At 39.0% G+C, this 126,711-nt stretch overlaps 3 protein-coding genes, 1 long non-coding RNA gene and 1 pseudogene across 4 annotated transcripts; 4 read left to right on the top strand and 1 right to left on the bottom strand.

Annotated features, from left to right (window-relative positions):
- Window positions 1-1,317: 1,317 nt before the first annotated feature.
- Window positions 1,318-2,146, bottom strand: LOC132047403 (uncharacterized). The gene is made up of 4 exons (XM_059438452.1): window positions 1,996-2,146; window positions 1,866-1,933; window positions 1,613-1,720; window positions 1,318-1,374 (listed from the first exon to the last, which is right to left on the bottom strand). Exons 1-4 carry the CDS (start codon window positions 2,144-2,146, stop codon window positions 1,318-1,320), a joined length of 384 nt encoding a protein of 127 aa, XP_059294435.1.
- Window positions 2,147-37,679: 35,533 nt separating this feature from the next.
- LOC132033490 (large ribosomal RNA subunit accumulation protein YCED homolog 1, chloroplastic) lies at window positions 37,680-43,603 on the top strand. The gene is made up of 2 exons (XM_059423474.1): window positions 37,680-38,519; window positions 43,108-43,603. Exons 1-2 carry the CDS (start codon window positions 38,008-38,010, stop codon window positions 43,517-43,519), a joined length of 924 nt encoding a protein of 307 aa, XP_059279457.1. The 5' UTR covers window positions 37,680-38,007; the 3' UTR covers window positions 43,520-43,603.
- A 4,071-nt stretch (window positions 43,604-47,674) lies between these two features.
- LOC132033473 (pentatricopeptide repeat-containing protein At2g17140) lies at window positions 47,675-51,737 on the top strand. Its single transcript, XM_059423457.1, has 2 exons — window positions 47,675-50,205; window positions 51,411-51,737. Exons 1-2 carry the CDS (start codon window positions 47,729-47,731, stop codon window positions 51,520-51,522), a joined length of 2,589 nt encoding a protein of 862 aa, XP_059279440.1. The 5' UTR covers window positions 47,675-47,728; the 3' UTR covers window positions 51,523-51,737.
- A 220-nt stretch (window positions 51,738-51,957) lies between these two features.
- LOC132033484 (uncharacterized) lies at window positions 51,958-53,427 on the top strand. The gene is made up of 2 exons (XR_009408744.1): window positions 51,958-52,559; window positions 53,074-53,427. It is a non-coding gene; the product is annotated as an uncharacterized LOC132033484 (long non-coding RNA).
- Window positions 53,428-60,591: 7,164 nt separating this feature from the next.
- On the top strand, window positions 60,592-78,960 carry LOC132047402 (uncharacterized; annotated as a pseudogene).
- Window positions 78,961-126,711: the final 47,751 nt, after the last annotated feature.

Here is a 126,711-nt window from a genome sequence, read left to right as displayed (position 1 = left end):
TTTTTGGGAGTCGGGGCCCGGGGTTTTGATTCTTATCCTTTTTTTTAAAAGATATATTAACATATTACATTTCCGCCTTACATGCTCCTGCATATTCGTACCGACGTCCTTCTCGTGACGCCGCATTCATGCCTCAGTGTAGACATACGGGATGAGGATCTTCCGCAAGAGAGGCTACTTTCATGTACTAGTTTTGATTAGTGGGCTCCACTTTTTCCTAGAGCATTGACGAGTCTGGGTTTTATATGTATTTTATGTTAAGGGTATGTCGGAGGCCCTGTCCTGACTTATGTACTTCAGTCATGTTCATAAAGGCTTTGCGAATGCATTCCCGTGTACGTAAATTTCGCTTATGTTTTGTTAGTGGATATGTTGACATCACGGGCCCATTGCATATGTATACATGCATATATATATATATATATATATATATATATATATATATATGTATATATATATATATATATATATATATATATATATATATATATATATATATATATATATATATATATATATATATATATATATATATGTATATGTATGTATGTATGTATGTATATGTGTATGTATACGTATGCATGATATTATATTCATAGTTGGCCTTAACGCCTTATTTTGCCGTTTGAGACATAGAGGATGAAAGTTATCAGCTGGTTCGCTCGGTTTCCGTAAGATGCCGGGTACCAATCACGCCTCACTAAGGTTGGGGTGTGACAAAGTGGTTGGGGTGTGACATTAACACTGCCAGGGTCTTCACATTGCGACCCCTGGCTAGCAAATGCGAGCCTCACAATAGCAATGCCTAGCTCGCAAATGCGACCACTGCATCTGTGGACCCGCCTCGCAAATGCGGACATCCCTGGCCCTTCCCCGACATTGCAAATGTGACCAGAACATCGTAAATGCGAAACCCGCAATTGCGACCACACCAGAAGACAGCTGAACCAGACAATCTAGTTTGTCCCAAACTCCGATCCAACACTCAAAACTCATTCGGAATCCCACGAACATAAACCAAATATGCAACTTAAGTATAAACAACGCTACCAACTTGCTCAAACACTCAAAACACAGATCCGACAACATTAAGGTACGCTTTTCGACAAAAATACTCTAACTTTCTCATAAACCAAAACTTAGCAAACAAACACTCAAAACCTTCCCAACCCTTCGAAACACGTATCAACCACCTAACTAAGTCAGAAATCAGATTCCAGACCTAATGGGACTATCAGAATTCAATTTCAGACACGTTTACCCACAAGTTAACTATTGGTCAAAGTTTCCCAAAACCCAAACTTGGGAGACTCGAAATCAGGATTTTCTTCCCCAATACTTACCCAGTTGCCTTGATAACTGTGCCACCCATCCCTGCAAGTCAAATACGCCAAAATAAAATTAAAGGAATGGTCGTTTCACAAAAAGAAATAAAATCATCAAAACGAGCTAACGGGTCGTTATGTCATCCACCACTTAAACACATGTTCTTCCTCGGACATAAAGAAAAAGGAAGTACCTAAATCGATGAAAAGCTGGGGATATCTACTTCCGTATGCACCGACACGGTCTCCCAAGTAGCCTACTCAACTAGACGATGCTTTCATTGCACCTTCACTGAAGCTCTCTCTTTGTATCTCAACTTCAGAATCTGCCTATCTAGAATAGCAACAGGCTCTTCATCAAAACTCAAATTCTGATCAAGCAACACATAATCCCACTGAATCACATAAGAACCATCCGAATGATACTTCTTGAGCATCAAAATATGAAATACGGGTTGAACACCCTATACACCAGGTGTCAAAGCCAACTTATAGGCTACCTCACCAATATGCTGAACAATCTCAAAAGGATCAATATACCTCGGGCTCAACTTTCTCTTCTTCCCGAACCTTATCACACCCTTCATGGGTGAAACCTTCAACAAGACCTGCTCACCAATCATGAACTCCAAATCACGAACCTTTCAATCCGCATAACTCATCTTCCTACCCTCGGCCATGAAGAGTCTCTCCTGAATCAACTTGTCCTTGTCCAAAGAATCCCCCAGAAAGTTTGTACCCCAAGCCCTAACCTCAAATATATCGAGCCAACCAACTGGAGAAAGACACCTCCTACCATACAATGCCTTAATCGGGGCCATCTCAATGCTCGAGTGATAACTATTTTTGTAAGCAAACTCCGCCAACGGTAAGAACTGATCCCAATGGTCACCAAAATCAATCACACAAGCCCGTAACATATCCTCAAGAACCTAAAAAATCCACTCAGACTGACCATCCATCTGAGGGTGAAATTGTTATTTTTCACAACAAAATAAATATCTATCCGATATTATGCCTGATTTTCGCCAATGGGATAGACCAAGTTACTCTACCTGTTCCAAGCTAGCATTTGCGGAATAATAAAGAACAAAAAAGTAAGAACACAATATTTTTACGTGGAAATCACCCGGCTCACAAAGGTAAAAAAAAAAAACATGATCTACACCTTTGCTGGATTTTTCCCAAACTCCACTACAACCATGAGCCTTTGCAAATTCAAGTTACAAACTCTGTAACCTTGGAACTAAACTCTAATTCCTATCTCAACAATTTTCCTAGATTATTGAGCCCACTCGAAGTTATCCCAACTTGAAGTTGAATTTGACTAACGATTATATACCTATTAGATTTGCTTCTAAGAAAGATGATAAAGGTACAACTCGAAAAACAATCCTAGTACACTATTCTACACTCAAGAACTGTAACACATAAACTCTATGAAACAAATTCTTCAATCTTCTTCATTGTAACAGACTAGGCAACACTTCAAAGGGCCAATTAGAAATTTCTTAGATATACTCTTACTTATTTTCATGATTTCTGATTTTCTCTCTTTGTAAGTGCGCAAACCTCTTCAAGAGAAGACTTATATATACAGCCTTTGGTGCGCAGTTGTAATGACCTGTTAGGTCGTTTTGGCTATTTTGACTATTTACCCCTGTTGAACCTTTTCCAAGCTTCAGTAGAGTATATTTGACTTGTGGGGATGGGTACGCGATTTCTGAGGTAGTCAGATGTGATTTGAGTGAAAAAATAGAATTTTTGGAAATTCACAAGTGTTTGGTTGACCAAAGTCAACATCGGGGGTAAGTGGGTCTTTTTGGGAATTTTGTCAGTTCCATTAGGTCCAGAATATCGAGTATGACTTGGTTGAGTAGTTGATTCGGTTCCTGAGGGAGTCAAGGGTATTTTGGTCATTTGGTTGGAAATCTAGCTTTAAGGTGTTTGGTGTTAACGGGGTCAAGATGACCTCTTTTGGAAATTACGAGTGTGCGACTGAGTTATAGTTGAGATACATATTTGGTTTGTATCCGGGAGGTTCCAGATGAGTCTCGAGTTTTTGGAGTGAAACGGTGAAAAAACAGATTTTATAGTTTTAGTGTTTTTCGATTTCCTTCTACGCGTTCGGGTTGTAGAGTCGGCCAGAAGGATCGTGTTCACAAAGAGAAGAAGAGGTTTAGGCAGGGTTGGCCGGACATATCGAGAACGGGCCGAGTCTGCTCCGCATTCGCGAAGGGTAAATTGTACATGGACAAATTTAAACCCTATTGTTTTGACTCATATTCACATATTTTGAGCTCTAGACCTGGGGTTAAGGGGATTTTTTAAGAGATTTTCTAGAATCATCAAGTGGGTAAGTTTCTAACCTCCTTTTTACCTTTATATGATTAATTAGTCGGGATTTCAATGTTAGAAATCATGAATTAAGGAGGGAATTTGAGAGAATATGAACCCTAATTTAGAAATTGGGGATTCTTTATTTAAGCATGAAATTGATGGTGGATTTTGTTCATTTTTGGGTAAAATAATTTTGGGTTGAATTTTCTATTTTACCCTTCGGGGATCGGAATCCTATTTTGGGTGACTTTTTGGGTTCGGATTTGAAGTATGACTTTATGGGTATCATTGGATTCGTATGACTTCATGGAATAATAATTTGACCTTGTTGAACCCGATATTTTCAATGAAATTTTTGTTTTGCCTTCAGGGTTTAGAACGGGGTTTTGGGTTGACTTTCTAGACCTGAATCTTTTATAGGGCAATATGTGTATCGATTGACTCGTATTCTTTCGTATAATCTATGTTTGAACAGATTGGGATCATTTGGAGGCTCTACGAAAGGGCAAGGCATCGTTGTGATTATCAGACTCCTATTCCAAGCATGTTGAGAGTATGAACCTCAACTTAAGCGTCATGGTTGGTTAAAATTGGACTAATAAGAGGGGATAATGGGGTAAGAAAAGAAGGTTCCAATACTTGTGACATGACGAGCACTTGTATTGGATACCGGTGACATGATAAGGGTATTTACGTAATTTCCATTATATAGCCCTGTCTGAATATCATGCTTTAGGCAGTAACTGATAGCATAGATTGATTCCTATATGTGATTGGGATATGAGGTCCCTTATATACTGCTTGTATGCTTATTACGTGTCTCATTATGAATATGTGTCCTCATTACTCCCAAACACTCATTTAAAAAGGGGAAAAGAGCTAAAGATTGAGTCTATATTACTTAGGTTGATTGCTTATTGTGTTTCATGTCGTATTCATGCTTATTATTGTATCTTATTTGCATTTCAGGATACTTGTGAAATGTCCGATGGGAAATGATTCTAGACAGAGTGATAATCGTATTGTACTCCTGATTGGCTATATGACAGGTAATGTGGGCCTAAGGGCCAAGTATTGTGATTGAAAGCCTAAAATAGCTGAGACCCGATGTCATCTGGGAGATCTAAGAATGTCGGATTGGTATATGGACCTTATGAGTCCCCCATGGGTCATGATTCATTAATGTTCGAACGTGTGTGTACCAGGTGATGGAAAGGCCTTGCATCGCATAACATTTTCTTATCATTTCGTATTATCAGTTTCCTTGTGTGTATGCCTTATTTGATTTGTGGATTGGGTTGTTTTGAATGCCTTTTGATACTTAACAAAGTTGAGTATTTGAAGCTTCACTTAGGCTTATAACCTAATATAGTTGTGGTTTATTATTACTGTTGACTAATAGCTGTTAAGTGTAGAAGTAGTAATCTTGGGCCAACCCTAGTCTCCGTTTTCGTTAGGTCGGTCGATGATGTTGTTGAGTACGCGTTATTCTTTGTACTTACACTACACTTGCTGCACTCTTTTTGGTGTGCAGATTATTTTCCTAGTACCAGCAGTCCAAGAGACTACTCGGCTGTTAATTAATGAGGCTGTTCCGGAAAGTTCAGGGTAAGATACATGCCGATCCGTAACACCAACTTTTCTCCATCTATCTTTATTTCATGTCCTTTCATTTCAGACAATATTGAGTACTATTTCTGACTTGTATTCGTATTTTAGCAGTTCTTGTACTGGTGACATCAGATTCGGGGATGGTTGTACTTTTGTTTTTTCGCATTTGAGTTATTGAGGATATTTAAGACTTGAAATTGTCTTGTATGTTTATTTCCGCTATATTCTTTTTTCTTGTACTTTAATTTGGGTTGTGGAATGGTCATTGACTCAGGGGAGTTATCGCCTTCACGGCTCGGCAATTTGAGTCGTGACAAATTGGTATCAGAGCTTTAGGTTAATCGATCTGACGAGTACAAGAATAATATCTAGTAGAGTCTCGAGGATGGATATAATGAGCTCTGTATGTAACTTTGAGAAGCTATAAGATATCTAGGCAAACTCTAATCTGTCATTCCCTATCGTGTGTACTTGATTCTTATGGGTTCTAAGAGTTTCTTTGTTTCACTCTCTCACAGATTTTCAAGAGAGAGGCGTGGCCGGCACCTAGTGCCACACTCGGCCTGAGCAAACCACTTTGAATCTGTAACTCTTGAGGGTTATTAAGAGAGATAACCCTAAGGTTAAGTTTATCAAGATCGAGTATGTCAGTTGGGAATACGTAGTACTCTACTCATGAAAGTAATTCAGTTGTCCCTAATAGGAAAGGATTATACTAAAGCGAGTTATGGATTATCAGAATTATAACAAATTACGAAATGACGTTAAGGCAACAGTTTGACTCTATGGAGTGAAACCCTTGAATGTAAGGTGAGGGCCATTCTCCCATAAGGGAAACAACACGATAAAATATCAGTGCAGAACGACATGCTTTGTTTAGTGACAGAGTGGTAAGGAGGAGTACGATGGAGAGATTTATGACAAATAAGGTTTAATTTATCCAGACTCTACAAATATGTTACGACTTTAGATTTTTGTGCAAGCACAAATACTAAAAGGGAAATGGTAGTAACTCCTGACTAGAAATGCAAATTATCGGTAAGGGTAACTGAACATTCAAGACTCAGAAGACTGGTATGAGGTATAAAGGAAGATAGGAGGAAAAAGGCCCAAAGTGGAGTTACTCGAAGCTAAGATATGAAAGAGGGATCGATTTTTAGTTGCTGTAACTTCCTGGGCTGTTATGAGGTCGTTTTAATGTTGTGTTGTTACTGAAAATCAGAAAGAGTAATTAAATACATTGTGGTTAATGTTGTTAACAAGTTTCGGAAGGAAAAGGTTTTTAAAACCATAGTTTGTTTCATCATAAATCAAGCTTCGGGTGCTGGCCACGCCTCTTTAGATTGCGTGACACAGATGCTGAGGACACGATCAGCCGCAGTCAGAGACCAGGAGCCCATTCCCGCACCCGTACAAGTGTCTTCGGTTGCTCGTGGGAGAGGCAGGGGACTTGGTAGAGGACGAGGCAGGGCTAGAGTCCATATTGCTACACTAGCCAGAGGTTGAGCACCAGCTGCTGCTCGGGACCATGTTAGGGATGTGACTCCGGACCTAGAGGAAATCCTAGAAGAGGAGCATGTTTAGGCGAATGAGGTTGGACCCACCCAGGCACCAGCTATATTCATTGCTACTAGTGTCCTTCAGGAAACTTTGGTGCGTATCTTGAGCTTCTTTGAGGGTATGTTCCAAGCAAGCATACTACCAGCTACTCCAGAGGGTGCTCAGACTAGAATTGGAGCTTAGACTCCCGATCCGATGGTTGCTGCAGGGTATGGGACCTAAGGGCACAACGAGCTGCTATTGTGGCTCTTCAGTTTCAGTGTTTGCCAGTTCTGGGTGTTTCTATTGGCCCAGTTTCCCAACCTACTATGACCGTTGAAGTACAGAAGAGGTGGGACAAGTTTGAGAAGATGAAGCCACCACAGTATGATGGGCGTCCTAATGATGACGCGTATGCATTTGTGGTTAATTTTCATGAACGTTTGCATAATTTGGGGTTAGTTGAGTCCAACAGAGTTGATTTAGTAGTATTTTAGATGGTTGGCCCTGCCAAGCAGTGGTGGAGGGTTTTTATTGAGACTTGACCAGCTGAGTCACCTCTACTTACTTGGGCCGAGTTTTCTCGCGTGTTTCTGGAGAAGTGGGTTCCCCGTAGCTTAAGGGATGAGAGGCGTGAGCAGTTTGATAGGTTGAAGCAGTGTGGAATGCCTGAGATCAAGTACGAGATGATGTTTCACTCCTTGTCTCGCCATTCTTTGATTGTTTTACTTGATAAGGTCGATAGTATCAGGAAGTTCATTAGGGGGCTATTGTATTACCTTCGAGCTGCAGCGACGCACGTGACAGCTTCAGGAGGTACTTTCAGGCAGTAGAGGATGCCGGTAGGAGCGTTGTGTCTATCAGGCATGATGTGTTTAGAGGTAAATTGGGTAAGAAGCCCCGCGGCTTTGGCAGTTTTGGAGGCACCTCATCTGGAGGTAGGGTTCATCATGGTAGAGGTTATTGTCCTCAGTACAATAGAATAGTTCAGGCAGCAATGCAGACTTCGACAGTTAATTCTTAGGGTTGTGGTCCTTATGGTTCGGGGAACGGTTCTTAAGGTTCGTATTCTCGATCTAGGGGTCGAGGTAGTCATTCAGGCTATTCTGGCTCGTCTCAGTAGCCCATGACTTGTCGAGTGTGGTGACTTATGGCATTTCACAAGGGAGTGCCCTATACTTAGACAGGGTGGCCCACACTGAGGTTCTCAGATTGTTACACCTAGGTCAGTGGCACAGCTAACTAGAAGTGGTGCACAGACTGGCAGATATGGTACCCAAATATGTCGTGGTGGTGGTCGAGGAGGTTCTCATGCCGAGGGTGGTCGTGCTTAGTGCTATGTATTCTCGGGTAGACCAGAGGAAGAGGCTTTTGATACAGTCATTACAGGTACTATTTTGGTTTATCGCTGTACAACTACGACATTATTTGATCCAGGCTCTACATACTCTTATGTGTCTACTTATTTTGCCTCGAGTTTGGATATGCTATGTGAGTCGCTTGATTTCCCTGTTAGTGTTTCTACTCCTGTTGGGGATTCCGTAGTGGTGGATCGAGTGTATTGATCCTGTGTTGTGACCTTGATGGAGTATGACACTTGGGCTAATTTGATGATTCTATACATGGTAGATTTTGGCATTATTCTTGGTATGAGTTAGTTGTCCCCTTATCATGCAATCTTGGACTGTCATGCTAAGACGGTTACCTTAGCTATGCCAGGAGTCCCTAGGTTAAAGTGTCATGCACCGAGGAAAGTGATATCGTTCCTTAAGGCTTGTCCGATGGTTTAGAAGGGGTGCTTAGCGTATTTGGCCTATGTTCGGGATACTAGTGCCGAAACTCCTCCACTTCAGTCGGTACCTATAGCGAAAGAGTTTCCCAAGATATTTTCAACAGATTTACTGGATGTTCCATTAGATTGTGAGATTGACTTTTATATTGAATTGGAACCGGGCACCAAGCTCATTTCTATTTTGCCATATTAGATGGCACCAGCGGAGTTGAAAGAACAGTTGCAAAACATATTGAATAAGGGGTTCATTGGACCTAGTGTTTCCCCTTGGGGTGCTCCGGTGTAGTTTGTGAAGAAGAAGGATGGGACTATGCATATGTGTATCGATTATCTACAGTTTAACAAGGTTACCATCAAGAATAAGTATCCGATTCCTCGGATTTATGATTTGTTTGATCAGCTTTAGGGTGCATCAGTCTTCTCCAAGATCGATTTGAGGTCCGGTTATCACCAGTTGAAGATTAGGGCGGAGGATATCCCTAAGATAGCTTTCAGGACCTGTTATGGTCATTATGAGTTTCTAGTGATGTCTTTTGGGATGACCAATGCCCCAGCAGCCTTTATGAATTTGATGAATGGTGTTTTTATCGATGATATATTGATATTCTCTCACAGTGGAGCGGAGCACGAGTAGGATTTGAGGATCGTGCTTGGAATTTGGAAGGAGAAGTAATTATATGCTAAGTTCTCGAAGTGCGAGTTTTGGCTCGATTCTCTAGCATTTCTGGGTCATGTGGTGACTAAGGATGGGATTATAGTGGATCCCAAGAATATCAAGGCAGTCCATAATTGGGTCAAACCGACTTCAGTTATCGAGATTAGGAGTTTAGTTGGCCTTGCTAGTTACTATTGAAGTTTTGTAGAGGGATTTTCATCTATTGCATCTCCCTTGACTAGATTGACTCAGTAGAATGTACCCTTTTAGTGGTCAGATGAGTGCGAGGAGAGCTTTCAAAAGTTCAAGACTTTGTTGACTACAAGTCTGATTTTTTTTTTCCCGTGGAGGGAGAGGGCTTTACTGTGTACTGTGATGCTTCACATATTGGACTTGGTTGTATTTTGATGCAGAAAGGGAAAGTACTAGCTTATTCTTCAAGGCAGTTGAAGGTGCATGAGAAGAACGACCCCATTCATGATTTGGAGTTGGCGGCGGTAATATTTGTGTTGAAGATTTGGAGGCACTACTTGTATGGTGTGCATATGAGGTGTTTACTTATCATAAGAGTCTTCAACATATTTTCAATCAGAGGGATCTTAATTTGAGGCAGCGAAGGTGGCTAAAGATGCTCACGGACTATTATATATCAATTCTTTATCATCCTGGCAAGGCCTAGGCGGATGCCTTGAGTCGCAAGGCGGTGAGTATGGGTAGCCTAACATGTATGGATGTTCAAGCTTTGGCTAATAGCATAGTTAGACTTGATATTTCAGAACCTGGAAAGGTTCTGGCTTGTGTGGAGGCACAGTATTCCTTATTGGAGCAGATTAGAGCCCAACAGTTTGATGATACCAAGTTGTGCAAAATTCGAGATAAGGTGTTGCAAGGAAAGGTAAGAGATATGAGGGGGTTTTGAGGATCAAGGGTTGCATATGTGTTCCCCAGGTGGGTGATTTGACCAGATTGATCATGAAAGAGGCTCACAGTTCTTAGGTATTCTATTCATCCGAGGGCTACAAAGATGTATCGGGACTTGAAGCAACATTATTAGTGGTGCAGTATGAAAAAGGATATCGTAGGATTTGTGGATAGGTGTTTGAATGGTCAACTAGTGAAGTGTGAGCACCAAAAAGCCAGATGGAATTACTCAGAGGATGCCTATACCTGAGTGGAAATGGGAGAGGATTGCTATGAACTTTGTGGTAGGATTGCCACGGACTTTGTGGTAGGATTGCCACGGACTTTGGGGAAATTTGAAGCTATTCGGGTCATTGTGGACTGTTTGACGAAGTTGGCTCATTTTGTACCAGTTTAGACTACCTTCAATTCAGAGAAGTTGGCCAGGATCTACATCTGAGAGAGAGTTTATTTGAATGATGTGCCCATTTCTATCATTTTGAATAGAGGCACTCAGTTTACATCGCATTTCTGTCAATCCATGCAGAAAGAGTTGGGTACTCAAGCGGAGCTTAGTACAACATTTCACCCTCAGACTGACGGTCAGCCCGAGTGTACTCTAAAGGTCCTTGAGGATATGTTGCGGGTCTGTGTGATTGATTTTGGTGGTCATTGGGACCAGTTCTTGCCTTTGGCTAAGTTTGATTACAACAACAGTTACCATTCGAGCATTGAAATGGCTCTCCGTCAAGTATTGTATGGCAGGAGGTTTCAATATCCAATTAGTTGGTTTGATGTATTTGAGGTAAGGCTTTAAGGTACAGACTTGTTGAGGGATTCATTGGACAAGGTCAAGTTGATGCAGGAGAGAGTTCTCGCAACTCAGAGTAGATAGAAAAGTTATGCTGATCGGAAGTTTCATGACTTAGATGTTATGGTTGGTGAGCGGGTGTTGCTGAAGGTTTCACCCATGAAGGGTGTGATAAGGTTTGGGAAGAAGGGCAAGTTGAGCCGTAGGTATATTGGTCTGTTTGAGATTGTTCAGTGCATTAGTGAGGTAGCCTATGAGTTGGCTTTGCCTCTGCGGGGTGTTAGGTGTTCACCCTGTGTTTTATATTGCTTCGCTTAAGAAGTACCATTCGGACGGTTCTCATGTGATTTAGTGGGACTCGGTGTTGCTTGATCAAAATTTGACTTTTGAGGAGGAGCCAGTTGTTATTTTGGACTATCCAAAAACTGAGATCCAAAGAGATTGCTTCATATGATTCCCGGTGGGAGCAAGATCATGTCAGGTTGAGGAGGCTACGTAGGAGACCGAGTCCTATATGCGGATTAGATATTCCCAACTTTTCAGCTATTCAAGTATTTCTATTTTCTTCCATGTTCGAGTACTAACATGTGTTTAAGTGACGGATGATGTAACGACCCGTTAGGTCATTTTGGCTATTTTGGCTATTTTTCCCTGTTGACCTTTTTCCTAGCTTCATTATTGTATATTTGACTTGTGAGGATGGGTGGCATGATTCTTGAGGCATTCAGATGTGATTTGTGCGAGAAAATGGAATTTTTGAAATTCACAAGTGTTTGGTTGACCAAAGTCAACATCAGGAGTAAATGGGTCTTTTGGGGAATTTTGTCGATGCCATTAGGTCCGGAATATCGATTATGACTTAGTTGAGTAGTTGGTTCGGTTGTCGAGGGACTCTGGGTATTTTGGTCATTTTGTTGGAAATCTAGTTTTAAAGCGTTTGGTGTTGACCGGGTCAAGATGACCTTTTTTGGAAATTTCGAGTGCGCGAGTGAGTTCATAGTGTGTTTTATAGTTGAGATGCATATTTGGTTTGTATCCGGGAGGTTCCGGATGAGTCTCGGGTTTTTAGAGTGAAATGGTGAAAAATTAGATTTTTTGGTTTCCTTCTACGCAAGTTCGCGATGTAGAGTGGGCCAGGAGTGCCGCGTTAGCGAGAAGGAGCTCGCGTTCGTGAAAAGAAGAGGATGTTTGGGCCGCGTTGGGATGACACATTGCGTTCGCGATGAGTGGGCCGGTTTTGCTCTCGCATTCGCGAGATTTGGTCGCGTTTGCGAAGGGTAAATCGTACCTGGACAGATTTAAAATTCCATTTCGCGTTTTGAAAGCATATTCACATATTTTGAGCTCTAGACCTCGACTTAAGGGGATTTTTAAAGGGATTTGCTGGAATCATCAAGAGGGTAAGTTTCTAACCTCCTTTTTACCTTTATATCATTAATTAGTAGCGATTTCCATGTTAGAAATCATAAATTAAGGAGGGGATTTGGAAGAATATGAACCCTAAGTTAGAAATTGGGGATTCTTGATTTAAGTATGAAATTGATGGTGGATTTGGTTCATTTTTGGGAGATATACTCTGTCACACCCCTACCGGGAGGCGTGACAGGGCACCCGACCCCTTTGCCGGAATGCCGGCTGAGCTAACCTGAACTAGATAACATAATCATAATGGACTTGGAATAACTTAGCATAAAGCCTTAGCGGCACCTGCATTCAGCAAAACCCAAACCGAACAGTAGACAACATCACCTACATATACACATAATCACAGTACGCGTGCCGACGAGACCGCCACCAAATAATATCATGAGTCAGTAGGGCCATTTAACTGAACAGAATTCTCACGACCAACACTAACACACTACACAGGGTCTACGAGCCTCTAAGAGTAGGAAACATCATCCTCATAAAAGGTCGGGACTACACGTCTACCGACGTATCCAAAACATATACAGTAACGATGCAGTTATAATCACATACCAAAACAGGTAAGTCCGGATGAATGGCACTTGTTGACCCGCTGACGATGCTCCTATCACAGCGCGCCTTCAGTAAACCTATCTTGACCTGGAGCATGAGATGCAGGTTCCAACATGGAATAGTCAGTACGGAAAATATGTACTGAGAATGTAAGGCAGGATGAAATACGGTAATGAAACAAGACATAACCATAAGATAAGAAAAACGAAGGACATAATCTGAAAGCAGTTAATATGCAATGCATGATAAGACCATTTTTCATATGTAATATAGTGTGTGTATGTATCTATATATATATATAACGTACCCGGTCCTAGTGGGACTCGGTGAGATATCGTACCCGGCCCTTCGGGACTCGGTAAATAAGCATCATCATCATCATATCCTCCCGCGTCTGGGGAAACTTCATATCATCATCATCATCATCATAACGTACCTGGCCCTTTTCGGGACTCGGTACCCAACTGATCAGTAGTTGCACATCTACGTGCCGCACCCGGCCGACTATAGCGCGGCTCGGTAAGTAAAATAGTGCAAATAGAGTATATATATAAATGCATGCAGAGTTCAAGAAATAGACATGGGCCTTTCAGAGTGACGTAAGGTCGTGACCTCCGAATTAGTTATGGAATGTATATCGAGGGCAAAAAACAATCAATAATAGTTATGATATCAATAAACAAGCACTAGGATTATACGTGACATTTTGTGGAATTTAACAGGGGTCAAGGAATGCGCACTAACGGACTTTTAGTCATAATCAATAAGCTCTTTTAGAGAAAATCGTATAAAATATACCTTTCCATAAAATCAGTAAATCTCGTAAAACATGGATTTTTCTCCAAATCCAGCTTTCTTATAAAAACGTATCCTTTCTTTGTAAAACTTCGAACGGTTCGAATGGAGGAGCATGCACGCTAAATAGCTCTAAGACTCGTGCCAAGGAAATGAGGACAACTAAACCTTACATACCTGTCTCTGCTGCCTTGCTAATCCCGACTTGCTCCCTTATTCCACCGCTCGTCCCTTCGTCCCAAAACCTATATTGACAAATACTTCATTTAGTCAATTTCGTAGATTCAACTTATCCAAATCCTATAGTCTTGGAGAGTTCGATTTACGGAAAATTCGGCAAAGACTTTCTCTATTTTTGTTATATCTCGGCATGTGTCAGATAGCCGTAATATCAATAACAACAACAACCATCATCAACAACAACAACAATAACAATACTCAAGAATCAACATCCACAACCTCCATTCAAACCAACATTCATATCAATCCACCTGTAACACCCACAACGAGGATAATCTCACTTTTCTGATCAATTTAACTTAATATGCGATAATCTAGTGAGTATTACTATGGATTAACTCAATTACCAAAGAAGGAGCGGGATTTACCTTAATTTGTCTCGGAAACTTCAAGGACCAGATTGCATGGAGGGGTTCCATCTCTTCCTATGATGCCACGATGGAAAAGCCAAGGTCTATGAAGCGTTACACACCTCCCGAGCCTTAATCTCCACTAGATCTTACCAAAATTTGTGCCAAAATACCCTTAATCTCTCTAAGGTTTGCTTATGGATATAAATCTGATGTTTTAGGGGTGAAATGCGTGAAATGGTGAGTTAGTGGGGTATTTATATGTGTGTGTAACGGGTTTGGCTTAATGGGCCGAAATTAGTGGGCTTTTAAGTGGTTTCTAGAATTTCCGCGTAGGTTCGCGGGCTTCTGGAAGTTCGTTTTAAAATGCTCATAACTCCCTACTCCGATGTCGTATTGACGAACGGTTTATTGCGTTGGAAACTAGACTCGACGAAATTTATTTTACGCTCTTGAATAACCTCAAAACTCCTTGTCTGCTAAAAGTTACACTCCCATCTATTTGGACCAAAATTTTGTTCCGAAATTTCACCAACTTCTTCCAAAGTCCCATTAACTTTCTTTTCTTCAATCCGCTTGATCCCGGAACCCTCCAAAACTTTCCATATATGATATTTATCATTAATTATACTTGATAAGGGTCATTTCTCCTGGTTCCAAGGTTGTCCTTCCCGGTTACGACTTACGAGATCATAATTCACCCTTTACTTTATTGTTACGTACTTCCCATGGCTTGTACCTTTCAAGACGTCACGGGACGTATCCGATATTCCATTAATATGGTAAAATATGTGGCGTGCTTATGCTCCGAGAGGGAGGGGTGTAACGTACTCCCTAGATATTGGTAAACTAATTTTGGGTTAAATTTCATATTTTACCCTTCGGGGCTCGGAATCCGATTTTGGATGACTTTTTGGGTTCAGATTTAAATTATGGCTTTATGGGTATCATTGGATTCATATGACTTTATATAATAATAGTTTGACCTTATTGAACCTGATTTTGCAATGGCATTTTGGTTTTGACCTTCAGGGTTTATAACGCGGTTTTGGGTTGATTTTCTAGACCTGAATCTTTTATATGGTGAGGGGTAAATTGTACTAATTCAAAAACACTCTCTAGACTAACCCTAGCCGACTCTAAACCTAGCAAAGACTATTCTTGTTGTTGGCCACCATGGCCAATCCGACCGGTGGACAGTCTCCACCGATGGCTGTTCCACCTGATAGTCAATACTCACAATAATTTCCCAACCTTATAAACCCTTTAACCATAATAGAACCTAAATCTTTGCCTACAGATAATGCTAATTGTGAAACAAACCATGAGAACTCTAAGACACTAACACTTGAGATTCCTGCTGATTTGCCTAATAGGATGAAATATGTCAACCTTTTTAAACCAATAGTTCAAACAAATATATCACCATTGCCGCTTAAACCGGTGGATTATAGAAAGAGAACCACATGTGACCTGGAAATCGCCTGAGGTCAAGCAGATGATACTACAAGAAAACCTTCAATATGTTGTTTTGGGGAAATTTTTGTATGATATAATTGACATTAAAGAATTGAGTAATGTTATCCCTGAACAGTGTGGTATTAAAGGTATAGCTACGCTTGGCTTGATTAAGGGTAGACATATATTGATTAGACTATCACTATTAGAAAATTATGTGAGACTATTATCTACTTCGGCTTATTACATAAAGGTACACTCAAGATATTGTCAAATGAGACCATTAATAAGGACTCCATTGTTTAAAGCAAATGAGGAAACTTCTGTAGCCTTTTGGCCTGGATTATCTTTCCTGAATTTCCTCCCAACTTCTTTGTTAATGAAGCAGTCTTCTCAATGGCATCTACTGTGGGGAAACCACTGACTGTTGATAGGGCCACTGCAAACAAAACTAGACATAGTTGTGCAAAAATAAAGGTGGAAATTGACTTTTTATGTTACACCCCGTATCTTCGAAGAAGCACTTATCAAATTTGAAGCATAAGTACGTTGAATTACGGTTAGGTAAAACCACTTTGAAACATAAGCAAGCATTATCAAGTACATTTAATGAGTGAAGGGTGTATACAACGTATACTGGAAGGTTTTATAAGGAAATGAGTGGAAGAAATGGAGTAGTACGACTTTGGAGAAAGGATGGGTAAAGTTTCGTGTGAAAATTTTGGTCCAACTTGAGGGACAAATATCTCTTAGCATATTAAGTGTTTTGAAGTGAAACAAAAGCCTAAAATGAAGTTCGTCGACTCTAGTTTCCAACGCAAAAAACTGCTCATCGATAGGACATCAGAATAGAGAATTATGGACGTTACAATTTTAACAAACTGCTACAGTAACAGACCTGCTACAGTACTACTACAGTGAACCCGACCCGAATTTGACCCTATATAAAGGGTAATAACCCCCCTTTTTTCATCAGATTTTGCTAGAAATTTCCAGAAATTGAAGAGAGAGAGAGAGAGAGGGAATCACAAAGTAAGCAATTTTCAAGTGACGGAATATTAATCGAAGCTCGGATAAACGCATGGATGTGATTCTAGTATGGTTTTGCGGTGGATTCAAGGTGGATATTGAAGATATCGCTGTTTTAACAAAAATAAGGTATAAATCTCTCCTTATTAATATTACTTTTGGTTAGTTACGAAGATAGAGTGATGAAATGGCTGTATAATAAAGTTGTTGGTTGAGAAATTGGACAAACATTGCGTGGGGTGTTTTACGGAATATTTTGGTATTGATGATGATGTTGTTGATGTTGGTGCTGTTGTAGTTATTGTTTTGTTGGTATTGTGATTTCGGGCTAGGCATATAAACGGGGAGGTGCGCCGAATTTCGGCATTATAAATGGATTTATTTGAAGGACTAAGACAAGCGTATAACGATGAGTCTAACGATTGTGTGAATCCTCTTAAATGTAGACTTGCGAGCTCGGACGAATAAGAGTAGATAATTGGAGGTGAAGGTATGTTAAGGCTTTCCCTTTCTTTCATTTTGGCATGATCCTATGATACGAGCGAACAACGAGTAATCGGGTCTCCATATTACTCTACTCTTAGAAGTATTAGGAGCATCTCGGTTATTGATGATCACGTACCCTCTATTATGATTATTCCTTCGTTCACGGGTCCCATATATTGTATCATGATAAGGTTAGTTTATGTTTATGCATTACATTCGTTTGCATACATGCGTATTGACCGTGACCGCGTGCATTATATATACGCGTATATTATGTATATTATATATATATGTATGCGGTATGGGAAAAGGGCGAGGCGCTATAGACGCATTACCACCTGATCAGCTGGTGCACAATGATGATGATTATGATGCCCAAAGGGGCCTATATGATGATTATGATGCCCGACGGGGCCTATATGGGATAAGGATCGAGCCGAACGTTCCTCGGCACTATGACCTATGCATTGCATATCATACGCCCTCGAGGCATTTTTAGTAGCGAGAGATATACAAATATGTTCGGATAGTAAGACATCCGGATGCATTCATACGTACATGTTCGGATAGTCGGACATACGGATGCATTCGTCGATCAGTTTAGTTTATGATTCTCGGATTTTCTTCATAACTCCTATGTGTATGTTACTCTTACATTACATACTCGGTACATTTTACGTAACGACCCCCCTCCCTTTTTTTCGGGGGTCGCGTTTCATGCCGCGGTACGACACTCGGTTTGGTGATCCTCCTGGTCTAGGACTTACTGCTTTCACCGCTTGGAGAGCTCTATTAATCTTGGGAGCTTGAGTCATTTTGGTATAGGTCCTTTGACATAGGCTTTGTTATACTCTTAGAGGTCTGTAGACATATGTGGGTTGTGTATATACGGTTTGGTCAGCCATATCGATGTAGTTCGTCTTGGATGTCCCCGTGTATAGTGGCAGCTTTGTCGATTTGCATATTTGTTATGTTTTGGTTAGCTGTGGCACCTCAGGAGACAGGTTCATTCTGATATAAGGCATTATGATTCTACAGCATACTTTTATAGATTTCCACATTGTCCTTAGCATCAGTCTGATTACATCTAACAGGTTCGTATACGAGTGTCCAACTCGGGCACTAGTCATGGCCCACCGATTTGGGTCGTGACATTTTAGCAGAACACCCAAAAAGAATTCACATATCTGAACTGAATGAGGAAACTAGAAAAGTTCATTCTAAGTGGATTCAAATCAAGTATGATTACCTTCCTAAGTATTGTAATCATTGTAAGCTTCAGAGGCATGATGAGAAGGAATACAGGGCACTACATCCTAAAAAGCGGAAAGACAATATAGAGAAGAGATAGGTAATGCAGTTACACAAAGGAAAGTGCTGGGAAGTGGCAAGGTGGTAGGAAACATACAGGCCAAGCAAGAATGGATGCAAAGAAGTAAGAATAAATACATAAGGGACTCAAGTGCAATAATAATTGGAGAAGTAGGGGAAATTGCAGGCAAAAAGAAGGGGAGAAGGTAGAAACACACAATACCTTTGACATCTTGGGAGATGCTGAAAAAGATGATGTAGAAGAGACAATAGAGGTCCTTGATCCTACAGACTAGCCAAATAATGAAGAGTTAGAAGAGGATAACAAAGAGAAGAGTGTACATAGTGATGTAGCAAAATCTCAGAGATCAAGTAACAAGGTTCACACTGGAGATTCACAGTAGAGTCAAGGAAACAGTCCAACAAGGAAAATTGTTCACACAGAGAAAGTCCAATCAAATATGATGATGCAGAGGTAATAAACAGTCTTAACAAAACAACAACACCAAAAAGCACATCAAAATGCACAAGCAGGTCCATACATACAAAGGAAAACAATCCATGCAAGTATAATAAAGAGATGGTGGATGTTGTAGTTCATACAAAGGAAATCAGTCCATGCAAGTATAGGGAAGGGATAGTAGATGCTACAAGTGATAACAAGGACAAGTTGATGGAATGTGATGAACAATTAATTGAAGACAAAAGCTTTGCTGCAAATGAAGGATCACCATTGATATAAAGATCAAGAGATACAAGAAGGGGAGATACAGAAAGAAGATGAAGAAGGGAACATGATACTAATGTACAAGCAGATATTATGGGGGATCCACCTGATGAACAGAATCAAGATAGTAATCATGGAGGGCAAGCAGATCAGTCAGGGGGAAAAAGCAAAGGGAATGATAATGCAATTATGGAGATCAACATGAATAAAGAAGCAGACAAAATAGTCTTGGCTACAAATAGAAGCACAGAAAAGAAGATGGAGACAACAGGGGCAAAAGATCTTGATGTTCACTCAATTGCACATAACATGAAGGCTGTAGCTAGAGCAGGGGATTTATCACCTAAGCAATTGGAAAAAGGAATTGGAAGGGGAAAGAAGAAGCAAACAATAATATCCCATTCACAGTGGGGTTCAAACAAGAAGAACTATTAATAAATCTAATAACCCATGATGAATGCTATTATATGGAATATTAGATCTGTTGATACAATGGAAGCTTTTCCAAGACTTATTAAGATGTCACGACCCAAATCACTAGTCGCGCGGGCACCACCCACACACTCCTCCTGGTAGGTGAACTCTTCCCTTCCCAACATACAATCTATCAATGCAGAAGAATAATATAAGTGCTACTAAGTTTCAAATATCATATAAAAGTAATAAGTGTGGAAATACATAAACTACCAAAGGCATTCGGTCTGTATCAGTACAAGAGCTACTACTCACTACATAAGTCCAAACCAATAAGTACAAATATCTGAATATTGCCATACAAGGCTTATAACAAGGTGAGGAATACTGTCCGAAAAATAAAAGATAGATATAATAAGGAATGGAAACTCGGGCTGCAGATCTGGCAGTGGCTCACCCTAAGTCTCCAAAGGAACTGTCTCGGGGCTCGCTCACGAGGACCTGGCGTAGATCCTATCTCAGACTCTACACCCTGAAAAGGAGTGTAGCAAAGTAGCATTAGTACAAACAACTCGTACTGAGTTGGTATCATAGGCCGACAACCGTTAGTTCACATATACAAAAGAAAGAGATCAACAAATGGGCAAGTAAACAATCAAATATGATTACTAAGCAAATACAAGTCAAATCACGGTAATAAGAACCACAATAGATCTCCATAACATCAAGTCATCATCTAGGAGGAAGTCTCTAATCCTCCAGTCCATCAATCCCCAGGTATGTTTAAATTAGTCACACGACAACTTAAGTATAGAGACAACACAGGGAATCAATACGGAAACGCACCATGCAATACAATAAATACAACACAGTCCAAGAATTGCCTCACAAGTACAGAAAGAACAACAACCAAATCATAGCCTATGGTAAAGCACCAAAACACAAGTCTACCAAGTCTCCCACAATTCCTCGGAATAATCACAAACACAAGTATAACCCACGAATCCGATTAATAGATGTCAAAAGAGATGATAATGACCAATGCATATGCAATGCAATGATACACAGATGCTCCGAGTGGAATACCTTCACGCCTCGATAGTCATGACCCATGAGGGACCCACAAAGTCCATGTACCTGCTACGGCGTATATCTCGATCCAATATATATATATATATATGCGCTCCTCCAGTTGTAGCTCACATGATTAGTGGGCAGTGGAGGAGACAAATATTTACTACGGGGGTTCAAAATATAAAAAAACTAGATACACGAAGAAGTCAAGGAGTTTCAACATTTAATATATATATATATATATATATATATATATATATATATATATATATATATATATATATGAATGCATGAATGATATCAATGCCAACAAGAGTATATCAATGAAAACCGTGCCACACATGGACACATATCCCAATATCAAGATCAATATCAATTCCTTCCTCTACACAAGTCAATAACCAATAGCTGAGAGATTACGGGTTCACAACCATGTATAAGTCACTAAGTACTCATATTAGAGCATCATGAAAGATGAGATTGAGTACACTGCATAATATCAATGAATGATGACAACATATCAAATCAGACATGTCTCGATATCAATAACTAGTCAAGTTCTTTCCTCTGTTCAAGATAATATCAACAAGTTAGGGATAGCCATATCTCAATCATGATAAGACGACTAAACATCTAATATGATACCACACACGTGGCAACAAGCCAATAAATCACAATAAGGCAACACATCAAAATCAAACAACAGTACTAATCAAGGAATCCATCCCAACTTCATACCCGAAGGCGTACATGATTTCTCCAACAATCACTAACTCTACATATGATGCGCTAACCGAAGTCTAACCAAAAAGTAAGCTGTAACCTACTTGGAATGCCGAACAAGAGCCATGAACCATCAATCCTTAGCTTTGCCCTTTCTTTACACCTTCAAATACTCAAAGTCTAATCATATTCAAGTTCTACATTAGAAATCAAGAAGAACAATACCCATATTGCTGTACTTCTAATTTAGGTCCAATTCTAAATATGAAAAATGGGGAAACAGACCCACAAGGGTAAAATGGCCAATTCGAAGGCGGAATAGGCGATTCATGCTATAGATAATCAAAACCCACTAATCAATTGCTAGATTAACTCAACATTAAGCCAAATTCGGAATTAAAGCGAGACCCCCAATTTTGGTATGAACTCTAACTTTTCAATCCTCAAATTAATCACTAATAATGGAAGGTTTAAGCTTTTCAACAATGAATTCATCAAGTTCTATGGTTACACTAGTCAATTTCATCATCAATTTCCATTTAGGAAGTCTAGAACTCATTTCAAGAAATTATCATAAGAACCCATCTTCTCCCTTTATTTCTAAAGATTTCTAGCATGGATTGAGGATTAAGGAAGGTAATAATGGAGTCTAATGTTAAGGATCTTACCACAATGAAGATTCAGTTCCCAAGATATCCAAATCGCCCAAAGTATGCTTAGAGAGTGATGAGAGAAGTGATCGGGTTTAAGGGTTTTTAACTCAGCAATAAATAGGAATTTTGTCCTGCCATCCGCTGCAGCGGCTAGCCGTGCACTACAGCAGGCCCGCTATGGCGGCTTACCCTCACTATCGCGAGTTCGCCACAGTGGACTTCCATCCGCAGTGGCTATTCCCCACAAAATCCTCAAACTTGCTACAGCGGCCGGTCCCTCACTATGGCGGGACCGCTACTGCGGACACCAGACACTTGAAACTTTCTGGTTTTCCACAAGTTTCAACCCCAAATTCAATAATCACCCGAGGCCCCACAGATACAAAACAAACATGCATACACACATAAAACGAACTCACCCATGGCCTCGAAATTTGAAAAACAGGTCAAATTGACCAAGTCAACCCCCAATGGCCTAAGACCAACTTTCCAACCAATAGCCTAAAACGCTCCCAAATGCCTTGAGAATCGAACCAAATATCCCACCAAGTCACAAACGACCATCCTCACCTCTCGAAATTGATGAAATTTCGAAAAAGATCCGTTTACCTAAAAGTCAAATTTGGGTCAAACATTTTTAACTTAAAGGCTCAAATTCTCAAAAGCCTCACTAAAACTTAGCCAATGACCTTGGGAACCGTGCCACCTATCCATGCCATCAAAATCGTACTAGTAGGACTCAGGGAAGGGTCAATGGGGGAAAAAGGGTCAAAAGCACTGTCATGATCAAACGAGTCATTACGTCAGATACCAATTAAACAATAGTTCATCCTCGAACAAAGAAAGAGAGTATGAAAGCTGACGGTAATCAAGGAATCATTATTATAACAACACGGAAGCCTCCACGGTACGAGTACGCCACAATCACTGCCCTTCCACCTTATCAGTCAAACTTCCTCTAACTTCGCTAAAAGACCCAATTTTCATATTACCACACATGAAATGCTCTCACAACTGATCCCCGAATAAAAGAGTTGCTCTTGTCGGAATTCTCTGATTCAATATAACCATACCTTTGAAAGCGATCAGTAGGTCTCACAAACATTCCTCAAACAGCACAAACCTTTAGACCTAGATACGATCAAAGCCCACTCTGAACCGGTAAAATACTCTGATCCCGCTAACTTGTCTTTCACCCCTCTAAAGTCGTTTTTCTCACCACAATTTCTTCAAAACACATAAACACAAGGCCGAAACCATGACTTACTCTCGCCAGAAAAGAATTCTTGCTTTATCCGAGAACTATACGCAATTCCATCAAAATTGATCTTACTCATAGCCGACTTCACTAGTTTCGAGTCTTTTTATACCTTCAAATCACAATACAGGAAGCATAACACTGAATACCTTGCCGAGCCAAGTCCGTAGGAAACCATCTGATCACTCTAAAGACCTCTCGCAATCATAGTACCTCCTCTAATCATTACCAAGTATTGGTGAAACCATTATATCTATCCGAATAGCTGTTCCCGGTAAAATACCATCAAGTCCACTCGCAAACCCTGGTAAAGCTCGGTAGACCTGTCATATCTCAAATTTGAACTGAAACTCATTGAATCCATGAAGGTGATTTACTGGGAACCCCTAAGTCCCTCTGGGAATATAACTATAGTCCATCAAACTCTAACCAAACTATCCTAACAAGGAGTGAATGCACAACCCCTGAATACCACCAATAGCCACTCAAACTGACTCCAACTTTCTGAAAACAATCACAGTCCTAACACACATCTGTGGCGGCCAATTCTAATCTATTCCTCAGGCATAATCAGTCATGTTTTTCACTCTTGACTCCAAAAGCTGAATCATATCCAAGCTGTCAATAATCATATCCAAGCTGTCAACTGAATACTGCAGAACTATACCTTATGATTGCAACCTTCACGTTCCTCAACCTTTACCTGATATGAAAATCTGATACGACCCGAAAATTTTTGGCGCGAAACCTGTAGCCTCAATAATAACCCTTTAACCATCGAACCTCTCATTGTAACACCTCGATATGCCCATAACAATTCTGAAAGTATCAAATCTCGCAATTTCTTGTGCCAATCTAGCCCAACTATTTTCGAGTCCTTAATATCCAAAAGTACTTACCCAAGATATCCAGTCAATATTACTTGCAGCATAACACACTACATACGGTCTCATCTCGAAAATATAACTCCGGCCTTCCCATAAATAGGACCTTCACAATTCCTGTCTCTTAAAACCACACTAACTCATCCACTGTAGTGTGTTACGAAACTATCCAACTATGTACCACATAAGCCACTTCCTTAAGCCTTATTATATTAGTTACCTGAAATTTGCTTCTCAGTAGTCGCCGATCACGAAACCTCATGGAACTTCGTCATATAACTTAGTCCATTTCTGTAGACTTCCTTCTTCAAGCTTACTCAACAATCATACCTCATCTGATAACAACACCAGAATCTATATAGACCCAAGTAATCCCGAAAATGTACCTTATTCTTACCGATTCTCAATCAACTATACCTTTTCTTGACTTTTCAATTGCTCAATTTCTATCAGTTCACCCTTACCGCCACCGTCTGACTATTACTCGAACCCACTCATTGGTATACGGCATAATCATAAGTCTTACAAACTAGCCGAGTCAATACTGGAAATAGTAGTAGGCCACACACTCTACACACTAGAGTTCCCTTACCACACGCAACTCTAAAATTGAATACTCTCTAAATCCGGCTTATCACATACTCAGTCCTACTAATGTCCCCGTGTACCTCCACCAAAGTGCCTTTGCTTACATTCCCTTAACTTACTGAAATGTCCTCTATAACTCGAAATAATTTAAACCTCATCATTGATTTACCACTTCGAATGTCCCAATTGTCAAACCAAAACACCTCTAACTATTCGCGCGATTATCCCCTTCATTCGATCAACTCAACCAAGTAGCAACACCAGTAATAACAGGAATTGGCCGAAACTAACATAACAGGTACAAGCTCTCAGCGCTAATGCAACGCCCGATAACTCCTTGAGTACTAGAACTTCGCACTTGTCCAACACTAGAGTCATTCTTATTAATCAACAATCGGCTCCCATTGGCCCACGATGTAACCAAACTTACCATCTCAACACTGACCTTTATGTATATTTTACCATGCATGACCGTAACGTAACCCTCAAATCAACTAGCTCTTGATCCCACAATCTACTTATCATTCCTTTAATACAACGAACTGGCGAACATACCCCTTACTTAAAGATCAGGACTACCGCTACCCGATATCTTAAGTCTCCACTCCCCACTAGTAACCTTACTTTCCGATCTAGAACCAATACCCACTTCCCTAAAAGAACCCACAAACCACTGTCATATAACCGCGTCGAAGTCCAACCCAACTTCTCACGACCGAATATGAAATCCACTCTCGTACCATTTGTAACTTTATCCTGACAAACACGTCAGATACCAAATTTTCCCTTTCTAATAGCGAAGATTAATCTATCCAAATCCTCTTCCTCATGCATTCGCCCCATTAACATGAAAATTACTCATACCATAAATACCCTAAGAAATCTTTACTCACACCATAAATACCCTAAAAAATCTTACTTCGTTACACGTTTTCCACAAAAGTTGTCCTTTGTGTCCTTATTCTCAACTTCTCTTCTTTCTTACATACGGTCATTATACTTTTGCCAAATCCGATGATCCTTACCGAACTTATATTCTTCCCCGCATATCGACATCTAATACCATACCACTAATGAATCGTTGATTTGTTATTGGTACACCTGTGTCACGCAAACCATCATAATACCTTGACGATGTTGAAACTTTTACCAAAACCTATTATATAATCGAGCAAATCACCCTTGTTAAGCCATAAATGCACTTTTGCCACTCCGAGTAACCCAACGTTGAAAACATGGAGATCATTTAACTCTTCGTGCCATCCTTCCCATTTCTCAAGAAACCTCCACAATAAACGAGTCTTAACCACGATCCCACAGAACTGAAACCTTAAGGTATAGCTAGAAACTGAACTTGGTCACGCGTTTGAATCAGGATGACACATCTCGTACCATATCAAGCCACGTCATAACAAAATTGCTTGCATAAGAATTTAAGCACGAGTTTCCACCTTCCATGGGTGATTAAGATAAATACATTCATATACCAATTGGAATCGACTAAATACCAATTCGAATGAAGTAGCACGAAGAAAAGAAAGAATTGAAAGTTTCCTAAATGTCTCATAGAATTGAAAGTTTCCTAAATGTCTCATAGCCTCTCGAAGATAAGTACGGAGCTCATTGTACCGATCCGCAAGACTCTACTAGACATGGTCTTGTACTTATAGACCGGGTAACCTAGGGCTCTGATACCAACTTGTCACGACCCAATTTCATTAAGTCGTGTGGGCACCTATAATTTCCCACCTCGGTAGGCGAACCCTTTTCCAAATCATCAATTCTAAACACAATAAAGTAAATAGATCAGAATAAGTAGAAGCCTGAATCATAAATAATCATAAGTGCAAAATATAAATACAATCCCCAAGGAACTGTTCTGACTCGTAAAAGAGCAACTAAGTAATGTCTAGAAAATACAAGTCTCGAAATGCTAAACACGTACGTACGAATGGAAGAAAATAAATACAAGGATAGAGGAGTCTCCGGGCAGCGACTAGTCAGATGCTCACCTTAGATACTCACAAGCCAGGCCTCGAAAATCAGTCTCAGGAACTGGAAATGGTCCTTGTCTCAAACTATGCACCTCGAAAAAGAGTGTAGCAAAGTAGCATCAGTACAAACAACATGTACTGAGTATGCATCATAGGCCGACAACAGTTAGTTAACATATATAAAGAAAGAGACTGAAGAATAGACATGCTCATAATCAGGTATACACACCACACAGTCGAAGAATAACAACTCAAGTACATAAGGATCAATAATGGAATCGTAGCCTATGGTGAAGCACCTAAACTCAAGTCTTGCCAAGTTTCTTACGATTCCTCAGAATAACCATAAACACTAGTACAACTAAGAATGTTACTCCGTAACCTCAAGTCTCAACCTAGGAGAAAGTCTCTAATCCTCGAATCCATCAATTCCTAAATATATATTAATCAGGCACACAGGGATCTCAAATCAGTTACCAACCAGGAAGTTAATGTTCACGAGCACCGTACAATACGATAAATAACCACTACCAGAAATAAGATGTATGAGTGAATGAAATATGAATGGAATGCAATGATACACATACGCTTTGGACGGATGATATCTACGCCTTGACAGTCATGACCCATGGGGGACCCGCGATGTCTATGTACCCGCTGTGGCGCACAGCTCGATTCAATATATAGTCAGTGTTGTAGTACGTGCAACCCGATCCAAATGCAGTGTTGCGGTAGGTGCAACCCGATCCAAGTAAGTGTTGTATGTATGAATGCATGAATGATATCAATGCCAACAAGAGTATATCAATTACAACCGTGCCACACATGGACACATATCCCAATATCAAGATCAATGTCAATTCCTTCCTCTACACAAATCAATAACCAATAGCTGAGAGATTACGGGTTCACAACCATGAATAAGTCACTAAGTATTCATATTAGAGTATCATGAAAGATGATATTGAGTACACTGCATAATATCAATAAATGATGACAACATATCAAATCAATCGTACCACACATGGACACATATCTCGATATCAATAACTAGTCAAGTTCTTTCCTTTGTTCAAGATAATATCAACAAGTTAGGGATAGCCATATCTCAATCATGATAAGACGACTAAATATCTAATCTGATACCACACACGTGGCAACAAGCCAATAAATCACAACAAGGCAACACACTAAAATCAAACAACAGTACCAACCTAGAAATCCATCCCAACTTCATACCCGAAGGCGTACATGATTTCTCCAACAATCACTAACTCTACATATAATGCGCTAACCGAAGTCTAACCAAAAGGTAAGCCGTAACCTACTTGGAATGCCGAACAAGAGCCACGAACCGTCAATCCTTAGTTTTGCCCTTTCTTTACGCCTTCAAATACTCAAAGTATAATCATATTCAAGTTCTACATTAGAAATCAAGAAGAACAATACCCATATTGCTATACTTCTAATTTAGGTCCAATTCTAAATATGAAAAATGGGGAAACGGACCCACAAGGGTAAAATGTGCAATTCGAAGGAGGAATAGGTGATTCATGCTCTAGATAATCAAAACCCACTAATCAATTGCTAGACTAACTCAACATTAAGCCAAATTCGGAATTAAAGTGAGACCCCTAATTTTGGTATGAACCCTAACTTTTCAATCCTCAAGTTAATCACTAATAATGGAAGGTTTTAGCTTTTCAACAATGAATTCATCAACTTGTATGGTTACACTTGTCACGACCCAGCTAGAGGGCTATGACGGGTACCCGGAGCTAACCTACTGAGCACCACTCATCATCATATTCAACTTGGTTCAACACAAATCTCAAGCAAAGCTTACTATGAAACGATCTTCAATTACTCCTCAAAATACACATATATGTACAATCCCACGAGGCTACGAAATTATATACAAGATATACACTAAGAAGATCATGAGACATCTACTACCCACACATATGTACCTACGAGCCTCTAACTGAAGTACTAAAATCATAAGTACGGGACAGAACCCCGCCATGCCCCAATATATACACAAAAGAATATACCAATAAGCTGTACCTCCGGAGTAGTGGAGTGCCCCTGTAAGTCTGCTGAATAGGCTCCTAGGAATCTGGGCCATCTCCCTGTCTGCCTGCGGGCATGAATGCAACGTCCACAAAAGAAAGGACGTCAGTACGAACAATGTACTGAGTATGTAAAGCATGAACAATAACATGATAAAGAACAAAGAAACAAAAGATGAAGAGATAACCTATATATCAAATTGCCTCTTAAGGCGAGAACCATGCATGCTAACATTTACTTATAAAACATCGTAAACATATAAACATAATCATCATTAGCCCGCGTCCGGGGTAATCATCACATGCTGCCCACTAGTGGTGTCATGCCCGGTCAAATAGGCATGGTGTTATCATTATCCATAAGCCGCCTACCGAAGTGGTGTCATGCCCGGCCAACTAGGCGCGGTGTAATCATACATATACATATAGCATGCATGAGAGCCCAATCCAAGCTACAACTCTATCAGAGTGACATAAGGTCGGTGACCTCCGATTTATATTATGGAGTAATCATCATTGCTACATCTCACCCGGAAGGAACAGTTCATAAGGTGAGATCAACAACAATAACAAAATCAAGAAAATCATGAAATAGCTCAATGACCTTATACTGGCATCACAATCATAAGCTTTGGAATTTCTAGCATTAGAATCATCATCATCATGTTCATCATATAAAACATCTCGTCTTGGTATCGTACGAAGCTTTTAAGAGTCATGAACTTCTAACTTTTGGGGCATATGGAAGTTATGGAAAGTATGGATAGAATCATAACATAGGAATCATGCCTGGAAAGAAAGGGACTAGCCTTAAGTTCAATTTAGAGCAACTAAAAGTTAACGGAAGTTGAGCAGCATTTCCCCTATTTCACTAGGTTTCACCATATCATAAAACAACCCCCACATCACACTATCAACATCCATAATATCATATTCAAGTAATTATATTCAATTTAACCTTAATTCCAACCAAAATCCCCTTTTCAAGTTTACACCATAGTCATTTTCCTCACTATAACATCCCTGGCTTCTCCACTTTAATTCTTTTCCTTTCTAAGGGATCACTAAACCTTTACATCCATCCAACCATATAAATAAGATGAAAAACATACCTTATGTTCAAGGAACCTCGCCTAGCTCAACTCCCTTCAAGATCAAGTTCATTCCAACTTTGAAAGGAATCAAGAACAATCACTTTTCTTGGATTACCTTGGGGTGTAAATGATGATTCTTTCTTTAGATGGTTATGAAAAGGTGTGGGGTGGTATGGAACCTTCAAGAACTCCTTGAAAGTGTCTAGAGAGGTGGAGAAATAAGTGGGAGAAGTTAGAAATGAACTTAGGGTCGTTTGGGATTTAAAAAGATGGCATTTTCGCCCCCCGACCAAGTTGGCGGAGAGTATGCGACCTTGCACACTGAGTGTGCGGTCACACACTCTCCCCACCACTTAGGTGAGGTGCTGGGAAGTGAGATCTCCTAATTTAGAGAGTTGGCGCACAGTGTGCGGCTCAGCACACTCAGTATGCCATTTTGCCCGATTTCGGGTAATCGTGCTCTCTTTGATTCGTTTGACCTCCAATCCATATGAAACCTTCTTGGCACTTATATAACACTTTATTAACCATCCAAGGGGCTCTATATCTCTCCCTCAAAGTGATGTTAACCAAAGTTTAACTCAAATGATGTGAAATTCTCCCAAACAAGACTATACCTTAACTTTCTCCGACGAGTTTTCTTCTTTTGCCTCAAATGTCTTTGGAATCTTAATTAGGATTATTATCCTTTCTTAATTGTAGGGACTTTATGACCACTCTAGACTTACGTTAGTCTTCTCATCATGCGAATAACATGAATCTCCCCCAAGGTGTAACAACACTAGTCAATTTCATTATCAATTTCCATTTAGGAAGTCTAGAACACATTTCAAGAAAATTATCAAAAGAACACATCTTCCCCTTTTGTTTCTAAAGATGTCCATCATGGATTAAGGATTAAGGAAGGTAAATAATGAAGTCTAAGGTTAAGGTTCTGTTACACCTTTCGTTTTCGTCGCGAGAAGGTCCTTAGCTTATGGGTGGTCTATACCCATAGTATGTAGATCCGTACCCGAGTTTTTGGGAGATTAAGTGCTTTTCCTCGCGAGTGCCCAAGTATGAGTATACGTTCTTTGTAATATGATAGGATTAGAAGCTAAACGAATAGAATCGTCGCAAGTAAAATTGTCATGACCCAACCAGTGGGCCATGACGGGTACTCGGAGGGCGACTACCGAGCACCATTCATCATGCTAACCATCATATCCAACCTGTACACACGTAATCACCAAAACAATACATATATATATATATATATATATATATATATATACATACATACATACATATATATATACACATAAGCCCTCACGGCTGTAAAATGATATATAACAATATACACTAGGGTGGTCATAAGACATACACACTACCCATATATATATATATATCTACGAGCCTCTAACTGGAGTACAAAACATAAGGACGGGACAGGGCCCCGTCGTGTCCGACTATATACACAAAAGAATATATCAAAAACTGCACCTCCGGAGTATGGAAGTGCTCCTATGCAAGCGATACGCTCCCCAAGGATACGGACGGTCCCTGTCTGCAGGGCATGACCACAACGTCCAAAAAGAAAAAGACGTCAATACGAACAATGTACTGAGTATGTAAGGCATACATGGTAACATAATAAGGAAATATAGAATGCATGAGGAGAAGAGATAACTGTAACTGCCTGCCTCTTGAGGCGGAATCATGCATGCTTACTTTTTACCTTTATAACATATTACACACACATACATAAGCTGTCTGAATCAATAACATCATTAGCCCGCATCCGGGTCTCCTGCGTCCGGGGTAATCATGTCACGCCGCCCATTAGTGGTGTCATGTCCGGCCAAATAGGCATGGTGTTATCATAAGCCGCCCGCTTTAGTGGTTTCATGCCCGGCCATCTAGGTATGGTGTAATCATAAGCCGCCCGCCTTAGCGGTGTCATGACCGACCATCTAGGCGCGGTGTAATCATACATATATACTTATTATGAAGCATGCATAAGAGCTCAAGTAAACATTATAACTCTATCGGAGTGACGTAAGGTTGGTAATCTTCGATTACATTATGGAACATCATGATCGTCATGTCTTACCTTGAAGGAACTAGCACTATAAGGTGAGGCTATCAACAATGAATAGCATCAAGGAGTCATGTAAAGATCATTAACATCATAATAGCACTGTGTCATTATCATGGAACATAGCTCATCTCTACCTTGTAGGAAATTTTTAATACTCTTCAGCTTTTATCTTTTGGGAATGTAAGAAGGTCATGGGCATTACCGAAAAGAAACCACAATGTATATAAGAATCATGCCTTTGAAGGAAGGGCTAGCCTTACATACCTTTATATCTTTTTAACTCTATTGCCTACTTGCTTGCCTTTCGAGCTCGCGATTCTACCTTCAAGGGAATTTGTACTAAGATTAGACAACTGGGAACATACTCGCAATATTTCCTTTATTTCGATAACTTCTTCTATAAATATAAGACAACCCTCAAACACCAATAAGAACACCCATATTCATTCTTATATAATACTCCTTTAACATCATTTGTATTATTCAACACAAGATTGTACTCATAACATGTCAAGAACTATTATTCAAGTTAAGTCATTATTCAAGAATATCACTGTTTCCATATTTGTACCCCCTATTCTCCTCCCTTCCATAATCCAAGTCTTTTAACCTCTCAATATAACCTCTCAATATCCTTAATAACATGAATTGAACATAAAACTTACCTTTGATGATGTAGGAATGGACTCTGGATGTAAATATTTCACTTGGAGAAAATCCCACTTCAACACCAAAGAGGTTTTTGGTTTCCACAAACCCTAGAGGGTATCCTTGCACTTGATTCTACTAATTCTTGGTGTTTACTCCTTGATTTCCCTTGGATATATGATGATATGATGAGAGAATTTTTCTAGAACCTTCAAGACTTAGAGAGAGATTGAAATCTGAAAATTTGGAGCTCAACTCATCTATTTATAGCTGAAACTGGAAAGTTCCAGAGAAGCGTTCGACGACCCATCGATGTGTCGACGGTCCGTCGACTTACACCTGAGAATCTCTGATTGCAGAAACATGTTGACAGTTAGGTCGACGATCCCGTCAACGTATCGACGGTCCGTCGACTTGTGCCTGCAAGTCTCAGTCTGCAGAAACATATTGACGGTGCACAGTGACGGTCCGTCGACCCATCGACACTGACTAGTGTCTGCAGAGTTTCCTGAATCCATTCAGATTGTGTCAATTCGATTTGTTCAACTTCTAACCCCATAAATCACCAGGAATACCCGCTGGTATGTTTGTATTCGGGGTAAGATATTCTCTACCTTAATTACCTACCACGAGCTTTCTTCTCTTGCCTCAAATGTCCTTGGAATCTTAATTAGAATCATCAAGTATCCCTTCTTACTAGTAGGGACATCATATACACCTTAACTTACGTTGGCCTATTCACCGCACAACGACATGAAATTTTTTCGAAGTGTAACAAAAATGGACTTAGGGAACTGGCAGAGCACCAGTCCCCTTTGACGGACTGTCGACACGTCGACAGTGGCGTCAACCCAAGCCGTCGACACGCCGCTCTCTCTGATTCTCAGGTGGCTGCATTGACGGTGCAAGTCGACGGCCGTCGACATGTTGACGGGCTGTTGACGTGTCGACGGGCTGTCGACCTGCTTGTCCAACCGCACCCCTGGAAGTTTCTTGAACCATCTATATATGTCTAGCCCATGACTTTATTTCTTATTTTTTCAATTCCAAACTAGAGAAAGCCCTAATATATTTGCTCTCAACATTTCCCATCAAATTGGAGGAGTTTTAGTAAGATCCGAACCCGTAAACCCGAGCTAGTGAAGAAGAAGGTTGTTCCTAGGGTTTTATTGAAGTTGAAGTTTGATTCTTGGAATCCTAGACCTCTCAAGGTATGTACATGGTTTTTACCTTTATGTTTGAGTTAATTACCAAGAGTTTTAGTGGTTTGAGTAAAGAAAATATAGTTATGAAAGTTGTAAATTGAATAAGGGTAAAGTTGGACTTGAGGGCTATTTTGAGGGATGATTGGAAGTAGAATTGATTATATTGTGATATGTAGGAAGTGATATTGTCATGAATGGTGTTGTTATTGATACTTGAGTTGAATTGGAAGTTAAGGGATTATTGAGTTATGAAGGGGATGTTGCCCGAGATTTGTTAAGTTCCTTTTTCACTTAAATTGGATAGCAAGTGATGATAATAGTCTAATTGTGGTCATGTTATCTTGATTGTAGACTTACGAGTCCGAGAAGTAGAAGTTGGACAATTAGATACGCTTCAAGGTATGTTAAGGCTATCCTTTCTTTCATTTTTGGCATGATCGTATGATATGAGCGAATAAACGTCTAAACCAGCTTCCATATTACTCTACTCTTAGAAGCACTGGGAGTACCTTAGTCTTTGATGATCCCATGCTCCTTGTTATGATTGTTCCTTCTGTTCTTGGGTCATGAGATTTCATATATTGACGATGTTAGCCCAAAAAATGTTTATCGGAGGTAGTACGACCTTATATCACTCCGAGAGCTCTAGTTACTCATTATGTTTATGCATTGCATTCATTATACACATGCATATTGACTCTTGACCAGAAGACATTATATACGCGTATATTATATGTATATGGGGTATGGGGAAAGGGATAGGTGTTATATACGCATTACCACCTGATCAGCTGGTACACAAAGATGATGATGGTGATATATGGATTGGGCCGTACGTTCCTCGGCACTATTATATGATATATGGATCGGGTCGTATGTTCCTCGACACTATTATATGATATATGGATCGGGCTGTACGTTCCTCGGCACTATTATATATTATGACCTATGCATATCATGCGCCCTCAGAGGCATTATCCTATTATACAGATGTTCCCAGATGTTTATCTACAGATGCTCCCAGATGTTTATCTACAGATGCATTCAGATATCGAGATTTGCTTTCATGATGCTTATGTATTTATATTCCTATGCCTTACATACTCAGTACACTTTCCGTACTGACTCCCCTATTGCTCGGGAGGGGGGGGGGGGGGCGGGGCGTTCATGCCGCGAGTTCAAGTAGACAGAGAGACGATCAAGCTCAGTAGGATTTCCCCTCAGATGTATTCGGTGCGCTCCACTCGATCTGGAGCTACGGTCTATTTTGGTATGCTATTTTGAGATGTACATGTATATATGGGTATGGTGAGGCCCTGTCCCATCCTTTCTACAGTTTTCTATCCCATTAGAGGTCTGTAGACGGTTGTATGTAATTGGTACGTGATGTTGCCTTGTCGGCTCCCATTCCTTTGTGTACAGCACATGTCGCAGCCTGGTCGGCTTGCATTGTTCTTTTTGGTATATATATACGTACGCAGTTGGTTGATAGTTCTTGATGCATATCTCTTGATGATGTTGTGGTATAAGTTATTATAGTTCAGATGGAGATATTTATGGGCCTTTCTTACTCAGTGTTACCCAGGTACAAGTATAGGGGTGTTTAGTCACTAGAGATCAGGCACTCGTCACGACTCATCGGTTTGGGTCGTGACAGGTTCTTACCACAATGAAGATTCAGTTCCCAAGCTATCCAAATCGCCCAAGTATGCTTAGAAAGTGATGAAAGAAGTGATAGGGTTTAAGGGTTTTTAACTCAGCAATAAATAGGAATTCTGTCAGGCCATTCGCTGCAGCGGCTAGCCGTCCGCTACAGCGGGCCCGCTATGGCGGCTTACCCTCGCTATCGCGAGTCTACCACAAAATCCTCAAACCCGCCACAGCGGCCGGTCCCTCGCTATGGCGGGACTACTACTGGGAGTCTAGTGCCACTACAGTGGACACCAGACACCAGAAACTTTCTGGTTTTCCACAAGTTTCAACTCGAAATCCGATAATCACCCGAGGCCCCACATATACAAAACAAACATCCATACACACATAAAAATGCGCTACGAACTCACCCGTGGCCTCGGAATTTCGAACGGAGGTCACATTGACCAAGTCAACCCCCAATGGCCTAAGATCAACTTTCCAACCAATAGCCTAAAACGCTCCCAAGTGCCTTGGGAACCGAACCGAACATCCCACCAAGTCATAAACGACCATCCGGACCTCTTGAAATCGACGAAATTTCGAAAAAGGTCCGTTTACCTAAAAGTCAAATTTGGGTCAAACATTTTTAACTTAAAGGCTCAAATTCTCAAAAGTCTCACCAAAACTCACCTGATGACCTCGGGAACCGTGCCACTTGTCCCCGCGATCAAAATCGTACTAGTAGGGCTGGGGGAAGGGCCAACGGGGGCAAAAGGGTCAAAAGCACTATAACGACATATTAAAGAATGATATGATAATTACATATTGATCTTTTTATATTATTTTCTTACTTTATAATATGTAATCATCAATCTTTATTATCTGGTGGAGGAAGAAACTTTTCAAAATAATCATTGTTAATTTCTCAAAATTTGGTCTTAGATATTTCTTTTTTTTTTTTTTCTCTTCAAAAAAACACCTAGGAATAGCATTGTATGTGTGAACTTCTATCATTAAATTAAGGCCAAACGCATCGATAGACACACACGTGGTCATCCGGTTCTTTCACTTGAACACCTCAACTAAACCTTATTTCATTTAGACACCTGAAGTAGGGCCCGACTGTTTCATTAAGACACTTTTCGCTGATTTGGCAACTTGCGTGATTTCCACACCAAACTGCCACGTGAGGAGCCTCGAAAACAGTTTATTTTATTTTATTTTTATTTTTTATAATTATTTTTATTTCCTTCTTCTCCATTTAACAAACCTTCCACCATTAACAAACCTTCCACCATTGTTATCTTGTTCACCGGAAAAAAATCAAGACCGCTACCACCCTCTCTCTCCCTAAGCATTTACGGGACAAGAAAAATGATTTTTCTTTGGATAAATCTATTTAATAAACAAAAGAAAAATAAAATTCCCAAAAAGAATTAAAAAAAAATCATCATTAATGGAGTCTTTAGAAAGCTTGAAGGTTTAAAATGGTCTAATTGATTTGATGAAAATTTTGAGAAACTAATGTTGGATTGTCTTTAGGTCTTCGTGGGGAATCTTTAGCTGAAGTTATAATAAATTTGGAGGAGTTTCTCTTGAAAATTTGGATTAAAATTGTGATTGTAACAAGAATAACACGAAAATGGTGAAGTACCCAAGATCGACTATTCATTCCAGAATTTTCAATGTGTCCTTTCTTTCTTTTTCTTTTTATTAATAATGTGTCCTTTTCTGATTGGGTGTAAATTAAGTTTTTTTTTAGAGTATTATTTTTAATTTTTTATTAAATATTTTAAAATAGTGTTTTTTTAATTTAAAAAGACACATGTCCTCATTTTATGCGTCATTTGCCACATCAGCAGTGAGTGTATTGCACACACTTTATAAATTTAGTTGATTTAGTAAAAAATACCAAAATGATACAGTTAAACTCTACCTCAAATGTTTAAATGAAATAAGATTTAATTGAGATGTTCAAATGAAATAATCGGACGACCAAATATGCGATGAGTTTGGCCTTAAATTAAACTCTAGTATCATTTAATCCCGTCTGTCAAACTCAAAAATTCACTTGGATACGGAGATGACATAACAACAGCAGCTCTATTCCCTCCGCCCACAAACGAACCCCAATTGCTATTTCCGAATTTTTTGTGTATTTGCTTTTCAAATTTCTTATCTTTATCGCAACTGGGTTTTAGGGGTTTTATTTCCAATTCCGTTTCTCAGCTAAATAACAAGGTAGTTAATTGTTCATGTAATTGAACTAGAGTCTGTTTATATTGCAGATACTTTTGCCTGGTTACTTGTGTCAGTCTCTATTGTACTTGTTGGAAATGCCTCTTGGTCTTGTATTCTCATCAGTTTCCCCTTTCTATGGTAACCTACACAATGTGAACCACATAACTAAACCCCATTTGAACCCTTATGTGAATGTTCACGGCAAAATCTCTAATTCTGTTAAGAACCCCTCAAAGTTTGTAGTCAGAAACCAGAAAAGTAATAATAATCTTGTAGTGGAAAGCGGATATCCTGATTTTGATTGGGAACAAGAAGAAGATGATGATGATGATGAGGGGTCGCCGTGGGAAGGCGCAGTTGTGTACAAAAGAAATTCTTCGGTTACACATTTGGAGTATTGCACCACCTTGGAAAGGCTGGGATTGGGCAAGCTCTCCACTAAGGTTTCAAGGTCTCGGGCTTCGGTAATGGGACTGAGGGTAACTAAAGATGTCAAAGATTATCCTGATGGAACTCCTGTATTGATTTCCCTTGATGTCACGAGGAAGAAGTACAAGTTGAGGCTTGACGGAATCATCAGGACAGTCATCGCACTTGCTTGCAACAGGTATGTATCACATTTCTGTAGGTTTATAGCCAGTTGCATATTAACAGTCTCAAATTACTTCAGATATTTGTCACGATTAATACAAATAGATGCCCGAAGTTCGATGTGTTTGATGTAATTTTTGAGTTTATCCTCTATCTAACAGGGGCATACCTAGGTTCCGGCAAGGGGGTTCAATTGAATTTCCTATGCTGGTAAATTATACAGTGCAAATTGGGTAAAAACGAACTTTTTTTGTTATATATAAACTATTGAATCCCCTTGACATAAACAAAGATTCTAGTGCAGTAGCAAAAAGGGGGTTCAAAAATTGTTTTAGGTCGTAGGTCCAAATCCTAGGTGTCACATTCTAGTATTTTCTTTAACCCCCTTATATGAAATCCTAGTTCCGCCACTGAAATCTGATGCCCCGATTTGTGTCTTAACGTTTATCTGTCTAATCAATCCACATTAAAAGGTATTCATTCAGTTTGTAAGTTTATGGTTTTAGGATTTTAAACACTTCACAGGTATAGTTATTCTTTTTATGTCACTAGCAGTGTTACCAAAAGTTCGTCTGCTTTACTTGCTGTGTCTATGAGATATTTACTAATTTAAGTGTGTTTTTGCTATGACTTGTTTCAACTTATCAATTTGTTGCTCTACATACATTCATATGAATTGAGCATGTTCACTGCTCCTTTAGACCCACCTTTGCGAAATTCGAGTGTGCTATATAACTAATGTTTTTCATACGTCCTGCATTCCTGCTTTTTGTTCACTGATCTTGAATAGCCAATTTGGCCTTTGTTCTAAACTAAAACGCATTACCTTTTTATAATGATAAGAAATTTGTAGAGAAGATGTCGCAAAGCCAACAGCGACGTTATTGTATAGTCAGTTAGCTCTACGAAGCAAGATCGGTTATACACAGCTGTAAAAGCTATTGCTAATATGGAGGGATACCTTGATTAGAGCAGCATAATTTGTATTGACACTCTAGACTCGGTCTTTGAGGAGAATTACACGATGATTGAGGTTGAAACACATGAAATTAAATAGGATCATTGAAAAGGAGAAATGCTATGTTATAGTAAGATATGCTACAAAGCGAAAGGTATAAAACAATTATGAGGCCAATAATCTTATATGAGAGTAAAATATTGGACTTCTAAGATCCAAAATATGAATGTTCACTAGGTGCAAATGTTGAGATAGATGTATGGTCATGTCCCCAGGGAGATAGCTGAGTGGTTGAGGCTTAGGAATAATCAAGGCAGGCTTATCCAACATGACCAACACCTACATTTATTTATTGTAACAAGTTACCCGTCGATTAGTCGAGGGGTGCGCAAATTAGTTTAGACACCACCGGCATAAAACAACAATGGATGTGCTATCATACAATAATGATTCATATGATCAATGTCACATTTGACAAAGGGTGCAAGTAGCAATCATAAAGGATACATTTTTTTGACGATTTATTGGAGAAGAAAAGCGCCATTCTACATGTATACAAAAAGTAGGGAATCTACCAGAAAAACATAATTCTCTATATAGAGTATCTAATCATCACTAGTGATTGAAAAAAAGAGTAGAGAATCTACCAGAAAAACAGTGTAGAGTATCTAATCATCACTATTGATTGAAAGATCATAAAGTATATGAAAAATAGAATAGTTCGATGAATATTTACAGAAGTTCCATACATAGAGGATAAAAGTAGATGCTTTGACCACCATGTTCTGCGCGGACCTCCATATGCACTAGTTCGTGGATGCGATATTTTGATGATTGAGATGTAGGAAAGATATGAACCTAAACTCAATACTTCCTTCGTCCCCTTTTTTGTGATGCAGCTTGATTGGGTACGGAGTTTAAGAAAGAAAGAAGCACTTTTAAAACTTGTGGTCTAAACAAGCCATCAATATTTGTGTGGCTATAAATCATCTCATTAAGGATAAATTGGAAGTTTAAAGTTAAATTGTTTCTAAATATAGGAAGGTATCATTCTTTTGGGATAGACTAAAAAGGAAAGTGCATCACATAAATTGGGGCACAAGGAGTATGAAATGAGTTGTCTCAAAAATCTACAATTTCTTAGAATCGTTACTTAGATCATAATAGAACACCACCGCAACAAAGTTACCAGTTTCAAAAAAAAATAAAAAAATAGAACACTACCGAAACAAGAATCTATATAGGCGATACCAACTAGTTAAGATGTGGCTCAGTTGTTATTACTTTATATAACGTCAAATGTTTTCGAGACTATATGAGACTGATATGTCAGCGTAAATGAGATTAAAAAACCTCTAATTCAATCAGGCGGACCCAGTTGTATTGCTTCGTGTTCATTTGAACCTAGTATTTTCGACGCGAAAGATAATTTATGTATAAGAATTCATTAAAATTGCAAAAAATAGTAGGTCTGAACCCATAATTTGAAAAATATAATGGGTTTAATGCTAAACAATTTAAAGGTTGAACCCATAAAACTTAAATTTTGAATTCGTCGCTGAGTTCAAGGTACCTAAATTTGTCTTAAAAGACACATATTATTTAGTAGTGGAATCACATGGGGCCAAATAGAATGGAATAAATACATAGCATAGATGATTCATATAACTAGTAAATTTGGTTGGGGCACATATTGATTGATCGCTCGAGAGCAACGCAATTGTTCTTCGGTTTCAAAATTCATGTTCATGCTAAGAGAATGAATTGCAGTAAATATTACTAGTATATTACCAGTTCCAAAAAAAAAAACAGAGAGAGAGAGAGAGAGACAATGAATTGAAGTTTATTTTTATATTCCTCTTTCAAAGTTTCCTAAAATTGTTGTAGATACGATGATTTAGAAAATCCAAAGGAGGTAATGATATATCTCCGGTCTGCTTCCTCTTTGATGGTTGTGCTGAAATCTCCGAGGTTGCAAGAATAAACTTCTCCTCAGTTTGATCACAGTATTTTAGTAGTATCCAAGCTTCCTCCTAGGACTCCATGATTCAGGCAATAATTTGCAGTCATGAGGAGAAGGGGAAGGGGCTTTCTGCGTGTGGGGTGGGGTGGGGTGGGGTTGCAGATACTCCTTTCTGCTATCTAAAAATTCCTCATGAGAAGATTATCTCTTCCTTGTACCTCTGAACTGTCAATCCTTCACTGTCATTTGTTAAAACCTACATTGATCCATTCACTATTTCCGCGTCCATTCGTTTTGGTAATTGATAAGATTTTCTTCGACATGATTATCACAAAAAGTAAAAAAGTGAGTTCTGCAACTTTAGTAGTTTTTTTTTTTTTTTTTTTTTTTTTTTTTTTTTTTTTTTTAGATGAGGTATTAGCTCTGATGACCTGCTTCGGATTTGTTTCCTTCTGTTAAGTTCCTTGTGGTTCTTGAGTTAAAGTGACTGCCTGGAAATCAACATATAGTCCTGCTAATTGATTCCTTCTTCCTAAGTTCATATAAAACTTCTTCTGCCAATAGACAAGGACACATGAATGGTTTGATCTTTGATGAATGACTTTCCAAAGTATATGGTTTCTAATAATACTGGCCAAGCCAAAAAGTTTCGAAGTACGTCAAATTGGAAGAAATGCCGCATGAGAGTCTTTGATAATGACCAGCCTTGAAGCCCCCATGGCTTTGGTTTGTGGTAAGAGTCAGTGTGTAATGTGTGGGTTAAGGCGCACGTCACGGGTTCGAACCGATGGAAGACATGCCTGGTCTTTAAGTGGAGAAGAGTAGAAGGGCTAGCCCTCGGGAATTTCTTAGTCATCCAAAAAAAATAAGAGATTCTCATGATGACTAGCCTTGAAAGTATACAATTTGTGTTACCTAGAGATTGTAAAAGAAGTTAGTACCTAGTTTTACATCTGAGTAAGGTGGTCAAGTGGTGACTACTGACTAGAATGGAGAAACAGACCCATTTAATGCAAAACTAATAGATGAAATCCTGAACAAGCCCCCATTTCCCCAAATTCTTACAATGACTCAAGAGGGGACAATAAAGGATAAGATTTTCTTCACATGACATTTATTTGTCATGTAGTTCAGCTGAATGTACACCTTGTTCAAGACATAGTTAAGTAAATAAAAGTGTGTTCTCTCTAACCTCTTAAGCTTTTAGATGAGATGGTCTCACACTTCAACATAGGATCAAAGTAGGCAAAGGTCTTGGGTACAAGTCTCACCACCACCTATTATCAAAAAGAATTTCCATGTGCTTGGTTCATTTAAAAAAAGAAAATAGCCCGCACGTGAAGGGGCATGTTTCAGACATAATTAAGTAAATAAAAGCGTGACTCTCTTTAACAGCTTAAGCTTTTATTTTTAAACGGGATGGTCACACACTTCAACACACCTTAAAAGAGGTCTTCCCTTATTATCGCTGAAAGTGATTGGTTATTGTTTAGATTATCTTCGTGCCTTAAAAAATGGTTGAGAAACTAAGAAAATTCTTATTTTGCATGTATACATAACCTGAAAACTCGACCTTCTAATTCTAATGCTCAGTATTTGTTTGTTGTCAAATTCCATTTTCCTTTCACTTCAAAGCAGAAATATTGGTCTTTTTTCTCATGGTGAATATTTGTATTTGGGAAGGTGCGGCGAACCAGCTGCAGAGAGTATCTTTTCAAACTTTTCATTCCTGTTGAGTGAAGAACCTATTAAGGAACCAGAGACCCTGGACATGGGCGTAATGTTTGGAGAGGACAAATTCAAAAGTTTTGGCAACATCGAAGAGGAAATGGATGACGATGATGCTTGGATCGATTTAGAAGACCAGCTGTATTTTCCCCCTGAAGAAAAAGTCATCGACATTTCAAAACAAATTAGAGATCTGGTGCACATTGAAATCACCATTAATGCTGTGTGTGATCCCAAGTGCAAAGGTTTGTGCCTAAAATGTGGTGCTAATCTTAACGTCAATAGCTGTAGTTGTCATATGCAAAATGTAGAGGAGAAAGGTTATGGTCCTCTTGGAGGTCTGAAGAAGCAAATGCAACAAACATGATCTTTAGTCATTCCGACTTTTTGTGTGCAATATAGTGGTTTTTTTAGTAGTTTATAAGCTAAAATGCAAGGCCTTTCATTTTTACTTGTGCTTGATGCATTTTTTGCCAACAAAATTCATCATTCACATTACTTCTGGAAGAGTTAAAAGAACCAGAATACGAAAAGATTAAAAACGTGTGGAGGTTGAATGTATGTTGTACTTCTCCGCAGTTTTCTATACTGGTTCTCATGTGATCTTGTTCACCATTACTGTCATGACACTCATTTGCTCTCTGTGAGGATAAGATGATATTGTCGAGTTGATGTCAGTGAAATGATAATTGAGGTGTTTTAGGTTAGGTGAATGGCTGAAGGTCCTGTGATTAATATACAAGGACTTCTTCAAGCAGAGTTGCATGTGTTTCTTGAGTTAATTCTTTTGATCTGTCAGCTATACCTCGAGATGCAATCTCCTGGTTTGATAATTTTTCTTGTAGTCTCGACTTAGATAAAGTGACTTCCTATAAAAGGTCCATCCGAAAAGGTAAATATATAATTGAGATGTCATCTAAATGTATGATTTTTTTGGGTCAAAAATGGAAAAATTTATTCAACCAAATGCTGTCTATGCACGTGGACTCTAGAACTAGACCCCAAAAATTAAAAAGCACTTCCAGTCTAAGAAATGAAAGACAACGCAATCAAGGAGTCTGAGCTATCTCGCTAGACTCCTTGGAATCGCCTGGTATTTCTTTCAATCCAGACATGATAACTGTTGCATTAAGCAAGAACCTCAGAATCTCAGCTATAGATCTAGTACTCTTCACTCTTTGGACTAGCCAGTTTGACTTTAGTTTCCCAGCAATTAGACTGTCTTGTTACACCTATCCAATTCAGTAGAGAGTTCCAACTAAGACTGAAGTATCTGCAAGCAAAGATGAGATGAGCCAATGACTCCTTTGCCCCAGAATCACTCAGAATCACACAAGTACATAGTCCTACGAAACCTTTATGCCCCCTCTGGCTAATCGATCAACTGTAACTAGCATTTGCTGTATGGTCAGCCAGGTTATAAACTGTTGTCTTTGAATAATGCTCCCATAGTGATGCTCTTCCAATGCACCTTTGAACAATGTATGGGTTTTTAAGTTCCAATAGGGGGTAATATAAAGGAGTTCTAATAGGGCGTGACTGTCAACTAGACTAATTGAAAATCCCAAAATATTTGGTTTGGATTGGTTCGGTACTGAGCAAGGAAAAACCGAGCTAAATCGACAAAATAAATATATTTATATACGTTTAAAATTTTCTTTAAAAAAAGGTATCTAGAAATATGTTTGATCCACTCATAAGATCTAATATTTAATAGAAGGGAAAAGTATTCAAAATACACTCAAACTATGGCCAAAGTTAACATAACACACCTAAACTTTGGGGGGGGGGGGGGTGTCCTATGACCCCTCGGACTTATTTTTTGTGTATTTTGTACGCTTTTATATGGTGACCTGTACAAGCGATTGAACCTACTCTCGTTGAGCGCGTAAGATTCCATATAAAAGCGTAAATAATACACAAAAAATAAGTCCAGGGGGGTCATAGGACCCCCACAAAGTTTAGGTGTGTTATGGGCGGGATGGCTTCCTAATTTTTAGTAAATAGGTCAAGTAATGGTATTTTGCACTGTTTTGTGAATCTTTTATATTCTTCCAAACTAAACACTTTAAAACACATTCTCTGAGATTTGTCTCCTAATCAAGCTCATAAAATCTACACTAAAATCATACCATCCTGCTGTCAACATCCATTTGATATTTTAAATAGAACAGACCTTGTTTTACTTTCTAAAACATGGACCTTACGAGCCTGTTTGGATTAGCTCATTATAAATAACGGATACTATTCTGTCCCAATTTATATGACACTTTTCTTTTTAGGCAATTAAAAAAAAAAAAAAAGACATCTTTTATTATAGCAACAATTGAATTCTAAAAAAAAAATGCTCATTTTATCCTTAGTGAAATGATTTCTAGCCACCAAAATTGCTTTGGCTTGTTTTTTAACACAAGATTCAACAGTCTTTTTTTTTCTTCTTAAATTTCATGCCTAGTCAAATACTTTCATATGAATTGGGTTTAAGGGAGTACATTATAAGTGATGAAAAGCATTGTGAAGTATTGAAATTGATTTTTTAAATAAGCGTGTTTGGATAGAAGCGCTGAAACTGCTAATAAAAAGTTGATGTGTTTGGTAGGCAAAAAGGATTGATAAGTTGTTCTTTTGTTAGAACGACTAAAATATCTTTCAATTTTTTGAATTTTTTTTAAAAATTTAAAAGTATTCTTGTAAAAGAAAAGAGAGAAATGACGGAAGTGGAGTAAAGAGGAAGTTAAAAAATTTTGAGAATTAGAAAAACCATTAAGAATAAGATAGTAAAATACTTGATCAAATCAAAATTGCTTGTAAGTTGAAAAGCCATAAATTGGCAGCTCATGACTTTTGTTATTTAAGCACTTTGATCTTTTTTTACAAAAAAAATAAACTAAAACGTGCATGGAATGGAATATAGATATGCTATATTAAAGTGAGAAAGTGAAATGTGTTTGAGAGAAGGAAGGAATGGAATAGAGATATGCTATATTATCACGAGCACTTTGATCTTTTTATAAAAAAAAACATATTGTTGGAAGATTCTGGAGTTTACGGGCTGTATTTCAAAATACGGTCCGTATTTAACAATATAAAATTCCACAAGCCAAATTCCAGAATGCACAGTGATTTTGGGTGTCACTTTACGACTTGAAATATGAGCCGTATACTGAAATACGGTCCGTATTCTGGGGCGTAAATTCCCATCTGACAGCTGAAGAGAAATTTACAATTCCCACATTCTTTATTTGGTTTTCTAAGTCTGGAATCATGGTCAAAGCTTAAGTTAAAGGTCTGACGTGTTACAATAATAACTCGAACCTATGATGTTCTTACAAAGAAAGTACTAATCTATCATCGGGCCCCGGGTGAACATTCGGATCCATGAAAGTGTCGTGTCTGTAGAAACTAAATTGTTCATTATTATTGAAATTAAAGTGAAGTTATATTAATTAATTAATCATTTATAGGGAATATGTAAATTATGATGATTATGTTGCATTATATTTTGTAAATAATTATATCTAATTATAATTATTCTCCTAACTACAATTAAAGAAATAACGAACTAATTTATTTAATGATTGACATGGGATAAACAAATAATTAACATGGGATAAACAATTTCACAAACAAATAAATTAACAATGTCGTAATTAACAAATAATAGGAGATTACTATATTTTCTCTAATTAAAAAATTAATAAAGAATTAACAAATTAATAATTCATAAACAATTAACAAAATAACAATTCATAATCAACAATTACAACTAACAAATTAACAATGACATAATTCACAAATAATAGTAGATTACTATATTTTTTCTAATTATACATTCATAAACAATTAACAAATTAAAAATTCATAAATAATTAACAAATTAGAAATTCATAATCAATTAACAAATCAACAATTCATAATCAATTAACAAATAATAAATTTAAAAAAATTAAAACAGTAGCAAAACGGCTACAACCCAACAGCCAAAAAAAATATGTTTTTTCGAAATTCACGACTATGAAACTTTAAACATGCTTAGGATTATAATGTATTTAACAAAATAATAATAAAAAGTTCATAGTAGAATACTTTGATCGAAGCTTCTTGTAGGATTGTTTTAATAGAATTGTGCGTTGCTTTTTTTTAAAATTCGACCATGGAACCCGATGGTTTTATGTCGGGGTCCTATAGGGCAGTATTAAAGGAGAGAAGGGATATCCTTTATCTCCATAAAATACTGCGCTAAAGTATTCTTGTAAAAGGAAAAGAGAAATGACGAAAGTGGAGTGAAGAGGAAGTTAGAAAATTTTGAGAATTAGAAAAACTGTTAAGAATAAAATAGTAAAAGACTTGATCAAATCAAAATTGCTTGTAAGTTGAAAAGCCAAAAATTAAAAGCTCACGACTTTTGACTTATTTGAGCTTACGAGCACTTTGATCTTTTTATAAAAAAAACATATTGTAAAAAACATAAACTAAAACGTGCATGGAATGGAATGGGATAGAGATACTATATATTAAAGTGAGAAAGTGAAATGTGTTTGAGAGAAGGCGAGAGAGGAATAAGAAGGAAGAAGGAATGGAGCAGCAAAGCAAAACGCTAACAAAAGCATTAATCAAGAACAGTAACAACCCGAAGCTGGCATGGCAACTCTTCACACGAACTCTCTCTTCTCCAAATCCAAATCTCCATTCAATCCCTGCCCTTACACGCATCCTCATCCGTTCCAAAATGCTTCCCGAAATCCACACACTTCACTCTTTCCTCCTTCCTCATATCAATTCCCTTCCTACTCAATACACTCTCATCAAACTCCTTGCTACCTCTGGTTACATTCAACACTCCTTTTCTCTCTTCCGTTCTACTCGCTCTCTTCACCCACCACCCCAACTCTCACTCTACAATTTCCTTCTTCAACAATCTTTCAAATTTGATTCCCCCAACTTCATGTCTTGGTTGTATAAAGACATGATTTCTGCTTGTGTTGCCCCTGTTACCTATACCTTCAATCTTCTCATTCATGGGTTGTGTTGTTCCGATCGTTTACGAGATGCCCGCCAACTGTTTGATGTTATGCCTGACAAAGGGTGTCACCCCAATGAGTTCACTTTCGGGATTTTGATTCGCGGGTATTGCAAATTTGGGCTTCCTTTTGAAGGTTTGAAGATTCTGGATAAGATGAAGCTGATGGGTGTTTGTCCTAATGTGGTAATATACAATACTTTGATTGCTAGTTTTTGCAAGAAAGGTGATGTTGATGTGGCTGAGAGGTTGGTCGAGAGGATGAGGGAAGACGGGCTTGTTCCTGACGTTGTTACGTTCAATTCTAGGATTTCAGGTCTTTGCAACTCAGGGAAGATTCTTGAAGCTTCGAGAATTTTCAGAGATATGCAAATAGATGAGGTGTTCGGCTTGCCAAGGCCTAATGTTGTAACTTTCAATTTGATGTTGCAGGGGTTTTGTGAGAAAGGGATGTTGGAAGAAGCGAGGACGCTGACTGAATCTATGAAGAAAGATGATATTTTCTTCAACGCGCAGAGCTATAATATCTGGTTATGTGGACTGCTTAGGAATGGAAAGCTGTTGGAGGCTCAAACAGTTCTGAAAGAGATGTCGGAAAATAGAGTAGATCCCACGATATATTCATATAACATTGTGATTGATGGACTCTGCAAGAATGGGATGTTTGGTGATGCGAAAACGTTGATGGGCTTAATGATAAATGATGGTATACTTCCAGATACAGTTACTTATAGCACTCTACTCCATGGCTACTGCACAAAAGGTAAAGTGACTGAGGCAAAGAATATTCTGCATGAGATGATGAAGAGAGCCTGCGCTCCGAATAAATACACCTGTAATACTCTACTTCATAGCATGTGGAAAGAAGGGAAAATATCAGAGGCACAGCAATTACTGCAGAAGATGAATGAGAGAGGTTATGGCCTGGATACTGTGAGCTGCAACGTTGTGATTCATGGTCTTTGCCGAACTGGTGAGGTGGACAAAGCTGTTGAGATTGTGAGTGAAATGTGGAGTCATGGAAGTGCTGCCCTTGGTGATCTTGGAAATTCGTTTATGAGCTTGGTGAATGAAGACGATCATGGGAGGAAATGCCTGCCCGACTTGATCACCTATTCAACCATTATTAACAGTTTATTCAGAGAAGGTAAGCTTGACGAAGCTAAGAAGAAGTTTGTTGAGATGATGGGAAAGAAGTTTTACCCTGATTCAATTATTTATAATACTATTTTACATCATTTGTGTAAACGAGGAAAGGTATCATCTGCATTTCAAGTTCTAAAGGACATGGAGAAGAAAGGTTGTAAAAAGAGCTTACGAACTTATAATTCTTTGATACTCGGATTGGGGAATAAAAATCAAATGTTTGAAATGTGTGGCCTGATGGATGAAATGAGAGAAAATGGGATTTCTCCAAATGCTTACACATACAATATCATGATTAGCTGTTTATGCAAATCCGGGAGAACTGAAGAAGCGATTTCTCTTTTGAATGAAATGTTACAGAAAGGAATAATTCCCAATATGCATACCTTTGAGTTGCTTATTAAATCATATTGCAGGACTGGTGAGTTCAGACCAGCTCAAGAGGTATTTGATATAGCCTCGAGTATATGTGGTCACAACAAAGCGCTCTACGCACTGATGTTCAATGAATTTCTTGCTGGAGGTGAAATCTTGGAAGCTAAGCAATTTCTGGAAACTGCCATAGATAAACACTTTGATCTAGGAAGCTTCCTTTACAAAGATCTTATAGACAAGCTGTGTATGGTGGAGAATTTAGAAGGTGCTCATGATATTCTCACCAAGATGATGCACATAGGATATGGGTTTGATCCTGCATCCTTCATGCCAGTTATTGATGGTTTACATAAATTGGGACATAAGCACGAGGCAGATGAACTAGCGGAGAGGATGCTAGAGATGGTTTCAGAAGGTAGGGTGGGTAACAAAGCTTACCAAAACTATAGAGAGTTAAATCATACGAAGCGAAGTAAATATGGCGGAGATGGTTGGCAGGCAATTGTTCACAGGTGCTTATGTTCATCTTCTTTATCTTATTTTTCCATATGTTCTGGTGGTCCTCTATTATTTGAGAAACTTAATTGTTTCTACCTCAAAAAGTGAATACATTGAGTTTACTAGGTTGCTGCTTTTACCTGGGAATCTCAGAGTAGTGAAAAGCGAAGAGCGCAGAAAACACCAAAGTTTGTTGGAGCTTTAAGCGCAAAGAGGAAGTAAAGCGGGCCTTAATGAAGAGAACCGCTAATGGAAAAAGATTAAAAAAGAATTTTTTTTTATGTAATGCAACAAAAAATACCTAAAAGACAAACAGTAACCATTTGGATTAAAGAATTGGAATAACTATAATTAAGTAGAATATATGAAGTAAAAATCATATCAATCAAGTTTAGAAACAATCTAAATTTTTTTGTTTAGATGAAATGATGTAGTTTTATGTTTTTTTCAAGCTAGTTTTCTTATGCTAAAATTTTAATTTCTTATTTATAATCACTAAAATACATTTGTAACTCTCTTTAACAATTAATTTAGCAATTACCAACTAGAGATATTGTCTACTATTGCCCTCCTAAAGATAGAGCCAACAGAACCAACGCGAGATGAGACGCATGCCTTAGCACCTTAGTACCTACGGTAAAACACTACTTATGCAACACTAATTTCCGAACCTGGCTCTAACTGGATTTCGGAGCTTAAGCACGCTTCAAATGAGCCTTTAACAATATTGTTTGAAGTGATTAGGTTGTAGAACTTCTGGATCGAGGGTAAATTATGTCATACCTCAATTTATTTAAAGGAAAAAAGAGGAGTCATGGGGAAGAAGAATATTAAAGGGAAAAAGTGCCGAAGTTCTGGTTAATAGGATCGTGAGTATGAGTCATCCCTACCTGCTTAGTCTAAACTTGGTAAGATCAAGCCAACATAATTTGGACTCTCTCATTCTCATGGTTCCTTTTTTTCCCCCCTTCTATCTTTTGTTCTTTTCCATTACTTTTCCGAAGTGAAGATACTGATTATGGAGAAGCCCGGGTATACAAAAGTTGGAGAACATACAAAGAGATATGGTTCTCTAAGAATCTTATCTTTTCCATTATTGCGTGATACCTTGACTAAACTGCCTGTTGATATATTATTTTTTTATATTTATGTTTGTTTCATGAAATCCCCTTCATAGTGTTTCATCAAATCTCCTTAACAGTCTATCCTGTTTTGACAGAGATGACGGGAGTGCAGCAGCCTTGAGAAATTTGAAGCGGGTGCAGAAAGGGTGGGGTCAAGGAAATGTATCCAGTATTCGGACTCCGAAAAATGACATTCTGGATGACTAAGAAGCTAGTAATTGAATGTTCTTTCTTCATGATCGTGGACTGCGAGTTCAGGGGAATTGTATCAAAGCATGCTCCCCTTAAAAACTTAACGTATACGGCTAGTTAAAGGAAGCACATCTAGTTTTGAAGTCATAAATGATTATTGGGGCTGACATGGATGCAAGCAAATGGAGCTCTGTGCCAATACAGGACAATGAATCACTGATTCAAGTTTCTGGGCTCGTTTGGTTGGGAAACAACTTATCCCGGGATAACTAATCCCGGGATAAGTTATCCCGGGATTAGTTATTCCACCCTCAAGGTGGGATAAAATAAGGCTATAATCCCGGGATTAGTTATCCCGGATTTTTATTCCAACCAAACATGGGATAAGGAGGCACTAAAATTTTATCCCGGGATTGTTTTTGCTTATCCTTCACACCAAACGACTCCTAAAGGTTGTCATTGTCACTTTTTTCCACTGCTCCATTCTCTGATTTGGCCTTAATATAATATTTTGGACCTATTTTAGTTTCATTCTTCTTTTTTATTTTTTCCTTTTTCCTTTTTCAACTAAAGAACCAGAGATTGGTTTGATAAAAATTTTAATATTTGACTTTTTCACCAGCTAGCTAATTATTTTAGCTACTTGGTGAAAGACCTCAAATATTAGCCCTTCACCGGGTAGCTAATTTTAATGTGTGTGCTCTTCAATTTTGACTGGCCAATTTATTTTGAGAAGCACTAAAAACATCTCTCCAATTAACTTCTTACACAGATATTTTCTCCTGTACATATTTCATTTTTTCACTGTTCTATTCGATCCCTTTGTCCTACACAGCACCATCAACATATCCCCTCCCTGCGCCCCGGCCCCCACCACCACCCACACATACACCTCTCACTGTGCTACTTCATTCACATGATCCTTTTTTTAAAACAGCTGAAGGAACTGCAGTAGCTGAAACCCCCAAATCAGGTCTATAAGGCTGAGCTCACATAGATTATGGAATATTGCTCTCTTGATGCCTGGGTCATCGTGCTTGCGCTAGTCCATTGTAAGTTTTATCTTACTGCCTCCATTATTACGAATATGAAACAAGTATTGTCAATTTTCACTGTTTGAAGAAAAAAGAATGATCAGATGGTGGTTTAATGTCTCGATTGTCTCATCTATGTTTCCTTTCCCCCTTGTCCTGATAAGAGGCCACCTAACACTGTCAACAAATTAAGTGCACATGGTTTTCAAAATTTAGATGAAGATTGATTATATGGTTTTCAAAAATTAGATTTCTAAATTTTGAAAACCATATGATCTTCATCAACATTTAGACTTCGACTAGCTATGGAAAAGCTGAATTATTATATATATTCAAGGAAGTGTAAATACTTAACAATTCCTGGAAGGTTTTACTTTTATTTAGATTTGTGCTGAACTATGAACTGTTGTCCAGTAGTTGAGTGAATCACTGACTCTCAAAAGGAATTTGAACATAGACATTGGAAAAGTATCTTCTCTGTATCTTTTTTACTCTCAAACTTGAACAGGATAATTGATCTTCGTTCTTACAGAAACTGTTTGCTTATGGTGCAATGTTGGAAACATATGTAACCATCTGCAAAGAGTGAATTTAAGAACTTCTCATGTCTACCTTTGGAGAACCGATGGAAGAACCAGAGAAACCAGACACTCTTTGGGAGGAAAAGCAGCTGTATTGGAGATAGCTTATTTAACATCACCTCATTGGGTGCACTGTTACATTTTATGTACCATTATAAACTATCTTACCGTGCACTTTTGTGCAGCGACAGAGGCAAGATCTCTATTGTTGTATTTCCTGCCCTAGTGTTGTATCCAGTCAATACTTTCTCTTCGAGTTTTATCATATGTTTGATTTTGTTTGGCTAGTGATGGCTTTGGGAGTATTGACCAATTTATTCATATCATCATTAACTGAAAATAAATTTGCAAAAAGAATTGCTTGCATCCCTTTGCTTTTCAAGCATCACAATGAACTCCAATCTTCCTACTGTTTTTGGTCCAGAATACTATGGTTGAAGCACCCTTTCCACAAAATACGCTCGAGGGTGACAATCCACGTCTCTTTTGTAAATCATACAGGAAGAAAGATTATATAATGGCTAGAATCTTCCTGAAGTTGAATCTTTAGGTTGCAATAATTATTTTTATTTGAGAAATATAGTTCTTCGTTTAATTATGTTTGATCCGTCTATATGTGGTTAGTACAAGTCGTAATGAAACAATGAGATAATCACTTACATGTTGGGTGAGGCCTGGGGACCTATCAAATATATGAGAAGCTGTTTAGTTTGGTTCGTGGTAAGTAAGCCTAAAATAATGAGGCTAGCTATATATATTGATGATCATGTAATTTCATGTGTTTTTTTTTGGTTCTAAAAATATATTATATTATAACAAAATATTACAGGGAGGATTATATGGTACAGTGGCATAGTCTGCAGAAGTCGAGAGTGAAGGGGGAAGACTGTCTATGGGGTTCAGTAGTGCACTATTGCTATGAACTACTCGTTGAAGATGTCTCCCTGATTGCTCTTCCCGAAGAACGTCAGTGGCGAAACCCGGTAGGTCATCAAAAATAGCTATAGTTAACAGTCAATGCTTGTTAGCTACCTAATTCTGTTCCCTGTAAATATGCTCCAGTATCGGATTATCCAGCATTCTGAGGAATTATCTGCAGTCAAGAAGCAATGATTTGTAGGTATAATTAATGGGCAATGGCATGCAGCATAGATGATTTCAGGGGCATCAAGGTTGATGTGTAAGTATAATTAATGGCATGCATCAAAGTGATGATTTCAGAGGGATAAAGGTTGATGTGTAGTGATATAAAGCGTCTTTGATGCGCCAATTGTAGAGCATGAGATAGTGCTAACAATTCAATGTGAGTGCTGGAAACTGAGGCTAGATTTCCAGAGAAACCGAGGATCCAATTGCCAACCAAGTCTGCAGAATACTCTGCCAATGCTGCTAGCGCCATTTGTCGAAGACCACGCTCTGTCAACGTTCAGCTTTGATTCCAGGCAGTGGGGGCTGCCATTTGTTTGAGATACATGGATACTTTAGTGATTGTTGTGGGCTTTGGATTAGCAAGATAGTGATATTTGAGTGCTTTAGAGATGACGACGTTTGCGTCAACCATATTGTGGGATTGGTTAAAAAAGTTATGGTTCTGGGTTAGCCATATGTTACATGAAGCGAAAGCAGTGAGAGATCTGTTGAAAGGAGCCCACTGAAGGATTTCCAAGTCTGAAGTAAAGCCAATAGAAAGGTTTGTAGGGTAGGCAGTGGCCTGGAGGAGTAGAGTTTCTCCGCCTAGGTGTGTCTGTCTCAGGTTGTTGTTGGCAGAAAAAGCAAGTATTGTCAGAGGTAACACCTATTCTGTGGAGATGAAGTTGTGGGTAGCTTGTTATGGCAGCAGAGCCAAATAAAGGATTCAAATGTTGGCGGGAGGCGTAGCTTCCATATCCAGGTGAACTGTGGTAAGTTAGTAGATAGAATAATATACTGAAAATTATTCTCAAACAGAACACTCGAACTCAAGAATACTTCTTCAACTGTACTTTGCAAGCTAGTATTTTCAATATTCACATCTAAGACTTTCTCAAACGTCTGATCTTCATTTATAGCTGAGTTGTCAATAAGTCGCCGGACATCAGTATAACCCGCTCGAACTGATCATTAGCCGGTGATGCAAGTTCACAGTTAACTCGATTCGAGTATTCAAATTCCCAATACAATTGTTATGGCTAAGCTGTGAGCTGTCGCTCAATAATATCCTATGTTGAAAAGGTATCTACTGAAACTGCACCACCTCTCCAGTACTGTATCCGTGCAATTACGATGTCGCATAAGTAATTTGATCTGGTATGTAGTGAACGAATTCAATGAGCCAGTGATGCAAACTGCTCCAAGGCACTTGGTAATCATACCGTAAAATAAAAGACTACTGAAGATCTATAGAGCTTGAGCAAGAATAAATCATTCCACTGACGTGCTTAAACACCGCCAAGTGAAAGAACCCAAGTTGCATCACATGAAAGTAACCTGAGAGAAATTCTTTTTAGGGGCTATTTCACGCCATAGGTCCTATTCCTTTTTTTCTTCTTGATGCTTTTCATAGCCAGTTTTGTGGATTGACCTATGACATTAGTTGACTTAAACGAGTTGGGGAGCGAAGCAACTTCCAGTAGCTATCGAGTGTACCACTAGGCACTTAGAATATTAGGTCTAATTCCCTGATTAGTCATGATCCGTACATTCCCGAGCCACTAATCTCTATCACCTATGACACAAGACAAGTCATCATGTATTGTCCACTCAAGGCACTTGCCTCGCCGTTTCTAACCATTTCACGTTGCTAGCAAAACTCTGCTATTGCTGGAAGCTGCTTTATTGAAGCTGGCACTGCCAATAATAAAACGGTCACTAAAACTGATTCTGCTGTCACCGATCATAAGCTGCTTACGCGATATGCGATATCTGATCCAAATGTCTTACTCCATCTTTGATGCATTAACCACCTGTCTGGCCCGCCTCGCGCGGTGCATCGGTCACATGTCTTACCCGGTCTTTAGTGCATTAACCACCTGTTTGACCTACCTTGCGCGGTGCATCAGTTACATATCTTATCCGAATAGCAAAAATGATGCCAACGCGCGTAATAAGTCATCGGCTACTCAACATATATCTCATATATCGCACTTATGATGAAAATTGCATAAGAACAGCGTAAACACACTGCGTATCAACTCGAATCTTGGTTGTTATTTATGCGATAGTCCCTTCTCTTAAAGACATACTGTAAACTCTGGAGATCAATGCAAAGCTTGCATGACTTTGTAGTATAAATAGGTTTGCCATGCCTCTAAATACCAACTCGTACAATGTTCTATTTTATTCATAATTTTTAAAGATGAGAAATAATTTAATATAATTAATGAAATTTTTGCCTAATCTAAAAAGTGAATCATTTCACAAATAAATAAAAAATGGGAAAAGATCACCCATACCCAATGGAAACAAAATATTTACGCGCCTCTACCCCATTGTTTTTTGTGCCCCCTAAAATATTTACCCACTATACCTCTATTTCCCATTCTCCTTTGTGCGCTGATATCACCGTGATGTCAGCGCTGCTGTAGTATCCTTTGAGGTGCAATAGGTACAGTGCTTTGTTTTATTGTTTTTTGTCCTTTTTTTTTTTTTTTTAATGTTTTTAGTTTCTTTGTACCTTTTTTTGGTACTTTACCATTTTGTTAATTTTGTCTTTTCATTTTCATCTTTTTGTTTTAATTTTTAAAAATAAAAATAAAAGATACAAATAAATATACTAACTAACTATTTTTAGATTGATAAAAATATAAATAATTAGATTACAAGAAGAAGTAATTAAGAAAAATACTAAAATTACTAGCTTATTTATTAAAACCTAAACTAATGGAAAAAATATTTTTTATAAATCAATTTTCAATTTTTTCTTTATTTTCTATTTATTATAATCTTATTCTACACACCTTTTGGCTCTTTTTTTTTTTTTTTTCCATACAAATAAAAAAGATAACTAATATAACACTCAGCCCTCTGTGCTACCCAAATGGTATATCATATACTGACTGAGTGTAAATATACTGTGTGGTGGTATCATAGGAAACATATTTTAGCATATAATATATCAAATCAGTAACAGTTGAAGTATACTATTGCAGTACACTATGATACCCACATGGTATATATCATATACTGATAGGGTATCATAGAAGATTCAATCATTTTTTTCAAAAAATACTACTCAACCCTCTATGATAGCCAAATGGTATATCATGTACTAACAGGGTATCAATATACCGTGTGGATATCATAGGGGACTGTTATTCCTTCAAGAAAAACACTCGATCCTCTATGATACCCACATGGTATATATTATTGTCACGACCCAACCCCGTAGGCTGTGACTAGTGCCCGAGCTGGGCACTCGTACACACCCATTAACCATAATCGACATACTACTAACTTATACATATGCAGAGGTAAGACGTCGTCTCCATAATCAGTCCACAACAAGCATAACATGAACTCAGGTATACAGAAAAGTAAAACGTCGCCCCCAAAACTGTCACATATACATATGTACATATCGGGCATAAGCCGGTAAGGCTGTCATAATATAGGGGGACGCGCAGAACACAAATCCCACAGACGCAACTGTACAATAATTGCCCACAACCCACGCATATATGTCTACAGACCTCTAAGAGTCATAACAGAATCATATGACGGGACAGGGCCCCGCCGTACCCCTGAATATACATATAAATACACAACAAAAGTGTCTGTACCACAAATATAGTCTCGAAAACAAGGAGCGCTCCAAAATAGCGAGATAGATATCTGGGCCGACGGATCACGAACGGGCGTACGTGCCCCGGGCATGAAACGCGGCCCCGAAGAAAGGGGTCGGTACGGAATATGTGCGAGTACGTAAAGCACGGGATACGAAGAAACGATTATAACCGGACTGGAATTACAGAAACGGGTATAATAACCAGAAAATCAACAGACTTGCCTCTGAAACACATATCATGCATGTCAATATCATGTCATCATATCATCGTATCATATATATATATATATATATATATATATATATATACCGTACCCGGCCCTCTAGTGAGGGACTCGGTGAATGAGATCATGTCTCCATCATGTACATCATACTCGGCCCATCTTGTGGGCTGGCGCCATCATCATATCATCATATACATACCGTACCCGGCCCTCTAGTGAGGGACTCGGTGAACAATGCAGTGGAGTTGCACGAATGCATGTCCTGGCCCGGGACTCAGTGAAGGAAGTAATAACAGCTAGCACGAGCAGAGTAGTGAGAAACCACATGCACATAAATCATCTTTAAGACTCGATAGATAAGTAGACAAATCAACGCTCGAGTATCAAACGATAGTCATGAGAAATCAATGCTCAAGTGTCAACGATAGTCATGATAAATCCGTTCTAAATACCATTAGGACTGGATTAAAAGAAATTTGAGGGATCGTAGACATGTACCAACCCAATCCGAGCCCGCCCCGGAAAGTTACGGACATTATTCACTTTAGGACTTTCTACGAACATATCGAAGCGATCCGAGCCCTTCTATGAAAGTTAGAGACGATATTCATCATAAAACCCTTTAGAAACAAAACTTTTTATGCAACCTTTGAAATCCAAACATACAAAAGACATAAAGACCATAGCTCGACTATATTAAGAATGCGAAAGTCAAGAAGTGAATAAGAATCGTAGACATGCTCGGATCGTAAGAATAGAGTTACCCCGAGGCTCGTATCATAGCTTACTTACAACTAAGACATGCCAAAAGAAAGAAAGGGTAAGCTTTACATACCTCGTCCGCTTCCTAAGCTAATCCGAATTTAAGTCTCGGCTTCTCAAGATCTACAACAACATCATTTGCTACCAAACATTAGCTATAGATACTTAGGAATTCAATCCCAACCTATCACTTTATTTACAGAAATTTGGGCAGCATTTCCCCTATAAATTCAACATCCCCGAGAATTCAACTCGGCCAAATCATCAACAACAATACCAACAATCATACTAGCAACATCAAAAATCAATTCAAAACGCATTCTAACGTTAATAACTCTTTCTACATAATTCGACAACATTCCATTTACATTCAAATCGACCACTTACAATCAAGCCAACGCCAATGCTCACACATTCAAGTACTAATCCGAAACCATTCAAACAAGATTCAAGAACACTTCAAACAATCCGCACAATATCCCAACAACCCAACCACAATGCTACTCCACCCGAAACCTCCCAACTTCAAGAGAAACAACAACAACACATTTCTTTCTTCCAAATTCATGAACTATACCAACAATCCACACGTTAACAACATTATCCTCATAAATACAAGAAACTATATTAAGATCACATTGGCTTCTAAAACAGCCCACAACAATTACCACTTCAACTTGAATCATTAAACTTTCATTATCATCATAGAATCCACAACAAACAACAACCAAAATACTACATAAAATTAGTTCATTCCTTCTACACCAAAACAACCCATATTCGGCCACAACATCAACACCATAATTTCATGAATTTCATTCATTTCCACATACTACAACATGCACAAATCATCCATAACACATGTAAAAGAAGATTGAACCTTACCTTTTCCACTTAGTTCTTCACTCGGCTAGGATTGAGTCTTGCAAGAATAGATGCTTTGCTTGCTCCAACAACTACTCCACGTTAATTACGACCTTCCAATTGGTTGAAAACCTAGAAGAAAATATTTTTTTTTTGGTCAAGATTTTTGGACCTCAATTTTAGCTTGCCATGGCCGAATGGTCTTCATCTTTTTTTTCTCCAAGTTTCTCCAATGTTCTAAGGGGTGAAAGATGAATAATATGATCACTTGGTCATCTTTTATCTACATATAGTATTAATCCATGTGGGCCATGCCCCATACACATCACACGGCCACATTGGCCTTTTGTTTCATGAATTGTCAACTTTTCATAATTCACTTTTAACCCCAAACTTTTCTTAATATTCCATGCCAATAAAATCATAAGCAACTTATGCCTTAAAACAAAATCGAAGGTCAAAAGTCTCAACCTCGTATCCCGGAATAGTCTTGTCCTTAACTTATCACAACTAGCTCGGAACATCCCAATGTACAAAATGCGGGATATAACAATTATATACTGACAAGGTATCATGAAGGATTAGATCATTCCTTCAAAATATACTACTACATGGTGCCATCGCAGTATATTTGTAATGCTTATGGTATCAAAATAAAATGCTTACGATATTGAAATAAAAAGCTCATTTACATGTTATTAGTACAAATTCTTTGTTTTGCCAAATGCAGCAAAAAGGAAGGGAAGTTCTCAGTCCTCTATGCTACCAATATGGTATGTCTTTTATATCATTGTGGTATCACATAGGACTGCTGAAGTAATTGAATGAAACACTCCTAGGTCCTCCATGATACCATCATGGTATATGCCATATACTGCGATGGTATCATGAGTCCTTCAACGAGATGCTCTTCAACAGTCCTACGTGATACCATCATGGTACATACCATATACTCAGATAGTATCGTGAAGGATCGCTGAAGTCCTTGAATGAATCAATCCACAATCCTCCGTGATACCATCATGGTAAAAAAAATAGACTGAGATGGTATTATGGAGAACTTCTTGAGTCCTTCACCTATGTCAGCAATCTTAGATGATACCATTATGGTATATACCATATACTGAGATGGTATCATGAAGGATTGCTGAAATCCTGAGATGGTATTATAGAGAATTTCTTGAGTCTTTCACCTGTGTCAGCAGTCTTGCATGATACCATCATGGTATACCATATACTGAGATAATATCATGAAGGACTGCATATACCATGATAGTATCATGAATGACTGATCCGCATGATGTATCATATACTGGTTAGATATCATAGAAAGCGGATTCATTCCTTAAAAAGAGAAAAGAGTTTAGTCATCTAATACTTACATGGTATATATCATATACTGATAGGGTATCATATAGACTACTTCATTCCTGAAAAAAATAATAATCAATTATCGATCCTCTATGATACCCACATGGTATACATTGTATACTGAGAGGGTATCATAAAGACTACTTCATTCCTGAAAAAAAAAAATTAAACGAAAATACAACTAATTGACTTTAAGCTTATTTTGGCATTTTAATTTCTAAGTCATTTTATCAAGTTAAATTTTATTAAAAAAAAATTGAGTCATATGTTTTATATAAGTTTAGTTTTCATTTCCAAATGAGATAAAAAATTGAAAAATATATTTTATATTAATTTAAATTTTAAAAATAGGCTAGTAATTTTATTAATTTTTATTTATTTATGGTGTACTCTATTTATTTAATTTTCCTATATTTTAATTAGTCTAAAATAGTTATTTAATATTTTTATTTAAAAAAAAAGGAGAAAAGACAAAGATGGAGAACAAAAAAAATAACGGAAAGAGAGAAGATAAACAAAAAAGGGAAAAGGAAATGAAAGAAGAAAAGACAAAACTATTAAAGAAAACAAAATGAAGGACAGGCAGCTGATGCCAACTATGGCACATGCGTACGTCGGGTAATTTTTTTTTGGCTGAGGGGTACTGTCGAAATTAGTTTGTGAAGGGGAAGTTCTGTATAAATAATTTATCTAAAGCGGGCATTTTGTGTGGTTTTCCCAAAACAGATTGTGACCCTTTCAATTCGAAGATTTAAATGGGACTTTTACATGCTCAATGAGTACTGGGCTTATTTGCTCGAGGTACGATAGTAGGTTTTTATACCTGATTCAAAACTCACTTTAGATGCTGCCAAGAAGATCATCAAATCCCAAAACATAATACCCACCATCACCAAAGTCATCAAGCTTTCCAAGCTCAAGACAAACTACAAACCCTTTGAAGGAAAAAGAAAGCTTTGTGATTCATATGATCTTTTCTTGGCTGACAGAAGGATTGTTCATTTGTGTCCTAAGCTTCTTGGTAACCAGTTTTTCAAGAAAAAGAAGCCGTCTTTGCCATTGGACTTGACACACAAGAATTGGAAGGGGCAAGTTGAGAGAACTTGTGGGTCTGGGTTGACGCAATAATAGAAATGAGAAGAAAAGAAAATAACAAGGATATAAAAGGGATAGATAGAATGACACAATGGAAGACACAATTTGGCAGCCAAAGCTCTAGATTAGCTAAAACCTCCAAATTACATACAACCAAGCACCTATTCTCTTAGGATGACCTCAAGGAAATCTAAGTTCCGAAGCAACCAATCCCCTCAACAAGGTTCTCAATCAAATGCTTACACAAGCTCTCAACACTCAAAGTGTATAATATCATCAATATTCATATAACTCTAAGTAGGGAAATGTTTAAGTCTACTACTTATACTAGGGAAATAAGGAAGACAAGCTAGCTATTACAATTATACCCTTAATAAAGTAAAGGCCTTGTTTGGTTGGTCTTCCTTGGAAATGAGACTTGAAAAGGCTTGCATTTAAGTATTAGCCTCTTTGCATGCATAGCCCTCTTCGCCACTCTTCTCCATTCCATCATCCCATGTAATCATCAACACTTGGAATCCCGAAACAGCTCTAAAGTGTACTCAAGTACGTCCCTCTTCATGAACAACCATTGCAATTCTTGAAGCTCACGAGCTTGGCTCCTTGTAAAAGGTCTTGATGCAACTTGGGTTGTATCATTCTCCCTATCTTGAAAAGAATTTGTCCTCAAATTTAAGGGGTCACCATCATCCACTCCATAGGTGAGAGATCACACATTAAAGGTGTTATGAACTTGATATTTCGGAGGAAGGTCAACCCTGTATCCATTGTCATTGAGTCGCTCAAGCACCTCAAATGGACCATCTCCTCTAGGCATCAACTTGGTCTTCCTTTTGTTAGGAAACCTTTTCTTGCGAAAATGTACCCAAACCCAATCGCCCGGTTCAAGTACAACTCGCTTATGACCTTCATTTGCTCTTATGGTCATCTATTGATTCTTTTTCTTCTTAAGGTGAAGCCTCACCTTCTTATGCAACTTCTTCATGGCCTCGACCCTTTTGTTTCCATCTAAACTCAAAACAACATCTTGAGACAAAGGGGTGAGATCTAGAGGGGTTAGTGGGTTAAACCCATGAACAACCTCAAATGGAGACATGCCAATAGTACTATGAATGACTCTATTATATGTAAATTCAACTAAATGCAATTGATCTTTCCAAGATGCTAGTTTTCTCTTAACCATGTCCCTAAGCATAAAACCTAAAGACCTATTCACAACCTCGGTTTGGCCATCGGTTTGTGGGTGACAAGACGTAAAAAACAACAATCTAGCCCCAAGTCGTCCCCACAATTCCTTCCAAAAGTGGCTAACGAACTTAGAGTCTCGATCACTCACTATGGTTTTGGGAATACCATGCAATTTGACCACGTTCTCAATAAACAACGATGTAACATGAGACGCTTCATCAATCTTATGACATGCAATAAAGTGAGCCATCTTTGAAAAGTGGTCAACTACAACAGAAATGCTATCTTTGCCCTTTTTAGTCGTTGCAAGCCCAACACAAAATCCATAGAAATGTCAAGCCAGGGTCTTTGAGGGGTGAGGCGAGGGGTACACAAACCATAGGGAAAGAGCCTAGACTTAGCACCACGACACTCAATTCATTAACCACAAATTTTAGCAACATCCTGACACATATTAGGCTAATAAAATTGCTTTTAAAGAATTCCCAAAGTTTTATCAATTCCAACATGTCTCATCAATCCCCTATCATGTGCCTCCCTTACAAATAGTTCCCTCCAAGAGCTCATGAGCACACATAGTTGCTTGTTCTTGAACAAGAAACCATCAAATTTTGAATAGGGAGTAGAAGTCCTATCACTAATCCATCTTTCCCTTTCCCATTCTTCGTAATCTTGAAAGATTTTTGCAAAGACGGGGACCTTGGGGTACAATGTCTTCAAGATTTCAAAACCCATTAATTTGAAAGACAAAATTAATTATCAAAACATGTTTTCTAGACAAGGGATCGCCACTACATTATCCTTCCCCTTTTTGTATTGGATTACATAAGGAAAAGTTTCAAGAAATTCAACCCATTTGGCATGCTGTTTGTTCAACCTACCTTGGGCCTTAAGATGTTTCAAGGACTCATGGTCGGTCCTAATAACAAACTCTAGTGTTGTCAATTTCCCAAAACTCTAATCAAAGCATACAATTCAAGATCATAGGTGGAGTAATTAAACGTCGCACCCTTAAGCTTTTCACTAAAATAGACAATGGGCTTTTGATCTTGCATGAAAACGACACCGATACCTACTTTACTAGCATCACATTCAATTTTAAAGATTTTGTCAAAATCGGGTAATTGCAACAACGGTGTGGAGCTAAGCATTTGTTTCAAGGTCTCAAAAGCCCTTGCTTGCTCCTCACCCCACGAAAAGGGCTTATCCTTCCGGATTACCTCGGTCTAGGGGGCAGCTATGGTACTAAACCGTTTAACAAACTGCCTATAGAAACTAGCCAATCTATGAAAACTTCTCACATCACCAATGGATTTAAGAGTTGGCCAATTCTTAATAGCGTCTAATTTGGATTCATCAACCTCAACGTCCCTTGAACTTACACAAACCCCAAGAAAACAACTTCATCAACACAAAAAGAGCATCTAGCTAGATTAGCATAAAGTTGTTCTTGTCTAAACACTTCAAACACCCATTTCAAATGATCAACATGCTCATCCATGATTTTACTATACACCAAGATATCATCAAAGCAAACAACTACAAATTTGCCAATAAAAGATTTTACTATACACCGGGCTTGCCTAGTGCGGTTACCTCTCCTGTGTGGTTTGCGAGCTATTGCACAGGAGTTGGGTTTACCCTGTGTGCACCCGAAGGGTAGGGGTTGCGAGTTCCCATGTCATTAAAAAAAAAGGTTTCATCTCATGATCCATTAAATGCATGGAAGTCCTAGGAGCATTAGTGAGACCAAAAGGCATCACCAACCATTCATATAGACCAAGCTTGGTCTTAAATGCCGTTTTCCACTCATCTCTGGGTTTCATCCAAATTTGATGGTGTCCGCTCCTAAGATCTATCTTAGAGAATATGCATGAACCATTCAATACATCAAGCATGTCATCAAGACGAGGGATGGGGTGGAGATACTTTACCGTTATCTTGTTGATGGCTCGACAATCAAAACACATGCGCCATATTCCATCTTTCTTTGGCACTAAGACCACGGGCACGACACCATGCCTAAAATCCCGAGAGGCGTGGACGGCACCCGATGCCACACTTGGCCCGAGAACTATTCTGAACCTGTAACTATGGAGGGATAACCTTCAACTTATGCCGACCGGGCCTACCTGTAAACAAACAATACAACAAGCCGACAAGGCCACTCTCTAAATATGTATAGAGATTGACTATCTAATCTAAATAGGGCACACACACCCAAGACATATATCAAGGTAGACATATACAAGGCCAGTAAGACTACCATACAGGACTCGTCTACAAGCCTCTAAGGAAAGCATAACTATATCATGGTCGGGACAGGGCCCCGACCTACCCACCATATCTATAATAAAAGAGACTACAAAACTAGACCTGACAACTCCGGATAAGTGGAGCTCACCAATCAGCTGATGTCTGGTCCCGTATCTGTCTGTCTATCTGTACTTGCAGGCATGAATGCAGCTCCCCGGCAAAAGGGATGTCAGTACGAAACAATGTACTGAGTATGTAAGGTAACAGAATAATTAAAACCGAAACTGAACTAAAACAATATAATTTGGAGGCCAAGGAATACCCTGAAATGTCTCACCTGATCTATCTCATGTGAAATGCAATATAGTAATAATGTATATCTCACTGACCAAGTGGCCAGGCAACTGAAAAATCTCACTGACCAAGTGACCAGGCAATCTGTCTCATTGACCCGTCGGCCAGGCAATCTGTCTCATTGACCCGTCGGCCAGACAATCTGTCTCACTGACCCATACGCCAGGCATGCAGTATATTATGCATATGCTGAAATATATTGACACTGTAACATGTCTCTTTTGTCTTTCTATAAACTTATGGACATAGGGAGGGGATATGAGCCCTCACAAAGAATAACATAACACTCGGAAGCTATGCAACAATAGAACGAGCTCTACTTTGATAAATCTCTAGTCATAAGGTTCGTTACGCTCTTACTATATCTGGAATCATGCCAAGAAAAGGAGCTGCCTTAATATACCTCATGTCGCCAATACGATCCAACAACGAACTCGCCGTAACTAGTACGTCAACCTATAACAAAGGGATACATTTATGACCTTAGACGACACTAGTATATCAAATGATAATTCGGTTCTAAAAATAAATGGACAGCATCTCCCGTAGTCTTTAACCATCACAACACAACCAACAATCCCACAATAAAAACTTAACCTTCTTAAAGTCCTTTTTTTGGACTCAAATCATCAAAACAATCCGATATACCCTAGTATACGATACCTTTTACGCCTCTTTCTTTCAAATTCAAGAACAATAACAAAACAAAATTAGTAGTTCAACTACATCAACTTAATCTTCAATTTACTAACTCGTAATAACCAAGTGCTTCTAAAACATCAACTAGCTCATATAGAACACTCTTATATTTCCAGCACCTAAATCATTATAAGAGCAGCCTCACAACACCATATGACACCCAACAAAACTATAACAACTCCCAACTATTAATCTCAACATGTAAACACCAACCTATGCTTTCATAGAAACTTAAACATGTCTGGAACTCAAATCAATCTATAAACATGATAGAGAAGATGGTTCATACCTTCGCTTCTCTTTATTTCACCATGGAGAAACCTTTGGTTTACTATTATCCAGAGAGATTCAACACTAGAATCACCAAATCAATGGAAGAATCATCATGATTGAACTTGGGTTGATCTTAAATGTAATAATGTTGCTGCAATATTTGGAAGGTACGTTACTACTATATTTGGAAAGTACGTTGCTGCTCTACATTTAGATGTTGCTGCATATATTGAATAAAATGTTGATTCACTTCGTTAGTGAACAAAGAAGGAAAAGAAAAGGACGAATCGCCATAACTTCTTGTTGCATTTCACCTGAACGTAAATGTGTATTTATGGATAGTTTATCCCAAAATTAAGAACATGTATAAATATTTTGTCTCTCCCCAGCCAGCTCCATTGGCGGTGGAGCATATGAGTATATACATATTATTTTAAAAAAAAAACAATCCCTTCCAAATTAAGAACCGAAAATGGATTTTAAAATATTAAAAGATGGTAATTGCCACCTTTTAACAACTACAAATGGGTATCACAAAATATTGCCACATGTCTTAGTGATGGTGGAGGGATAATATTTTGACACATACAACTTGCTACAGCACATCCCATAATTTGTACTTATCACTAAAATAGACTGCTTTGATTTTATAAATATAATATTTCCTTAAATAACCAATTTCTGAAATTTCAGTTATGTTATAAATAAAATCATAAGTATATAAAATTAGGACATATGCTAATATTTCATAAAAACTAAGTTATTGATAAAAATTACATCTTATCAAATTCTAATTTTTCCAATCTAATATAAGGAGTACAAATTTTGTACCATTAGCTCTCAAAACGGAAAAAGATAACTTTACTTTGGAAATATAATTTCTATCATTTTAATAAATAAAATCTCTTTATAATCTTCCTCATGTCATATATATATATATATATATATATATATATATATATATATATATATATATATATATATATATATAATTTAATGCATATCCCAAAAAGTAGTAATAATAATAACTAGCTAAAATAATATTTATCAAATTTTTCTAAAAGGTTTCATTTATAGGAGAAAATATATATACCGTATCAAAATAACATCTAACGGTATCAAGGTTGTCATAAAACCTCTATAAACTCATGAATGATCTTAATCCTTTCTCGCTCATATAGATTTACTATGACACATCCTAACGCCAAGGTACGAGGTGTTGCATCCTTCCCCCATTAGGAACATTCATCCTCGAATGTTGGATCACAGCTCGGGGTTCTAACACATTCCCAGCATATCTAGGGCGTACCTGATCTGATAGGGACTTTTTATGACCCAGCTCTGCAGCACGATCTGGAATAAGAAAGAAGGGTAACCAATCCTAACAATGCCTCGTAGCTTCCTGTTTATATGATGTGGTGCACAACACATTTATAAACAAGACTCTGCTAGACACGGCTTGCAGCTATACTCCCTAGGACAAAACTGCTCTGATACCAAGTTTGTCATGCTACAAATTTGGAGAGGCGTGGCCGGCACCCGGTGCTACACTCGGCCCGAGCGAACCACTCTGAACCTGTAACTCTAGAGGGATAACCCTCAACTTAGGCCGACAGGGACTACCTGTAAACAAACAACACCAACAAACCGATAAGGCCACACTTTAAATATGTATAAAGACTGGCTATCTCATCTGAATGAGGCGCACACACCCAAACATATATATACTGAGCGAGCCGACGAGGTCGCTATAAACGTACACAACCAACGGCATCAAGGTAGACATATACAAGGTCAGTAAGGCTACCATACAGGACTCGTCTACAAGCCTCTAAGGAAAGCGCAACTATATCATGATCAGGACAGGGCCCCAGCCTACCTATCATATCTATAACACAAAGAGACTACAAAACTAGACCTGGAAACTCCAGATAGGTAGAGCTCACCAATCAGCTGATGTCTGGTCCCACCTATTGGAAAAGTCTATCTGTCTGTCTATCTGTACCTGCAGGCATAAATGCAGCTCTCGCGGCAAAAAAGACATCAGTACGAAATAATGTACTGAGTATGTAAGGCAACAGAATAACTGAACTAAAACAATATAATCTGGAGGCAAAGGAATATCCTGAAATGTCTCACCTGATTTGTCTCATGTGAAATGCAATGTAGTAATAATGTATATCCCACTGACCAAGTCGCTAGGAAATCTCTCTCACTGACTCGTCCGCCAAGCAATCTGTCTCATTGACCCTTCGGCCAGGAAAACTCTCTCACTAACCCGTAGGCCAGGCATATCTATTTCACTGACCAAGTGACTAGGCTAAATAAAATGTCTCACTGACCAAGTGGCCAGGCTAAAGAAAATATATGTATATCATGCATATGCTAAAAACTATTGATATTGTAACACATCTCTTCTGTCTCTATATAAACTCAAGGATATAGAGAGGGGATATGAGCCCTCAGAAAGAATAACATAACACTAAGAAGTTATGTAACAATAGAACGAGCTTTACTTTGACAGATCTCTAGTCATAAGGTTTATTACGCCCTTATTATATATGGAATCATACCAAGAAAAGAAGGAGCAGCCTTAACATACCTCGTGTCGCCAATACGATCCAACAACAACTCATCGTAACTAGTACACCAACCCTATAACAAAGGGATACATATATGATCTTAGACGATACTAGTATATTATGTATATCAAATGATAATTCAGTTATAAAAATAAATGGACATCATCTCCTCTAGTCTTTAACCAACACAACACAACCAACAATCCCACAATAACAACTTAACCTTCTTAAATTCCTTTTTTTTGGATTCAAATCATCAATACATAAGAATATACATCAAAACAGTCCAATATACGCTCATACACGATACCTTTTACACTTCTTTCTTCCAAATTCAAGAACAATATCACAACAAAATTAGCAGTTCAACTACATCAACTCAATCTTCAATTTACTAACTAGTAATAACCAAGTGCTTCTAAAACATCAGCTAGCTCATATAGAACACTCTTATATTTCCAAAGACCTAAATCATTATAAGAGCAGCCTCACAACACCATATAGCACCCAACAAAACTATAATAACTCCCAACTATCAATCTCAACATGTAAACACCAACCTATACTTTCATAGCAACTAAAACACATTCGGAACTCAAATCAATCTATAAACGTGAAGGAGAAGATGGTTCATACCTTAGCTTCACTTTATTTCACTATGGAGAAACCTTTGGTTTACTATTATCCAGAGAGATTCAATGCTAGAATCAACAAATCAACTGAAGAATCGTCATGATTGAAATTGGGTTGATCTTAAATGGAATAACATTGCTAATATATTTGGAAGGTACGTTACTACTATATTTGGAAAGTACGTTGCCGCTCTATATTTAGATGTTGCTGCATTACTACTATATATAGGGTACTTAGTTACATTGTAACTATTTGATTGGCCCAACCAAAATGGTTTGCTCTTTCAAATTGCCTTTATATTTGCTATTTATTACTTCATGTAGCAAAGTATGTTTCCAATAAATCAAGATGCTTTCAAATCCTTTTTGATAGCATATCTTTTTTGTATGTCTTATTTTTGCCCCTATTTTATTTCATGTTTGCTTAGGTTGACACATTTAATTTGGTAAATATAATCAATTTTGAGTATTCTAAAAATGCTTAAAAAGTTGTGAATGGTGATGATGATGTCATCTAATAGAAATGGCTATGCACAAAGATAATTTAAAATGGTGATGAAGAAAACTTTGAAGAACTCATTTGGTACTGGAAGAGTAGTCCGTCGATCAAATTTTCTTTAATAATTCTAAAATTACCATTAAATTTCTCTAGATCTTATTTTTAGTTAAAAAAAAATGAAAATATAAAATTAGATTTAATGATTTAAAACAATTATACCATAAAAAAAATTCCAAAACTTTTAAAGAATTAATAGATTAAAATCTTGAAAAATAATAAATAAAAAAACCTTTAAATTTTATTCAATTTGCTTAATTAATTGGGATAGTAAAGAGGAAAAGATTCTTACCAAGTGATCACCTCCTCAATCCCATAATTATTAAATATTGATGATCGCATCCTTCTTTCATGCAAACAATTTTATTTGTCAGAAATCATATAATTCTTAATTGGTTGAGTATGAAAGTTTTCTTTTAAGAGTCAAGCATCAATGAGTCAATGACAAACTAAATTAATTCTTAAACTCTGTTTCTATGATTTTTTTTTAATTTCATCTAAAACTAAACTTTAATCACCATATTTGTTTTAGCATAAATCATTGTCACATGAGATTATGAGTAGTTAATCAATAAATACCAAAACAATCTATTCCTACCTCTAACTAGAAATTATATGCTCACAAATTTATAAAATATTAAAATGTTCTTTTCAATTTATGATTATAGACAGCTTGAAATCATTTTTGCATACTTTAAATTAAGTTATTAAACCTCAAGTTATCTCTGTCTCTTTTTTATATCTATTTATTCCCTAGCAAACCTACTTTCTTATAACAAGTCTATAGTAAATTATTTAATTATGTGATCACAAACTTAAATAATGAATAATACATGATTAAGAAGCGATTATCTTAGAAGAGCTGAGCCTAAGAAACGTACATAAATTATTGTTTTTCAATTAAAATCATTATGAAATGCATCATTACCTTGACTTTGGGCCCGGGCTCAGCACAGATACCACTGGAATAGTATATTGAATAAAATGTTGATGCACTTCGTTAGTGAACAAAGAAGGAAAAGAAAAGGACGAATTGCACCAATTTCTTGTTGCTTTTCACTGAACGTAAATGTTTATATATGTACTAGCAACCAAAGCTCGTGCTATGCACGGGCCCAAAACTGTCATTGATTGAATTATGGTAATGTATACAAATTAAAGGTGTTTTATCTAAAGCTTGCTCTAGTAATAATTACAAACTTGAGATTGTGGAAACCAAAAAAATCTTCCAAAGTTGATGCAAGCTCGTTTTTATAGTCTCTGTGGAAACTCCCATCCGTATGATGGACACCTTTTAATTTGAGGCTGAAACAATTGAAATATGGACACCTTTTAATTTGCGGATGAAACAATTGAACTTTTATCGTGTGACGAAGAAACCTGTATGGTGTCAAAGCAAGCTTTAAATACCAAATGAGAAGCATAACAAAGAGTATCACTTACAGTTTGCATTAAACAAACTACTTCTTAAATTCTTCCTATTGGCACAGACTCTTTCCAAACTCTTTTCCAGTTCTTCTGGCGTATATTTCCACTATTATTTGCATCTATCATTTGAACACTTCCTTTAGTCCTTCAATTTTCTCTCCAAACAGATTGTTTCATAGCTAAAGAATAATGTCCAGGAGAAATCTATCCCAATTTCAGGATCAAAAGCAATCTAATTTAATAATCGAGCTTTGAAAAATGTTTGGTCCAATGAACTTAAAATCTTTCCCAGAATGGATATAAGTTCACTTTGTATACTCCTATATCTTATCTTTTCTTTTTATTATGTTTATGATAAATTTATTTGTGTAAGATAAGTCTTGTGGAAGCCTCCAACTCCTATAAATAGGAGGCTATGTAATAGTTAGAAGGCATCAAACAATCTCCCTGTAAATTTTCCGATATCAATAAAATATTTGCTTTGGAATTTTTGGGGCATGGCTTGCACCGTCTTTTTCAAAAGGTTGTTGCAAAGGAAATTCAGGGGTGTGACTGGAGCTTGAGGGGTTCATCATGAGTATTTCTGGCTTTGGGTTTGAAGATTTGTGATATGAATTTTGGTTAGGGAGTGGTGGCCAGTTTTGAGGTTTGTAAAACAGTACAACTTTACAAAGTTCCACCAACATATTTAACATACCTGATACCATAATTAATACTCCCATCCAGTATGCACAAATTGACCCCATATGGTTGAGACAAAAATTGTTGGTATCATAATTAACATACTTAACACGACAAGTGAGATTCACATCAAATATGCCTGAATATGTCCTATATGATTAAGGCAAAATTATTGGAACTTAAACAACTTAAAGAAGATAACACATTGATTTACCTATAAACCCAAATTATTGGAGCAATCAAAAACTTTTCAAATCAGCACAATCAACCATTTTACTCTTTAATGGTTGATCACAACCGCTATAACATGCCTCTGTACCTCCATCAAGTCATTCTTAAGAATAAAACATGTGCCGCAACAAATAGAGACATTTTAGGCTGCTTCTACCAAATTATCCTCAAGCTTGTAATTCAAGCTGCAAAATTTATTAGACTTACTTTTAAACATAGTTGTTGAGGCTGATATGATGGGCACTCAATAGTAGATCTCTAACCTTTCCACCTAATATATTAATCATCTAAACTCATTCAGTAACCTCTACACTCTTATAACCAATTATTTTTCCTAATAATTTAGCCTTTCTAAAAACATAAAGCAACTCACTCCAGTCATTAAGTACAACTATGCATTTTTTTTAAAAATCTTTCTATGACCTTTTACTTGTATAGAAAGTTGGTTGAACAAAAAATTATCGTCACATTATTAGTTGGACATTTAAAATAATATTGCCTTTAAAAGAAGCTGGTCAATCATTTTTTAAAGAATGTCATTGAACTTGGAGATGCAACTGCTAAAACACTGTAGGAGAAATCTGGCCAAGCAAGCTCTTTTTCTAGTCTTAAGAGGGAACAAGTGAACAATAAACGGAATGTACCTGTGGATTAGGATAGAGGTTCATCGAAACATGTATTGCTTCTTTCTTTATGCTGCAAATGGCAGCGAAGGAAGTGAAATAATATGTTAAATAAAAAAAAAAAAAAACTAAAGCAACATTGCAAAATGTAGGGAATAGAAAGCTCTGCAGAAAATCACTGGCATGTATACTACCTGTTAACCATGGAAGAAAGTCCACTCCTTCCTCTTTATTAGTTTGTAACTATGCCAATTCAGATTTCATAATGACAAATGAAGTTCTCCAGAATTAGCCTGCAACCAACATCTCAATACAGAAAACCCATAAAAATTTAAGGAGAAAAATAAATTAAAGTACCTACCTAACACACAGACAAATGAAAGCAGGCTTACCGAGAAACACTGGAGAACAACCAATTTTGAAAAAAGGGAGTGCATCAATTTTGCAGGTAGAATTAGCAGCAGAGCAGATATTATAAGACACAAGTTAGAGAGAGATAGAGAAGTAGAACGAATATAAGTCAAAAGTGAGAGGGAAATCTAAGTGAGAATGGAAGAGGAAATCAGTTGTTTCTCCACATAGACAAAAAAGTAAACACGTATTCCCATAAAAGTAAAATAGAAGGTTAATATTGAGCTACAATATATGTGTTTGCATTAGTAGAACAACGAAATTCAGTCACCCAATAAAATATGTCCAAGTTGACAGTACAATTTATGTTGCTTTTCGTACAAATATGTGCAGCAGGGTTCGTCCTCCCTTCCCATTTATAAATAATAGAAAAGTTTAACCCAAAACTAAGAACATGTAATAAATATTTTGTCTCCCCCCAGCCAGCTCCATCGGCGGTGGAGCATATGAGTATATACATCTATTTTAAAAAAACAATCCCTTCCAAATTAAGAAACAAAAATGGGTTTTAAAATATTAAAAAATGGTAATTACCATCTTTTAACAACTACAAATGGGTATAACAAAATATTGCCACATGTCTTAGTGATGGTGCATGGATAATATTTTGCCACATACAACTTGCTACAACACCTCCCATAATTTGTGCTTATCACCAAAATATACTACTTTGATATTATAATCATAATATTTCCTTAAATAACCAATTTCTGAAATTTCAGTTATGTTATAAATAAAATCATAAGTATATAAAATTAGGACATATACTAATATTTCATAAAAATTAAGATATTGATAAAAATTACATCTTATCAAATTCTAATTTTTCCAACCTTATATAAACAGTACAAATTTGTTCCATTAGCTCTCAAAACGGAAAAAGATAACTTTACTTTGGAAATATAATTTCTATCATTATAATAAATAAAATCTCATTATAAAGTTCATATATATAATTTAAATCATATCCCAAAAAGTAGTAATAATAATAACTAGCTAAAATCATATATATCAAATCTTTCTAAAAGGTTTCATTTATAAGAGAAAATATATATACCGTACCAAAATAACATCTAACGGTATCAAGGTTGTCATAAAACCTCTATAAACTCATGAATGATCTTAATCCTTTCATGCACATCTGGATTTACTACGACGCGTCCTAACCCCAAGGTATCAGAATCATACTTTCTCGCACTACTCCCTTTTCAAAGAGTTCATTCACTTGCCTTTGAAGTTCTTTGGCATCATCCGGGTTGGCTCTATAAGCCGGTTTGTTTGACAATTGGGACCCCGGGATAAATTCGATTTGGGGCTCAATTCCCTTTAAGGGTGGCAATCCCTTTGGGAGTTCCATTGGGAACACATCATCATAGTCCTGCAAAAGTGAAGAAATAGAACTAGGCAAAGAATAAGTTAGTGCATTAGTGTGCAAAGCATAGTCCCTATGTGTGAGGAGGATCACTGGTTGTCACTCCTCCAACTCCTCCCTAATCTTCCCTACTCCAACTCCTCCCTAATCTTCCCTAGATTTTCCAAGAGACCACCTTAGCCTTTCACTTCGATTTTTTTTTCTCACTCCCCTCTTGTGGACTACTTCCCTTACTATTTCCTTGTACGCCCTTGCCCTTCTCCTTCAACTCCCTCATTTTGTGATAGACTTCCCCAGCTTGCAAAGGTGACATAGGACATGACATATGTTTGAGCCCATTGTGTACAAGTGTGTACCGATTTGTTCTCCATCATGCTTGGTCGACCTGTCATATTGCCAAGGTCTTCCAAGTAAAAGGTTACAAGCTTGCATAGGAACAACATCATAAATAATCTTATCTTGGTAACCTCCTCGCCTACCCATTTGAGGGATAGGGCCGATCTTTCTACCTCTACCTCATTGCGGGCCTTGTACTTGTCCTCATTGCCCCTAAGCTTGATTAGAATATCTATCACACACCTCCTCTTCTACCTCATCTTAGTAGTCATCATCCAAGGGTTGTACATTCTGAATTGGTTGACGGTTCGGACGGTTTTGGGGTATTATAGGATCATTTGGTGGTGTTTCATGTTGAATTTGGTCTTGTGGTGCTGTGTCACATTGGGGTATTGCAATGTTGGGTGGTGGTGTGGTGTTTTGAGGAGTGGGGTTGTATAATTAATGGATGGTTCCAGGGGACAAGGTAGGTGAAGTGTCTTAGAGCAAGATACTTGTGTTTCCTTGATAGCGACTAGCGTTGAGAAAGATACCTCCCTAGTACCTCCTTCAATTGCTCCTATCCAGCTATCCATACTTTCCATCCGACTATTCATGTACGTCAACATCCTTATCACATCAAGAAGTTTTGGTTCCCTGGTGGGAACTTGTGATTCTTCTCCCGTTGTCATGGTACATATTAAAGACACTCAACAAAACAAGCAAACATATAAGTTAGTGAAATGCAACTCACAAAACTCTCAAGTATGCGCACCTTTGATTTGCCTCACAAATTGTTTCAGTCAATTATTGTGTTCTTGTTATGCTGATTAGTCACAAGGGATTTAAGTTCTACTCTTGGCCGGAACAGATTCTTGTTTGACTTGGAAGAACTGACGACTCAATTAAACTAACGACTTGAATCAAGAAGTGTTACCGAAGTTAAAACAAAGAAAAGCACGAAAAGACTTAGCACAAAAGAAATTACGGACTCAAGAACTAACTTTAAGTACGATTACTCATTGTTAATGAGTTTAGAGAATCAAAGAAGTGAAAGAAATTGAGCTAGAATTGAATTATGATTACCTTAAATTATATGGATCGTATCAAGTTATACGGTTTGATCTTGTATGCTATGGTCCGTATTTATTTTGTACGCTCAATGTACGGTCTCTCTTCAACTTGTACGGTAGGAACACTTGAGAACAATACGGTTTGTACAAATTATATGGCTTAATGTATGGTTGACCCTTCACTCTATACAGTTGGAACACTTGGAATTGTATGGCGAATTCAAATTGTACGGTGCGTACCTTCATGACCGGATCTCACTTGTTAAAAAACAAAATGCTCGATTTCCGTGGCACTTGATACGGTTGGGATTATATCGGCCGTACAAATATGTACGGTCCGTATCTTTGTGGGCGTACAACTCTTCAGTGGTTTCGTTCTGTATGTGTTCTCCTCAAAGTTTGGGCCGAATTTATTGGATGCACTGACTTTCCTTGACCCACACGAGCTAGTAGTTACTCCTTTTGACCCAACAAACAGCTTTCACTTGTACTTGGAAAAAATATTTGGATCAAACCCTCTTTTTTGGTCTTCTTCTTCAATATGAATCTATGAAGGTACTTATGAACATCAAGAACACCCAAATGCAATCTAGGGCCAAATCAATTTATTTGTCTCCTAAATTTTGGCTCTAAGCTTCCCTTGGTTAGGATAACAAAGCCCAATACAACCCAACCTCAATTAAGATCACAATCACCAAAACCCATTTGTGTTCTTCAAAGCTTGAAGCTCCCATTAATGGTGGATGATTCAAATATGACTCAAATGATCTAAAACTTAAGACATAGACTCTACTAACACTAGGGAACAAGATTTTAGTGTCAAATCAATAAAAAAAAAAGCACAATTTTTTTGGGGTTTTTTGAATTTTTTTGAATTTTCTCTGTTTTTTTCTTCTTCTTTTGACAAAACCCAAGACTAGATTTAACGGAACAAACCTAAACTAAGCTCTAATACCAATTGATGCAATAATGGAAATGAAAAGAAAATAATAAGGAAATAAAAGGGATAGATAGAATGACACAATTTGGCAACCAAAGCTCTAGATTAGTCAAGACCTCCAGATTACACACAACCAAGCACCTATTCTCTTAGGATGACTAAGTAGGCAAATGTTTAAGTCTACTACTTACTAGGGAAATTAGGAAGACTACCTAGCTATTACAATTATATCCTTAATCAAGTAAAGGCCTAATTTGGTTCGTCTTTCTTGGAAATGAAACTTGAAAAGCCTTGCATTTAAGTATTAGCCTCTTTGCATGCATAACTCTCTTCGCCACTCTTCTCCATTCTGTCCTCCTATGCAATCATCGACACTTGGAATTCTCGGGATGGCTCTAGAGTGTACTCAAGTACGTCCCTCTTCATAAGCAACTCTTGCAATGCTTGAAGCTCACGAGCTTGGATCCTTATAAAAGGCCTTGATGCAACTTGGGTCGTATCATGGGTTGTTTTACTTGAGGACCGAAACTTGTTGTGTGATGAGGGTTGGAAATGATTCAATGGAGGATCGACAGATTGTTGACAATGTGGTGGAAGCAATAAAGGGTGTTGCTCAGGCGGTTCCCAAGAAATGGGGTAGTGTGAGAAGCTTACACTTGAGACTTTCTGATTCATTGGCGTTGCCTTTGTATCAATCGTTGCTTGATATCAGGCTCAAGATTAACGAGTTTAAGGAGAAAGAAGCTGAGGAGAAAGGTAAGGATAGTGGCGGGTTGGTTGAGGTTAAGTAGGAGGGTTCAAGGAGGAAGGAAGAAGGGGAAGAATAAAGGGAGAATTCATGAAGTTAGGTATATGGACTTTGACACTGCTATAGATAAATTGGGGATTGATAATGATGTTGGTAACAGTGCAGGAAATAATGCAAATGAGGAAAGCCGCGATGAAGATATCGAGGTAAAGGAGGATGATGGAGTTGAGGAACTAAAGAAGAGGAAAACTGAGAAGAAGGACAAAAAATTGAAAAATGAGGAGAGAAGTTAATTGTCTTTGAAAGATGGAAAAAGGAATAAGACTGGTGAGGTTGGGGAGAAACTGAAACATGGGTCATTAAAGGTAGAAAGTAAAAGAAGCAAGATAAGAGCATAAATTTAATGTTATTAGGAGCTTTTCTGGTGCCACACTCCTGCTATCCGAAAATATTCGACAAGCATCACCGAAAACTGTGTTGGACTGTGTTGAACATAAATCAAAGTTGGTTTCAGCAGGCATTACTCTGTCTTGAAGCAGATATTGGGTTTGCTATGTTACTTTGGTATTTATTGTTTTTTTTTCTTTTCATCTTCTCAATTTTGATTTTGAAGGGATTCATAGTTCAAATTTTGATGTGCTGTAAGCAGCTGGCCTTCTATGTTAATCAAAGATGAGCTATAATCCTTTTCGCTTCTATTCTTTTGTGATATTTGAAGATTCTAGACATGCTTTCTTACATTCTAATGTCTTTGTTTGTGTGAGTATTATGTCATTATTGAATCTTGATCCTTGTAATGACTTTCAACACATCATATTCAAGGATGGATAGGTCCCATGAGAGCTGTAATCCATTATGACTGTATAGTGCAACCAGTTTGTTAGTTGCTTTACAACCTTTAGTGGTTGAGGCCGCATGCACGCCAATATTTGAATCTTGATATTGATAATAACTTTCAACTTCATATTCGAGGATGAATAGGTACCAAACAGAGCTATAATCTGTCGTGACTGTTGTTTGCAACTAGTTTGTTAGTAGCTCTACCACCTTTAGTAATGTTTTACAAAGGCAAGCCGACTATAGGCCGCCGTGGCGATTGGACATAATACCGCCCAAATTATATAACACACACACATAGACTATAGGATTCCTAGTACGTATATAATGCATACCCACGTACATGTCCACATAACCTCTAAACAAATGCTTAAGTAACAAAATCATATGACGGGACAGGCCCCGTCGTACCCCCGAATAAATATATATATATAATCATATGCATCGAAAAGTATATATATACCAAAATATAGGCTCCGACGAAGGAGCACTAAAACACACACACATAGTATAAGCCTTACCTGTATAGGTGTCCTAAATATATACAGGCGGGTATATATATCACCAAGCCGAGCGTCCGTACCTAGCGGGCATGAAACGCATGAAACGCCCCCGAAGAAAGGGGGGGTCGTACGAATATGTACCGAGTATGTAAAGCAAGGAATATAGTAACCATAATGACAAAGTACAGAAAATAGATATGATATGCAAAATGTCAAAATATTTAGTTAAAATATAAATCATGCATAGGCTCTTAGAACGATGGTCGCCCGCCTGTCAATGGCGCCATACCACAGCATCACACCGGAAAGTTTCATATCTCCGTAACCCGACATATCCCCGTAACACATCATAGCCAACCATAACACCATACACAAGATAACACCAAATATAAACGGAACCCGGCCCTCTCGAGGAGGAGCTCGGCGAACCGTAACACGCATCACACCGAATATACCATAATGCGCACGAAATATAACCGGCCCGGGATCCGGTGAACGAGGTAATAACCATAAGCACGAGCGGAGTCGTGAGTAACCATATGCATAAAATCATAATCATAACTCATTAAGTAAGTAAGAAATCCATATGCGGAAGTCAAAGTGAAAATAGTATTAAATTTTTCCGAAGGTCATTAAGGATAAGCATAGAAAAGCCGCGGGCCCCACGGACGGGTGCCGACCCCATCCGAGCCCGACTACGAGAGTTAGGGGAATGTTATGTCTTATGAAGTTACCTATTATGTTTCGGGGCGATCCGAGCTCATCGGCAAAAGTTACGAGCGTTTGAAGTTCGGAACCTTTTTGTAGCAAAATTCTTTATAAGACTTTTGAAATTCAATCTTTTGAAAACATAAGAACCTTAGTTTGGTTACATTAAAGAGTAAGTCTTTAAGAATGAATAAGGCACATATCTAAGCTCGGATCCTAAGAGCGGAATTACCCCGAGGCTCGGGTCATAGCCTAGTAGCACTAAGACATGCCAAAGAAGAGAAAGTGACGCCTTACATACCTCGTCCGCTCGCAAGCTAAGTCAAGCCTCAACTCTCGGATGCTCCAAGATCTACATAACGCCAATATACCAAACATTAGCCATAAGCCTTTAGGCATTCAATTCCAAACGAACATTAAATTCTACGAAATTTCGGCATTTCCCCTATAAATACACCAACCCCGAGATTTCAACTCGGCTAATTTCAACAACAACCAAACCAACAACCAAACTACAATATCAATAATCAATTCACAATGCATTCCAACATTAATAGTTCTTTCTACATGACTTCAACAACATTCATAATATTCCAACAACATTCAACAACACTCATAATATAGTCACTTCAACTACTTACGTTCAATCTAATATCCGCGTTTATACATTCGATTACTAATCCAAAACCATTCAAACAATATTCAAGAACGTTTTAAACAATTCATACAATTTTCCAACCAACCCAAATAAGGCTCCAACTCACCCGAATTTGTCTCCAAACCCGAAAACAACATGATCTACATTCTTTCCTTCCAAATTCATGAATTACACTAATAATCCACACATTAACAATGCAATCCTCATAAATACAAAAATCACATAAAATTCGCATAAACTTCCAAATCATCCCACAACTAACATAACATTATTTTGAGTCATTAAACTTGCATTTTTCCTCATAAAATCCATAACGACGATAACGATAATACTAACGACGATTTGTTCATTCACAACTACACCAAAGGGGACCATACGGCCAACACCATACCCACACACAAAGATGATTTTCATTCTTTTCTTCACACTACAACAATCAAAACATGCTAACTAGAATTAATTCATGACTTTTAACACAACATACACACACACGGCCAAACACCATATATACGGCCCAACTTCAACTTGGTTCTATCATGAATTTCTTTCATTTTAGCATACTACAACACATATAGACCATTCATAACACATAAAACAAGATTAGAACTCACCTTTCTTCTCTAACTTCTCAACTTGCCTAAAGTGGCGGATAGAGAAAACGAGCAATCTAACGCTTGAAATAACAACTCCACATTACTAAGCACCCTTGAATTAGTAAGTTTGCTTGAAGAATTTATTTTTTTGATGGCTTAAAAATTGTCTTGAATTTCTAGGGTATGGCCGAATAGGCCTCTTGTTTTTCTCTCCAAGTTTTTCTTGATTTTTCTAGAATTCTAAGTGTGGAATGAGGAAGATGACTAAGTCATCTTTTAAATATACCACAATTCACCATCCATGTGGCCATGGCCCACCCAAGGTGGCCGGCCACATGGTGCTTTTATTTCTTTTCTTTTTTTGAATTTTCAAACTTTCCAAAAATAACACACTTACTAAAAATGGAATATGACTCCAATGTTTCCTTAACATTTCCATACCAATAAAATCATACACAACTTAAGCCTTTAAAACAAACAAAAGTCTCTACTTCATATCTCGGGATAGTCTTGTCCCTAACTTATCGTAATTCACTCATGTTGTCCCGTTGTTCAAAATACGGGATATAACATCCTCCCCCCCTTTAGAACATTCGTCCTCGAATGTTAAACTAACCTTACGGGCCTTATAAATAGTTCGGGGGAGTGCTTCTATAAATATCACACACAATTCATTCATTGCTCAACATAATTAAGTTAAGAATTTAAATTACCTGTGGGCACCGGAAATAAGTGGGGATACTTCTTCTGCATCTGCTCCTCGCCTTCCCGGTCATTTCCTCCCGATTATTATTCCGCCACAAAGCACCTTAACAGAGGCCACATCCTTGTTCCGCAACCTTCTTATCTGCCGATCCAATATAGCTATAGGCTGCTCTTCGTAGGACAGCTCCTCCGTGACCTGGACATCATCTACAGGAAATATTCTGGAAGGGTCACCAATACATTTACGAAGCATAGAAACATGAAATACCGGATGCACTGCGCCCAAATCAGCTGGTAGATCCAATTCGTAGGCAACTTTGCCTATTCTCCGAATAACCTGATAAGGCCCAATATATCTTGGACTGAGCTTCCCTTTCTTGCCGAATCTCATAACACCTTTCATAGGTGATACCTTCAGGAATACCCAATCACCAACCTGAAATTCCAAGTGCCGACGTCGATTATCTGCATACGATTTCTATCGACTCTGGGCCGCTAATAATCTCTCCCGGATAAGCTTCACTTTGTCTACCGCTTGCTGGATCATATCTGGGCCAATTAATTTAGTTTCTCCAACATCGAACCAGCCAATTGGTGACCTGCATTTTCTGCCGTACAAAGCCTCGTACGGTGCCATCTGAATACTGGAATGGTAGCTATTATTATAAGCAAATTCAATCAATGGCAGATGATCATCCCAGCTACCTCTGAAATCAATAACACAGGCCCGTAACATATCTTCTAGCGTCCGGATAGTACGCTCGGCCCGTCCATCGACCGAGGATGAAATGCGTACTAAGACTCACCCGGGTCCCCAATCCTTCCTGAAATGATCTCCAGAAATTAGCTGTAAACTGGGCACCTCTGTCGGAGATAATAGATATGGGAACTCCGTGAAGTCTTACTATCTCCTTAATATATAATCTGGCATAATCCTCAGCCGAATAAGTAGTCCTAACCGGAAGAAAATGGGCTGATTTTGTCAGCCTATCAACGATAACCCAGATGGAATCATACCTCCGTGGAGTGCGGGGCAAACCTGTAATGAAATCCATATTAATTATTTCCCACTTCCACGTCGGAATCTCCATTTCCTGCAATAAGCCACCGGGTTTCTGGTGCTCAATCTTGACCTGCTGGCAATTTGGGCACTGAGCCACGAATTCTGCGATATCCTTTTTCATACCGTCCCACCAGTACAGACACCTGAGATCGTGATACATTTTTGTAGCTCCTGGATGAACAGAATAACGGGCGTAATGTGCCTCGCCCATAACCTGTCGCCGTAGCTCAGCAACCTCCGGTACACACAATCTGCCCCTGTGTAATAATACCCCATCTGGTGTAATCTCGAACGGCGTCTTCTCCTTTTCACGGGCTGTGTCTCTGTACTGCACCAGAACAGGATCTTCATATTGACGGCGCTTTATTTCTTCCAGAATAGAAGATTCAGCAACTTCACGAACAGAAATCCCAGCATCCCCAGATTCGGCCAAACGGACTCCAAGACTTGCCAACTGTTGAATTTCACGAACCATTTCTTTCTTTTCTGATGGCACGTCCGCTAGGCTGCCCATAGATTTACGGCTGAGGGCATCTGCTACCACATTGGCTTTCCCAGGATGGTATAGAATATCAACATCATAATCTTTCAGCAACTCTAACCATCTCCTCTGTCGCAAATTCAGCTCCTTCTGTTTAAAGATATATTGGAGGCTTTTATGATCTGTGTAGATATCAACATGAACCCCATATAAATAATGTCTCCATATCTTCAGAGCATGAATTACCGCTGCGAGCTCCAGATCATGAGTGGGATAATTCTTTTCATGTTTTCTGAGCTGTCGGGAAGCATATGCTATGACTCGGCCGTGCTGCATTAATACACAACCCAGTCCAACACCTAAAGCATCACAATAAATAACATACCCTTCTGGTCCTTCAGAAAGTGTCAGAACTGGGGCTGTAGTCAATTTTTCCTTCAGCAACTGGAAGCTTCGTTCACAGGCATCTGTCCACTGGAATTTGGCTCCCTTCTGAGTTAGCCTTGTTAAGGGCGCTGATATTGAAGCAAATTTCTCCACAAATCTTCTCGTAATAACCACCAATCCCCGAAGCTACGTACCTCGCAGTCGGCGTTGTAGGCGGGGCCAATTCTTCACGGCTTCGATCTTCTCGGGTATCCACCCGATGCCGTCAGCTCCAATAATATGTCCCAAGAATGCCACTGATGTCAGCCAGAATTCACATTTAGAAAATTTTGCATATAATTTCTGATGCCGAAGTACCCCAAGTACCGTCCTCAGATGATCCGCGTGCTCTTCTTCTGACCGAGAATAAACCAGAATATCATCAATAAATACGATCACGAACATATCCAAGAACGGTCTGAATACCCGATTCATAAGATCCATGAATACCGCCGGAGCATTCGTCAGCCCAAAAGACATAACTCTGAATTCATAATGCCCATACCGGGTCCTGAATGCTGTCTTGGGAATATCTGCCTCCCGTACTCGCACCTGGTGGTAACCCGACCGCAGGTCTATCTTTGAGAAACATTTAGCTCCCTGTAACTGATCAAACAAATCGTCAATCCTGGGGAGGGGGTATTTATTCTTTATAGTTACCTTATTCAGCTGCCGATAATCAATACACATCCGCAGCGACCCGTCTTTCTTTCTCACAAATAATACCGGTGCTCCCCAGGGTGACGTGCTGGGTCGGATAAAGCCCTTCTCTAGTAAATCTCTCAGCTGCTCTTTTAATTCTTTTAATTCTGCCGGTGCCATTCTGTACGGAGGAATAGATATAGGCTGAGTGTCTGGCAGCACATCTATCGTGAATTCTATCTCCCGTTCAGGAGGAAGACCTGGAAGCTCGTCTGGGAATACATCTGGGAATTCATTAACCACTGGAACTGACTGAATAGTCGGTGCTTCAGCTTTTAGATCATGTACGCGAACCAGATGATAAATATAGCCTTTTCTGATCATTTTTCTTGCCTTGAGGTATGAAATAAACTTACCCCTCGGCGTTGCTGTATTACCTGCCCATTCTATAACCGGTTCACCTGGAAATTGGAAGCGGACTACTTTCTTTTGACAATCAACATTAGCATAACAAGAAGCCAGCCAGTCCATTCCCATAATAACATCAAATTCGATCATATCTAGCTCTATCAAATCTGCCTTAGTGCAACGGTCACAGATAATTATCGAACAATCTTTATATACCTGTCTGGCTATAATAGAATCCCCTACCGGAGTGGCTACCTCAAATGGTTCTATTGGTTCAGATTCTATCCCAATTTTATTAGCAACAAGAGGGGAAATATATGATAAAGTAGAACCAGGATCTATCAGTGCATATACAGTTCGAGAGAAAACCAATAATGTACCTGTAACCACGTTAGGCGACGCCTCCTGGTCCTGACGGCTGGCCAAAGCATATATGCGGTTCGAAGGACCGCTAGAACTGGCTGCTCCGCCACGGCCTCTACCGCGGCCTGCCGGTGCCGGCATACCTCGCCCCGCAGGGCGCATGGCTACTGATGATGAAGATGAACCAAAGACCTGAACCTGTAGGCTGCGCCGCACCACCTGCACTACCCCCACGCGGGCAATCTCTCATAAGGTGGCCCTGACGGCCACAAATAAAGCAAGCACCTGTAGCCCGATAGCACTCTCCAGGGTGGTGTCTCCCACAGTGGGAACACGGAGGTCTAGGTGGCCTCAACTGACCGGTACCTCTGCCCGTCTGTGAGCCTGAAGCCCTGGAGCTCTGACCCGCTCCTGAATATCCAGCACTGTCGGGTCTCCCTGCCCGTAACCTGTGGGGGCGTACTCCGGGCTGGCTGGGAGGAATATCTGCTGTGCTGCTGCTGAGGCTGTCTGCCTCGAGAATCTCCAGAATACCCGGCTGACCTAGCCCTCTTGGGCCGGCTCCTGTCATAACTCCTGTCGGGCTGGCGCCCCCTGTGTCGCTCCTCCATGCCCTGGGCGTACGCCTGTACTCGTGCAATGTCCATGCCAGGCTGAGAAGCCATCGCCATACAGCTGTCAATCAAATAATCATCCAACCCAATCACAAACTGGTGTACTCTATCAGCCATGTCTCGCTACAATATGAGGAGCGTATCCGGCCAAAGAATCAAACTCCGACCGTACTCCCGACACTCCCCGCCGCCCTGCCTCAAATGTAAAAATCTGTGAACCCTGGCTCGTCTAGTCTCTGGGGGTAGAAAATGGCCAAGAAAGGCCTCCACGAACTCGTCCCATACAGCTGGCGGAGCATCCTCACCTCTGGACAGCTCCCATGACTCATACCAATTGGCTGCTATGTCGTGCAGCCGATAAGACGCCAACTCTACCGACTCGGTCTCGGAAGCCCTGACAAGCCGCAGCGTACGCCGCATCTGTCTGATAAACTCCTGAGGGTCCTCCTCGGGCTTTGACCCGAAAAACTCTGGCGGATTACAGGTCAAGAAATAGCGAGCCCTCTGACTGTCACGTCCGCCCGCATGATCATCCTCTCGATCCCCGTGCCTCGGACCTCGCCCCCGCTACCGCCGGTCAATAGCCGAACAGCGTCCCTCATAGCCCCGTCCTCCGCCCCCGGCTGAGGAGCTGGAGGCTCGGCGCTCGAACCTCAGGGGCGGGCGGTGGAGCCGCCTCCTGTCCTGCACGCCGGGCTGCTCTGTGCCCCTCTGATGGTGATGGGATGGCATAACTGGCCGACCGGGGCACAACCTCCGGCTCGAGCTGAGCACGGGCCCTAGTAACTCTCGGGGCCCGACTGGTCTCTCCCCGCAGCGGAGACTTGCCCTCCTTCGGGCCGTCGCCTTTCTCGGAGGCATCGCTCGAAAACATAACGATTCGTTAGAAAGAAGTCATCCTAATAATACCGCTCTATCGCACGATCTAAGATCGAAAGAAAGACAACATCCTAAATGTCCGTAGCCTCCTCGTTTATAGATGTGGTGCACAACACACCGATAAACAGGACTCTACTAGACACGGTCTGTAGACATTCCGAGGACGAACCGCTCTGATACCACTTTTGTCACGACCCAACCCCGTAGGCCGTGACTAGTGTCCGAATTGGACACTCGTACGCACTTGACACTCAGAATTAGCATACTACCTCGCACAATCATACATAATCGCATATAGCCTCAGATTATCACAAAATAGTCAACATATGTCAGAAAAGCCGGCTAGGCTGTCATAATGTACAGAATCTCGAAATATGCACAAAGGCAAGCCGACTAGGCTGCCGTGGCGGGTGGACCGCCCAAAGCATATAACACACACACATAGCTGTGCAGATATAGCCATACCCACAGACATGTCCACAAACCTCTAAACAGAGTGACAAAATCATATGACGGGACAGGGCCCCGTCGTACCCCTGAATAAATATATACATATGCATCAGAAAAGTATATATATACCAAAATATAGCTCCGAACGAAGGAGCACTCCCGTAAAAAGCGAGAATAGGTGTCCTAGGCGGGTGGATCACCAAGCCGAGCGTCCGTACCGCGGCATGAAACGCACCCCCGAAGAAAGGGGGTCGCACGGAATATGTACCGAGTATGTAAAGCAAGGAATATAGTAACGTAACCATAATAACAAAAATACGTAAAATAGATATGATATGCAAAATGTCAAAATATTTAGTTAAAATATAAATCATGCATAGGCTCTTAGAACGATGGTCGCCCGCCCGTCAATGGCGCCATACCACAAAGATCACACCGTAAAAGTTTCATATCTCCGTAACCCGACATATCCCCGTAACACATCATAGCCAACCATAACACCATACACAAGATAACACCAAATATAAACGGAACCCGGCCCTCTAGGAGGAGCTCGGCGAACCGTAACACAAAGATCACACCGAATATATCATAATGCGCACGAAATATAACCGGCCCGAGATCCGGTGAACGAGGTAATAACCATAAGCACGAGCGGAGTCGTGAGTAACCATATGCATAAAATCATAATCATAACTCATTAAGTAAGTAAGAAATCCATATGCGGAAGTCAAAGTGAAAATAGTATTAAATTTTTCCGAAGGTCATTAAGGATAAGCATAGAAAAGCCGCGGGCCCCACGGACGGGTGCCGACCCCATCCGAGCCCGACTACGAGAGTTAGGGGAATGTTATGTCTTATGAAGTTACCTATTATGTTTCGGGGCGATCCGAGCTCATCGGCAAAAGTTACGAGCGTTTGAAGTTCGGAACCTTTTTGTAGCAAAATTCTTTATAAGACTTTTGAAATTCAATCTTTTGAAAACATAAGAACCTTAGTTTGGTTACATTAAAGAGTAAGTCTTTAAGAATGAATAAGGTACATATCTAAGCTCGGATCCTAAGAGCGGAATTACCCCGAGGCTCGGGTCATAGCCTAGTAGCACTAAGACATGCCAAAGAAGAGAAAGTGACGCCTTACATACCTCGTCCGCTCGCAAGCTAAGTCAAGCCTCAACTCTCGGATGCTCCAAGATCTACATAACGCCAATATACCAAACATTAGCCATAAGCCTTTAGGCATTCAATTCCAAACGAACATTAAATTCTACAGAAATTTCGGCAGCATTTCCCCTATAAATACACCAACCCCGAGATTTCAACTCGGCTAATTTCAACAACAACCAAACCAACAACCAAACTACAATATCAATAATCAATTCACAATGCATTCCAACATTAATAGTTCTTTCTACATGACTTCAACAACATTCATAATATTCCAACAACATTCAACAACACTCATAATATAGTCACTTCAACTACTTACGTTCAATCTAATATCCGCGTTTATACATTCGATTACTAATCCAAAACCATTCAAACAATATTCAAGAACGTTTTAAACAATTCATACAATTTTCCAACCAACCCAAATAAGGCTCCAACTCACCCGAATTTGTCTCCAAACCCGAAAACAACATGATCTACATTCTTTCCTTCCAAATTCATGAATTACACTAATAATCCACACATTAACAATGCAATCCTCATAAATACAAAAATCACATAAAATTCGCATAAATTTCCAAATCATCCCATAACTAACATAACATTATTTTGAGTCATTAAACTTGCATTTTTCCTCATAAAATCCATAACGACGATAACGAAATACTAACGACGATTTGTTCATTCACAACTACACAAAGGGGACCATACGGCCAACACCCCTACACACACACAAGATGATTTTCATTCTTCTCTTCACACTACAACAATCAAAACATGCTAACTAATATTAATTCATTGACTTTTAACACACACACACACACACACGGCCAACATCATATATACGGCCCAACTTCAACTTGGTTTCTATCATGAATTTCTTCCTTTTTAGCATACTACAACACATATAAACCATTCATAACACATAAAACAAGATTAGAACTCACCTTTCTTCTTCAACTTCTCAACTTGCCTAAAGTGGCCAAGATGAAAAACGAGCAATCTATCGCTTGAAACAACACTTCCACGTTAAAAAGCACCCTTGAATTAGCAAGTTTGCTTGAAGAAACTTTTTTTTTGATGGCTTAAAAATTGTCTTGAATTTCAAGCTATGGCCGAACCCTCTTGTTTTTCTCCTCTCCAAGTTTTCTTGATTTTTCTAGAATTTTTCTAAGTGTTGAAATGGCAAGATGACTAAGTCATCTTTTAAATTATATATTCACCATCCATGTGGCCATGGCCCACCCAAGGTGGCCGGCCACATGGTGAATTTTTTTTTTTTTTTTTTGAATTTTCAAACTTTCCACAAAATAGCACACTTACTAAAAATGGAATATGACTCCAATGTTTCCTTAACACTTCCATGACATTAAATTCATACACAACTCAAGCCTTTAAAACAACAAAAGTCTCTACTTCATCTCGATAGTCTTGTCCCTAACTTATCGTAATTCACTCATGGGTGGGCTATGGAGTATTGACAAGATTAGAGCCGATAAGATAAGAGATAAATTGATGAATGCTACAACAAAGTATCTTGTTTCTCACTTTGCAGTTGACAATAAAATAATTCGGACAGCTGAAACTTGAAACAACTAATGATCTAATCCATTTAGTAGTTGTTCCTAAATCATCAAAAGTTAGAATGTCTGGGAAACCTCAAAATAGAAACATCATTTTAGTTTTTGAATTTCTTTCTCCTTATGGTTGCTTTGGTGTTTCATTGACCCTTTTCCTCCGCTTCAGGACCAAAAGTTTTTCAAAAGCCTAGCTAGAGCTAGGGATTTGGCCTTTGGAAAAAAAAAGTCATCTCTTAATTTGTGGTCATGATTTATGGGTATCATGCTTCTCTTAGTGATTGAAACATCTCCCTATACATAATTTCGATAAGGAAAATATTTCATTGGTGTAGACGGGTAGAATCGCTTATACAAAAGCAGTACACAAAAAGTCTACAATCTCGTGTCTATACATGAAAGAACCTATGAGTTTACAACCTGAGGGTTCACCAAACCAGTCTAAGGGAACTAGTCCCTGAACTGTTTTCACGGATAATGACAGAAAGTAAATAAGACAAGATATTTACGTGTAAAACTCCTTACTCAAGGGATTAAAAATCACGACCTACCACAGTAGGATTTCCAACTTCACTAAACTGAGAAATGTTCAGATTACAACCTATTGCAACCTAGGAATTATACTCTTAATCCCTCACGCTTATAATAACTCTATTGTAAGCAACTCTTGACTACCTCTAGCCTAGCCTAATACACCTTACCTACCTTTAGACAAGTGTACCACTCAAAGCTTAAGTAGGTAAATAACCTATAAACAACTTCTGAGAATTTAAACTAATACACCTAGACTAACTTTAACTTAATGTACCACTCAAAAGCTTGTGAAGATAAACTTCTTACAAGCAGCCCTTGAGAATTCAAGCACCTACAAACAACTTCTTAAAAGAGAAGAGTAGGTTTACAATTTATAGAACAAAGGAACAAGAACTCAACAACCTAAGGACTTGAAGCATCTTCAGTTCAGGGATCTGGTCCTTTGGCTTGTTGAGGCTTTGTTCTTGAGAGCACCTTGAGAGGGGTGGCGGCTGCACTTGAGAGAAATATAATTTTCAGATTTGCAAGTGTTGGTCTTTAACCTAGCAACATGTTGTATATATATTAGGGAGCATGTGAGAATCATGTGACCATGGATAGGGACCTTTCATCTTTTCATATTGTCTTTTAGCTACAGGTTGGACCTCCAGCATACTGCACCTGTGCTACTGCTGTTCTGCCAGTCAAAATAGTGCACACAACTTTCTAGCTGTCATATTTCGTACAGTGCCTAGGGAACCTGATCAAGGACCTGGTCCTTGGCGTGTTTGTCAAATCATCAAAACTACAACATGTCATAACTCATCAATTTCCATCTTTTTGATGATGACAAATTTGTAATTGATGTTTCCCTGAGAACCAGGTTCCTCTTAATAGAAAACGCCAGCAGGATGAATGTTACACCTCGAGAAATTTTTCGTTGATGCGCAACGAATAGACTAACGAAGTATGCTGTCACGACCCAACCCCGTAGGCCGTGACTTGTGTCCGAATTGGGCACTCATACGTACCTGACACTCAGAATTAGCATACTAACTCGCATAATTATACATAATCACATATAGCCTCAGATTATCACAAAATAGTCAACATATGTAGCATAAGCCAGGGTCATAATGTTCATAATGTACAGAATCTCGAAATATGCACAAAGGCAAGCCGACTAGGCTGCCGTGGCGGGGGAACCGCCCAATACATAAAACACACACACATAGCTGTACAGATATAGCCTTACCCGACATGTCCACAGACCTCTAAACAGAGTAACAAAATCATATGACGGGACAGGGCCCCGTCGTACCCCTGAATAAATAGATACATATGCATCGAAAAAGTATATATACCAAAATATCGGCTCCGAACGAAGACGAGCACTCCCGATGAAAGCGGAATAGGTGTCCTAGGCGGTGGGTCACCAAGCTGAACGTCTGTACCTGCGGGCATGAAACGCAGCCCCCGAAGGAAGGGGGTCAGTACGGAATATGTACTGAGTATGTAAAGCAGAAATACAGAACCACAATAACAAAATACAGAAAATAGATATGATATGCAAAATGTCAAAATATTTAGTTAAAATATAAATCATGCATAGGCTCTTAGAACGATGGTCGCCCGCCTGTCGATGGCGCCATACCACAGTATCACACCAGAAAGTTTCATAGCTCCGTAACCCGACATATCCCCGTAACACATCATAGCCAACCATGACACCATACACAGCATAACACCAAATATAAACGGAACTCGGCCCTCTGAGGAGGAGCTCGGCGAACCGTAACACAGCATCACACCGGAATATACCATAATGCGCACGAAATATAACCGGCCCGGGATCCGGTAAACGAGGTATTAACCATAAGCACGAGCGGAGTCGTGAGTAACCATATGCATCAAATCATACTCATAACTCGTTAAGTAAGTAAGAAATCCATATGCGGAAGTCAAAGTGAAATTAGTATTAAATTTTTTTCCGGAGGTCATTAAGGATAAGCGTAGAAAAGCCGCGGGCCCCACGGACGGGTGCCGACCCCATCCGAGCCCGGCTACGAGAGTTAGGGGAATGTTATGTTCTATGAAATTACCTATTATGTTTCGGGGCGATCCGAGCTCATCGGCAAAAGTTACGAGCGTTTGAAGTTCGGAACCTCTTTGGTAGCAAAATTCTTTATAAGCCTTTTGAAATTCAATCATTTGAAAACATAAGAACCTTAGGTTGGTTACATTAAAGAGTAAGTCTTTAGGAACGAATAAAGTACGTATCTAAGCTCGGATTCTAAGAGTGGAATTACCCCGAGGCTCGAGGCATAGCCTAGTTAGCACTAAGACATGCCAAAGAAAAGAAAGTGACGCCTTACATACCTCGTCCGCTCGCAAGCTAAGTCAAGCCTCAACTCTCGGATGCTCCAAGATCTACATAACGCCAACATACCAAACGTTAGCCATAAGCCCTTAGGCATTCAATTTCAAACGAACATTAAATTCTACAGAAATTTCGGCAGCATTTCCCCTGTAAATACACCAACCCCGAGATTTCAACTCGGCTAATTTCAACAACAACCAAACCACAACCAAACTACAACATCAATAATCAATTCACAATGCATTCCAACATTACTAGTTCTTTCTACACGACTTTAACAACATACATAATATTCCAATAACATTCAACAACATTCAAAATATACTCATTTCAACTACTTACGCTCAATCTTATATCCGCGGTTATACATTCGATTACTAATCCAAAACCTTCCACACAATATTCAAGAACGTCTTAAACAATTCGCACAATTTTTCAAACAATCCAAACATTGTTCCAATTCGCCCGAAATTGCCCCCAAACCCGAGAGCAACACCATTCGCATTCCTTTCTTCCAATTTCATGAATTACACCAACAATCCATGCATTAACAATGTCATTCTCTTAAGTACAAAATTTTACATTAAACGTACAATGACTTCCAAAACAGTCCGCAACCACCACAACATTAACTTAGATCATCCAAAAGCTCATTATCGATATAGAATTCACAACGACGACAACTAAGGCATTAAGTAACATTCACTCATCCTTGTCACAAGCATGGCCTATATTCGGCCATCTTCATACACACACATATATATGATTCCCATTCATTCAACACACTACAACAACAAGGAAACATGCTACATATAATTCAATCTATCAATCCAACAATACATTGCACACACACGGCCACAAGCCATGCATGCTCCATGTTCACGGCTTGGTTCCAATACATAGATTTTCATGAATTTCATTCATATTTACATACTACGACATGCCCACACCATTCACAACACATAAAAGAGAATTAATTCTTACCTTTTCTTCTTCACTTCACACGTTAGCTAAGGTGGTGGATGAGAGGAACAGATGGTTTATTGATCCAAACAACGCTCCTACGTTAACGAGAACCCTTCAATTAGTTGTTTTGCTAGAAGAAACCAATTTTTCTATGGCTAATTCTTGGACTTGTTTTCTCTTGGTCTTGGCCGAAAGCTTTGCCCTTGTTTTCTTCAAGTTTTTTCTTGATTTTTCTAGAGGAATGAAGAGCAAGATGACTTAGTCATCTTTTAAGTTGCCAAATAAAAAAAAATTCATGTGGCCATGGCCCACAAACTAAGATGGCCGGCCACTTTGGCCCTAAATTTCCATAATTTACAAGTTTTTCTTAATCCATTTTGACCCCAAGTATTTCCTTAATACTTTCATACCAATAAAGTCATACACCACTTATATTTTAAAACAAAATCGTGATTAAAAATCCCGACTTCATGTCCCGGAATTGTCTTGTTCCTAACTTGTCATAATTCACTCATATTGTCCCGTTGCTCAAAATACGGGATATAACATATGCGATGTTTCGATAAGTGAGAAATGGCATTTGATGGCCCTAATTAAGATTTCAAAGACATTCGAGGTAAGAGAAGAAAATTCGCCAAGAAAAGGCAAGGTATACGTTATGTATCGGAAAGGATTTACGAGTACCAAGTTAATGATGACTTAACAATATTTTGGAGAAGATTTATAACGTCCCTTAGATTGTTAGAGGTGCTAAACAAGTGTTAAGAAGGTTCCATAAGGATTGGAGATCGAACGAAACGACGGAATCCATTTCAGAGAAGTGGAGTTATACGACCACTTATACGGTCCGTATAACTTTATACGGTCCGTATAAGGGGTCCGTATAACTCCCAGCAGGGAGATGATTTTCTGGTTGGTGAACCACGGCCACTTATACGGACCGTACAATACTATACGGACCGTATAAGTGTCCGTATAGTACCCGACGGGCTGATTTTTAGTTTTTATATAAATAGATGCCTTGGGTTCTTTTACTTCGTTTTTCATCTTCTACAAGTATTGAGAGCACAAAACCCTTCTCTAAGCACATTCCACTTAAGTCCAAGAGAACACAAAGATCAAAGACTAGAATCAAGTGTTTACGTGTTAGAAAGCTTCCAAGGGTTAGAGGACTACAAAAGATTCCATTGGAGGTGAACTAGGGTTTTGGTTCAAGTGAAGTATTTCCACTCAAGGTTAATTCCTACACCATATAAGGTAATTTTTATGATATTTCCATATTGTTTAAGGTATTGAGACATTGAAACACTTGGATTGTAGAAGAATATAAAAAATGGGTCTTGAATGTGAGAATAGTGATATTTGTGAGTAGTAGCTTGGGTTGAGTAATGATTCTTGATATGTTATGATTATAATCATGTTATAAATGATATTGAGAACATGGGATAAACATTGTATATGAGCGAATGTAATAGTGTGCTATGACCATGGATATGGATTATTGGAAGTGAATTGAGAAGTAAGGATAATGTAGGTGAATAAAAACCATTGTTATGATGTTGTGAATGTTATTATTGATGTTTGGGAGTTGATATATGATATGGACGAAGTCGTATAAATATAGGAGATGCTATCCAATTTTATCTAGCATTAGTCATGTATGCTAAGCTATCGATTTTCTAATGTTAGTATAACTCTAATGAAGGTAGAAACGTGAGCATTGAAGGAGAACGTGCAAGTGATAGAATAATTGAATGGAAAGGTATGTAAGGCTAACCCTTCTTTCATAAGTCATGGTTCCTTGGACAAATATCTATTCTTCTATGAGCCTATGATGTCCTCCAAATGATTTTATCTTTAAAAGCTACTAAGCTCATGATTCTCGATATGTTACGATTGTACTAAATTCCTTATATGGTGAGAAATCCTCTAAGGATGGATGTGATGAACGACGATAGTAATGATGCTAAAGATGCTTATGAGCTCTTATATATATATATGTTTATGTATGACTATTATGTAACCCCGAGCTTATAAGGCCGGGTATGATATGTATTGCGCGCGCACCACTGCAGTTGGGTACGGATAACCCTGAGCCTTGGTAGGGCCAGGTATGTATAATCACCGAGCTTGCCATGGCCGGGTATGTAAAACACCGAACCTTCACGGTCGGATATGCTATGTATATAATATGAATATGAATACGAAATATGCTATGTATACGAAAATGGATACGGAATGTAAATGAGTACGGATTTGAATACGGATACGGATATGGATGTATGTACACAATCACACATTAGAAATGGGAAGTCCCTATGAAAAGCAAGTAAGTGTTTATGACGATGGTTCTACTACCTCCCATCTTATGTATTTCTTATGTTGCTTATTATGCTTCTATAATGATATTGATCATGCTTTACATACTCAGTACATTCTCCGTACTGACGTCCTTTTATTTGTGGACGCTGCGTCATGCCCGCAGGTGGCTAGGGAGACAGGCTTGATCCATAGCTTTATTACTCAGGGACTATATAGCGGAGCTCCATTTCATTCGGAGTTACAGCTTTTGGTATTTATTCTTTTATGTACATATTTATGGACATAGCGGGGTCCTGTCCCGTCTATATGATATGACATACTCTCCTTAGAGGCTTGTAGACATGTGTATATGGTTAGATGTATTTGGCCTTGTCGGCTAGTCTTGTGTATATCATTTTGTTAGCCTCGTCGGCTTATGTACATTGATATGGGCATTGTTATTAATGGTGATATACATACATATATATATATATATATATATATGTATCGTTGGCCAATGGGATTAGTATGAATAATGGATGGAAAGTATGAATTAGCTATGTGGCTCACCTAGATGTAAATGTAAATGTATGATAAGAGGTGCCTGGGTGGGTTAGCACCGGGTGCCCGTTGCGGTCCTCCGGTTGGGTCGTGACAAAAGTGATATCAGAGCAGTTCTGTCCTAGGGTGTGTCTACGAGCCGTGTCCAGTAGAGTCTTGGTTATGGGTGTGTTGCGCACCACACTTATAAACAAGAGGCTGCGGGCATTTTAGGAATGAATGACCTTCTTTCTTTATAATATCGTGCGATAGAGCTATGACATAAGAACTTCTTTTTCCTTAACTGTGTGTTATGTATTGCAGAGATGCCTGTAAAGAGAAAGGCTACGGCAGCCCAAAAGGGCAAGACAGTGGCAGAAAAGCGGGCTGAAAGAGCACCGCCAACAGTTGTAGAGGAAAGTGAGTCCTAGAATGCGGCTCAATCTCAGTCCTCCCATTCAGTGCCTATGTCTGAGGAGCGTGAGGGAGCCTCAGCCCTAGCTCCAGCACCTCCAGTTCCTCCACCGGATGCTTCAGGCCAAGATGTAAAAGAGGCCATTCAATTGCTTACTCAATTGGTTGCCGCCCAGACTCAGCGGCAAAGTACAGGGCAAGGTGATAGGGCTGTTAGTGCAAAGGCCATGATTTTATTAGCTTGAACCCTCCGAAATTCTTTGGATCAAAGCCGGATGAGGACCCTCAGAATTTTATCGATGGAATGTTGAGGACACTTCGGTTAATACATGCTTCGGACACCGAATCGGTGGAGTTAGCATCCTATAGGTTGAGGGATATTGCGGTTCATTGGTACACGGTTTGGATGGCTTCACGCGGAGCCAATGCGCCTTCCCCGGTATGGCAAGAATTTTTAGATGCTTTCCTCCGACATTACCTGCCTCCAGAAGTTCGGCGAGCTAGAGCCGATAAGTTCTTAAATTTGAGGCAAGGAAGCATGAGTGCTTTAGAGTATAGTCTCCGCTTCAATTCTTTGGCTAGGTATGCTTCGGCCATGGTAGCGGATATGGGTGACCGAGTGTACCGATTTGTGAAAGGCCTAGGGCCACATCTGATGGATAGGTGCTTGATTGCATCCCTTTAGGACAATATGGATATTTCCCGCATTCAGGCCCATGCTCAGAATTTAGAAGAATGCCAACAACAACAAAGAAGTGAGCGCGAGCATGATAGAGGGTATAAGGGCCAGATCTTTGGGTCCGATGAGTGAGTTCAGAGGCGGGCACCGACAACAGTTTTCTAGGCATTCAGGTCATTCTATGACTAGTGCACCTCCACAGTTTTCAGGCCAGAGATTTGATAGGTCTACTCATTCCGGGCCGAGTCAGAGTTTTTCCGGTTCGCAGTTCAGAGGTGATTCGGGTCAGGCGAGGCCACCCGTGCCACGATGTTCCCAGTGTGGGAAGTTACATTGGGGCCAGTGCCGATTGGGTTCAGAGGTTTGCTATTCATGTGGTCGGCCAGACCATATTATGCGTGATTGCCCCTCAGTTGGTGGCAGAGGTAGGACCCAGCCTTCAGGGTCGGTAGCCGGATCTTCATCATCTATACGCCCTATGGGGCCAGGTTCACATGCGCCAGTCGGCCATGGTAGAGGCAGAGGGAGAGTCCCCAGTTCTAGCGGTCCTCAGCACCGTATTTATGCTTTGGCTGGACGCCGAGATCTTGAGTCTTCTCCTGATATGGTCATAGGTATATTATCGGTATTTTCTCATGATGTATATGCTTTGATAGATCCAGGCTCCACATTTTTATATGTTACTCTGTATATTGCGGGTCGGTTTAGAGTCGAACCGGATTCGATCAAACCTTTTGAGGTGTCTACACCCGTTGGTGAATCGGTAATAGCTAGTTAAGTATATAGAAACTGCATAGTTGTGATTTGCGACCGTCGTACTATGATTGACTTGCATGAGTTAAAAATGGTGGATTTTGATGTTATTATGGGCATGGATTGGTTGGCTTCTTGCTATGCCAATGTTGATTGTAGAATGAAAACGGTTCGTTTCCAATTTCCGGGAGAACCAATTTTAGAATGGAAAGGGAATACTGCGTCACCAAAAGGTAGGTTTATTTCCTATCTTAAAGCAAGGAAAATGATCACAAAAGGTTGCATTTATCACCTAGTTCGGGTTCAAGATGTAGAAGCTGAACCGCCAACTCTTCAGTCAGTTCCCGTGGTGAATGAATTTCTGGATGTGTTCCCGGAAGAGCTTCCAGGCCTCTCTCCCGAGTGGGAGATTGATTTTGCTATTGACGTGTTTCCAGACACCAAGCCTATATCTATTCCACCTTATAGAATGGCTCCCGCAGAGTTGAGAGAGTTGAAGGAGCAATTGAAGGACTTGCTTGAAAAAGGCTTTATTAGGCCTAGTTCATCCCCGTGGAGAGCACCCGTATTGTTTGTCCGAAAGAAAGATGGCTCCTTACGAATGTGCATTGACTATCGGCAATTGAATAAGGTGAAAATTAAGAATAAATATCCTCTTCCAAGGATTGATGAATTATTTGATCAATTACAAGGTGCCAAATGGTTTTCAAAGATAGATTTGAGGTCCGGGTATCATCAGGTGAGAGTTAGGGAGAAAGATATCCTTAAGACAGCCTTCAGAACATGATATGGCCATTTTGAGTTCCGGGTAATGTCATTTGGGCTAACTAATGCACCGGAAGTATTTATGGATTTGATGAACAATGTGTTCAGGCCCTTCCTAGATCTATTTGTGATTGTATTCATCGACGACAGCTTGGTGTATTCTAGATCCGAGGCAGAACACGCGGATCATTTGCGTACTATCCTTAGAGTGCTTCAAACTTGAGAGTTATTCGCCAAATTTTCTAAGTGTGAGTTCTGGTTGGACTCAGTGACATTCTTGGGGCACATTATTTTAGCCGATGGTATTCGAGTAGATAGCCAAAAGATTGAGGGCGTGAAGACTTGGCCAAGGCCCACGACTCCTACGGAGGTTCGTAGCTTTCTAGGCTTAGCAGGTTATTACAGGAGATTTGTTGAAGGTTTTTCTTCTATTTCTGCGCCACTAACAAAGTTGACCCAGAAATCAGCGAAGTTTCAATGGACAGATGCTTGTGAATGCAGTTTCCAAGAGCTAAAACATAGATTGACTTCTCGCCCCGGTCCCCGACACTTCCAGAGGGATTGAAAGGTTATGTTGTTTATTGCGATGCTTCAGGTGTTGTACTAGGCTGTGTATTGATGCAACATGGTGAGGTGATTACGTATGCTTCAAGGCAATTATGGAAACATGAGAAGAATTATCCAACCCATGATCTTGAATTGGCTGCAGTGATTCATGCACTAAAGATGTGGAGACATTATTTGTATGGTGTCCATGTGAATATTTATACAGATCATAAGAGCCTTCAGTATATCTTCAAGCAGAAAGAGTTGAATTTGCGGCAACGACGATGGTTGGAATTGCTAAAAGATTATGATGTCGATATTCTGTATCATCCCGGAAAGGCAAATGTTGTGGCTGATGCTCTTAGCCGTAGATCTATGGGAAGTTTGTGTGACGTACAACCAGAGAAGAGAGAAATGGCCCGTGAGCTCCAACAGTTAGCTAGCCTAGGAGTTCGAGTAGTGGACTCAAGTAGCAGGGGAACTACCATTCAGAATTCAGCAGTCTCGCCGCTAGTAATGGAAGTGAAAGAGCGACAATACGAAGATCCCATGCTAATGCATTACAGAGATACACTCCCTCAGAAGGAGAAGTCATCATTTGAGATCTCAGGAGATGGAGTTCTTCGATGCCAAGGCAGATTATGTGTTCCTGATGTGGCATGTTTACGCCACCAAATATTGAGAGAAGCTCATTGTTCCCGTTATTCTATCCACCTCGGAGCAACAAAAATGTATCATGATCTTAAATCCGTATATTGGTGAAATGGGATGAAGAAGGATATAGCGGAATTTGTAGCTCAATGTCCCAACTGTCAACAAGTGAAAATCGAGCACCAAAAGCCGGGCGAATTGTTGCAAGCTATAGAAATCCCAACTTGGAAGTGGGAAGTAATTAACATGGAATTTATTACAGGCTTGCCCCGTTCTCGACGTAAGCACGACTCTATATGGGTGATTGTGGATAGACTCACGAAGTCAGCTCATTTCTTACCAGTCAGAACTACATATGTGGCAGAAGATTATGCAAAGCTTTATGTTAAGAAGATAGTGCGACTCCATGGTGTTTCAGTATCTATTATCTCAGATAGAGGAACTCAGTTTACAGCTAATTGAAAGTCCTTCCAAGAGGGTTTGGGGACTCATGTGAGCCTTACCACGACATTTCATCCGCAGACTGATGGACAAGCTGAACGTACCATTCAGACCCTCGAGGATATGTTACGGGCATGTATGTTAGATTTTGGAGGTAATTGGGATGATCACTTACCACTTATTGAATTTGCTTATAATAAAAGTTATCATTCTAGCATCCAAATGGCTCCGTATGAGGCTTTACATGGGTGAAAGTGTAGATCCCCAATTGGGTGGTTTGAAGCAGGAGAGACTAAATTGATAGGGCCAGACTTGGTCCAACAAGCCATAGAGAAAGTTAAGCTCATACAAGATCGGCTATTGGCAGCTCAAAGTCGTCAGAAGTCCTATGCGGATAATCGTCGAAGGGACTTAGAGTTCCAGGTTAAAGATTGGGTATTCTTAAAGGTGTCGCCGATGAAGGGCGTTATGAGATTTGGCAAAAAGGGGAAGCTTAGTCCCCGGTACATTGGGCCTTATGAGATTGTACGCAAGGTAGGCAAAGTGGCTTACAACTTAGATCTACCTCCTGATTTGGAGTCAGTTCACCTAGTTTTCCATGTTTCGATGCTTCGTAAATGTGTTGGAGATCCTACTAGGATCGTGCCAGTGAATGATGTTCAAGTGACAGAAAAGTTGACTTATGAAGAGGTACCCATTGCCATATTAGATAGGCAAGTACGGAGGCTTAGAAACAAAGAAGTGGCCTCAATTAAGGTTTTGTGGAGAAACAATAACCGAGAAGAGATGACATGGGAAGCGGAAGAAAATATGAAATCCAAGTACCCGCACTTATTTCAGCCCCTAGAAGAGATCCAAGATGAGACATCAAGATCATGAGGTATGTATGCTTCCTTTTTATGCATTTGGGTCGTGTGTGGCCAAACTCTATTGCTTTTATGTTGTGGCCCTGTGAGGCATCGTTATTATGGGCTGTTGTGACAGGATGGTAGTACCATATTACAGGGGAAACTCTGGTGAAATTTTTATAGAATCCCTGAGAACCTAACATTCGAGGACGAATGTTCTTAAGGGGGGAAGAATATTACACCTCAGGAAATTTTTTGTTGATGCACAGCGAATAGACTAAAGAAGTATGCGATGTTTCGATAAGTGAGAAATGGCATTTGATGACCCTAATTAAGATTTCAAAGACATTCGAGGTTAGAGAAGAAAGTTCGCCAAGAAAAGGTAAGGTATACGTTATGTATCGAAAAGGATTTACGAGTACCAAGTTAATGATGACTTAACGATGTTTTGGAGAAGAGATATAACGTCCCTTAGATTGTTAGTGAGGTGCTAAACAAGTGTCAAGAAGGTTCCATAAGGATTGGAGATCGAACGAAACGACGGAATCCATTTCTAGGAAATGAGTTATACGACCACTTATACGGTCCGTATAACGTTATACGGTCCGTATAAGGAGTCCGTATAACTCCCAACAGGGAGATGATTTTCTGGTTGGTGAACCACGGCCACTTATACGGACCGTACAATACTATACGGACCGTATAAGTGTCCGTATAGTACCCGACGGGCTGATTTTTAGTTTTTGTATAAATAGATGCCTTGGGTTCTTTTACTTCATTTTTCATCTTCTAAAAGTATTGAGAGCTCAAAAACCTTCTCTAAGCACATTCCACTCAAGTCCTAGAGAACACAAAGATTAAAGACTAGAATCAAGTGTTTATGTGTTAGAAAGCTTCCAAGGGTTAGAGGACTACAAAAGATTCCATTGGAGGTGAACTAGGGTTTTGGTTCAAGTGAAGTATTTCCACTCAAGGTTCATTCCTACACCATCTAAGGTAAGTTTTATGGTATTTTCATGTTGTTTAAGGTATTGAGACATTGAAACACTTGGATTGTAGAAGAATATAGAAAATGGGTCTTGAATGTGAGAATAGTGATATTTGTGAGTAGTAGCTTGGGTTGAGTAATGATTCTTGATATGTTATGATTATAATCATGTTATAAATGATATTGAGAACATGGGATAAACATTGAATATGAGCGAATGTAATAGTGTGCTATGACCATGGATATGGATGATTGGAAGTGAATTGAGAAGTAAGGATAATGTAGGTGAATAAAGACCATTGTTATGATGTTGTGAATGTTATTATTGATGTTTGGGAGTTGATATATGATATGGACGAAGTCGTATAAATAAAGGAGATGCTGTCCAATTTTCTCTAGCTTTAGTCATGTATGCTAAGATATCGATTTTCTAATGTTAGTATAACTCTAATGAAGGTAGAAACGTGAGCATTGAAGGAGAACGTGCAAGTGATAGAATAGTTGAACTGAAAGGTATGTAAGGCTAACCCTTCTTTCATAAGGCATGGTTCCCTGGTCAAATATCTATTCTTCTATGAGCCTATGATGTCCTCCAAATGATTCTATCTTTAAAAGCTACTAAGCTCATGATTCTCGATATGTTACGATTGTACTAAATTCCTTATATGGTGAGAAATCCTCTAAGGATAGATGTGATGAACGACGATAGTAATGATGCTAAAGATGCTTATGAGCTCTTATATATATATATGTTTATGTATGACTTTTATGTAACCCCGAGCTTATAAGGCCGGGTATGATATGTATTGCGCGCGCACCACTGCAGTTGGGTACGGATAACCCTGAGCCTTGGTAGGGCCAGGTATGTATAATCACCGAGCTTGTCATGGCCGAGTATGTGAAACACCGAACCTTCACGGTCGGTTATGCTATGTATATAATATGAATATGAATGCGAATATGCTATGTATACGAAAATGGATACGGAATGTAAATGAGTACGGATATGAATACGGATACGGATATGGATGTATGTACACAATTACGCATTAGAAATGGGAAGTCCCTATGAAAAGCAAGTAAGTGTTTATGACGATGGTTCTACTACCTCCCATCTTATGCTATTTCTTATGTTGATTATTATGCTTCTATAATGATGTTGATCATGCTTTACATACTCAGTACATTCTCCGTACTGACGTTCTTTTATTTGTGGACGCTACGTCATGCCCGCAGTGGCTAGGGAGACAAAGTGCTTGATCCATAGCTTTATTACTCGTGACTACATAGCGAGCTCCATTTCATTCGGAGTTACAGCTTTTGGTATTTATTCTTTTGTGTACATATTTATGGGCATAGCGGGGTCCCGTCCCGCCTATATGATATGACATACTCTCCTTAGAGGCTTGTAGACATGTGTATATAGTTAGATGTATTTGGCCTTGTCGGCTAGTCATGTGTATATCATTTTGTTAGCCTCGTCGGCTTATGTACATTGATATGGGCATTGTTATTGATGGTGATATATATATAGAATGGATGGAAAGTATGAATTAGCTATGTGGCTCACCTAGATGTAAATGTGAAAGTATGATAAGTGGTGCCCGGGTGGGTTAGCACCGGGTGAATTAGTATGAATAATGGATGAAAGATGCGATTTTTCAGTTGTACCTGTGAGACCAGGTTCCTCCTGCGGACTAGACTCTCAATATTCATGTTTGAACCTTTCACAATTGTGCAATATTAGCCAACCATATCAACTTCATTTGGGACTTCCCCCTGAGAACATGGCCCTTAACATCATGTGCCATATCAATTGCTTTTGAGACCAAGTTCTTTTAGTGCTAGTGAGTGTGATCCAACAGTATGTTTCACTTTCATAGGCATCTACACTCACTGTGCATATTCTTAACTAGCAATCAAGAATCAGGAAACAATTAGTTAATTAAGCAAAGTAATGGAACTTTAATTTGTTTCTTCCCCCTTGTGGCATCATTGAAAAGAGATATAAGATTAGCACAAGGCTAAAGAAGTGCAAAGACATTAACTCAGGCCACTTGGGCATTTCAGAGTGATCAGTAACAGAAACAACTAGAACAATATGAAGGAGAAAACATATCCACAAAACAGAGCAATTGTCATTGATATTTAGCATTTAGTTTAAGCATAAATATACAAAATAAAGTTGCCATAGTACCATAGTCATCGTTACAGGACAAAAAGAGATTTTAGAAAACTAAGACCCGGTTCAAGCAAGAGAAAAGACAAAAAGGAGGGGTCCAAAAGGTTTGAAGGTGAGGGATCATGGGTTTGCAGGTTTGATTGGATTGAGAGCTTTAAGCATCATGTCCGGCCTGGGATCTGCAGCTCTGTGATTTTCCAAGATTTGCTCCTAAAGTTTTCCAACTTTTTGCTGTAGATTTACATTTTCATCCCTTAACTTAGCAACCTCTGCTGTTTGTATCTTTCTAGGACTAGGTCCTCCAGCCTTTAACTTAGCATTTTCTGATCTTAACAAGGCATTTTCAACCTGCAGCCTCTCTACTTCAACTAACATTTTCTCATTTGCCTCAATGAGACTCGAAATAGTAGAGGTGCTTCCTATTCCCACTTTCTTTTGCACAATACCACATTCCTCTAACATGCTCAAAGAGAACATCTATTTCCTTATCCCTGTAGTGGCTTTCCCAGTAGCAACCTTGAAGTGATAAAAAACTTTTGTCAGGAGGAAACCATAAGGTAGACCATGCTTTCCATCTTTTGTATTCACGACTTTCATCATGTGCTCAATCATAATGAAGGGTAGACTGACTAAGTGTCCTTCATCCAAAACCTCCATCAGGAACAGATCCCTCTTAGATGTAATGCACCTTTTCTCAGCTCTGGGCAGTACCACCTTGTTGATCAACTCAAAAAGAAGCTGATATTATGGCTTCATTTGCTTCTTGTACAGAGTATCAGTGGTCATTTGCTCTCCAATCTTGACTATGAAACTTTTGAAATCATCTGAGGCTTTGATATTTTTGTCATTTCCCAGCCTTTTCATTCCCTCAGTTGGGACACCAAGAATCTCTCCCAGCTGAGTTTCATCCAAAGTGAAATCGGCCTTTTCAACTCTGCATTCTAAGGTATAGTTATCAGTGTACTGCAGATTTACAAAGAAATCTGCTACCTCTTTCTCATAGGAAAAAGTAGGGCCTTAAAATAGATGGTCCCATTGTTGAGCTTTTAAGATTTTCATCAATTCATTCAAACCCCGATCTCTAACTACTTCAGGATCAAGCACTCTTCCAAGTAGCACCTTTTGTCCTTTCAGATTCTTAATTCTCAAAATCTCTTCATTTTTTCTAAGTAGTCCCTGTCTTGAAGGACCAGGTCCCTTGATGACTTCCACCTTTCTCCTTTTGGATGGACCTGTTTCCTCAATTTCACTGCCCTTCCTTTTCTTAGAAGATTTGGAGATTTTCTGAGAATTGTTCAATTCAGCAGTGTCTTTCTCAATTCACAATTCCACCTTCTTTTTAGATCTTTTTCTTTCCAAGGGAGGCTCCTCTTCTTCCTTTCCCGTCTCAACCACATTCACCACCTCTTCTTTGTCTCTTGACCTACTTAATTCAGCAGTTTTCACCAATCTTCTTCCATTCTTTGGACTTTTCTTTTTATCAGACTTAAGAGTAGAGTCAGGTTATGCTTGAGTTCTGAGTTTGATAGTGAAAGGTTTCTTGCTAGGCTGTGAGAAATTTTTCTTTTTGGTAATATGTTTACTCTTGGTAGTATTTCCCTTCCCATGTAGTTTTGAGGCACCAGGTTCTCTTCTTGGGTGTCCTTCCAGAGGTACAACAATGGAGGACAGGGGTACAAGATCCAAGCAGTCTTTCTCGGGACCAGATCCCTTAATCACATACTCTGTTTCACCACAGTTCCTCGGTTCCACTTCATTTTCTACCAACTTTTTCTCAATCTCTCCAGGTCTCTCCTGTGCTTCCATACTTACTTTTTCAGATTCCCCTTCAATCACTTCTTTCTTAGCAATATCCACTTCTTTCTTAGTAATAGCACTTACAATACTTCGTAAAATGACATCAAGGTTATCACCAGCATTATTTAAACAACTATTCACATTTTTACTTCTCACTTTAGCAGTATCACCACCCACGTTGACTGCAACATCTTCTGCACTTTTACTAGATTTTTCCATTATCTCACTTTCATTTGTTGCATCACCTGACACAGCCCTTCCTATTTCAACCTCGGTATCCAAGATAACATCCCTTACAGATAACTTCACCTCTTTTTCACAACTACCAATCACAGTATCAACATTTACGACACTTTCTACTTCTTCTGTACTGGCTAAGGAGTTGAAATTACCTAATTTTTAAGGCTGTTCTTCTAAAACGATTTCCTCAGTCTCATGCATCACCTCTAGTAACCTATAGACTTCAGCACCTTTGTTTTGACTTGACACCTCTATCCTATCATCATTATCAATTGTTTCTTCCGTAAGACCAAAGAGTTGGGAGGTAGTAATGGTTTTGGCATTAATGTCAGAGTCGGGGTTGTCAGACAAAGAGGGTTTTGTAGATTTAGAGATAAAAACTTTTGATTTTTGTTCCTCTTGAGTTTTAAAGGGACCAAAAATAGTTGGTTTAGGTGAAAACACATTGAGTTTTTGGATAGTAGAAATATGATCCTTTTGAGAATTAGAAGATGATAGTGGGTCTGTTAGAGTGGGTTCTTTGGAAGGTGAGAGAGTGGGGTTGGTTTTTGTTCCAACCAAAGATGAGGACTCAAGGTTAGACATGGTCTATTTTGAGCAAAGAGATGGAAAGGAGGGTAGGATTTGATAGAGTTTAAGGTATTGAGGGTGAAGTGAGAGAATGGAAGGAAGAGTGTAAATTGGCTTATATGGGGAGAAGGAACTGATTTCTATTGGTTTGACCAAAAAGTACTTTTACAATTGGGTCAGTTCAGAGAAAAAGAGACGTTTGGGCTTAAAAATAAGTGGGAACTAATGATGACATGGCACTTAGGAAAAATTAAAAAGTATGTAAATGCTTGAAAAGACTACTAACCTGAGTCATAGGGACCTGATCCCTTGACCTTTATGAAGACAACTTACGCAAAAACTCTGAAGAGTGTAATGTCTCCAAAGTTAGGTTGTCCTGAAAATTGCCATGTGAGCATACCTATAACGGTATAAGAATGAGTTAGATATATCTAAAAAAAACACTTTATGCATTGTACCTCTTTTTTCAACATAGCCATTCATTGAGGAGCTACTAGATAATTTGGAACACATACAACTTCAACTGACTCAATCTATATAGCTCAAACATCGTTTCAAGGATTTAGATGACACCACTGATTGCATATTCAACTCCACTCAAGAGGGAACTCATGTTATTTGCTTTTTTGTATATGAAGAGTCAAGCATATTCAATCATCATATCTAATTCCATGAGTACTCTTTACATTCATAAAGAACCCAGTTCAAGGGACTTCAGCATATCCAATAGGCTTATGTTATTCCTGATAAGGAGTGGGGACCAGGTTCTTCGATCGTTTAGGATACAATTGTCTCCTCTTAGATATCTTCAAAGGGGACCCTTTTGAACTTAGTTGAATTTTAATCTGCAACTCAATACATAGCACAAGGGTAGTGGTTTCTAGCCTTTGCATACAATAAAGATTTGCTTGACACTTCAGAGATTTCAATATCGTCCCTCATAAGCCTTTGTGCAAATCCTTGATGGCACTTGAGTAGGGTGCGTTTTGATGGCTTATAAATTTGCAAACACAGAAGATGATTTTCCTTATTGGTCATCCCTTGATCAGAACATTTGTCCATGAGATGGACACCCCTCTCTTCTCTCCTCCCAAGTTATCTTGATGCTCAAAGTGCTTGCCTTGAGAAATGAGGAACCTTATCAAGCTGAAGTGAGCTTAGGAACCTCAGGTCCTATAACAGTTACAAGATTTCTTTCACATACCACCAGAAGTTTCATTTCTGTCTCAGGTGGTATTTAGCTGCATATACTAAAGGGGCCAGGTTCTTTTGCATTCTTTGGACACTTGGTTGTACCTTTTTCATTTGCTATCCTCAGCTTGAGTTATCATTTCAGCCTTACGCTCTGTCCCCCTCTGCTTTTGTGATCTTCATTCTTTTTTAGAGGACTTTATTGAGAAATAAAAGTCCAAAGAGGAGTTCTTCATACCCTTAGAGTTGAGCCCTTTTTAACTCTTTCTCACGATCACTGAGACAAAAGGATTTGCACTCAGATCTCTTTAGATAATTCAGCTTGGACCTTTTTAGACTAACCAGCTCACAGTGAATCCTCAAGAACAGGAGCCCGAACACACATTCATTAAGCACAAGCCTAATGAAAATACCACCTATCATCAGCACTGTCTTGACATATCTTCATGAGTCTTGTCTTTCTTTTCCCAAATAGAATCTGAGGAGTTCTAGAGGCATTACACATAGAGATTACCCTTGTCTTATCTTCACCACACCACTTATTGTCATTTGCTGTTGATATCATATGGACTTGGTCCTACTTTGTCAGTTGATTCATCAGAGGAAAACTAGTACATTCAGTTCTAGTGACATGCCTCCAGAACTAGTATCCTTCTCATTTACATCATTGATTGAGACCAAGTATCCATCTGTTGACAAGATAAGATTAGCCATATTGAACTTCCCGTAGCTGACCCAACTTAGTACACTTGCAGTTCAACCCTTCAAAGATGGTATGCATATTCAAATCCATGAGAGAGAGTCTTGCCGGCTTTTGCTCACATAAAGAGTGCATTATCTCTTCATGTTACCACTTGACACCCTCCCAACTTTCAAGGCTTTGAGTAAGAGAAGATTAACCATCTCTTCAATTTTGCGCTCAGAGCAGTCACATTCATCAACACGTTGTTGACTGCTCCTCTCTTACTCCAGCCCTTGCATCCAATTACTTATAGAACTTAGGAACCCAAACCAACTTGGGTCCCAAGTAATGATAGAATGGATGGACTAGATGTCTCTTCGTCCATGCAGGTAACAAGCTCTACTTTTTTCGAGGACCAGGTCCCTGTCGTCTTGGTTTGCTTTTTACATCCTCTTTGTTTCTCTGTGCAAATGGAGCTTTTACTTTACTCAAGTCCTCATAATGACCAGCATGATCATAATGAGTCTAACGCCAATTTTCAGATCCAGAGATACATTTTTCCTCCTTGTCATTCTCATCTTCTGATCTTTTCACAAGGGCAAATTTAGAGTCATATCCTGAAGCTTCATTATCAGTATCCATCATGGATATCTCCCTTGCATCCCTACCATCTTCAGATTCATCTGAGGAGTCTTCCCAAATAGCTAAAGCTTCCTTGACTAAGGTGTCAGCTTCAGTTTTTGAGTTGGGCTTGTCCTTAGGGACCTAATGCTTCTCTTTTTCTTCTTCGACATTTATATTGCTGCTTCCTAACTTTGACAAGCCTTCAGTGTTATGTATCATTTCAAACTCATCTCCACTTGAGTCACTTTTCAAACTCATCATTTCAAACTCGTCCTTCTTTACTTCTTCTTCTTCCTTCCTTCTTTACTTCTTGTTTTCTTCATTCTTTACTTCTTGTTTTCTTCATTTTTACTTTTTAGCTCATAGATCTTGAGGTCATTGATTAGCTTATCGAGTGTCATTTCTTTCCAATCCATGGATTCAAGGATAGTGCAAGCTTTCTTTTCCCATGAAATTGGCAGCGCCCACAGCAGCTTGCGAACTAAGAGATGCTCCTTAGTAACTTTATCAAAGGAATGAAGTTCTTCAATGATGGAAGAGAATCTAGTGTACATATCATGAATAGACTCACTTTCCTTCATTTTGAAGAAATCATACTTTATGGTAAGCGTCCCAATTCTAAGTTACTTTTTCTACAAGATCCTTCTTAGACATTTTTTAGAGCATCCCAGATTTCCTTTGCTGTTTCGCAAAAACCAATAAAATTATACTTTTCTGACCCAAGACTGCGAATAAGGATTTTCTTGGCTTTGAGATCCTTTTGTATGGCTTCTTTGTCAGTATCACTGAGTTTCTTCTTTCCTATTGGGTCTGTTATTTCTTCAGCCTCACAATTCTTGGCAGAAGCATGAGGGCCGTCACAATTAATGTACAAAAACTCGAGGTCCTCGGTCAAAATAAAATCCTGCATTCTTGCCTTTTACCATTCATAGAATTCTCTATTGAACCTTGGTGGTCTTGTGATAGATTCTCCTTTGTCCATGTTTGGTGAACTAGTCATAACGAGGATCCTTTCTAAGTATTAGCTCTGATACCAATTGAAAGAACCTATGAGTTCACACTTTATGAGTTCACAACCTGAGAGTTCACCAAAACAGTCTAAGGGACCTGGTTCCTGAACTGTTTTCACAGATAATGACAGAAAGTAAATAAGGCAAGATATGTAAGTGGAAAACTCCTTGCTTAAGGGATTAAAACCATAACCTACCCCATTAGGATTTCCAACTTCACTAAACTGATGTTCAGATTAAGACCTATTGCAAACCTAGGAATTAAACTCTTAATCCCTCACCCTTATAATAACCATATTGTAAGCAACTCTTGACTACCTCTAGCCCAGCAAAACTAATACACGTTGCTTACCTCTAGACAAGTGTACCACTCAAAGCTTAAGTAGGTAAACAGCCTACAAACAACCTGAGAATTCAAACTAATACACCTAGACTAACTCTAGCCTAATGTACCACTCAAAATCCTGTGAAGATAAACTTCTTACAAGCAGCCCTTGAGAACTCAAGCACCTACAAACAACTTCTTAAAAGCGAAGAGTAGGTTTACAATTTATAAAACAAAGGAGCAAGGACTCAACAACCTAAGGACTTGAAGCATCTTCAGTTTAGGGATCTGGTCCTTTGGCTTGTTGAGGGTTTGTTCTTGAGAGCACCTTGAGAGGGGTGGCGACTGCACTTGAGAGAAATATAATTTTCAGATTTGCAAGTGTTGGTCTTTAACCTAGCAACATATTGTATATTTATTAGGGAGCATGTGCGAAGCATGTAACCATGGATAGGGAGGGACCTTTCATCTTTTCATATTGGCCTTTAACTACAAGTTTGACCTCCAGTATGCTGCACCTGTGCTACTGCAATTCTACCAGTCAGAACAGTGCACACAGCTTTCCAGATATCATGTTTTGTACAGTGCTTAGGAAACCTGATCAAGGACCTGGTCCTTTCCGTGTTTGTCAAATCATCAAAACTACAACATGTCATAACTCATCAGTCTAGGATTCTCGGACAAAATGAACTTTACAAAGATTTTCTTCTGCCATCTCTTTCTATTAATGACAGAAACATCTCTAGATGTACATCTTTTCCTCTGCTCGGCCTATCAGTTGCTTGAAAGATCCTTCTATATATTGGTTACCTTAAGAATGTATCTAATTGCGATTCCAAAACCATGTCTGAGTGCATCTATTGAACTCTCTATGGTAAATATTTCTGAGCTAATTTTGTTTTATATATTGCCAAACTACTATATATAGCTTTGCATTCTATTTTTACAAACCTGACTGGCTTATTAAACACAATTTTGGAAAGAATCTGCTCTGTATGTGCTCTACGGTCATTCTTTCGGCTGTATATATACTATCGTTTTGGCAACGAAATGTTAATGAGTGTCACGACCCAACCGGAGGGCCATGACGGGCACCCGGAGCTAACCCACCGGGCACCTCTCATCGTAAATTCATATTCATATCTAGGTGTGCCACATGGCTTATTAACAAACTCTATGCCTCAATAATTCCATTTCTAACGGCTAAAACACTTTTATACACAAGTCGACAAGGCTTAACAAAATAATATACCAAAAGTATGAGCCGACAAGGCGAAAGACATCTACTATACATAACTGTCTACGAGCCTCTAAGAAGAGTATGGAAGATCATCACGAAGACGGGACAGGGCCCCGCCATGCCCATATATACATAAAAGAATAGTACCCACAGCTACAGCTCCGGATCAAATGGAGCTCCTCTAAGCAATCACTGGATATGCAGCCTAAGGATCAAGTCTATCTCCCTGTCCACCTGCGGGCATGACGCAGCGTCCACAAACAAAAGGACGTCAGTACGAATAATGTACTGAGTATGTAAAGCATAATCAGTAGCATAATTGAAGCATGAGAAATAACATAAGATAGAAGAATCATGGGAGGATAGGGCCATTTATACGTCATGCAACAATCTTCATGTTTTCTTACTTTTTTTCTAATAGGAACCTTCCATTTCTAATGTTTAATTGTATAATAGTACCATACCCGACAACAGAGGTTCGGTGTCTCACATACCCAGCCATGACAAGGGTCGGTGTTATACATACCTGGCCCTACCAAGGCTCAGTGTTATCCGTACCTAACTGCAGTGGTGTGCGCGCGATAGATATCATACCCGACCATCTAAGCTCAGAGTTCTTAGTAGTCGTACTTTAATATATAAATAGGTATACATAGGAGTACATACATGTCCTCAACATCATTGTCGTCATTTTCATTATACATGTGAGCCTTCCAATACATGAACACCTTAATTCATGCTATTTGATCCATGATTTCTCTTGGTTTTGAGTGGAATATGTTTGGAGAAGGGTTTCGGAGCTCTTATGACTTGGAGAGAATATCGGAAATGAAATAATGAACAAGGGTCATCTATTTATACAAACTGACTAAAACTGCCCGACCGAGTTATACAGACACTTATACTGTCCGTATAACTTATACGGTCCGTATAAGTGGACCGTATAACTCCATCATGAAAATACCCTTCTCTGGAAAGGTTATACGGACTGTATAAGTTATACGGACTGTATAAGTGGTCGTACAACTCATATTTTCTGAACTTGCTCTCGGTGATTCGTTTGACTTCCAATCCTTGTGGAACCTTCTTGGCACTTATATAACACTTCATTAACCACACAATAGGCCCTATAGCAGCCCCTCAAGACATTACTAAATACGTATCAAATCAACTATCGCGAAAACCCTTCCAAACATGACTTACATTTCACTTCCTTCAACAAGCTTAGTCTCACATGTCCATATGACTTCAAAATCTTATGGTACGCACTTTAAGCTATCTAATACTCTCCTTAATCTCGTAAGGACTTCATGTTCATCTTAAGCTCACATTATTCTACTCACAAGGCAACAAATTCAGAATTTCCGAGATGTAACATTCCTTCCCCCTTAGGAACGTTCGCCCTCGAATGTTAGGTTCCTGGGGATTCTATAAAATTTCGCCAAAGTTTCCCCTGTAATATGGCACTACCATCCTATCACAGCAACCCGAAATACATTGCCTCACAGGGCTACAACAAAAACATCAATAACTATGGCCACACACGACCGAGAAAACATCAAGGAAAACACTACATACCTGAGGACAATGACGTCTCTGCCTGAGTCTCCTTTGGAGGTGGAAATAAATGCGGGTACCTGAACTTCCAGTCTTCTTTTGCTTCCCAAATCATTCTATTATTATTTCTCCATAAGACTTTAACCGAGGCTACGTCCTTGGTTCTGAGTCTCCGTACTTGCCTATCTAGAATGGCAATGGGAACTGCTTCGAAGGATAGTTGCTCAGTGACTTGAACATCATCTACTAGTAAAATTCTAGAAGGATCTCCAATGCACTTATGAAGCATCGATACATGGAAAACTGGGTGAACTGACTCCAAACCAGGAGGTAGATCTGATTCGTAAGCCACTTGGCCTACCTTGCGTACAACCTCATAAGGTCCAATGTATCGGGGACTATGCTTGCCCTTTTTACCAAATCACATAACGCCCTTCATTGGCGACACCTTCAGGAATACTCAATCCTTGACTTGGAACTCTAGGTACCTTCAACGATTATCGGCATAGGATTTCTGACGACTCTGAGCTGCTAATAATCGATCCTGTATAAGCTTGACCTTTTCTATAGCTTGCTGGACCAAGTTTGGCCCCATCAATTTAGTCTATCCCACTTCGAACCACCGAATTGGCGATCTGCACTTGCGCCCATATAAAGCCTCATACGGGGCCATTTGGATGCTAGAATGATAACTGTTGTTATAGGAAAATTCGATAAGCTGTAAGTGATCATCCTAACTACCTCCAAAATCCAATATACATGCCTGTAGCATATCCTCAAGAGTCTGGATGGTGCGCTGAGCTTGCCCATCAGTCTGTGGATGAAATGTTGTACTAAGACTCACCCGAGTCCCCAAACCTTCTTGAAAATATTTCCAGAAATTAGCCGTAAACTGTGTCCCTCTATCGAAAATAATAGCTACTAGAACACCATAGAGTCGTACTGTTTCTCTGAAATAAAGCTTTGCATAATCTTCCGCCACATATGTAGTTCTGACTAGTAGGAAATGAGCTGACTTCGTAAGTCTATCCACAATTACCCATATAGAATCATATTTGTGCTTAGAATGAGGTAAGCCTGCGATGAAATCCATATTTATCACTTCGCATTTCCAAGTCAGAATTTTCATAGCTTGCAACAATCCACCGAGCTTTTGGTGCTCAATTTTCACTTGTTGACAATTACGATATTGAGCCACGAATTCCACTATGTCTTTATTCATTCCATTCCACCAATATTTGGATTTAAGATCATGATACATTTTTGTTGCTCCGGGGTGAACCGAATAACGGGAACAATGGGCTTGTCTCAATATTTGGTGGCGTAATCCTGTAACATCAGGAAAACACAACTTGTCCGGACATCAGAGAACTCCATCTTCTGAAATCCCAAAGGATGACTTCTTCTTCTTCTGAGGAAGTGTATTCCTATAATGAACTAGCATAGGATCCTCGTACTGGCGCTCTTTCACTTCAACCACTACTGACAAGACCGCTGAATTTTGAATATAGCTCCCATATCACCCGAATCCATTACCCGGACTCCTAGGATAGCTAACTGCTAGAGCTCACGAGCTAACTCTCTTTTCTCTGGCTGAACATCGTATAAACTTCCCATAGATCTACGGCTAAGAGCATCAGCCACAACGTTCGCCTTCCCGGGATGGTATAGGATATTAACGTCATAATCTTTCAACAACTCCAACCATCGCTGTTGTCGTAGATTCAATTCCTTCTGCTTGAAAATATAGTGAAGGCTTTTGTGATCCATGTAGATATCCACATAGACACCATACAAATAATGTCTCCACATCTTCAATACATGAATCACCGCAGCTAACTCAAGATCAAGGGTTGTATAATTTTTCTCATGTTTTTGCAACTGCCTTGAAGAATAAGCAATCACCTTACCATGCTGCATCAACACACAGCCTAACCCAATGCCTAAAGCATCACAATAGACAACATAGCCTTCCGATCCCTCTGTAAGTGTCAGGACTGGGGCCGAAGTTAACCTATTCTTTAACTTCTGAAAACTATGTTTACAAGCATCCGTCCATTGAAATTTTGCTGATTTCTGAGTTAGCTTTGTCAATGATGCAGAAATAGAAGAAAAGCCCTCTACAAATCTTCTGTAGTAACCTGCTAAGCCCAGAAAACTACGAACCTCCGTAGGTGTTGTAGGCCTTGGCCAAGTCTTCACGGCCTCAATCTTTTGGGTATCTACCCGAATGACCTCGGCTGAAATAATATGCCCAAAAAGGTCACCGAATTCAACCAAAATTCACATTTTGAAAATTTGGCAAATAACTCTCGAGTTTGAAGAATTGTAAGAACGGTACGTATATGATCCGCTTGTTCTGCCTCAGACCGAGAATATACTAGGATATCGTAAATAAACACGATCACAAATAAATCTAGGAAAGGCCTGAACACACTGTTCATCAAATCCATAAATACTGTCGGCGCATTAGTTAGCCCAAATGACATTACCCGGAACTCAAAATGGCCATATCTTGTTCTGAAAACCGTCTTAGGAATATGTTTCTCCCTAACTCTCACCTGATGATACCCGGATCTCAAATCTATTTTTGAAAACCATTTGGCACCCAACAATTGATTAAATAACTCGTCAATCCTTGGGAGCTAATATTTATTCTTGATCGTCACCTTATTCAGTTATCGATAGTCAATGCACATTCACAAGTTGCTATCTTTCTTCCTCACAAACAACACGGGTGCTCCCCACGGGAATGAACTAGGCCTTATGAAGCCTTTTTCAAGCAAGTCTTTTAATTGCTCCTTCAATTCTTTCAACTCTGCGGGGGCCATTCTATAAGAAGGAATAGATATGAGTTTAGTATCTGGTAGCACATCAATAGAGAAATCAATCTCCCGCTCCGGGGGAAGGCCTGGAAACTCATCCGGAAATATATCCGAAAACTCATTCACCACGGGGACAGACTGAAGAGTTGGCGATTCGGCTTCTATATCTTGAACCCGGACTAAATGGTAAATACAACCTTTAGCAATAATTTTCCTTGCTTTGAGATAGGAAATAAACCTACCTCTCAGAGACGTGGTATTTTCTTTCCATTCTAAAACTGGTTCTCCCAAAAATTGAAAGCGAACCATCTTCGTTCTACAATCAACATTGGCATAGCAAAAAGCTAACCAATTCATGCCCATAATAACATCAAAGTCTACCATTTTCAACTCATGTAAATCGGCCATAGTACGATGATGACAAATCACAACTACACAATTTCTATATACTCGGCTAGCTATTACCGGTTCACCAACGAGTGTCAATACCTCGAAAGGTTTGATTGACTCCGGTTTGACCCCAAATCGACCCGCAATATATGGAGTAACATATGAAAATATGGAACCGGGATCTATCAAAGCATATACATCATGAGAAAATACCGATAATATACCTGTGATGACATCAGGGGAAGACTCAAGATCCTGCCGTCCAGCCAAAGCATAAAATACGGTGCTAAGGACCAAAGAGAACTGGGAGCTCCTTCTCTACCTCTACCACGGCTGACCGGTGCCTGTGAACCTTACCCCAGAGGGCGTATAGATGATGAAGACCCGGCTACCTACCCTGAAGGTTGGATCCTAACCCTTTCACCAACCGAGGGGTAGTCACGCATGATATGACCTGGCCGACCGCATGAATAGCAAACATCTGAACCTAGTCAACACTGGCCCCAATGTGACTTCCCGCACTGAGAGCATCGTGATATGGGTGGCCTTGCCTGACCCTGTAATAAGAACCTGAAGTTCTAAAACTCTGACTCGGCTCGGAGTGAGTAGATCTGTCAAATCTCTGGCCCGTAAACCGTGGAGGCGCACTAGTCATAGAATGGACTGAATGCCTAGAAAACTGCTATCTTTACCCTCCTCTAAACTCGCTAGTCGGACCCAAAGATCTAGCCCTCTTGTTGTAACCTCTGTCAAGATCACACTCACCTCTTTGCGGTTGTTGGTTTTCTTCTAAATTCTGGGCGTGGGCTTGTATGCGAGAAATATTCATATTGTCCTGAAGGGATGCAGTCAAGTACTTATCCATCAAATGTGGCCCTAGGCCTCTTATAAATCGGTGCACTCGATCACCCATATCTGTTACCATGGCCGGAGCATGCCTAGCCAAAGAATTTAAGCGGAGACTATACTCTAAAGCACTCATACTTCTTTGCCTAAGATTCAAGAACTTATCAGCTCTAGCCCGCCGAGCCTTTGGGGCAAGTAATGTTGTAAGAAACCTTCAACAAATTCTTGCCATACTGGGGGAGGTGCATTAACTCCCCTAGAAGACAACCACACAGTATACCAATAAACCGCAACATCCCGCAACCTATACGATGCTAACTCTACCGATTCAATGTCGGAAGCATGCATTAACCGAAGTGTCCTCAACATTCCATCAATAAAGTTTTGAGGGTCCTCATCCGGCTTTGACCCGAAGAACTCCGGAGGGTTCAAACTAATAAAATCGCGGGCTCTTGCACTAACCGCCCTATCACCCTGACCCATACCTTGCCGCTGGGCCTGAGCAAAGAACCAATTAAGTCAACAATTGAATGGCCTCTTTCACATCTTAGCTCGAAACCTCTGGTGGAAGAGCTGGGGGTGCTGAAGCTGGGGCTGAGGCTCCCTCATGCCCCTCAAAAATAGGCAATGAGTGAGAGGACTGAGATTGAACCGTATTCTGGGACTCACCCTTCTCTATAACCATTGGCGGTACTCTTTTGGCCCGCTTCTCTGCCACTGTCTTGCCCTTTTGGGCTTCTATAGCTTTCCTCTTTACAGGCATTTCTGAAATACATAGAACACGGTTAAGGAAAGAGAAATCCTTATATCATAGCTCTATCGCATGATCTATGAAGAAAGAAGGTCATTCACTCCTAAAAATGCACGCAGCCTCCTGTTTATAAGGGTGGCGCGCAACACACCCATAAAAAAGACTCTACTAGACACGGCTCGTAGACACACCCTAGGACGGAACTACTCTGATACCACTTTTGTCACGACCCAACCGGAGGGCCATGACGGGCACCCGGAGCTAACCTACCAGGCACGTCTCATCGTACATTCACATTCGTATCTAGGTGTGCCACATGGCTTATCAACAAACTCTATGCCTCAATAATACCATTTCCAACAGCTAAAACACTTTTATACACAAGCCGACGAGGCTTAACAAAAGAATATACCAAAAGTATGAGCCGACAAGGAAAAAGACGTTTATTATACATGACTGTCTACGAGCCTCTAAGAAGAGTATGGAACATCATCATAAAGATGGGGCAGGGCCTCGCCATGCCCATATATACACAAAAGAATAATACCCACAGCTATAGCTCCAGATCAAATGGAGCTCCTCTAAGCAATCACTGGATATGCAGCCTAAGGATCAAGTCTATTTCTCTGTCCACACGGCATGACACAGTGTTTACAACCAAAAGGACATCAGTATGAATAATGTACTGAGTATTTAAAGCATAATCAATAGCATAATGGAAGCATGAGAAATAACATAAGATAGAAGAATCATGGGAGGATAGGGCCATTTATACCTCGTGCAACAATCATCATGTTTTCTTACTCTTTTTCTAATAGGAACCTTCCATTTCTAATGTTTAATTGTAAAATAGTACCATACCCGACCACAGAGGTTCAGTGTCTCACATACCCAGCCATGACAAGGGTCGGTGTTATACATACCTGGCCCTACCAAGGCTCAATGTTATCCGTACCCAACTGTAGTGGTGTGCGCGCGATAAATATCATACCCGGCCATCTAAGCTCGGTGTTCTTAGTAGTCGTACTTTAATATATAAATAGGTGTATATAGGAGTACATACATGTCCTCAACATCATCATCGTCATCGTCATTTTCATTATATCCTTCATTAGAAGATCAACTATCATAGGATAGGGCCAATGGTATCGTGAGAATATCAAGATCATGAGCTTTAGTAATTCTAGGGATGAAGCCATTTTGGAAAGAATTATGGAACTCATGTAAAGGTATATAGCAATGGGATCATGCCTTAAGAAAGAAGGGTTAGCCTTACATACCTCGTTGTCTTCTCAACTACTTAACGTTCACCGTCGAAGCTTGGAAAATCTACATTTAAAAGGATTCATACCTTGGTTAAGCCTTAAAGATACTCTTAAATTCAAACTAGAACAATTCATAAGTTAACGAAAATTGGGCAACATTTTCCCTATTCCATTGACTTCCACCATATTACCAAACAACTCACAAACAACCATAATAATGTCCACAATATCATAATCAAGTAATCACATTCCATTAAGTCTCCAAAATTCATTCTCATATACAACTTATACTAACAACTTCACACCAACCCTTAGCACATTTTCATACCACGCTTCTTCATCATTATTACCTTTTATAACAAGATTATATCCATATCATACTAAGAATCATGACTCAAGTTAGCTTACTACTAAAAAACATCATGAAAACTACATTTAGAACTCATTCTCTACTTTCTCCCTTCACTCAAGTTATACAACGCTAAGCACTCTTAATAACATGTAATAATCATGAAAACTAACCTTTTATCTCATAATAATAATCTTTGGAACAAGTTATCAACTTGTGTGAAAACCCTAGCTTCAATACCCAAGTTATTCTTGAAGTCTATTAACCCTAGTGAGCCTTCCAACACATGAACACCTTAATTCTTGCTATTTGATCCTTGATTTCTCTTGGGTTTGAGTGGAATACATTTGGAGAAGGGTTTTGGAGCTCTCAAGACTTGGAGAGAATATGGGAAATGAAATAATGAACAAGGGTCATCTATTTATACGAAATGACTAAAGCTGCCCGACCGAGTTATACAGACACTTATACGGTTCGTATAACTTATACGGTCCATATAAGTGGACCGCATAACTCCATCATGAAAATGACCTTCTCTGGAAGGGTTATACGGACCCCTTATACGGACCGTATAAGTGGTCGTACAACTTATATTTTCTGAACTTGCTCTCGGTGATTCGTTTGACTTCCAATCCTTGTGGAACATTCCTGACACTTATGTAACACTTTATTAACCATACAATAGGCCATATATCAGCCTCTCAAGACATTACTAAATACGTATCAAATCAACTATTGCGAAGACCCTTCCAAACATGACTTGCATTTCACTTCCTTCAACAATCTTAGTCTCATATGTTCATATGACTTCAAAATCTTATGGTACGCACTTTAAGCTATCTAATACTCTCCTTAATCTCGTAAGGACTTCATGTTCATCTTAAGCTCACATTAGTCTACTCACATAGCAACAAATCCGAAATTTCTGAGATGTAACAATGAGTTGGTATTTGCCATTTGTAGCTCATTCTCATGTGCAGTGATCTTTCTTATTTTCTCCTTAAGATCTAATCTTTACATCTATTTTAACTCAAAGTTGGGTGGCCTATAATTTTCACTCATTGAATTTGCTTGGTATAAACAGCTTGGTAGGCGTTTGTGTTATTTGCGTTGTGCAACGTATTTTGTGTCCCACATTTCTAAATAAATTGCTTGAAATATTCTGAATAGAAAATCTAAAGGAGGGACTTGCCTTACAAAGTAGTTTGGATCCATTTTGGTGTCTTTTTCTTTATGTCCAAGCATCTTCGTTGTATTTAAGTCTTAATTAGTTGAGCACTATCTTACTTGAGGAAAATGTAGTATATCATTTGGTGCTAGTGATGAGGATGATGCAGTTAACATGCTCTTGAAGCATTAAATGTTTGCATAATCCTTGGTGTTAGGTGGTGGAAAGCTACTGAGGCTATTGAATGCAGAGGAAACCAGGTTTCCTTAATGACTAATAAAGTCAACCTAAAGGAAGAGATTGAGCTAGGTGGAGGGAAGGGGGTTCAATTGAATCCATTTCATTTAAAAATTGTATCATGCAAATAGGGAAAAACTGATTATAATTTTTTTGGTTATATATAAACGGTCGATTCCCCTTTGATATAAGCTAGGCTATCCAGTATTGACAGGATTAGAGCTAATAAGTTAAGAGGTAAATTGATAAATGCTACTACAAAGTATCTTGCTTCTCACTTTACTGTTGACAAATAAATAAATTCAGACAGTTGAAACAACTAATGATCTAATCCATTTAATTAATAGTTGTTCCTAGATTGTCATGAAAAGTTAGAATGCCTGGGAGGCCTTGAAATAGCAACATCATTTTACATTTTGAATTTCTTTCTCCTTATGGCTGCGTTGGTGTTTCTTTGACCCTTTTCCTCCGTTTAAGTACCTAATGCTCCTCAAAAGCCTAGTTAGAACTTAGGCTTTGGCCTTTGGGAAAAGAAGAAGTCTCTTAATTTGTGATCATGATTCATGCGTATAGTGCTTCTCTTAGTGATTGAAACATCTCCCTATACATATTTTCGATAAGCAGTACACAAGAAGTTGACAATCTCATATGAAAATATAATTCTGTACAGGATTCTCAGACGAAATGGCCTTTACTACATTTTCTTATGCATCTCTTTTTATTAATGACATAAACATCTCTTAGTCTGTTTGAGATCTGGCAAACTCAAGGAATTAAATAGAATTGAAGAACATATTGAGGACCATTCCCATCCGTAAATTGTGGATTGTTTGGCTGGAAAGAAATAAGGCAAGGTTTGAAGGAAAGATGGTGCAGATTCCTAGCGTCAAGAACAAATGCATCAAAAATCTATTCTTTTGGTGTTCCAATAGTACTCTTGATAGGATGGATCATTATTTGTATTTTCTATGTTCCTTAGGGGGTAATATGTAGTGTAGCTGATGTTAGTTATGTAGTTCTGCAGTTCTGCTCTGCACTTTACATAAGTATCGGCTTGGTACCAGATTAATAAAAAACTTTACAAATTAAAAAAAAAATCTCGGTGTCCATATTTTCCTCTACCTATCGGTTGCTCAAAGATCCTTCTTTTGTGCTGATTACCTTAAGAAGAAGTGTAGACAATAAAATTCGCGTCGAGAAAATAATAATAAAGACAGGAAAATATCACAACAATGGTTATATTTGATTTCAGAATATGAGTGTTCCAATCTCTATGATTACTCTGATTCGTCTTTTCAACAATAAATTTAAAGGCTTTTGAGCTTGATCTTGAACTTGATGGATTTGATCTTAACTTGTACTTGAATTCAAGGGCTTTTGAGCTTGATCTTGAATTTGGTGGTCTTGATCTTGAACTTGTACTTGGATTCAAGGCTTGAAGTTTGATCTTGAATGTTCATTTGGATCTCTAGAACTTCTAGAGAAATACTTGAATGCTTTTAGCTTGTAGAGAAATCTGTGGCGTTTGATCCACGAGCTCTCTTTGGCTTCTTGTTAGAATTTCTGTCCTCTTTTTTGAATTATGAGACCCCTATTTATAGTTGTAGGATGGAGGAATTGTGATAAGGATGAACTCCTTTCGACCAATCAAAATGAAGTGATATAGCCATATTTGATTGGTCGGAACATGTCATTTATACATGCGGCACATCTTTATTGGCCTTTGATTTGATTGGGCCTGCTGCGTGATTTTGACACGCGGCGTGATCCTATTGGCTCCTTTGCTTGCCTTGACGTGCCACGTCATTTGACACGCGACACTGATTTGGGCCTCTAGGATAAGATGAAATATTGGGCTTAGAAAGTGGGCTCATCATTTGTAACCTAATTAATCGGACTAGCCCAATGAAATTGTATTTTGGGCTAAGATAACTAATTCAATTATATTAGCCCATATATTTGTTTGGACTAATATATCTTGAATTTAATATAATCCAAATTTCTTGAAAATTTAAATCTAACAAAATTTCATTATCCACTAATGCCCCCTACTTCAAGATTTGTCGGAGAGTATAGATTTGCTGAATTCGGAGATGAAGTTTAAGTAAAGCAGGTCTTATTCATCTATTCATGCATGCCTCTTCCAATTTTGTAACTCAAATTAATATTACCAAATAAAGGAAATAACTTGGTTATGTGCAATTTGCGTGTGGCTATCATGAGTAAACAAATTTAACTGAAATGTCCCCTTTTCTTTATTAAATTCAAAGCTGCATGTGAGCTCCAATACTCTCCCTCATTAATTGCTTTGAAGTGATATACGTAGTAGCATTGTAGGATATTCTTACTTGATCCCGATCATTCCAAGTAGAAACCAAATTGTGGACAATGATATTTTATTAAATTTAAATCCACAAGAAATTTGGATTATATTAAATTCAAGATATATTGGTCCAAAAAATATTATGGGTTACTATGATTGACTTAATTATTTAAGTCCAATAAATATAGATTTGATTAATGATCTAATTTGCTGGGCTAGTCCATGGATTTGGGCTATAAATAATGAGCCCACTTTGCTAAGCCCAAGATATCGTCTTCCTAGAAGCCCACTGCGTGCCACGTGTCAAATGACGTGGCACGCCAAGTCAAACGAAAAACTTATAGGGTTCGTGACAGGTGTTAAAATGATGCGGATGCCTAGTCAAATCAAAGGCCAATGAAGATGTGCCACATATACAGGACATGTTGGACCAATCAAATATCGCCATGTCAATTGAAATCTGATTGGCCGAAAGGAGTTCGTTCTTATCACAACTCCTCCATCCTACAACTATAAATAGGAGCCCATAATTCAGAAAAGAGGACAAAAATTCTAACAAGAAGCGAGAGAGCTCGTGGATCAAACGTTGTAGATTTCTCTAAAGCTAAAAGCATTTAAGTATTTTTCTTGAAGTTCTAGAGATCAAGACCCAGATTCAAGATCAAGCTCAAAAGCCCTTGAATTCAAGTACAAGTCAAGATCAAATCCATTAAGTTCAAGATCAAGCTCAAAAGCCCTTGAATTTACTATAGAAAGGCGAATCGGAGGAATACACAGAGATTGTAACACTCATATTCTCGAAATCAAATACAACGATTGTTGCGATATTTTCCTATCTTGATTATTATTTTCTCGACGCGAATTTTATTGTCTACAAATTCTGGCATGCCCAGCCGGACAATTTTACCTCTCATCTCAACTTTTTGACAATCAACGCTCAAGAACATTGAAAAGACTTCAGAGAAGATCAACTCCAAGGTTGCTAACTCCAAGTTCTCTGTTGATGTGGAAAGCATCCTCGACATTACCTTTGGTAGCATTGGACCAGTTACGAGGAGCAAAGCAAGCATGTTGGGACAACAAGCACTCCAAGTGTCATCTGCAACAACTCCTGTTTTTGGATCTTCATCCCAAAGGAAAGCAACACCTACTAATGCATCGGAGGAAGGAAGCACATTGTCGAAAGATTAAGAAGACCACAGCTCTACTTGATCTCTTACGGATCCAAGCACTACTGGCGAAGGAAGATGATGATACTTCAAGTGACGGATCCTCTCCACTCACACCACATGAAGTAGGCCAGTCAAAGATCAACTTATGCGATAATCCATTCTATTCTCCAACATCCCCAACAATCATGCAAACAATGGTAACTAACGCTTCATCGATAGAAGAGACAACGCAAACTTGGCAAAGGTGATTGATGGCTTGGCCAAGCATGTGCAAAATCAAAACTCTCAGATTATGGAAAAGATGGATGGATTAATGGAAGGAGAATCCAGCCACGCACACAAGGAAGGTCCGAAGCACGGGAGATCGAAGACCTCATGCAAAACAAGTACCACCTACCAAGGAAATTTCAATTTCTTCTGAAGGGATGATTCCGCTTGCCAAACTAAGATTTCATTGAAGGGACTATCAAGGATAAGTACGAGATTCTTTGCCCGGAGTCTTCTTTTACTTACGGAAAGTTATACACTACAAAAATTGATAGCT

Source organism: Lycium ferocissimum, chromosome 2 (genome assembly GCF_029784015.1).
Source record: "Lycium ferocissimum isolate CSIRO_LF1 chromosome 2, AGI_CSIRO_Lferr_CH_V1, whole genome shotgun sequence".
In the NCBI taxonomy this organism is placed as follows: domain Eukaryota; kingdom Viridiplantae; phylum Streptophyta; class Magnoliopsida; order Solanales; family Solanaceae; genus Lycium; species Lycium ferocissimum.
The sequence above is the reverse complement of the archived record's forward strand: the minus strand, read 5'-3'. Positions and strand labels throughout refer to the sequence as shown.

Excerpts from the sequence above, each read along its gene's own strand:
- LOC132033490 (XM_059423474.1), top strand. The coding sequence starts at position 38,008 with ATGCCTCTTGGTCTTGTATTCTCATCAGTTTCCCCTTTCTATGGTAAC. Across the intron at positions 38,520-43,107 it reads ATCGCACTTGCTTGCAACAG|GTGCGGCGAACCAGCTGCAG; the intron begins GTATGTATCACA and ends GTATTTGGGAAG.
- LOC132033473 (XM_059423457.1), top strand. The coding sequence starts at position 47,729 with ATGGAGCAGCAAAGCAAAACGCTAACAAAAGCATTAATCAAGAACAGT. Across the intron at positions 50,206-51,410 it reads TGGCAGGCAATTGTTCACAG|AGATGACGGGAGTGCAGCAG; the intron begins GTGCTTATGTTC and ends CTGTTTTGACAG.
- LOC132047403 (XM_059438452.1), bottom strand. The coding sequence starts at position 2,146 with ATGGCCCCGATTAAGGCATTGTATGGTAGGAGGTGTCTTTCTCCAGTT. Across the intron at positions 1,934-1,995 it reads GAGACTCTTCATGGCCGAGG|GTCTTGTTGAAGGTTTCACC; the intron begins GTAGGAAGATGA and ends ATTGGTGAGCAG. Across the intron at positions 1,375-1,612 it reads AAGAGAGAGCTTCAGTGAAG|GGATGGGTGGCACAGTTATC; the intron begins GTGCAATGAAAG and ends TTTGACTTGCAG.